The sequence below is a fragment of the Rhinoraja longicauda genome, chromosome 10, assembly GCF_053455715.1.
Source record: "Rhinoraja longicauda isolate Sanriku21f chromosome 10, sRhiLon1.1, whole genome shotgun sequence".
NCBI lineage: Eukaryota > Metazoa > Chordata > Chondrichthyes > Rajiformes > Arhynchobatidae > Rhinoraja > Rhinoraja longicauda.
Window position 1 is genome coordinate 43,335,210 of NC_135962.1, and position 144,179 is coordinate 43,479,388.

Below are 144,179 nucleotides of genomic sequence, written 5' to 3' on the forward strand. Positions count from 1 at the left end.
GAAACCTTTTTGACAGTAGGTTGGCATGAAATAGTGGGTCTTGATCAAGCAGGGGTAAAGAGAGATCTGTTAATGAGGTGGAGTAGTTGATAAGAACACAATTGTAATAGTAGGTTTGTCAGTAGCCTGAATGAAAACATTACATTGGACATGGGTCTTGAATGTTCATTCTTTCTGTCCACTTACACTGGTTGCAAAAATGCTTTTTGTTTAAACTTGTTTTTTATAAATGTGTGCTTTTGTTCAGTTCTGCTGTATGCTTCTTCATTTTTCAAAGTACATTTCTCAGCGTGTAGTCTTCTGAAAGTAACTAATGGGGGCCATTGTAGAGGTCTGGGTTTGATCTTTTCCATGCCTTCCAAGTGCATCTATTCTAACTGTAGGCTGTCAGCCCTACATCACAGTACAGAGAGACTGCACGGTTTTGCTGCATACTGACAGAGCCTAGGATAACAACAACATTTTACAATCACTTTACCAGAGTTTCAGGCGAAATTGGCATAATTAGTGCAGCATTTTTCTTTTCTTCCTTTAAAATATGTGCATGTGCAATTCTCTCCGGAAAGCAGTTTTTGAATCTGCTTTCAAATGAAAGTAAATATACCCTGACACAGCAAAACCAGATGCAATTTGGGGTTGGTGCTTTGTAGGAAATGAGTGTTACACGATGTGAGGTCTGAAGCTTCAAGTGGTGTCAGCAGGAGTGGAAATGAAAGCTCTGCTGCTTTTGCCAGGAAACCACTCTGTTTTAATGAAACAATTAATTATGGTCAGCCTTCACAAGTTGAAGGTTAGACTTCCTATTTCTTGCATCTGCCAATAAATGGCCAAAGAAATTCTCCTAAAGTTTCATATTTTGAAATGTTTTCATTCTTGAAGCATTCTTCTAGCTGAATATAGATCTAATTGGGCTGATAGACTGTCGTGGTGATCGTATAATAACAGAAGCCTTACACCTGGATAACGATCCAAATACTTTATTAACTACATAGCAAGCACGACCTCACGCATGCACGTTCCACTTACACTAACCCGAATCTCGCAAGCAGTGGTCACTCAAAAGCTAATGGGGCGTAACTACAAAAGCATAACGCATAACATGAGTGACACCATTACACTAATCTACATTCCCCCCTCTTAAAGAATCAACAATGATACAGACCCATAAACTAAGCACGTCATGTATGACAATCGATGACAAACTGGAGGAAAGTTAAACATAGTCCGGATACTTCACAACCGGCCTGCAAACACGATCAGCACGTGTACGATAGAGACCATCTCCATTCTTCTTATCCGGGGAGAGATCAGGTGATTCCACTGGCGAGGGAGACTGAACCAACGTCCCTGGAGACGAAGCAGCAAACTGTGGAACAGGCGATGAATATGGAGGCGAAGATGGAACAGGCAGAGGAGCTGTTGCAGACATGGATTGTTGTGCTGGCAAAAGCATACGAGTGCCACTAGGCGCAAACGGAAGTGAACTTGTACGATCTGGATAATATGGAAGAGGAACTGGCTCGTTCACAGGCAGGATGTGTTGCCTGTTACGTCGGTAGGTACCGCCATCGGCACTAACGATATATGAGCGTGGCTCCGAAGCAATTCCAGAAATTACTCCGATACGGTCATGGCCTCTGTCAGTCTGTAAGCGGACCACCTGCCCTTTGGTCAGCGGTGGCAGTGGCCTACTTGTCTTGTCAAACCATCGTTTCTGAATGCCACGCTTCTGGATTGAACCTCCTCCGGTGGAAATACGTGTGGGACCAAAGCCTGATTGGCTACAGGCACTGTGGCACGGCTTTGCCTTGACAATAAATGTTGAGCGGGTGAACCCAAGATGGGGTCACGGGAGTTGTTGCGTAAGTTAAGCAGATCCAGGAATATGTCCGATTTTGCTCTGTACGAACGTTCCATGAGCTGTTTAGCACTTTTAACAGCCCGTTCAGCCAGCCCGTTAGACTGGGGATATTCGGGGGCTGCTGGTGATGTGGTGAAAATTCCAGTGTCTAGCGAACTCCCTGAATTGTTGGCTGGTGAATTGACTGCCGTTGTCAGTTAGCAGTTTGCCTGGGGATCCGTGGTGCGGCTCGGCCTCGGGACCTAACATCGCCCGGCGCGGCTCGGCCGCGGGACTTAGCAGCGCACGGTACGGCCGCGGGGCCTTCCATCGCCCGGCTCGGCCACGGGACGTTTCAGCACCCGGTGCAGCTCGGCCGCGGGGCCTTCAATCGCCCGGCTCGGCCGCGGGACGTTTCAGCGCCCGGTGCTGCTCGGCCGCGGGGACTCCCATCCCCTTGCGGGGACTGTGCGGGCCGGTCGGGGACGAGCTGTCTGTCCGTGGACGTGGGGAAGAGAGTGGAAGTTTTGTTGCCTCCATCACAGTGAGGGGGTGTTTGGAGTCACTGTGATGGACGTTTGTGTTGGGGTCGTGTGGCTTGTGTTCTTTTTTTTTATGTGACTGCTATGTAATTTCGTTCGGTACCTTGGTACCAAATGACAAATAAAGCTCTGTATGTATGATTGCTAGACAGCACGGACTCGGTGGGCCGAAGGGCCTGTTTAAATGCTGTATCTCTAAAGTCTAAAGATGTGGTATCCACACAATTTGTCATCCTCATGAGAGACCTTGCAATGCAAAAATAAGAAAACTTGCAGTTTCAAATTGCATGGAGTTAAAACAATTCTACTCATTGCTTCGTCAAGGCAAATAGGCTGCAATATCACTAATTATATGTGATTAATTGTTGATGCTAGCACACTTAATCGGCACACAAAATTAAAAGGATAGACACATGTTTTAGTCAGATTATTATCAATTTTAGCCTATTATTGATTCCACAACTCCAGGGTGAAATATTGTCACCCTTATTTCCACAGGCAGCCGAGATTGGAGGAGACAATGTTTGCTTTCTGTCCTGTATCCTGAAGAGACTTTCCGGCATTACAAAGGACTATCTAGTTGCACAACAGTCCATCAGAGTATTGGGGAGGTTTTACCTCCATTGACCGGTGAAACAATTAAATTCACACTCAACATTTGCCAATCAGTGAGTGAATGCCAATCTACAATGTGTGAGTACCATACCAGTACCATAGGTGATACTGGCACTAACAAATGTAAACTTTGCAATCCCATGAGGAATTCTCCATTTGTGATTTAAAAAATAAGGTCTTGATGTAAACTAACGCAGGAAGGATTTGCAGACTCTACCCACCCCTTTCCACAGAGATCACTCTCTTCCAAACCATGATCAGCCAAGATCATGTTGAATGGCAGTGCTGGCTCGAAGGGCCGAATGGTCTACTCCTGCACCTATTGTCCATGTATCTATGGAACTCTTTGGTTCGCTCAACCTTACCAGCCAGCCCGTCTCTTCCCCAGGCACTTTCCCTTGCAACCGCTGGAGATGCCTATCCCTTAACCTCCTTTCTCACTTCCATCCAGGACTCCAGCAGCCATTCCAGATGAGACAGACAATCACCTGCACTTCTTCAAACCTCATCTACTGGATTCAGTGCTCATAATGTGGCCTCCTTTGCATCAACAAGACCAAGTGTAGAATCATGTCTATTATTCCAGCTAGACCAAATGCAGAATAAATCAAGCTATAATTATAATGTATTTCAGCAGATTTCAAAATACTTAAAAATACATGGGAGAACTACAACACACCAGATGTTTTGAGTTTGGCTCAACACCCAACTGCTAATTACAGTAATGCTATATATTTTAGAGACTGTTTTTAAACTAATTGCAAGTACAAAGCATTCACTACTATCATGATTAGCTAAAAGCAATTGTGGTATTTTCTAAGATTATATTCATTACCAAGTTACAAATGAACAGCTAAATGAAATGATTTCAATTGGATTAAAACTGTATAGCAATAATAGCTACTCACAAATTAAAATACTTTTTAGAATTCAGTTAATCACCAATTGTTTCAACTGCTAGAAGTAATGATTGATCTGTGTCTTGATGGACCATGTCCTTTGCACACACTTAAAACTTTAAACATTTAAGTTTGAAAGTCTCAGAGTTATGCTTTGTAGCTGTTGCTATGCAGGCAAACAAATTTATGCTTTAGTTGCCTGATGAAGATGACACATGTTTATGCAGGATTGTGAATTTACTCACTTCCAGATGGAATGGAATTTCTTCATTCAGTAGTGATGAATAATAAAAATGCATGGGACAGGAGATGTTCGCAGATCAACCCTGGTCATTGGCAACATTGACAGGAAGACACCAATACCAAGCTTGAATTGATAATTACCAATTTCTCTCTGATTTCATAAATATTGCCAACTTGACTTTAGGCATCGAGGGAAGTCAATGGAATAGATTTCAGAGACTGGGGACAATACACTTAAGTTACTGTGGCAAGCAGATCTACAAGGGAGCTATAAATGTCAGATGAATCTTTCTTCTGCAAGCTCCCCATTCTTCCTTAAACCCTATACTTCCACGCTCCTGCACTCTTCCCCCCACCCACCAACCCCCCCCCCCCCATCACCACTTCAATTAAAATATTGTGTACAGAATTAATTTGCAGAATAGGTTTGAAGTGCTTTAGCATTGTCAGACATTCTTAAATCAAGTATTTTGAGAACATTGATTTAAGTTATGCCAATTTTTAATCAGAGTGATGCATAATCTTTACTTGTAAACATAACCTTTACCAGTCAAGCTATAATATTTTAGGATTAAGTTTAGGTTTATTATTATCATCACATATAGGCAAGGCAAGTTTATTTATATAGCACATTTCATACAGCAATGACAATTCAAAGTGCTTTACACAGAGCATAAAAATACAGAACAAGGAGAAAAGGTAGGAAAATACAATTATCAAGAGTAATAAGATAAATAAATAATAGTTATAAGTAAGATTAGTAGATGGTGAAATATATGGTGAAATGCTTTGTTTTGAATGCTGTCCAAACAGATCAGATATTCAAGGTTGACACAAAATGCTGGAGTAATTCAGCGGGTCAGTTAGCATCTCTGGAGAAAAAGAAAAGGTAACGTTTTAGGTCGGAAGAAGGGTTCCGACTCAAAACATCACCTATTCTGTTTCCCCAGAGATGCTGCCTGACCTGCTGAGTCACTCCAGCATTTTGTGTCTATCTTTGGTACAAACTAAAATCTGCAGTTCCATCCTATACATGGTGCTGGTCCTCAACATTATGAGTTCATTGGAACAATGCTGGAGGGCAGAAATTGATAGGTCAGATTGAGAGTTGGAGAGAGAGTTAGAAACTGGAAACTTAGGGTTTGTTCTGCAGGCTAAATGGAGGTGCTCCACAAATAAATTCCCGTCTGGATCTGGCCTTGTAGGTGGAGAAACCTACAGTCTACCCATGTTATTATGGGACCTCTTTATAACATATCCCTTACTTGGTTATAGCAGACTATCAGCAATAATGGACCCCATTCGTTCCCTGTGGTCCGTTATAATGAGGGTTATCTGTATAGCAGAACAGGCCAGTTCTGATACAAACAGTGAAATCGTTATCTGAAACTATTGAATTCAATACTGTGTGGGAAGGAACTGCTGATGCTGGTTTACACTGAAGATAGACACAAAATGCTGGAGTAACTCAGTGGGTCAGGCACCGTCTCTGGAGAAAAGGAATACGTACCGTTTCGGGCCAAGACCCTTTTTCAGACTGAGAGTCTCAGTCTGAAGAAGGGTCTTGATCCAAAACTTCACCCATTCCTTTTCTCCAGCGATGCTGCCTGACCCGCTTGATTACTCCAGCATTTTGTGTCTATCTTCGAATTCAATACTGTTTCCTTTCCAGTTCTGATGAACACTAACTTTATTTCTGCTTCGACTGATGCTCCCTGACTTGCTGAGTATTTAAAAAAGGAAACAGTTTCTTCTTCAAATTTGATGAACACACACTTTCCCTGAAATAATATAAACAGGTTCTGAGCTAATCTTGCTCTGTGTTAAAATTTCATATTTGATTCCCAAAACGCCTCCTGCTTCAGGAACAGTTGTGCAAATGTGCAACCTGACGTGATTGAAAAAAATCAAAATGTATTTTATCAAAGGACGCATAACCTATTTTGAATTTAAAAGAGTGGTCAGTCTATATCACATCGTGGCTGTGTGATGCCCCAGTTTGTAATTAAATAGAAATCTGTTGTCAATGGGCATCAGCGGGTTAGTTCTGCATTGGACCTTCCATCAGGTGGTTTTTTTTATATAGCACGGGCCAGTTCAATTACATTTCACATTTGGATTATATTGGTTGGTAGGTCTCTCACCACAGCTGCTCCATTTGTATTTGTCAACACAATTTATGTTCAAACTCAGTTGGAAGCTTTGCACTTAAAGGAATTGATTTTCTACTTGTTCAAGTGTCAGCAACGGATCCCAGCATTTCTGGGCATCGTTTGTGTCTTCAGACTGCATTTTCATTTTGCATCATTTTCCCAGTTCATATGATATAAATAAGAAAGGCTAGTAATAGTAAAGGCTGCGGTGTTTTGTAATGGACTTCGAGTCATAGAGGCGTAGATTGATACAGTGTGGAAACAGGCCCGTCAGCCCAACTTGCCCACACTGGCCAACATTTCCCAGCTACACTAGTTCCACCTACCAGTGTTTGGTCCATATCCCTCCAAACCTGTCCTATCCATGTACCTGTCTAACTGTTTCTTAAATGTTGGGATAGTCCCTGCCTCAACTACCTCCTCTGGCAGCTTGTCCCATACACCCACCACCCTTTGTGTGAAAAAGTTACCCCTCAGATGCCTATTAAATCTTTTCCCCTTCACCTTGAACCTATATCCTCTGGTCCTCGATTCCCCTACTCTGGGCAAGAAATCATGTGCACCAACCTGATTTATTCCTCTCATGATTTTATACATGGGTCAAGATCAAGACTTGTTTCTAACTTGACTAACATTTTCTTCAGTTGGCTTCCTTTGGCAGAGAATTAGTGTGATGATTGTTCATTTAATTTATTCCTGAACAAGTAAGAATTTCATTATTCCATTTCAGAACGTATGATACTAAAACGCTTGACTTTCTTGATTCTTGAATTATTTTTTATTTATTCACAGTACATTCCCCTAAACTGAAGAAGAAACATAGAAACATAGAAAAATAGTTGCAGGAGTAGGCCATTTAGCCCTTCGAGCCAGCACCGCCTTTCAATATGATCATGGCTGATCATCCAAAATCAGTACCCTGTTCCCCATATCCCTTGATTCCTTTAGCCCTAAGAGCTAAATCTAACTTGAAAATATCCAGTGAATTGACCTCCACTGGATTCTGTGGCAGAGAATTCCACGGATTCACAACTCCCTGGGTGAAATTGTTTTTCCTCATCTCAGCCCTAACTGGCCAACACCTTATTCTTAAATTGTGACCCCTGGTTCTGGACTCCCCCAACATCGGGAACATTTTTCCTGCATCTCGCCTGTCCAATCTCTTAAGAATTTTATACATTTCTATAAGATCCCCTCTTATCCGAAATTCCAGTGAATACAAGCCCAGTCAACCCATCATATGTTAGTCCCGCCATCCCAGCAATTAACCTGGTGAACCTACTCTACACACCCTCAATAGCAATAATGTCCTTCCTCAAATTAGGAGACCAAAATTGCACACAATACCCTAGGTGCGGTCTCACCAGGGCCCTGTACAACTGCAGTAGGACCTCCTTGCTCCTACACACAAATCCTCTCGCAATGAAGGCCAACATGCCATTAGCTTTGTTCACTGCCTGCTGTACCTGCATGCTTACCTTCAGTGACTGATGTACAAGCACACCCCGGTCTGGTTGCACCTCCCCTATTCCTAATCTGACACCATTCAGATAATAATTTGTCTTCCTGTTCTTGCCACCAGAGTGGATAACCTCACATTTATCCACATTATACTGCATCTGCCATGCATCTGCCCACTCACCCAACCTATCCAAGTCACCCTGCAGCTTTGCATCCTCATCACAGCCCACACTGTCACCTAGCTTTTTATCATCCATAAACTTGAAACTTGGAGATGTTACATTTAATTCCCTCGTCTAAATCGTTAATATATGTTGTAAATAACTGGGGTTCCAGCACCAAGCCTTGCGGCACCCCACTAGTCACAGCCTGCCATTCGGAAAAGGACCCGTTATTTCCTACTCTTTCCTTCCTGTCTGCCAACCAGTTCTCTTTCCATGTCAATACCCTACCCCTAATACCATGTTTTCTAATTTTGCACACGAATCTCTTGCGTGGGACCTTGTCAAAGGCTTTTTGAAAGTCCAGATACACCACATCCACTGGCTCTCCCTTATCCATTCTACTTGTTACATCCTCAAAAAATTCCAGAAAATTAGTCAAGCATAATTTCCCCTTCATAAATCCATGCTGACTTTGACCGATCCTGTCACTGCTTTCCAAAGGTGCTGCTATAACATCTTTAACAATCGACAAAAGCATCTTCCCCACTACCGATGTGAGGCTAACTGGTCTATAATTCCCTATTTTTGCTCTCCCTCCTTTCTTAAAAAGTGGAGTTACATTGGCTACCCTCCAGTCCACTGATCCAGAGTGAAGGGAACATTGGAAAAATATCACCAATGCATCCACGATTTCTAGGGCCACTTCCTTGAATACTCTGGGATGCAGACCATCAGGCCATGGGGATTTATCTGGCTTCAGTCCCAACAGTTTACCTAACACCATTACCTGACTAATGTGGATTCCCTTCAGTTCCTCCCTCCCACAAGATCCTTGGTCCCCTAGTATTTCTGGGAGATTGTTTGTGTCTTCCTTAGTGAAGAAAGAACCAAAGTGCTCATTTAACTGATCTGCCATTTCCTTGTTTCCTATTATAAATTCACCTGTCTCTGATTGTAAGGGACCTACATTTTTTTTTCACTAATCTTTTCCTTTTTTGCAAGAAGCTTTTAGTCAGTTTTTCTATTCCCACAAACTTTCTTTCGTGCTCTTTTTTCCTTCTCTTAATTAGCCCCTTTGTCTTTCTCGGTTCTAAATTTCTCCAAGTTCTCCAGTTTGCTGCTTCCTCTGGCCAATTTACATGCCTTTTCCTTGGATTTAACACTATCCTTGATTTCCCTCGTTAGTCACTGTTGAGCCGCCTTCCCCGTTTAATTTTTTCGGCAGACAGGGATGAACAATTTTTGGAGTTCATCCATGCAGTCTTTAAATCTTTGCCATTGCATCTCCACGTCAACCTTTTAAGTATAATTTGCCAGTCTAACCTTAGCCAATTCCCATCTCATACCAAAGTCTTCTTTCTTTAAGTTCAGGACCCTCGTCTCTGAATTAATCGTGTCACTCTCCATCCTAATGCAGAATTCCACCATACTATAGTCATTGTTGCCCAAGGGGCTCTGCACAACAAGATTGCTAACCAATCCTTCCTCATTACACAATACCCAGTCAAGGATGGCCTGCCCTCTAGTCGGTTCTTTTACACATTGGTTTAAAAAACCATCCCGTATACATTCCAGGAAATCCTCCTCCTCAGCGCTGCTACCAATTTGCTTGGCCCAATCTATATGTAGATTAAATAAATCGTTAAAGTCACTAATGAGTACCACATTAGGCATTTTTAAAGAGTCCCTTATAGGCTAATCCAGCTAAGCACAGCACATCTCTTTCTCTGAAGGGACTTTGGGGAGCCAGATGACTTTCCTCTGACGTTCAAGTGCTTTCCTTGCTATACTTTTCAATTCTGAATTTTTTCGTTGACTGAATTTAAGTTCCCCAGCTGCCATGATGGGATTTGAACTCCTCTCCAGAGCAATAGTCCAGTCTCCTGGGTGCCAGTTCGGTAATGTAACGTAACCACTATGTTAATATGTGTGTGTAGGAAGGAAATGCAGATGCTGGTTTAAACTGAAGATAGACATCAAATGCTGGAGTAACTCAGTGGGTCAGACAGCATCTCTGGAGAAAAGGAAGAGGTGACGTTTCGGGTCGAGACCCACGTACAGTATCTGGAGATTATGCCAAATTTAAGAATCCCATCATGTTTTAAGTGTTGCAGGCTTTTTAAATTCAGCTAAACGCTATATTGGACCTTCTGCATGTGACTACAGTGGAGGAGAAGTATTGCCCCCATCTTCCCTCCACCCCTATTGCGATAGTTTTATGAATTTGTATTCTATACGATCACATTCTGCATCACAGATACAGTACATATTTATTTGATGCAACCACTTACCATTGCTTCTCCAATTTAGATAAGCTTTTTACTTGGGTGCTGGGCTACAAACTGGGGGGGGGGGGGGGGGGGGGATGGGGGGTTATTTTAGTGACATGGAACAAGTTTAATATTTATTTAAAGATATTTCATAGTTGAGTAGCAATTCCATCTCCAAAATAATTCTTGCACCGATGCACTTATCTTTTCTTCTTGGCTTGTTCTGCCTATTGTGGCTGTATTCAGGATTGATTTTTTTATTAGTGGAATGGTTTGGTATTGAATTTGATATGCATGCCACTGTGCATCCCAAGTAATGTACACAGAGCAAGAAAGACATATCTACCCCCTGGAGTTTACAAACCCTTAACTTGTTTTCCCTCATAGTATTCTCCAAGTGCACGGAGGATTGTTTTTCGGTTCCAATGGACCATTTCTTTCATTTTCTGCATAATTTTCTGCTTCATTCAAAACATTAAATGTAACAGAGGGAACCGGCCCAAGGAACACAATTTCACCCTGAGGAGCCCATGGTGACTTTATTTTATTGTTTCAGTGACTGTATCGATCTCCAGGGGAATGACATGAACACTTTTTGGCTCCGTTATTCTTCATTTGACTTACACCTCCAAAAGGTGATATATATATGACAGTAGGAAAAAAAACTGCAGATGCTGGTATAAATCAAAGGTAGACAAAAAATGCTGGAGTAACTCAGCGGGCCAGGCAGCATCTCTGGAGAGAAGGAATGGGTGATGTTTCGGGTCAAGACCCTTCTTCAGACTGTATATGTAGTCTGTATATGTAGTATATGTAGTACATGACAGTATGTGTAGTAGATACATTTGGATACCAGACAAAATCAGTAGATGGTTCAGAGGTGTACTAGATACATTTCCGTTGATCATTCAGAAAAAGACAAGGGCTTCTGAGAGTCAGGAGGGTGGTGAGAGATTGCAATCAGATGGCTGGGGGTTTTTAACTAGAATTGCAAAATATTTTGATTCACTCTAGATTCAGGAATGAATCTTTTTAGAAACTTACTAGACCAAGTTGGGCCCAAACTTCTCCTGCATTGGTGCTGTACCCTCTTCCCCACTCCCCCCTCCCCTCTCCCCCCTCTCTAAAATAGAAGTTTTTGTCTGTCTCGCAGAAGGGTCTCGACCCTAAACGGCACCCATTCCTTCTCTCCAGAGATGCTGCCCGTCCCGCTGAGTTACTCCGCCTTTTTGTGTCTATCTCCTGCATTGATCCACTTACTTCACGTTTGGAAACCTTTCTGATGTTTGTGCACTCAAGGAAATTGATGGTGTTTGCATCTCAAACAGGTGGTGTTGGCCATGTGGTCAGATATTAGGAGTGTTTCCATCTTCTTGTGCACCATGCAGGAAGAACAAAAATGGAAGCACTCAGAGGCTACTCAGCCACTTGTGTTTCCTCTGCCATTCACAACTGACCTTTAGCCTCAGTGTAACTTTCCTCGACTAACCACACATCCCTGATCCCTTTAACACCCTGAAATCTATTCATCTCCAATTTGAATATACTTAGCAAAGTCAAAGCCTTGCTGGTGAGTAATGAATTCAGAAGATACAGAATTCAGAAACTTCTCATCTCAGTGCTGAATGGCAAACATTTACTTTGAGACTGTGACTGGCTCTACCTAGATACCCCAGGCAACAGAAATGCAGTCTATACATTTATCCTATCAAGCCCTATCTGGATTTTGCATATATTCTATAGCCTGACTGCTTAATCTCTCCTGATGGAATTCCAAACCCATCCTCAGAACCAAGCTGCTGAATCTTCATTGCACCCATTCTTGGCTTTCCAATTATCTAAGCCGCTTTAGAATCAGGGGAATTGTGGTAGATTACAATCAATACAACCATTATTTCTGTAGACGCTTCCTTTAAGAGCCCAGGATACAGGCCATCAGATCCAGGGCACCTGTCAGCCTTTATTCTCATTAGCTCACCTGGCATATTTTTCCTGGTGAAAGAGATTGGTTTGAGTTTCCACTCCCTATAACTCGTTGATTACCTATTACTAGGATGTTTCTGCAAAGAAGACCAATCCAAAATAAGAATATTGAATGTCTCTCTTTACTGTTACTTTACTTTATTTTAGAGATACAGTGTGGAAACAGACCTTTGAGCCCCTCGAGTCCGCGCCGACCAACGATTACCGCCGACCTTGCTATTGAGGGCGTGCAGCGTAGGTTTACTAGGTTAATTCCCGGAATGGCGGGACTGTCATATGTTGAAAGACTGGAGCGACTAGGTTTATATACACTGGAATTTAGAAGGATGAGAGGGGATCTTATCGAAACGTATAAGATTATTAAGGGGTTGGACATGTTAGAGGCAGGAAACATGTTCCCAATCTTGGGGAGTCCAGAACCAGGGGCCACAGTTTAAGAATAAGGGGTAGGCCATTTAGAACAGAGATGAGGAAAAACTTTTTTAGTCAGAGAGTGAATATGTGGAATTCTCTGCCTCAGAGGGCAGTGGAGGCCAATTCTCTGAATACATTCAAGAGAGAGCTAGATAGAGCTCTTAAGGATAGCGGAGTCAGGGGGTATGGGGAGAAAGCGGGAACGGGGTACTGATTGCGAATGATCAGCCATGATCACATTGAATGGCGGTGCTGGCTCGAAGGGCCGAATGGCCTACTCCTGCACCTATTGTCTATTGTCTATTGTCTATTGTCTACCCCCCACACTAGCACTATCCTGCACACGAGGTGCATTTTACAATTTTACCGAAGCCAATTAACCTACAAACCTGGACATCTCTGGAGTGTGGGAGGAAACTGGAGCACCCAAAGGAAGCCCACATGGTCACACAGTGAATGTACAAACATCGTGCAGATAGCATTGTAGCCAGGATCAAACCCAGGTCTCTGGGGCTGTAAGGCATCAACTCAACCGCTGCGACACTGTGCCGCCCTTATTTTTCTATTTTGTGTTATTAGTTTCCTGTCTCATCCTATAAAGAACCAACATTTACTTCAACTTCTTTCTTGTGTTTTATATATCAGTGGAAACTCTTAGTCCTTGTTTTATATTGTTCGCTAATTTGCTCTTATATTCTGTCTTCTCCCTTTTTATAATTATTTTTCTTCATCCTTTGCTCATCTTAAAAATCTTTCCAATCCTCTGGCCTACTATTGACTCTCAGGACAGAATATATTTTCTTTCAATATGTTATTATCCTTAACTTCGTAAATTAGCTGTCCATGGAGCTTATTTATCATAGAATTTTCTTCCTTACTAAAATGTACCACTGCTGACCCAATAATATATTTTCCATGCCTCTGTCCATGAACCTTTGCAGTTGTCTTTACTCAAATTTATGGCACCGGTTTTAGACCAAAATATCTTATCAAATTAAATTTGAATTTCTAAAGTACTATGATCACTTTTTCCTGGGGGATCTTTTACTGGCAGATTGTTAATTAATCTCTCGTGTTACACAATACTAGACCTAAAATAGCCTGCTCTCTGCTTGGCTCATCAGTATATTGCATTAAAGACTATCCAGAATACACTCGATGAATTAATCCTCAAGGCTACCCTTGACAATTTGATTTGTCCAATCTATGTGATAATTCAAATTGCCCTTGATTAATGCATTAACTTCCTTATAAATCCCCCCCCCCCCCCCCCCCCCCCACTTCTCCTTCCACCACTATTTCTTGATGTACGTTCTACCTTACAATATAACTACTGTCAGGGAAGGTACATAAGGAACGGGGAGATATGGATCACATGCCGGCAGAGGAGATTAGTTTAACTTGGCAGTGTGTTCAGCACGGACTTTGTAACCTGAAGGGCCTGTTCCAGTGCTGTACAAAGTCCGTGCTGAACATAATGCCACGTTAAACTAATCACTTCTGCATGCATGTGATCCTTATCCCTCCATTCCGTGCCTATCCCTGTGCCTATTTAAAAGCCTCTTAAATATCACTATCATATCTGCCTCCATTATTACACAAGGCAGTGTGTTCCAGGCACCCACTACCCTGCATATGTGTATATAAAAAGAAATTGCCCTGCACATCTCGTTTAAACTTAGGCCCTCTCACCTGAAAGCCATGCTCTCTGGTCTTATAAAATTTTGACCCAGGAGAAAAGAAAAATGACTGTCTACCCTATTTATACGTCTCATAATTCTATACACCCATTAATGACTTCTTACCCTTACGATTTTTTCCCCCGCCTTAGTCTACTTGGAACATTTCTATAATTAATATTAATCACTCCCATTTATTTCTGGTTTATTTATAATTGTGCTGTCAACTCCTCTATCGTGTAGTAAATGTTGCATATATTCGGATGAAGAGTCTTTAATTTTATTATTCACTTTTCCCTACTATGACTTTTTTTTCCTGATGCACTCATATGGTCCACTTCTTCACTTCCTAAATGCTGCCACATTATCTTTAAACTCACGGTCTCCGTTCCCACAGTGTTTAAATTCACAAGGTTTTTGTTCCTACTGTGTATAAAAATGTGCCAACTAAGCCATGGCAGGCTGAAGGTAACCACAGAGGTTAAATAACATTTCTTTTTCTCCTAACAGAGAGAAAAATAATTGCTCTGTGTGTGACTACAAATAATCAAACACTCGTAATGTTCAAAATGTTTAATTTTTAGTTTAGTTTAGAGATACAATGTAGAAACAGGGCCTTCAGCCCACCGTGACTGAGCTTGTATTCACTAGAATTTAGAAGGATGAGAGGGGATCTTATAGAAACATATAAAATTCTTAAGGGATTGGACAGGCTAGATGCAGGAAAAATGTTCCCGATGTTGGGAGAGTCCAGAACCAGTTTAAGAATAAGTGGTAGGCCAGTTAGGATTGAGATGAGGAAAAACCCTTTCACCCAGAGAGTTGTGAATCCGTGGAATTCTCTGCCACAGAAGGCGGTGGAGGCCAATTCACTGGATATATTCAAGAGAGAGTTAGATATAGCTCTTAGGACTAACTGAATCAAGGGATATGGGGAGAAAGCTGGAATTGATGGGGAGAAACCTGGTACTGATTTTGGATGATCAGCCATGATCATATTGAATGGCGGTGTTGGTTCGAAGGGCCGAATGGCCTACTCCTGCATCTATTTTCTATGTTTCTATATTTCTATGACTCAACGCCGACCAACGATCACCTGATCACTAGTTCCATGTTAGTGCAGTTTCACATCCAACACACTAGTGGCAATTTACAGATGCCAATTAACCTACAAACTTGCACATCTTTGAAATCTGGTAGGAACCAGAGCAACCGGAAAAAAACTCTCGCAGTCACAGAGGAATGTGAAAACTCGGTACAGACAGCATCCATAGTCAGGATGGAACCTGGGTCTCTGGCACTGAGAGGCAGTAGCTTTCATTGTGTTGCTCCTGTTGGGTATGGCACCTGTGATTTAAAATTTGGTTTGGAAAAAAGAGATACATTTGGTGCATTATATGAAACAGCAGTTGCATGTTGGGTTGAAACAGTTAATAACTGTCACCTATAGGGGAGGAAAAGAGAGAGCTGGATAGAGCTCTTAAGGATAGCAGAGTCAGGGGGTATGGGGAGAAGGCAGGAACGGGGTACTGATTGAGAATGATCAGCCATGATCACATTGAATGGCGGTGCTGGCTCAAAGGGCCGAATGGCCTCCTCCTGCACCTATTGTCTATTGTCTATTGTCTAAAAGATGGAGAATCTTTTGGATGATCTCAAGCCCTGAAATTGTCCCAAGTATTATGCTGAAGTTGCAACCCACACTTGCATGTTACCAAGATAATTGATCACAATTGTTCCTACTCTTAATTATATTTAAAGTTCCTGTAGCTGGCAAATCTAATTGGCTGTACAGTGGTATCAGCCATATCGTTTTGCATTTAATCAAGAATTCAAGGAGAAGATTGATAATAATTCTCACAACATCTCCTTCTCTGCCGCTACCACAGTGCATACTTCTGCAATTGTTCAACGTGCTTATTTGAATTTAATGAAAGCAATAAAATGGAATATTGTTTGTATGATATATTACTTCACAGTTCTGAGTCAAATCAATATTCTTTGGAACATCTTGTATCATTGGATGTTCAATGATTCATAATCCGAGCACTTTTTCTTGCCGAACATTGATTACATTTTTTACACATATTTTCAAATATTGTCTCCTGGACTTGGCAATATCTTTCGCAGATGCCAATAGCAATGTATCTTCTTGATAGAGTGCTTGATATGAACATATGAGGATTCTTTCTGTGTTGGTTTGTTGTTGAATTAGATTTGTCAGTGATCTTGAAAAGCAAGGCCTTCCAATGTGGGAGGTGCTAGGGTCTATCGTACAATATGAATACAGCATCTGCTTTTACCTTTTAAGGTTGATAATTCCATGCACTGGTCCGGCACGCGGACTGAATAAATATCTTGTAAGCTTTGGCATGACAAATTACAAATGGAAGTATTCACTTACCTGCTACATGGATCTTATGAGCTAAGTAACATAATTATTTTGATATGCATGAACAAATGAAGGATTAAAGTTTAAAACAAAAGCTCACAGCAGAGCAAATTAAAAATGCTTCAAGCAATTCATCTACATTTCCCTTTGTTATTGTTAAATGGTGCTCTTTTGTCCATTAATTTCTCATTTGCCATCATTACAAGATTTGCTGAATTAACGAGCTTGTAATTACCGTTAGATACCTTGGTACCGCTACTTTGCAATATGGCTCACTTTGTACAAACTTTGTTCTGCGATAAGGAACAGAATATGATGTAATGTTTGGTAGTTTTTCTTTTTTCACTTTGATTCCCATATTATTGACTTTATCAAACAAAGTTTAATGCGTAATGGTGAACATACGTTTTTCTCTAAAACTTATTTCATTAGAATGCTCTTAATTATCTAACTGCTTTTGTAAGAATACCTCAATATATATTTGTTGGTCTTTGACAATGGATTATTAATCCTTGACATAAGTTCATTTTAATTCATTTGGCCTAGGCTTTGTGCTCATTTTCATAAATATTTTTGAATGTTATGATGATTATATAAGCAAATAAGTATTACTTAAATAAATGCCACACTGTTTCAGCAAATCTCATTTAATCAGGAAAATGTAATACAAAGATAGACATTCTGTCTATTGCGCTTGTGCTGAGTCTTTGAAACGCATGTCACTGCTTTTTTCGCAGAAGTGAGTGAGTTCACCGTCCCCGGGCACTTGTTCAAGCCCCCTGGAAGATGATTTAGAGAATCAGTTAACGCTTCCCTTTTGGAACGATGACTTTGGATCCTGATAATTTTCAGAGTTGTGAAAGTTTGGATGTTTATTTGAAAATTGTTCAGAATGAGACTGTTAACCAGAAGCTAACTACTCAATTAAACTAAAGCCACTTAATCCAAACTCAATTTCCCTTGGGGGGGGTTTGGAGCAAAAGTATTTTATGAACTCCTAGGGTATATAAGAGTAGCTAAATTGAGTAAGCTCCACCATTCAGTAAGATCATGGATAAAGCTGTAGTTCAAGTCCGTCCACCATCCCCTTTGTGACCAATTGGGCGGCACGGTAGCGCAGCGGTAGAGTTGCTGCTTTACAGCGAATGCAGCGCCGGAGACTCAGGTTCGATCCTGACTACGGGTGCTGCACTGTAAGGAGTTTGTACGTTCTCCCCGTGACCTGCGTGGGTTTTCTCCGAGATCTTCGGTTTCCTCCCACACTCCAAAGACGTACAGGTATGTAGGTTAATTGGCTGGGTAAATGTAAAAATTGTCCCTAGTGGGTGTAGGATAGTGTTAATGTACGGGGATCGCTGGGCGGCACGGACTTGGTGGGCCGAAAAGGCCTGTTTCCGGCTGTATATATATGATATGATATGATATGATAATCTAGCAGCCTTTTACATCTTAGTCTTGAATGTCCACAGTCCTCTGAAAAACAGAATTCCAAAGATTCTGTGAATATTTAGTTTTCTCTTCTTAGACCAAAATTGCCAGTTCTTTTCTCTGAGATGATACACCCTACATTTGGACTCTGCTGTAACAGAAACTAAAGCTCAACATCTACTCAGTCACTCCTCCAGTGACCTGTTTATGTTTTAGTGTTTATTGTTTAGGGATCTCTGCAGGTCGGGTAGCATCTGTGGAGGGAAATGGACGGATGACGTTTCGCATCTGGTCTGAAGAAGGGTCCAGTCCATAAAAGTCATCTGTCTATTTTACTCCACAGATGCTGATCTGGTGAAACTATTTTGCAGTTCCTTTATTAATATATGAGTAGCATTAACACAAATTGCAAATTGCTGCTGGGTCTGTAATTTTCCTTTCTTGTTAGCGTTGATATCACCAAATTATGAAATTGGTATCAGAATAAACTGGACAATTCTTGAACTGCTCCACCATTGTCTCTCAATCCTTAGCAGCAAAAAAAAAAATAGAGGCGATTACATCGTATTAATTGAAGATACTACGGCAATCAACTTGTGTACATCAAAATCTTATAACATGCTGTTAATCTGAATCAGGATTAAAGATGTGTAGGAAGGAACTGCAGATGCTGGTTTAAAATCAAAGATAGACACAAAATGCTGGAGTAACTCAGCGGGACAGGTAGCATCTCTGGAGAGAAGGAATGGGTGACGTTTCGGGTCGAGACCCTTCTTCAGACTGATGATTCAGGATTAAAGATGTTGAGCGAGGCATCATTTTTGATGGGATGGCGGACATAACCCTGTTTTCCTCTTTAAAATAGTGCCACAGAATTATTTTACATCCCACAGGATGGGTCTTGATTTCATATTTCATCTGAAATACAGTGCAATCTCCTTTGGTTTCGCACTGGAACATCAAAGTAGATTATTATGCTCAAATCTTCAGCATGACAATCTTGTGATTCATTGATGAAAGTTCAATGCAATGGAATTTTAGAAGTGGAATACGGCATTCAAGTGTAACAATAATGCAGGATCAGCTAAGTATCTTTGTCTAATATCCCCCTGCTGGGCTTTTAAATCTCTTAATTCCTTGAACGTAAGTGAATGAATCTGTTGCAAAGCAAAAGATTCATTGTCATGTTATAACTAGGCCTATGAAAAAGTTGATATATTATTATAAAGCTTTGGGATTTGGTGGCATTGAAGTATTTTGTGAAGTTTTGAAAGCCATGATGTTTGAAACAGGGACTTTTGAGGTGGATGTCAGAGCTAAGGCACTAACTTCAAAAGGGAACCTGGGTTTTGCTTTTGAGCAGTGAACTGAAGAGAAGATTTAATAGATGTTTGCCAAATCAGAAACCAGAAAGGCTGTTCTGTTCATTGAATGTCTTCTATTGAAAATATGTACAAAATGTATAATACAGATGTTCATTGGAATCTAATGGTGGTTCTGTGGAGTATCTTTTTTCATTATAAATTAATTTTAAAGGAAGGTGCAGCATTTATTTTATCTGAAGCTAGACTTCATGCCAGTAATAATTATAAGTCTTTCATCTTTTACAATATTGTGCTTGTTGGTACAGATATCACTCTTTCATGATTTATTACTAGAGGACACATGTCAACAGCCCAAAGCCTTTTAAACCAATTTTATAGTGAAATGTTTTTATTTCTGTTTCTTTCCTCATTCACTCTGTAGAGAGCTGATATATATTCAGGCACACGGATAGATTTGGGTCAGTTATTTGCAATGTGACACATTTTGAGCAGCCACCTTTCCATGACAACTGAATCAATGAGTGTTCATTTTTTGGTTGCAATAGCTGATTCTTGATAATGACCGATTGATCCTGTTGGTTTGTTCTCGCTGCTCCTCTACAGACGAAAGTTTATTCGAAATGCATCTTGTCATGTTTGGAGGAGTTTACTGTTGATCAATACACTGGACATGTCATCCCCTAATCTGCAGCCAACATGTCTGGGACCTGCTCTGATATGTTGAAACACTGACATCTGACTCCAACTCGCCCAAGTCATCCGCTCCGATACATTAGACCTTAGAGATACAGCGTGGAAACAGGCCCTTCGGCCCATTGAGTCTGCACTGACCAGCAATCACCTCGTCCACTAGAACCCATGCGGTCACAGAGAGAACGTAAAAACTCTGCGCAGACAGCATTCGTAGTCAGGATGGAACCTGGGACTCCTCTGTAAGGCAGCAACTCTATCGCTGCGCCACTGTGCCAACCCTAGATACATTGAAAGACAGACGTTAGGCGATGCAGATCAGATGCACGTGGCTGGAATTACCATTGTGTAGCAGAATGTGTGAGATATGCTGAAGAGAGAATCCAGCTGCAGCATACGACTTTACACTAGTGGGTACTGGTGAAGAAATACTAAACCCAAATGCTTGAAGATTTTATAGAGAAGACCAAGTAAGATCTTGATTTCATCGGGTCATGCAGCCTGGAAACAGTTTTTTCTCCTGGCGTGTCCATGCTGACCATCAAGAACCTATCGACCCTAATGTCATTTTTCAACATGAGCGGTGATCTTACAGAGATGTATCAAATCATGTGGAGAATATAGGGTGAATGAACAAAGTATTTTAGTCAGAGTAGGGAAATCAAGAATCAGAGGACACAGGTCTAAGGTGAGAGGGGGAAGATCTCATAGGAATCTGTGGGGAGAGTTCTTCACTCAGAGTGTGGAATATGTGGAGTACATGTTGTTGAAGCAGGTACTACAAAAACATTTAAAAGACATTTGGACAGGTACATGGATAGGAATGGGCCAAACACGGGTAGGTGGGGCTAGTGTAGATCGGCATCTTGGTCAGCATGGACAAGTTGGGCCGAAGGGCCTGTTGCCATGCTGTGTGACTCTAGATGCCAACAGTTATGTTCCAAACTGCCAGCGTTTACAAACATGCAAGTCCCAAAATTGGCTGGCTAAAGTCTGGTAGATTAGTTTAATTTGGCATCACGTTCAAAGGGCCTGTTTCTGTGCTGCAAAGTTCTATTTTCTGTGTTCTGTGATTTCCCTGTGGCTCCAAATGTAACTGTTGTGATTTATTTGTTTAACAGGCAGTAAGTCCAGGATTTCCGAGCATCTCAAAAATAATGGCCCTAAAGTTGCCGTACTAGTCCAGAAATAGACACACTTGCACGGAGGGATTGGCTCATGGGTCGTCAGTCAAGTTAGATCAATCTACGAGCCCAGTGACTTTAATGGATATTGCACACCTGCTGAGCAAGATGGAATGGAGGAGGTGGTTTCTTTAAAATCATTTTAGTTTAGTTTGATGTTATTAATGTTATGTGTTTCTCGCTTAATTTTTGAAGATTATTTATTTCAGCTCCAATAACCTTTGGAAGTTTTGGAAAGCATTTATAATCTCTCACAGATTTTCCAAATGGTTCTACTTGCTGTCAAAGGCTGCCAGGGAAATACTGGGGCAATGCTTCAATGCACCATTATAGGCCCTTTGACAGCCTGAGCCTTGTAATTGTACCTGGGAGCTTCCGGACTGATAGATCTGCCCCATCTGAACAAGTTAATTCAAGTTGGGGCGGCACAGTGGCACAGTGGTAGATTTGTTGCCTATCAGCGTCAGAGACCCGGGTTCGATCCTGACTACTGTCTGTATGGAGTCAGCATGTTTTCCCTGTGTCCGCGTGGATTTTCTCTGGGTTCCTCCCATGCTCCAAAGTCGTGCAGGTTTGTAGGTTAATTGGCTTCGGTAAAATTGTAAATGATCCTTAGTGTGTAGGATAGTGTTAGTGTGTGGCGCGGACTTGGTGGGCCAAACAACCTCACTCTTATCTGTAATGCAGAAAATCTCATATGTATGAACTTGTCTCAAAATCAAGGTCTTTTGGGAGAAGTGGCTAACTTCTGTACAATGGATTTGAGAACAGGAATCAAAATTAATTCACTATGCATTTCCTTTGCTACGACCATTTTAAAGACAATTATCTTATCCAATTCACTTGGAGGGAGGGTTTTGCGTATATATAACATGGAGTCCTCGTGTGTCATCAGACTTCAGTGTAATTACAAAGGTTAGGTGCTTATCTGCGGGGCCATGGTCTGAAGTAGGGTCTTGACTTGAAATGTCACCTATTCCTTTTCTCCAGAGAAGCTGCCCAACCCGCTGAGTTACTCCAGCGTTTTGTGCCTATCTTCAATTACAAAGGTTAATTGTGGGGAGTATCTGCCGCTCATGCTGTGATTGGTAAATGCTGAGACTCTCAGTGGGATCATTGCCGAGGAGGTTTAAAATATCTCTTTGTGGAAAGACATCCTCTTTTGGTCTTCACAAAGCTTTTAGCGTCATTACAGCATCATGAAACCCTGATGAATCACTGCCCTTATATTTCCAATTGAGTGAGCCGTCTCTGTAAACCTGTTTTAGGCAGATAATCAAAGGTAGACACAAAATGCTGGAGTAACTCAGCGGGTCAGGCAGCATCTCTGGAGAGAAGGAATGGGTGACGCTTCTGGGCCCGAAACATCACCCATTCCTTCTCTCCAGAGATGCTGCCTGACCCGCTAAGTTACTCCAGCATTTTGTGTCTACCTTCGATTTAAACCAGCATCTGCAGTTTTCTTTCCTACTTAGGCAGATAATCGGCAGTTAGAACAGTAACGCGGACCAAATTAAAAAAATTGACAGGAGCTTTCATGATAATTCCTGAGCAGATAACTGAAGGGCAGGCACATCAACTGGAGCTGCAATTGTGTTTGCCTTGACTTATTTAGCATTGAGCTTGGATTCTTGACACAACACAAAACGGCAGCACAAGACTGCACACCCATTTCAGGCAAACTGTTCAGACACTGAAAGAGGATTTTCAGAAGCTCTAATGGCCCATAAAATGAAACAATTTTCTGGGAGATTTATTAATGTGGATAGGGCAGCTGAAATAACTATGAAATTTCTAGCTTCACCACTACCGTTGTGGTGCTGAACAAAAGATAGATTGAGATGGCACACACAACTCTCATATTTTGCTTTGTGATGATACTAGCAGTGCATTAGATGCATGCATCTGCAAAAAAAATGCAATATAGCCACAGGGTGAGTGAAATGATGGGGTGATGTAAGATAATATCCAGGAGCAGCATAATCCAGCCCACTACCTGCAAAATATTGTGGGAACTAGGAACTGCAGATGCTGGTTTACACACAAGGACATAGTTACGCAGCAAGTCAGGCAGCATCTCTGGAGAATGTGGATAGGTGATGATTTGGGTTCCAAACTGAAACATCACCTATTCATGTTCTCCAGAGTTGCTGCCTGAATCGCTGAGTTACTCCAGCACTTTGTGCCCTTGTGTGTAAAGGTACCAAACCGAAACATCATCTATCCATGTTCTCCAGTGCTGCTGCCCGATTGGTAAGTTACTCCAACATTTTGTGTCCTTTTTATCTGCAAAATATTCCTTGGCATTACATCTTCCATTGTCCATATGTTCAATTCGTTTAATCTAGTTCTCAGTTCCGGTGTCTCTCTGTAAATTCCTGTGGTTGTTTACTAGTGTTGTGTGCAGGATGTGGTGGGAGTGGGAGCTATTGGCAGCTAGTTCATGAACACCCATGCTAGTGATCATTAGCAACATTTGTGCTATGAGGCAAATGTGAGAATGTTTACAGGGTCCTCCAAAAACAGTCAAATTTAAATTCCGTTTTATTCTGCATCATGTGTTCGAGAGATATATTTAAAGGTTTTATGCAATAAAACCTCATCCAGTCAGCTCTCTCAACTTGATATTGATCGGTTCTGGCTTCCAGCTAACTTTGTAGGCATACAATAAAAACTGAAATTGCTGAAAGTAGGTCAAGCAAAAACAATGAAGATGGAAACTGAATTCACATTCAAATTCTATTGGAAGATTATGGACATTTATAGGCTCATCAGGAGCAAGTAATATGTGTGCCACAGAATTGCTAGACATTGATCATCTCTACAAGAGAAAGTCTAACCACTTCCCCTTGACATTCAGTGGTAGTACCATCACTGAATGTTACCACCCAGAATATCTCGAGAGGTAGCCTTTGGCCAGAAACTCATTGAACAGCAACATCGCTACCATACATTCAAGAGCAGGTTGGAAGTTGTGTGCCTCACGCCTGACATCAATGCCTTCCCACTATCTACAAAGCACACTCCAGTAGTGTGATGGAGTCTGGCTTGGATGAGTGCTGCTCCAGAAGCTCTTGAGGAGCTTGACATGATCCAGAACAAAGCAGCCCACTTGATTAGCACCCCATCAACCGCTCTAAGCATTCATTCTCTCCAGCATGGAGCATATTAGCTATTATCAGTGCCTGTTATTAAATGCACTGCAGTTATTCAGCTAGGCTACTTCAACACCTCTCAAACCCCAAATCCCGATCACCGAGGAGGACAAGGATCGCACGTGTGTGGGAACACCATCACCTGTACGCTCCTCTCTACATTGTGCACCATTCTGGGGGATAGATTCATAGAGTCATAGAGTGTTATAGTGTGGAAACAGGCCCTTTGGCCCAACTTGCCCACACCGGTCCCCCCCCTGCCAGCATTTGGTCAATATCCCTTTAACCCTGTCCTATCCATGTACCTGCCTAACTGTTTCTTAAACATTGCAATAGTATCTACCTCAACTACCTCCTCTGGCACAAAAAGCTGGAGTGACTCAACGGGACAGGCAGCATTTCTGGGGAGAAGGAATGGTGACGTTTTGGGTCGAGACCCTTCTTCAGACTGGTCTCGTTCTTCAGAAGGGTCTCGACACGAAACATCACCCATTCCTTCTCTCCAGAGATGCTGCCTGTCCCGCTGAGTTACTCCAGCTTTTTGTGCCTATCTTCTGTTTAAACCAGCATCTGCAGATCGTTCTTATACATACCTCCTCTGGCAGCTTATTCCATACATCCACCACCCTTTGTGTGAAAAAGTTACCTCTCAGATTCCTATTAAATCTTTTCCCCTTCACTTTAAACCTATGTCCTCTGGTCCTCGATTCACCTACTCTGGGCAAGATACTCTGTGCATCTACGCAATCTATTCCTCTCATGATCTTATACAACTCTATAAGATAACCCCTCATCCTCCTGCACTCCAAGGAATAGAGTCCCAGCCTACTCAAACGCTGCCTATAGCTCAAACCCTCTAGTCCTGGCAACATCCTCGTAAATCTTCTCTGTACCCTTCTCAGCTCGACAACGTCTTTCCTATAACACAGTGCCCAGGACTGAACACAATACTCTAAATGTGGCCTCACCAATGTCTTATACAACTGCAACATGACCTCCCAACTTCTATATTCAATATTCTGGCTGATGAAGGCCAATGTGCTAAAAGCCTTTATACCTGCAACTCCACCTCCAGGGAACATGCACCTGCACTCCTAGATCCCTCTGCTCTACAACACCACCCAGAGCCCTACCATCATTATGTAGGTCCTGCCCATGTTTGACATCCAAAAATTCAAAATGGATGTGGGCCAAACGCAGGCAGGTGAGGCGACTGTAGATGGGACATCTAGGTTGGCATAGGCAAGTTGTGTCGAAGTGCCTGTTTCCGTGCTGTATGACTATGACTTGGAAATAGTCCTGCATCTAAATCCTGGAACTACCCATCCAACAGATCTTTGAAAGCACCATCATCTGAAGCACAGCACAGCCTCAGGAAAGTAACTTCTCAAGTGCAAATTTGATAAATGCTGATCCTGAAAGATTCGTTTAAAAAAAATTGTTGCCTTGAGACAGATATTAAGGAGGATATTAAAAACAGAGAAATGAATGATTTACATATATACAGTGCCCTCCATAATGTTTGGGACAAAGACCCATCATTTATTTATTTGCCTCTGTACTCCAGAATTTGACATTTGTAATAGAAAAAAAAATCACATGTGGTTAAAGTGCACATTGTCAGATTTTAATAAAGGCCATTTTTACACATTTTTGTTTCACCATGTAGAAATTAAAGCAGTGTTTATACATAGTCCCCCCATTTCAGTGCACCATAATGTTTGGGACACAGCAATGTCATGTAAATAAAAGTAGTCATGTTTAGTATTTTGTTGCATATCCTTTGCATGCAATGACTGCTTGAAGTCTGCGATTCATGGACATCACCAGTTGCTGGGTGTCTTCTCTGGTGATGCTCTGCCAGGCCTGTATTGCAGCCATCTGTAGCTAATGCTTGTTTTGAGGGCTAATCCCCTTCAGTTTTCTCCTCAGCATATAAAAGGCATGCTCAATTGGGTTCAGATCAGGTGATTGGCCACTCAAGAATTGACCATTTTTTAGCTTTGAAAAACTCCTTTGTTGCTTTTGCAGTATGTTTGGGATCATTGTTTTGCTGTAGAATGAACCGCCGGCCAATGAGTTTTGAGGCATTTGTTTGAACTTGAGCAGATAGGATGTGTCTATACACTTCAGAATTCATTATGCTACTACCATCAGCAGTTGTATCATCAATGAAGATAAGCGAGCCAGTACCTTCAGCAGCCATACATGCCCAGGCCATAACACCCCCACCACCGTGTTTCACAGATGAGGTGGTATGCTTTGGATCCGAGGCAGTTCCTTCTCTCCTCCATACTTTGCTCTTGCCATCACTCTGATCTTCGTCTCATCTATCCACAAGACCTTTTTCCAGAACTGTGGTTGCTCTTTTAATTGAATTGAATAAATTTTATTAGCCAAGTCTGTATACATACAAGGAATAGGCCTTGGTGCTTTGCCTGCAAGTAACAGCATGACATACAGTAAACAATTAAGAACAAAACATTATAATTTACACTTGTGAAGAATGAAATAAAATACCAGAGCAAAAGGAGGCTACAGACTTTTGATTGTTGAGCAGAGCCACTGCTTGTGGAAAAAAGCTGTTTTTATGTCTGGCTGTGGCGTCTTTGACAGTCCAGAGTCGCCTTCCAGAGGGAAGTGCCTCAAAGAGTTTGTGGCCAGGGTGAGAAGGGCCAGAGGTGATCTTACCCGCTCACTTCCAGGCCCTTACAGTGTACAGAGCTTCCATGGGCGGGAGGTTGCAGCCAAAACCTTCTTGGCTGATCGAATGATGCGCTGCAGCCTCCGGATGTCATGCTTGGTGGCTGAGCCAAACCAGACCGTGATGGAGAAGATGAGGATAGACTCTATGATGGCAGTATAAAACTGGACCATCATTGCCTGTGACAGATTGTGTTTTCTCAGCCGCAGGAAGTACATCTTCTGTTGGGCCTTTTTGACTGTGGAGTCGATGGTGGCCTCCCATTTAAGGTCCCTGGAGATGATGGTTCCAAGGAACTCAAATGACCAAAGATGTGACTGTGGTGTTGTTGATGGTGAGTGGGGGGAGGGGACAATCAATTCCACTGTCTTAAGAGCATTGAGCTCCAGGTTGTTGCGGAGGCACCAGGACGCCAGCTGTGTCACTTCCTGTCTGTAAGCAGTTTCCTCCCCATCCTGGATCAGTCCAATCAGGGTTGTGTCATCCACAAACTTGAGAAGCTTGACAAGGTTGGTGTAGAGAGTAAAGGAGAGTACGCAGCCTTGCGGTGCTCCTGTGCTGAGGGTCTGCGGGTCCGACATGTGCTTTCCCAGCCTCACATGCTGCTTCCTGTCTGTCAGGAATTTGGTGATCCACTGACAGAGGGGTTCAGGCACAGTCAACTGGGAGAGTTCGGAGTGTAGTAGCTCTGGCACAATGGTGTTGAATGCAGAGCTAAAATCCACAAACACAATCCTTGCATAGGTACTTCTTGGCAAACTGTAACCCAGCCATCCTGTTTTTGCAGCTAACCAGTGGTTTGCATCTTGCAGTGTAGCCTCTGTATTTCTATTCATGAAGTCTTCTGCAGACTTATTGACAAATCTACACCTGACTCCTGAAGAGTGTTTCTGATCTGTCGGTCAGGTGTTTGGGGTTTTTTCTTTATTATAGAGAGAATTCTTCTGTCGTCAGCTGTGGAGGTCTTCCTTGGCCTGCCAGTCCCTTTGCGATTAGTAAGCTCACCAGTGCTCTCTTTCTTCTTAATGTTGTTCCAAACAGTTAATTTTGGTAAGCCTAATGTTTGGCTGATGTCTCAAACAGTTTTATTCTCGTTTCTCAGTCTCATAATGGCTTCTTTACTTTCATTGGCACAACTTTGGTCCTCATGTTGATAAACAGCAATAAAAGTTTCCAAAGATGATGGAAAGACTGGAGGAAAGAGTGGGTGCTGAGAGCTCTCTTATACCTGCATTAAGGAGGCAATTAAACATGCCTGAGCAATTACAAACACCTTTGAAGCCATGTGTCCCAAACATTATGGTGCCCTGGAATGGGGGAACAATGTATAAACACAGCTGTAATTTTTACATGGTGAAACCAAAATGTATAAAAAAAACTTTTAATAAAATCTGACAATGTGCACTTTAACCACATGTGATTTCTTTTATTACAAATCTCAAATTGTGGAGTACAGAGGCAAATAAATAAATGATGGGTCTTTGTCCCAAACATTATGGAGGGCACTGTAATTCCAGCATACAGGGCTCGGATGCCTGAGGCACAGAAATGGTCAGATCACATAGAGCTGAGTGCGAGGATCAATTATGGCACTAGAGCTGACTAAAAGTATCATCAGTCTTGAAGTGTAGTCACATTAATTTCATCCTTTGCAAGTGGCTATTAAAGAAAAATTCAGTTGCAACGAAATTGGTTATTGTCACAATGACCAAAGGCTTAAGATAAACAGAACAGCCACTGAAATCATGAACGCGACACAGATTTATCAGACTGTCGGGGCCGGCAGTGGAAGGCAATGGAACTGCCAGCCAGCATAATTAAAGGAGAGTTTAACCACACCAAGAACTCAGTCAGAGGGAGGAAGGTGGGAAAGAGAGAATGCAATTTTAACACTGGCAGCAATGGTGGTACGAGAAGCAAAATGTTCCCATGCATACATGAATTAGGAACAGGAATAGGACTCCGACCCTCAAATCTGCTCCACCATTCAATAAGATCGTGCGATGGACTAATTTCCATGAGACGTGAGTGACAATTAACTTATTCATTATTTGCAATAACTTGTCAGACAAGGAGAACGGTCAAGCAAAAGACTGTGACCAGACATATTTAGCCAAGCGCAGAAGGACAACTTCACTGGAGTAAAGTTCGATTCACACAGAATGACGTGCTGCCCATGTTCATGACAAAATGGAAGAATAGCTCAGTTCTTCCCACAATTCCCACACGTGCAGCAATGATTGCATCCTCTGCTCTGCATTCTTGCCTAACTTGGAATCATTCGAAGACTCTCTTCCCTCTGAGAGAGAGAATATCAAAGACTTACGATCCTTTAAAAAAGAGAAAAAATCACCTGCAGCTCCTACAATCTGCTTCGTACCACTTTCCTGGTTATTGTAATTTTCCTGAGTTCCTTCCTCCCTGCCGATTGCTGATTTAGATCTGTTTCTGGGATATTACTTGTATCCTCTGAGTAATTCATAAATTCTGAAATATTTAATCTGTAATCTGATTGAGGTGTCGAAGGAACTGTACTTTTCAAAGCTTGAGTAAAATTACAAAGCAAAGGAGATAGAAAAGATTAAGCAAGTGATTAATGACTTGATATTGCTAACTTCCCTTGTGCCATTGGAGATTTGGAAAATGTATTCCACATTTTTAAAGTACTGATTGAAATAAAGAATTTGCATTTATAGAGTGGCTTTCACACAAGGTTTGTATTATATTTGTGTCAATTTTTAAATGGACTGTGAGGAAAGTCAAATTTGTACCTGTATCAGGCAGTTCAGATTGAAGATTTCAGATGAGTTTATTGTCATGTATATCAGGGTGCAATAAAATTCCTTGTTTGCATGAAGCGTTTGATTAATTGAAAGTTAAAGCATAAAAACAGGCCCTTTGAACCACTGAATCCACATTGTCCATCGACCACTCATTGACTTTCGCATCCACTTTGTACACATTCGGGACAATTTACGGAGGCCAATTAACCTACAAAACTGCATGTCTTTGGAGTGTGGCAGAAAACCGGAGCAGCCGGATTAAACCCACAAGGTCACAGGGAGAACATGTAAACTCCACACAGAAAACACCTGAGGTTAGGATCAAACCCAGGTCTCTGGCGCTGTGAGGCAGCAGCTCTGCCAGCTGCACGCCATGTATATGGAGTAAACAAGGTAATGATAAATGCAAGTGATGATGTAATTAATGACAATAAAGCTTAAGTAGTGCGAAAAAGTATTAAAGTCTAAAAATTGAATAACCGAATGAGGTAGAATTAAGGATGAGTGCATATGACAGCACCTCCTGGAAGTGTGTGTGAAAGAGGTTCAGGAGTCTGATAGCAGTGGGAAAGAAGCTGTTCTTAAGTCTGGACATCTATTTTTCAAACTCCTGTATTTTCTCCCAGAAGGTAAAAGAGAGAAAAGGGAACAGCAAGGGTGGCAGGCATCCTTCATGACACTCCCGACCCTTGCTGATGCAACACACAGTGAAGATCATCTGGATGAATGGAAGTGACAAGCTTGTGATGGACTGGCTTGTGTTCACCACCCTCTCTGCAAGTTCAGGCAGTCAAGGGCAGAGCAGCTGCCTGCGATGCATCCTGTCAGAATATCTTCCACAAAATTTTTGTAGAAGTTTAAGTGAATGCTCATGAACATGCAAAATCTTCTCAGAAAGTAACTATCACAATGTGCTTCCTTGATCGGTGCATCAGTGTGAAGAGACCAGCTGATGTTGCTGGTGATGTGGATGCCTAGGAACTTGATACTGTTGACCATCTTGAAACCAGCTTGATACTGTTGACCATCTTGAAACTTTCCAATCCGGATTCCGCTCAAACCACTGTACTGAAACTGCGCTCCTCAAAATCACAAACGACATTCTCCTCTCCTCCGACGCTGGCAACCTCAACATCCTCATCCTACTTGACCTCAGCGCCGCCTTTGACACCATAAATCACTCCATTTTCCTCACCCGACTTGAAACCTCCCTTAACATCACCGGCACAGCCCTATCCTGGTTCAAATCTTACCTCTCTGACAGACACCAGTTCATCTCCATTAACAACTGTAAATCCCCCACCGCTCCCCTCCCCCAAGGTGTCCCCCAAGGCTCAGTCCTTGGCCCCTCCTCTTCATCCTCTACCTGTTCCCCCTTGGTCAATTAATCCGCCGTCATGGTCTCAACTTCCACTGCTTCGCCGATGATATCCAGCTCCTCATCTCCACCAAGTCAATCTCCCCCACCACACACTCTACACTGACAAACTGCATTACTGAAATAAAATCTTGGCTTCAATCAAACTTCCTCAAACTCAATTGCAACAAATCTGAAATCATCATCATTGGTCCAAAAACGCTCACCAAATCCACCCAAAACTTCATCCTCAACATTGATGGTCTCCCAGTATCCACCTCCCCTCACATCCAGAATCTTGGAATCATCCTTGATCAAACCCTCTCCTTCGACAAACACATCAGACACATCACAAAGACAGCCTTCTTCCACCTCAAAAACATTGCCCGTCTCCGTCCATCCCTCTCCTCCACAGCTGCAGAAACCCTCATCCACGCCTTCATCACCTCCCGTCTGGACTACTGCAACAGCCTCCTCTATGGCGCACCCTCAAAAATCATCAATAAACTTCAATACATTCAAAACTCCGCTGCCCGTCTACTCACACACACCTCGATCCGTGACCATATCACCCCCGTCCTTTATAAACTCCACTGGCTCCCCATCCCCTAGAGAATCCAGTACAAAATCCTCCTCATAACCTACAAAGCCCTCCATAACCTGGCCCCATCCTACCTGACCGACCTCCTCCACAGGCACACTCCCACCTGCACCCTCCGCTCTGCCGCTGCCAATCTCCTATCCCCCCATATCCGGACTAAATTCAGATCCTGGGGGGACAGGGCTTTCTCCATCGCTGCTCCCACCCTATGGAACTCACTACCCCAAACCGTTAGAGACTCCCCCACACTCACCACATTCAAAACATCACTGAAGTCTCACCTGTTCAGTACTGCCTTCAACCACTGAAGGTCACCTCACCTTCTGTCTCCTTTCTCTGTTCATTTATTTATTTACTTATTTATCTATTTATTCATTTCCCTATGTTCTCAAAATCTCTGTAAAGCGTCTTTGAGTATATGAAAAGCGCTATATAAATAAAATGTATTATTATTATTATTATCTCTTCAACAGCTCCTTAGATGAGTACAAAATTGTGTTCATCACCGACCCCCAACCATTCCCAGCCCACCGCTTCCTTAGGTCAACAATCAATTATTTCATATTGATGACATTAAGGGATAGGTCGCTGTTTTGACATCATGGCACAGTTCCTGATTTTATTTCTCTATTCAGTCTCTTATTCTTGTTGATCTGGCCAACAACTCTGGTATCATTAGCAAAGTTAGAGATGGAGTTGGTGCTGTCCTTGGCCACGCAGTCATGAATCTACAGGGAGTAGAGCAGAGGACTCATTCCATAGGGAACAGTGGAGTATCAGAGTTGAGGTTCAGCGTGGAGGAAATGTTACGACCAGTTCTAACCGACTGAGGTCTGAAGTCAAGAAGTGTAGAAACCACTTGAAGATCCAGACGAGCCCGGGCTGCTTACCTGCCTCTGTCGCCCGTAGATTCCATAGACTGGCTCACCTCACAAACCAACATCATTCTCCTCATGATACGATACGATAGGATACGATTAGAATTTAATTTATCCCAGGAGGGAAATTGATTTGTCCCAGTCATAGAAACACAAAATACATGAAACATGAAATTAAAGTGACGAGTGGAAAGGATTGGGAATGTGCAAAGATTGGGGGAGGGGGGGGGGGGGGAGAAGGGAGTCAGTCTCAGTCTACCCTACGACAGAAAGGGGAGGAGTTGTACAATTTGATAGCCACAGGAAAGAAGGATGTCCTGTGGCGTTCTGTCCTGCATCTTGATGGAACCAGTCTGTTGCTGATGGTACTCCTCAAGTTGACCAGAGTGTCATGGAGGGGGTGAGCTCACCCGACCACCTTTGTGTCCCAGGGGCCTGCTGCAGTCGACCTTAAGGCAATAACCTCTCCAAAAGCACTACTGAAACATTGGGACAGAGGTCCCTATGCCAAGGTCCAGGAATTTAGAGATGGGCTTATTTAGTATTATGGTTTTCAATGCTGAGCTGCAGTCAATGACAGCATCCTGACAAGGTGTCCTTATTGTTAAGGCAAGTTAGTGCTGAATGTTGTGCAAAAAAGATGTTGTCCTCCCAAGACCTTTTTCTTCTGTATGCTTCTTGCAAGATACCAAGATCATAGAAAATCAAAATAAGTTTAATTAAGTCAGAAAAATATAGCAAATTCATCAGTTTTGTATTTTCACTGTTATCCTATTGACAATGTTATAGAAAGATCACATTAAGAGCAAATTAAATAAATGAGCAGGTAATTTGCTGTGGTGGTGTTTCTTTTGGATGAGGAAGGGCAGGAATGTTGTGGGAGAGTAGAATGTCCATGTGGTAAATTCTCTATTCCATTTCAGAAGGGCAATGGATCTCTTTTCATTCACCAGAACAGCAGACAGGACTTCAATTTGACTCTGTATCAGTGGAAATAAAAATCAGGGAAAAGTAAAATGGGTTCCCATCTTGCTGTAATCAATTTTATCACACAGTGTCGTGACCTGCCCTTGAGTAGGAGGTATTTTCGAGTACAGTCCAAGCCTCGCAATAATCCTTTAATGGAAGGTTCTTTCTCCAACACTGTATAATCTGATCGGTTGATTAAACTTCTCTGTGCGTTGCCCCTTATTTAACGTGTGCCTTTACTCTGTCGTCAGCCTGAATGGTATTTTGCAACAGGCCTTCCACCTTGGAGTTTTGCTTTTAAAAATTGTGCCTCCACATGATTCGGGTAGCTCCTCTTTGACCTGAAAACTCCATGGGCTGTCGTCTTCATTCCAACTGAGTTATGAGCTGTTTGATCTGTGGCTGGACCCTAGTCTTCTCGTGCTAAACACATTTCTTATTTGGTCGGCCTGCAATGCTTCACTCAGAAGTGGCCCAGATAAAAGTTACTTCCCGAAAAAAGTTGACACAAAGTAAGATCGTAAGGCTATAAAACATAGAATCAGAATTAGGCCATTTGGCCCCATTGAGTCTGCTCTGCTATTTGATCATGGCTGCCCTATTATTCCTTCTCCACCCCATGCTCCTGTCTCCTCCCCTTAACCTTTGGTGCCCATACTAATCAACAATCTATCAATCTGTGTTTTTAAATACCCATTTGGGTATGGACGGGCTCCACAGCCATCTATGGCAATGAATTCTACAGATTCACCACCCTCTGGCTCCTCATTGTCATTCTGAAGGTGAGACCTTTTATTCTGAGGGTCTGCCCTCTGGTCCTAGACTCTCCCACTGCAGGAAGCCTCTCCACATCCACTCTATCCAGGCCTTTCATTATTTGGAAGGTTTCAGTGAGATTCCCCCCTCATCCTTCTAAACTCTTGTGAACCAATCTCAAATTTACAAATATGATGAGGTACTGCTTTCAGAAGTAAAGAAGGCTATAAATTTCTTCATATTGTGCCTTTCATTTTTAACTGAGCACAGGTTTTTTTTCTTACGTGTTCAGCATCAAAGTAGAATCAAAATTGCACATTGTTATTCCCCTTCCCATTCCCACACTGACAAATCTGGCATCAGCTTCCTCCACTGCCAGAGTAGCAGAACAGCACCTTGTATTCCACTTGAGTAGCCCACAATCTAACGGCATGAACACTGAATTCTCCAATTTCAGGTATCCCCACCACCGTCTCTTCCACATCCACCCATCTAACTCCCCCTTCACCCATACATACATTTCCTTCCACTCCTAGAGTCATAGAGTTTTACAGCGTGGAAATAGGCCCTTCGGCCCAAATTGCCCACTCATGTCTTATTGTTTACTCAGTATATACATGAATTTAGTGTAATCTCTACATTTGGAAATGTGGATGTCAAATCTGCAGAAGTAGTTCAAAACTCCACGATGAGAGCATTGAAATCGTTACAAAAACAGTGGCTATCTTTCTTTGAAAGATTGGTCAAAGTAAAACTATTGATGCATTCATCTTTGACTATTACTAATGCAAATGGAAAAGTCCTGCTGTATTAGTACATTAATTGAAAGTGTTTGAGCTTTGAATCGAAGAGCTTTATCCACAATCATTGAATGTGACAGCACAGAAGGAGACCGTTTGTCCCATTGTGTTTATTACAGGGCTTCGGAGAAATAATTCAATTTGTTCACCACCCTCTTTTTTTCCCCTTATAGAACTGCAGATTTTCCTGGTGAAGTTTATGCAAATTCCTCTTCTGAAAAAAAAAAGTGTAAACAAGGGAAAATAAAAAGATGAGCAAGCCTCAGATTTACAAATAAAGCTGAGTGTTTCTCTTGGAAAATGATTTAGGAGGTAAAGGAACCATGAATTTGTGCCCACAGCTTTCATTTGAACTGCAACCTGCGTTCTATATTTTTTTAAACATTTTTGGCATCAGAATATTTCGTTTAATGTTTAGGTTTAGGTTCATTATTGTCACATACACTGAGGTACAGTGAAAAGCTTTGTTTTGCACACTATCCAATCCAATTACATAATACTATATCTACTGTAAATGCAATCTAGTCAAAGTCAATCATAGTAGGTAGAACAAAGGGGAAGACACAGACTACAGACTATAGTTCTCGAAAGTAGTGCAACAGCTCGATGAACAAAGTCCAATGTTCGCAATGGGGTTGAGGGGAATCAGAACAGTGACCCAGCTTATGGAAGGACTGTTCAGATGCCTGATAACAGGGGGAAAAGCTAAGGAGAAATTACAGGTGATTGAGAGGTAAGCGGCCAGGTAGGAATAGGTGAATGTGAGTGGGTATTTTCAGATCAAAGCAATTTGATCCACTGCCCTCCTTTTTTTCCCTTACGGGACTGCAGATTTTTCCTTCTGAAGTCTGAGCAATTCCTCTTCTGATAAAAAGAGCTGCATTTATTGAGCCACATTTAAGACAGAAGGCCAAAGTTTGGAGAAAGACAGAGGATCAGGCATGTTTAGACAAGTACCTTCAGCAGCTGAGAAAAATTCATGATACAAAATTATAATGTTCATTTTATTGATAAGTTGAAGAGAAAATCAAAATAGATTTATGTTCTGTCTTTTTACGCAATGCTTTGATCTGAAAATACCCACTCACATTCACCTATTCCTACCTGGCCGCTTACCTCTCAATCACCTGTAATTTCTTGCAGATTTACAACCCTCAGATATTTGTGCACCTTCAAACCTGAAATCTTAATCCTCCAGTATTAGTTGGTTGTGTTGTTTAGCTGCTGAGGGTGCAAGATCTACACTTGCCTAAACATGCTTGTCCCTCTGCCTCAACCCATGTCTTTCTCCAAATATTTGGTCTTCTGCCTTAAATGTGGCACAATACCAATTTTCTTTAACAATACACTGTCAAGGCTTTTAGGTCATTTTGGCTGTATTCCAGAACCCCTTAACTCATGATATGACTCCCCCCCCCTCCCTCCCTCCCCCCCTTCCCTCCCTCCCCCCCCTTCCCTCCCTCCCCCCCTTCCCTCCCTCCCCCCCTTCCCTCCCTCCCTCCCCCCCCTTCCCTCCCTCCCTCCCCCCTTCCCTCCCACAATGGAAACCCTACGAGGACGGGCCCAACGGGCACATTTGGCCTAGTACATTACTAAAACTCTCTTCTTGTTTGTTCCCTATGTTTGTGCCCGTTGTGCATCTGTGCCCATTGTGCGGTTGTTACTTTATGTGGTTTTCATCCAAAAAAGGGTATATGACAGCGCAACAATTTTAGGACCACTTTACTCACCATTGCCCTGGGGAGTGTTTAACACAAGTTTCATTCAAATTGGTCTTATATTTTTAAAGTTAGAGATATTTTAAATTGCCCTATTAAACCGATGCTTGCCATGTTCAGCGTATGACATCATAATGGGACCCACCCGAGTGATGGCCAATGAGGGAGGGGAGCCCCACGATGACCGCCAGGGGCGGGACCCGCCAGAGTGATGGGAGTGGCGGCCAATGAGGGGGGGGGGGGGCGCTGCAGGAAGACGAGCTGCTGCTAACTCATCCACTCCATCCCCCCCTGAACCCCCTTCCTCCCCTCCACCCCCATTCACCCACTCCTTCCCCCATCAACCCCCCCCCCTGCTTTGGTGTCGCGCCTAGTTGACACTAGATGGGACTAAAAGTTCTGAAGAAGAGTTTCGACTTGAAACATAACCCTTTCCTTCTCTCCAGAGACGCTGCCTGTCCTGCTGAGTACTCCAGCATCTTTGACACTAAGTGGGGATAGGTGCCAATAGGTGTTGTGGTGAAGCTCTCCTAGACAGAAATTGCCAGTGAGATTAATGCTGGCAGTTAACTTTATTGTTCAATAGTGTTCTCTTTCTGTTGGGAATCTGCAGAGTTTGTTTTTAAATCAAATAACTGCATCACAGTTTGCTATTACATTCATGAAGAATTGGCAATGCGTAATATCCTTTTCAAATTACTAAATGGATCCTCCAACAGATAAAAGAGCAGGAGTGGTTAGATCACAAATTTGACCAGTTGCCGTGTTGTTTTTATTTTGCTGCAAAATATTTTCAAAAGACTATGGAAACCGGTCTTTCTGCTTGTATGTGTGTGTATGTGCGCAATATATAACAGGTTTAGGCTAATGTATGAAGAAATATGTTTTAAAATGTCCTTCCAGTGAAACCTGTTTCCATATTTTAGAAAATGAATTATTTTTAAGATGTTTCTGTGTAAATTGTATGTTTCTGAATTGAATTTCGAAAAAAAGAACTGCAAAAAGAAATGTAGGTAGGTTCACAGTGTTATATTAGAATTTTCCCCAACAGTCTGTGACCCATAGCGCTATGTTTAAAGCCCATAACGATGTGTGGCTGGTAGCGCTATATTTAAACCCCATAAATTCCCACGCGTTAAGCCGACAGCTTCGGTTAAACCTTCGTGCGCTAAACATGGCAGCGCTGTGTGTATTACCATAATGCGCCAATTGTGCAGCGCTGTGTGTTATTGATTTGCGCGCTAAGTCTGTAGTGCTGTGTATTGCTTTACGCGCCAGTCTGCGGCTGATAGCACTTTGTTCCCAAAGGGGGAGTCCCCTGCAGTCCCCCTGCCATTGGTTATAGTCTGAATTTGGGAGCAGCGCTATGGGCCAGGACTTACCAGCGGTTATTTCAACCTGATTTCTGACCTGCATGAAGGCAGGCGCCAGTAAGCCAGAAGTTAGTTCATGTACGAGAGGATAAGCGCCGCGGATGGGGGAGGGGGAGGGGGAGGGGGAGGGGTGCTGCTGTAAAACTGGACACTGCGCTTACCGAGACAAGTATTGTTTTTGTCCTCTCTTGCCAATAAAACGAATTTGCAACTAAACAGACAAGTGGGCCTTTTTCTGTTTTACTAGTCAGACCCTTGAATCTGTTTCCTTGGAACACTTAGTAATTGTTCCTCCAAGCGATATTTACAGCTCTTTCTACGGGATTTAGTCACTTTTAAAACATGAAGATGGTAAAAGGTTGTTCACCCTTTTCTGCTCAGCAAGCACAATGATTTGTTTTGGCAATGTATTTAATTCCCTTTCCTCTAGTCTCCCTTGAGCACCCATCTTCTCATACAAGTTGACAGCATGGAGGCCTCCTCTCAAGGCTTATTTATTTAATCTTTCACAGGTCATGATGCTTCTGGCTAGGCTTACAATTGTGCTCATTCCGAATTGCTGCTTTACCGTACGACTTGCTAGAACATTTCAGAGGGCAGTTTAGAGTCAACCATGTTAGATGTCTGAAGAAAATATTCATTGGATAGTCAAATCCACCTCAATGGTTGTTAATTCACAAAATGCTGGAGTAACTCAGCGGGTCAGGCAGCATCTCAGGAGAGAAGGAATGGGCGACGTTTCGGGTCGAGACCCTTCTTCAGACTTCAGACCATTCTCTCAATGGTTGTTAATGATTGTTAAGGGCAGCACAATGGTGCAGCGGTAATGCTGCTGCCTCACAGCACCAGAGACCTGGGTTTGATCCTGAATATAGGTGCACTCTGTGCGGAGTTTGTACCTTCTTCCTGTGCTGTGTACGTTCTCTAGGTCCTCCGGTTTCCTCCCACGTTTTAAAGACGTGCAGGCTTGTAGGTTAATTGGCTTCTGTAAATTGCCCCTTGTGTAGAATGATAAAGTGGGATAACATCGAACTAGTGTATAGATGATCAATGGTCAGTGTGGATCAGTGGGCTGAAGGGCCTGTTTCACCACCCCTTCTCATTTTTACACCTTGGTACACCTTCCCGTTCTCAGCAACTTTGAACTCTATTTTTTTAAATCTCAAACCTTTCCCAGTATCTTGATGAAAGATTGTTGGCCTGAAATCTTAAGTTTTTTCCCCATCTCCACAGATGCTGCCTGAGCTGATGAGTGTTTCCAGCATTTACTACTTGTGTTTCAGATTTCCCAGCTTCTGTTGGAGGATGAAGTGAGTTGGAAAGGATTTGTACTCTTCATGTTGATTCATTTATTACTTCTCAATATAGTTTCCAAAATCATGAAAGGTTTGAAATGGCACTAAAAATTCTTACCCAACTAAATCGAGTTGAAATGTAAAGGTTAATTCAACTGCAGTAATGTTCTGAGATGTATCACTGCCATGAATCATATTTGTTTCTGTTCCCTGTGCACTAGAATACAAGGGACTGATTTTGAAATGTTTGATCTATAAATGGTTTGCACGTCAGATACATTCACAATGATTCAGTGGCATCTCTGTCAGCTCAAGCCATCACTGCACTCAGAAAATGGAGATAACTTGACATTCAAAATGGGAGACCAAGACAATTCTACCAAAAGCCAAGAAATGTTGTGCCCATTTCATAGAAACATAGAAACATAGAAAATAGGTGCAGGAGTAGGCCATTCGGCCCTTCGAGCCTGCACCGCCATTCAATATGATCATGGCTGATCATCCAGCTCAGTAGCCTGTACCTGCCTTCTCTCCATACCCCCTGATCCCTTTAGCAAAAAGGGCCACATCTAACTCCCTCTTAAATATAGCCAATGAACTGGCCTCAACTACCTTCTGTGGCAGAGAATTCCACAGACTCACCACTCTGTGTGAAGAAATGTTTTCTCATCTCGGTCCTAAAAGACTTCCCCCTTATCCTTAAGCTGTGACCCCTGGTTCTGGACTCCCCCAACATCGGGAACAATCTTCCCGCATCTAGCCTCTCCAACCCCTTAAGAATTTTATATGTTTCTATAAGATCCCCCCTCAGTCTTCTAAATTCCAGCGAGTACAAGCCCAGTCTATCTAGTCTTTCCTCATATGTAAGTCCCGCCATCCCAGGGATCAATCTGGTGAACCTTCTCTGTACTCCCTCTAAGGCAAGAACGTCTTTCCTCAGGTTAGGAGACCAAAACTGCACACAATACTCCAGGTGCGGTCTCACCAAGGCCCTGTACAACTGCAGCAGAACCTCCCTGCTCCTAAACTCAAATCCTCTTGCTATGAATGCCAACATACCATTCGCTTTCTTCACTGCCTGCTGCACCTGCATGTTTGCTTTCAATGACTGGTGCACCATGACACCCAGGTCACGTTGCATCTCCCCTTCTCCCAATCGGTCACCATTCAGGTAATACTCTGCTTTCCTGTTCTTGCCGCCAAAGTGGATAACCTCACATTTATCCACATTATATTGCATCTGCCATGCATTTGCCCACTCGCCTAATCTATTCAAGTCACTCTGCAGCATCCTAGCATCCTCCTCGCAGCTAACACTGCCACCCAGCTTCATGTCATCCGCAAACTTAGAGATGTTGCATTCAATTCCCTCGTCCAAATCATTAATATACACTGTACCCCACTAGTCACTGCCTGCCATTCCGAAAAGGACCCGTTTATTCCTACTCTTTGCTTCCTGTCCGCCAACCAATTTTCTATCCACCTCAACACTGAACCCTCAATACCGTGTGCTTTAAGTTTGTACACCAATCTCCTATGTGGGACCTTGTCGAAGGCCTTCTGAAAGTCCAGATATAACACATCGACTGGTTCTCCCTTATCCACTCTACTAGTTACATCCTTTTTAAAAAGTGGGGTTACATTAGCTACCCTCCAGTCCTCAGGAACTACTCCAGAATCTAAAGAGTTTTGAAAAATTATCACTAATGCATCCACTATTTCTGAGGCTACTTCCTTAAGCACTCTGGGATGCAGCCTATCTGGCCCTGGGGATTTATCTGCCTTTAATCCATTTAATTTACCTAACACCACTTCCCGACTAACCTGGATTTCCCTCAGTTCCTCCATCTCTTTAGACCCCCGGTCCCCCGCTATTTCCGGCAGACGGTTTATGTCTTCCTTAGTGAAGACAGAACCAAAGTATTTGTTCAATTGGTCTGCCATCTCCTTGTTCCCTATGATCAATTCACCTGTTTCCGACTGCAAGGGACCTACATTTGCCTTAACTAATCTTTTTCTCTTGACATATCTATAAAAGCTTTTGCAGTCTGTTTTTATGTTCCTTGCCAGTTTTCCCTCATAATCTATTTTCCCTTTCCTAATTAAGCCCTTTGTCCTCCTCTGCTGGACTCTGAATTTCTCCCAGTCCTCTGGTATGCTACTTTTTCTGGCTAATCTGTATGCTTCATCTTTTGTTTTAATACTATCCTTGATTTCCCTTGTTAGCCACGGATGCACTACCTTTCCTGGTTTGTTCTTTTGCCAAACTGGGATGAACACTTGTTGTAGTTCATCCATGCGACCTTTAAATGCCTTCCATTGCATGTCCACCGTCAACCCTTTCAGCATCAATCGCCAGTCTATCTTGGACAATTCACGCCTCATACCCTCAAAGTTACCTTTCTTTAAGTTCAGAACACTTGTTTCTGTATCGACTTTGTCACTCTCCATCCTAATGAAGAACTCTACCATATTATGATCACTCTTGCCCAAGGGGCCTCGCACAACAAGACTGCTAACTAACCCTTCCTCATTACTCAATACCCAGTCTAGAATGGCCTGTTCTCTCGTTGGTTCCTCGACATGTTGGTTTAGAAAACCATCTCTCAAACATTCCAAGAAATCCTCTTCCTCAGCACCCCTGCCAGTTTGGTTCACCCAATCTATATGTAGATTGAAGTCACCCATTATAACTGCTGCGCCTTTAGTGCATGCATTTCTAATTTCCTGCTTGATGCCATCCCCAACCTCCCTACTGCTGTTAGGTGGCCTGTACACAACTCCCACTAGCGTTTTCTGCCCCTTAGTGTTTCGTAGCTCTACCCATATCGATTCCACTTCCTCCAAGCTAATGTCCTTCCTTTCCACTGCTTTAATCTCCTCTCTAACCAGTAACGCTACCCCACCTCCTTTTCCTTTCTGTCTATCCCGCCTGAATATAGAATATCCCTGGATGTTGAGCTCCCAGCCTTGGTCACCCTGGAGCCATGTCTCCGTAATCCCAACTATATCATAACCATTAATAACTATCTCCACATTTAATTCATCCACCTTATTACGTATACTCCTTGCATTGAGACACAAAGCCTTCAAGCTTGTTTTTACAACTCTCTTACCCCTTGTACGATTATGTTGAAAAGTGGCCCTTTTTGATTTTTGCCCTGGATTTGTCTGCCTGCCACTTTTACTTTTCACCTTGCTACCTGTTGCTTCTACCCTCATTTTACACCCCTCTGTCTCTCTGCTCCAGCTCCCATCCCCCTGCCACATTAGTTTAAATCCTCCCCGACAGCACTAGCAAACACTCCCCCTAGGACATTGGTTCCATTCCAGCTCAGGTGCAGACCGTCCTGTTTGTACTGGTCCCATTTCTCCCAGAATTCAGCTATCCACGTACAGCAAGGATAAGGAGTGCTCTATCCACCCTTTTGCTAAAGAGAAACATTACAGTCTGCAGCAGCTGTGCCTCATTTGTAAAAGCAAACCAATGATAAGACAGTGGCATTAAGAGTCTTTTTAAAAAGGCACATGGAAGTGCAGGGAATGGAGGGATATGGATCATGTACAAGCAGATGAGATCAATTTGCTGTCCTTCTTTATATTTTCAAAGGACAACAGAAGGTAACAAAACAGGCAATACACGCTGAGAGATGAAGTACCAGGGGAAGCTGGCCAAGAATATAAAGGACAGTAAAAGCTTCTTTAGGTATGTTAAGAAGGTATGGTATGTTACAAGGGGGTTGTATGTTAGGTATGTTACAAGGGGGTTTGACCTCTTGAAAACAGGTTCATCCTCTTGGAAGCTGTCGGGACAGAAGACACTGCCTGTCTGAGCGGCGGACAAGTCTGCGAGGCAAAATGTGGCGCTGAGGCAAAACCGAAGACACCGACGTCAGGCGGAGCCATGGTAGTAGGGGGCATCCATCGTGAGAGGTACATCTTGTACTCCAAGCTTCCTTCCCTTCCTCACCGTCACCCACCTTCTCTCTTCCAGTACCTTCGGTGTAACAATCTTGCCGAAGGTCTTGTCCAGGAACGTCTCGTTTTCTCGGATGATCCTGAGGTCATCGAGTTGGCTCTCCAGTTCCTCAACATGGTTCTTCAGGAGTGACCCTGGACACACTTATTACATTTGTAGCAGCCAGAGGCACCAACCGTGTCCCTGACCTCCCACATCCTGCAAACATCACACTGAATCAGCTTCCCTGTCATTTCCTTATAGCGTCTTACCCTCTCCAACTTTTGGTGTGAGCCTGTTCCCAGCCTCCTCGCCAAAGACTCGCACTTTTCTCGACAAGGCCGCTTCCTGACAGGCCCTTCCCCTAGAGCAAGCCTTGCTTATATCAGCTGTTAACTTGACTAATTGATTAATTAGCTAACTTACCAATTTGCTGATTTAATTGCTCAACCAATCTCCACACACCTTCAGCTGCCGCACCTCTGACGACCTTGAAGGTATGTGATTGTAGGCTGGTCTCCCCCCGCCCCGGTAAAACAACTCTGAAAACTCCGAGATTACCAGCTCACAGAGAATACCTGCTCAACCATAGCTTGACCTTTAGCACCATAATCCCAAGCAACACATCTCCAAACCCCTTCTGCAACTGGATCCTTGACTTCCTGTTCCACAGACCATCACCACATCTACAAAACAATCACCACAATAATTCTCAGTACCTGTGCCCCATGAAGATATGTTCTGAGCCCTTTATTATACACCCTATTCACGCACGACTGTTCTGACGGATTTACCAGTTTGCTGATAGCATCAGTGTAGTGGGCCATATCTCGAACAATGATGAGATGGACTATAGGGACGAGATAGAGAGCACAGGGTCAACACAACAACATCTCCCTCAATGTCAGCAAATTGAAGGAATTAGTTATCAACTGCAGGAACTGAAGGAGAATACATATCTCAGCCTGTATCAACGGTGCTGAAGTGGAGATAGTCGAGAGCTTCACATTCTTAGACATAAATATCACCAACGATTTTCCTGGTCCAACCATACCGACATCACAGCCAATGAATCTTACAATGACACCTCTACTTCCTCAGAAGACTAACGATGTTTAGCCTGGCGCCAATGAATCTTACTAATTTCTATTGAATTATCGAAGAAAACTTATTTTCAGGATGCATCACAACTTTTTCCTCTACCCAAGACCGCAAGAAATTGCTGAGATTTGTTGAGAAACCCCAAAGTTTGTGCAAACCATCCTCCCCAATGCAACACTCCTCCTACCCTGACTATGGACTCCAACTACACTTCACTTTGCCCTGGGAAAGCAGTCAACATAATTAAGGACCATTGACAGCCTTGCCATTCCCTCTTCCATTGGGAAGAAGATGCAAAAGCTTGAAAGCACATACCACAAGATCTAGGAGCAGCTTTTTACCCGCTGTTATCTGACTACTGAATGGACCTCTCATACCCTAAGGATGTAGTCCAAAACTCCCAATCTACTTCGCAATGGCCCTTGCATGTTGCGTTTATCTGCACTTTCTCTATAGCTGTAACACTATATTCTGCAGTGGTAAAGTTGCTGACTTACAGCGCCAGAGACCTGGGTTCGATCCTAAATGCCGCATTGTCTGTACGGAGTATGTACGTTCTCCCCGTGACCAAGTGGGTTTTCCCTGGGTGCTCTGGTTTCCTCCCACATGCCAAGACGTACAGGTTAATTGGCTTCTGTAAAAATTGTTAATTGTCCCTAATGTGTAGGATAGTGTATGGGGATCGTTGGTCAGTGTAGACTCAGTGGGCTGAAGGGCCTGTTTCTGCCTTATATCCCTAAATTCTAAACAAAACTAAACTTTCACTTTTTGCACTACTTGTTATACTTAAGTATAGTTTGATTGTATTCATTCATGTATGGTATGGTTGGCCTGGTTAGCACCGAGAACAAAGTTTATCAATGTAATAATGTCAATAATAACAATAATAATATGGCAATAATAATCAATCAAATCAAACCGAACCAATTTAATATTCCATAGATTAAGGACTTTTGTCTCGAGAAAATATAATTGACAGCAAATGAGACAATTTCAACTCCAGCCGAGCTGGAGCTTTGAGTTGCCTGGTTTGTTTATTAATGCAAGTAATTCTGTGTTTGAAAATACGGAAATATGAAACATCTGAAGTTGCTTCTTAAGCGAATGCTGCTTCAGTCAAGTGCAGATGGGCCATTATCCTGCTGTGATTTTTTGAGTTTTTGATGATTGCTAAATCTTTATTTTCTAGATGGAGTGCAACGTGAACATTGGATGAAGTTTGCTGATTCTGGTCTAACAATGTGATCAAATGACAACTAAGGTTTCCAATGTGAGAAATACTGAAGTTATGTCAATGACGTGAAAGGGCATCAGTGGGAAATTTGGCGTTGAATTGCAATGTTTCTACTGTTGCAGCAGGAGGGTGGGGACTGAAGATATGTAAATTAGTTGAAATGAGAATATATTAAAACTGCTGGGCATCAACTTGATGCATGAACCCCAGCAGTTGTTCCAAGTGAAACAGATGTTCACATGCACCTCAGCTAACCTCACCTATTGCATCCAGTACTCCCAATGTGGCCTCTTTTACATCGGCAAGACCATGCACTGTTCACCAAGGCCTGCTGGATCTCACTTTCCCATCCCCTTATTGACCTTGCTCTTCTTCGTCTCCTCCCTTGTCAAAGTGAAGCCATACGCAAACTGAAGGAACAACACCACATATTCTGCTTGGGTAGCTTATAATCCAACAATCCAACGGTGTGAACATTGAATTCCCCACTTTCAAATAGTACCTCCCGCCACCCTCTCTCTTCCCCATGCCCCTCCACCCCAGTGCTCACACATATCTCTCGCATCTCCCACCACACTACCAGTCACCCTCTTCCATTCATCTCCTTCCCAATCTCATCTCCCATCCCCGAGTCCCTCCTTTTTCTTTTTATTCTCCTCCTTTTCCCCTCCCCCATCCCTTTCCACCTATATTCTTCCCTCTGACTTTACACCATTCCACTTCTCTCCTTATCTGACACCCTTTTGGCTCCTTTTCACTTTTGGCCTTTGTCAACTAGTCCACCCACCCCCTCTCCCCTCTTCCTTTCATTTCCTCCCGCCTAGACTACTGCAACTCCATATACACTGGGATCAGCCAATCTTCCCTGTCCCGCCTGCAACTGGTCCAAAACGCCGCAGCGAGACTCCTGACGGGTACCCGTAAAAGGGACCACATCACCCCGATTCTGGCCTCCCTCCACTGGCTCCCTGTACGGTACAGAATCAACTTCAAGCTCCTCCTATTCACGTATAAAGCCCTAAATGGACATTCCCCCCCCTACATCAAAAATCTTCTAACCTACCTCTCTAACTCCAGGTCCCTCAGGTCGGCCGACTTGGGGCTACTCACTATCCCGCGGTCTAGGCTTAAGCTCAGGGGTGACCGCGCTTTTGCGGTTGCAGCTCCTAGACTGTGGAACAGCATCCCTCTCCCCATCAGAACTGCCCCCTCCATCGACTCCTTTAAGTCCAGGCTCAAAACCTATTTCTACTCCCTAGCATTTGAGGCTCATTGAGGAGGCGCTGTGAACTGTTCTGTATGTGCTGTTAGGTTTGCGTGCTACTGTATGTTTCATTTCTTCCTTAGTACCTAATCAGATGTACAGCACTTTGGTCAACGTGGGTTGTTTTTAAATGTGCTATACAAATAAAATTGACTTGACTTGACTGACTTGACTCTCTTCCAGCTTTCTTCCCCCTACTCCATCGGTCTGAAGGGCTCTGAGCCAAAACATTGTCCGTCCATTCCCTCCGCAAATGCTATTTGACCTGTTAATTTCTTCCAGCACCTTGTGTTTTACTCAACATTCCAACATTTGCAGTTTATAGTGTTTCGTTATTTTCTCTGAATAATCCACTTGAATATGGATATCCTTGTTAGCGACTTGGGTACTGGAAATGAATTCAGTTGCTAGTAGATTACTTGCAATCTTAATGTGCTAATGTGTGAAATGCCTGTCACTGCAGATTTCTCCTCTGTAAAAGGTGACAGCACACGTAATTGCCCCCGACTGCAAAGAAATATGAATTATGATTTTGTATTCTATCAATTGTCATTTTGATAAAAATTATATTTCTTTAAACCAAAAGGTTTGATCTCATGGTTACCCAGTAATTCCACAACGGTTCAATGGTTCTTTATTATTACATGTACCAAGGAACAGTGAAATTGTTATTTTGTATACAGTTCAATAAATTATCACCATACATAAGAACACTCCCAGATTAAGTACAAAGTGTATAGAAATAATCCACTGAGACTATATACAAGAGTCGCCAGGTTTTGGTGCCATTTTCAAAGTCCAAGTTGCTTTCGTGCAGCTAGCCATAAAGGGCTGTTGACCTGGAGACGTTGCAAGGTTTGACTGGCCAAACAAAGCTTTCTGCGTCCTCCACCACTGCTCCACCACTCCGTGCTGCTGTAGGCCTCGTCTGGTTCACGTGTTCGGTCTCCTGAAGCGTTGCCCAATGCGGTTGAGCCCCAGTCGGCTGCAGGGCTTCCAGCGGCCGCCTCAATCTGGATCAGCCAGCAAACCGTCGCCCCTCTCCTCGCCTGCCTAGCATTCAGCCTTAGTGGCCTGTTGGTGCCTCCCACAGCCAACTTTGAGGGCGCAGAAGGTAAGACCCTATTTCCTCTTTGTTGTATCTGCCACCGCCGACTCCCTCTACCTTCCTCGCCAGTTCTCCGGTCTTCTGGAATGAGCAGGGATCAGACCCAGCGGCTTCCCTTTTCAGGGAGGGTTTCCCGGTTCAGGGGCGGGTGATAGCCATGCATCACCATGATGAAAAAGATGAAAAAAGTTTGAAAAAAGTTCAAATAAAAAGATGATTGACACGAGAGTGTTGGCACTGGGGGTGGAGTGATGGAGTTTATTTAGAATGGATGGTGGGGCTTGACCTTAAGAGTTTTGCTTCCTTATGTGTATAGCTGGACTTGATCAATCGAACCACTAAATGGGATTAGCATTCGTGGCCTATCTTTGTTCCCGGTTGGAAGGTAGCTGATTGATGGAGACACAAGAGACTGTAGTTGGTGGGATCTTGAGCAAAATCAAAATGTTGGTGGAACTCAATGGGTCAGGCAGCATCTGTGGGAAATGGACTGACAACGTTTTGGGTCGGGACCCCTTCTGCAGACTGATAGTGGAGTGACTTGTTGATGACACAACTAGCCAGCTTCCAACTATCTGCTTGTTGGGTAAGGCCACCTCCCCCCTTGCTGCTGGAACTAGAATCTCCTGGTATTTTGCAATAACAGTCGCCGTACCGTGATTTAGCTCTACCTCATTGAGATCTATTGACATAAATGAAGGGCTGAAGGGTGGGAGGCCTCAGGAAAAATGAGGCCCTGGCACCTGCCAAAGTTTGTAGGCTCACTGCAGGACTCGAGGGCGAGTGTGGGTCGGGAGGATTTGAGGATGGATTGGGGGGCAAGTGAATTCTCCAATATAATTGCTTGCCCAAAATCCCAGCACACAAGCAAGGGTAGTTTGGGAAATCAATTAAAAGTAGATAAAAATATATCCAATATTTTAAATTAATTAAAAAAATCTTTTCAGATTCCTGTTTTCTCTCAAGTGCTTGATGTAGATACCTTGATGAGGTTTCCCAGCTCTGTTTCTTATTTGCGTGTAAATGGTGAGCATACAACCCCTCCACATCCTAAAAAAGGTGCAGGTGTGTTATATGTAAGAAGAAATTGCGAATGCTGGTTTAAACCAAAGGTAAGCTGCCCAAGCGAAACAGCCCAGTAGTATGAATATTGATTTCTCTCACTTTAAGTTGCCCCGGCATTCCCACTCTATCCCTCTCCCACCCAAGTCACATTAGCTTCTCATTTTCACCCTACAGCTAATAATGGCTTGTTTCCTTTGTCATTGTTACTTTTTTTTGCATATCTTTCATTTATTGTTCTTTATCTCTCCACATCACCGTCTTTATCTCTCGTTTCCCTTATTCTTAACCAGTCTGAAGAAGGGTCTCGACCCAAAACGTCACCCATTCCTTCTCTCCAGAGATGCTGCCTGTCCCACTGAGTTACTTCAGCTTTTTGTGTTTATCTTCAGGTGTTTTATATCATGGGTTTTCATGTGAAACAAATGAATTGGCATCATTGGTGAGTGCAATAGAGAAATGGGGTCTCAATGACATCAATAACGGGTCAACTAGACATGGGCTAAAGCCTGTTGATGCTTATTATCAATGGTTCCTGTTAGCCTGCTGACCATCTTTCTCTCTCTGCTCCTGAACAAAATATATAAAATTATGGTTGAAAAAATCTAATTTGTTTTCATCAATCAGTGCAGTTTGGAAATCTATTATCTTTAAATGGAATTTGAAGGTAGATGGCGCAGGATCAGATTGCACAATGTTGATGAATCGCTTGAATTGGTTCATTGCACACTTCATTACTTATAGAATGGTGATCTTGCTTCGTCTTGCAGAGCATGTAAAAAGCCAGCTTTATATTTTGTACAAATTAAATCACTTCATTCGCATTTGCTCATGGGATTGTCAGATCTATAAGAGGTCCATGAAACCATATAATGAAACAACTGTTGGTGTTGCAGTTTTACCGGCCGTATATAAATGTGAAATATTCAGTTGACGATTTAGATGCAGTTGTTATTAGCATTTACTGACTCTGGCAGTGAGGGTTTCCAACCATCTCTGTCTTGTTCTGCAGCATACAGTGAGACTAACCCATAGAGTTCCTCCAGCATTTTGGGTTTTGTTCAAAGATAATGTATTGAATTGTGCAGGAGGCTAAGGGGTGACCTTACAAAGGTACATAAACTCATGTGGGGCATAGATAAGGTGAATAGTCGCAGGCTTTGGCCCAGGGTTGGGGAATTTAAATTTAGAAAGCAGAGGTTTAAGATGAGAGGGGCAACAATGCGATACGATACGCTACAATATGATACGATAGACTTTTATTTAACCCAGGAGGGGAATTGATTTGCCAACAGTCATAAAAACACAAAATACATGAAACATGAAATTAAAGTGATAAGTGGAAAGGATTGGGAACGTGCAAAAATTGGGGAGGGGGAGGGGCGTGGGGTGGGAGTCTGTCTCAGTCTACCCCACGACGGAAGGGGGAGGAGTTGTACAGTTTGATAGCCACAGGGAAGAAGGATCTCCTGTGGCGTTCTGTCCTGCATCTTGGTGGAACCAGTCCGTTGCTGAAGGTCCTCCTCGGGTTGACCAGTGTGTCATGAAGTGGCGTCGCTGAGCAGTAGCTGCGGCTCGCCTGCAGTCTGTTTGTCTTTGTGGTTTTTTTTGTTTTTTGTCTTAATTATAGTGTTTGGATTTGATGTAGTGTTTTCTATGGTTGTACGCTATGTGTGTGGGGGGGGGGGGGGGAACTATTAAAAATTCCATACCCCCACCCCCGGAAATTCTCTTCCGAATGGAGACACGACCTTTTTTCTGTGTCGTGTCTCCGTTCATGCTGCGGCCTACCATCGGACAAATACCTGGATCTGGCGTCCTCCAGCTAGGACCACCTGGGGCTCTGGTTCACAGAGCCCACGGACTGGACTGAGCCCGCGGAGTGGACTGAGCCCGCGGACTGGACTGTACTCACCATCTGCGGAGCTGGCTGTCTTTGGAGGCTGCGACTCACCTTCGGAGGCTTCGGCGCGAGCTGCGGGCCACGCGGATGTCGGAAGCTCGCGGGTCCCTGGGTGGGGGCCGGCCTCGGGAGCTCCGGCAGCGGCAGCGTCTTTGCCCGCCCCGAATCGCGGGGCTTGGGTCGGCCCGCTGTGGACCTTTCACCGTCCGGCACAGCCTGGAATAGGCTGTGGGATTTCCACCGCCCGGCGGGGGCTTCAATGTTGGGAGTCCCGACCGCCCCGACGCGGTAATTTCAACAGCCTGACCACGGGAGAAGACGGCAGGGAAGAGAAAGCCATTCTGGCCTTCCATCACAATGTGGAGGTGACTGGAGGAGGCTCACTGTGATGGATCTTTTTTTAAATGGTGGTTTTGTGATTGTGTGTGCTATTGCTTTATTTTTATTGCTTCTTATTGTTGGACTGTGGGTAATGGAATTTCGTCCAAAAGACACGTTTCTGGATGACAATAAAGGCGATTCTGATTCTGATGGAGGGGGTTGTCCGAGATGTTCTGCAGTTTAAGGAGCATCCTCCCATCCAAGACCATCTCCAATGAATCAATTTATTCACAAAATCCTGGAGTAACTCAGCAGGTCAGGCAGCATCTCGGGAGAGAAGGAATGGGTGACGTTTCGGGTCGAGACCCTTCTTCCTTTAATTATTGTAGGAGGTAGAATCGGGCCGTGCGGGGCTGGGGAACTATGAGATTGGAGGCACTGAGGGGTAGATCGCCGGAGGTGATGAGGTCGGTGATGGTGCTGCTGATAAATTTAATTATTGTAGGAGGTAATCCAATGAATCCAACTCCGCCCCCAGGATGGAACCTGCCTTCCTGATGAGTTTTTTGATCCTTCACACAGGATTCACACAGAGATTGATGGGTACATGGAATGAGCTGCCAGAGGAAATGGTGAGGCGGGTGCAATTACAATGTTTAAAAACATTTGGACAGATTCATGGATACAAAGGATTTCGAGGGATATGGCCAAATGCAAGCACATGGGATTAGCTCTGGTAGGCACCTTCATCCTTATAGTAGAATTGGGACAAAGGGGCTGTTTCTTTGCTCTATAACTCTGTGATTATGAATTAGCTCCAGACTGTCAAACCAGCCACAGCCCGACATAAAAACAGGTTTTTTCCCCACGAATTGTAGTTCTACTCAATAACCAAAGTCTGTTGTCTCTTTTTTGCTCTGGTTTATTTTCACCCACATGTTTAGACTGTAATGTTGTATCCTTATTGTTTTGATGTGTTTATGCTTTATTCTTAATTGTTAACTGTATGTTTGTGTTGTCATTTGTGAGCGGAACACCAAGGCACATTCCTTGTATATGCACATACTTGGCCAATAAACTTATTCATTCATTCATTCATTCATTCAGTTTGATATACTTTTATCATGCAGGAATCTAGATTTTTCAATAGTTTACATGATTAGTTGCTACTTAGATGCATTTACTTATCTTGCTTCTTTCTCTTGTTTTGGGTGTGTAACTTCTCTTTTTGATCGTTCATTTCTCTCTGTCTTCACACTCCCCCTCTCCCCCTCTCCCCCTCTCCCCCTCTCCCCCTCTCCCCCTCTCCCTCTCTCCCCCTCTCTCTCCCCCCTCTCTCTCTTCCCCCCTCTCTCTTCCCCTCTCTCTCTTCCCCTCTCTCCTCCCCTCTCTCTCTTCCCCCTCTCTCTCTTCCCCTCTCTCTCTTCCCCCCTCTCTCTCTTCCCCCCTCTCTCTCTTCCCCCTCTCTCTCTTCCCCCTCTCTCTCTTCCCCCTCTCTCTCTTCCCCCCTCTCTCCCCCCTCTCTCTCTTCCCCCCTCTCTCTCTTCCCCCTCTCTCTCTCTCTTCCCCCTCTCTCTCTCTCTTCCCCCTCTCTCTCCCCCTTCCCCCTCCCCCCCCTCTCTCTCTCCCCCCTCTCTCTCTCCCCCTCTCTCTCCCCCTCTCTCTCTCCCCCTCTCTCTCTCCCCCTCTCTCTCCCCCTCTCTCTCTCCCCCTCTCTCTCTCCCCCTCCCTCCCTCCCTCCCTCTCTCCCTCTCTGCTATTTTTCACACAACAGCATCCTCTGCTACCAGCTCCTCCATTACTATTCTCCCATGCATCATTTGTCTCAATATGCAACATGAGCCCAACACACATTATTTGAAAGCAGACGTCAGATTGACAAACTGCTTCTTTCCGAAAAAGAACTGGTGGAAAAATATATAAATCAATTGGTTGACTAACGATCACTATTGCAGAATCACCCAGTCTACTGATTGAACATTACAAAATCAACTAGTCTCTAAGTCTACTGTTAATTAGTTATCGTCAACAATTAACAAAGACTTTTAATTTATATTTGAGCAACCGATAATGACACCTGAAATAATTTTACAACTCAATGTAAATGCAGGTAGCTGCAGTGAGGTCATCTTTAGGCATTGGTTGGAATTCTTGAGAAGGTAAGTTGAAGAGCATTTGAAAATCTACGTTGAAAATCATTATTTCAGTTGAAGGTCTGCCATGCACTTGAGACAAAGTGAAACGTTTGCTCATTCCTGACGTTCATTCCTGTGCTCAAAACTGAGGACCTTATTGGAAATATTTACCGACGAACCTTATAAAAGACTTGCTGGTGCTTTCCATTTTTTTTTCTAAGGAACTATTTAGAGCGGATTTCACCACCAGCTGTTGATGCTTAGATTTATGACCCAGAGTGATCCACCCTTGTATTGCATGTTGGAAAGAAATTGGTTGAGTATATACTTGTGCCCTTTTTCATCCAAGACACTGGGGTAAGTTTTAATTGCTAAATATTTCCAATAATTGTTTCCATTCAGTTTTTTAATTGATTGTAAATATTTTTGTTTCAATTTAAATACTTTAGTTAAGTAGCTTTTGAACATTTTAATTTTTCTGCATATCAGAGACAGTTTTGACAGCTATGAAAGAGGGGGGGGGGGGGGGTGGGGGAATGGGGAAGGAGCTGTTTCTGAGTCTGGTAGTGCGCACCTTCAAGCTTCTGCATTTTCTGCCAGACGGGAGTGGAGAGAAGAAGGGTGGTACAAGGCTTTGATTATGTTGGCTTTTTTCCTGAGGCAGTGTGAAGTGTAGATGGAGTCTGGTCTGCGTGATGGACTGGGCTACATCCACAGCTCTCTGCGATTTCTTGTGGTTTTGGGCAGAGCTTTATCCAAACCAAGATATGATACAACCCGACATTATGTTTTCGATGGTGCATCTGTAGACATCTGTAAAAGTCATTGGGGACATGCCGGATATTATCAGTCTCCTAAGGAATTGGTTTGCTTTCTTGGCTGTCACTTCGGTGTGGCTGGTCCATGACAGATTGTTAGTACTATTTACATAAGGATGAACGTTTGCTATGACAGCCAGATACTGCTACTCTATTTTGAGTTTGTAATCTTTACATCTTAAATCCCAGAGATGGTCTTGAACGCTGCCTGTCAAACTGCTATCATTGGTAACGAGGCAAACTGCTATCACTGCTATCATTGGTATCTTTCCCAATTCTAACAAAGGATCTTCAACAAAATTCGTTTCTCATTTCCACAGGTGCTGCCTGACCTGCTGAGTGTTTCCAGCATCTTCAGTTTTTGTTTGTTATCACTGAGCAAAGCTAAGACGCAGCTTATTTTCAATGAAAATTGATTGGCTTCCAATAATGTGACAACTATTTTTGACTTAAGTTCAAAGGTTTAACAAACTAATTAAAACAGTTATTTTCCCTTTAACTTCCAATGGTTAATGTGTAATGCAGGAGGATTTTGTTTCATGAGGACTAACTTTGTTCTTGTCCTCAGTTATGATAGCAGCTTAAGTACCAAGAAACATTTCTTATTTCATCATCAGCGCAAATCCACTGAGATCATACTACAATTACACATCAGCTGCTTAATCTTCTTCGCACATTAGCAAAGTTTATTTACACTCACACCTCTGCGTCTGGAATATCCGCATTTACCAGGTCATTAAAAGGCAAAAACACCTGATAAAGCTCAAACAGCTTTTTCTTTGCTCTGAAATATTAAAGTACCTGCACACATTCCTGAAAAATATAAATAAATTAAGAAAATGTATTTTCACAAAAATAGTGCTGCTTTGTCTAATAATTCCCATCAGCGTGGACAGTGGTGTAATGAGTTATTTTATTTTGTAGGTTATTATAAATTTTATGATTATAATATTTTGGCTTTGAATGCCAATAAACAACATTTCAGTCATTCTGCAGTAAAGAGCTTGTATCACTTTTTTGTGAATCCATCACCACTCCCAGCCAGTATCTATAAATTGTTCTTCCCAGTATTTTATATTTTGAACACTGGAACATTCAATTGACTTGATACCATCTGTGCTTTTATTGGTCTGCAAGATCAATAAATCAGTCTCAATTGGTGGTATCTATTTTTAGCCTTGTATATGGCAATACTTTGAATTTGTCAGGTAGTCCTGCCACTCAGTTGGAAAGACAGATACACCAGATAATAATGTATTTAAAGCAAGCTGTTCTTTTGATAAAGGTAGACACAAAATGCTGGAGTAACTCAGCGGGTCACGCAGCCTCTCAGGAGAGAAAGAATGGCCATTCCTTCTCTCCTGCGATGCTGCCTGACTCGCTGAGTTACTCCAGCATTTTGTGTCTACCTTCGATTTAAACCAGCATCTGCAGCTTTTTTCCCTACGGTTCTTTTGACAACAGTGCAAAGGAGTTCCAGCTGTGGACAAGCTCACTGCTGGACAATGTAGAACCATGGGTGCTTTCTCTACAATTCCATCAATTGTCAACATGCTATGCACAGTTTTAAAGAGGAAATCGATGGAGCAAATTGTATTAACATAACAATAATATTTTGGGTGGCACAGTTGTGCAGCTAATAGTGCTGCTGCCTCACTGCACCAGAGACCCAGGTTCAATCCTCACATAGGATGCTTCCCTTGATGTACGTTCTCCCTGTGATACCATGCATTTCCTCGGGGGGCTCCAGTTTCCTCCCACATCCTAAAGAGATGTGGTTTTGTGGGTTAATTGGACAATTTAAATTGCTCCTAGTGTATAGATGAATGGAGGAACCTGCAGAGCTGATGAGAATATAGGGAGAAGCACAAACAAGATTAATATCGGATTCATGTAAATGGGTGGCTGATGGTTGGTATGGACTTGGAGGGTCCACACTGTGGGCGTTTGTGACTCTATGGCTCTGACTCCAATAATATTACATCCCTTCCATGTTAAACCCCACTCTAATTGTTTTAAGCTTCATGTCACATTTTTGCAAGACCCAACAGCGGAGCTTTCCACTCATGTGATGGAAAGCAGTTGTGTAGTGTTTAATTAGGCTGCTCAGATTCTTCTTCACACTTGAGCTTTTCCAGTTCAAATTCATGATTATGAAATAAGGATTCTTTTGAAGATCTACTTTTTTGTGTGTAATACGTTGTGAACCATGTGATGCTCTGACTATGGAACCTTCCATGGCAGTATCTTTAAGTCTCAATCTGTCAATTGAAATTGCTTGCCTGCAGATAAGATGATCTCATTTCACAAGAACTCTATCCCCAGGCTGTGATAATGTAGATCTGTATGTTAGTGCACAGGGTGCACAGTGGTGTGTGTTGCTGAATCAGCATTGCGCTGTTGTGCTGTAAAAGTTCTTTCCTCCTGGGGAGTTCTTGCTTCCATGACCTTCCTCCCGAATAATGTTCTTCAGCATTTATGTAAATCTCTCTCCAGATTTATCTGAACATTGTGTGGCAAGGTATAATCTTGCGACGTGATAAACTTCAGTAATCTGCCAACCTCTTGAAATAATCGCTGTTGAACAGAGGTCCATTATCCACTTTCACTACTTGCAATTCATCAAACAGCAGAAAAATTCTAACATTGTAATGGCATCCGATCAAGCCACTTACTGCCGTCCTCAGTTACACCAGTGCTCCGTCATGATGAACAACTCATGGAAACGCTGAAAGTAGCAAAGCCATAATATGTACTCTGGGTAGGGGATTTCAATGTCCGTCATCAGACGTGGCTTGGTAGGACTCTTACTGACCAAGCTGGCATGGTCCTGGAGGATTTAGCTGCCAGATTGTGTATCTGGCAGGAATAGAGCAAGCTTAGGTAAAGGATAAACCTACATGACCACATCCTGATTAATCTATATGTGGCAGATCCATCTGCTCATCATTGTTAGACGTGATCACTGCAAAGTCCCGATGCAGACAAAGTCCTGTCTTTCATAGAGAGGACATTCATCGTTATGTTGTCTCAGGACAGACCATTGAGGAAGAAACTGGGTCTTAGTGGAGAACGTAGTTAAAGAGACCGGCAATAATCATGTCCAATATGAATGGGTTGTTTATCTTAAATGTCCCGGGAGTTACCAATGACCAGAAGCTCAATTAGATGAGCCACATGAATATTGTGGCTATCAATGCAGGACGGAGGCTGGGCATCCTGCAGCAAGTAGCTGCAAGAAATTGCAAAGAGACATTGATGCATCTCAGTCCATCACACTCCTACTTATCTCACTCCTGTTGGATGAAAACTACACAATCTTGAAAGCACATTCCCCAAATTCAACAGTCCTCTCATAAGCTATAGTTGTAGTCTTGATCTACCAACCTACCTTTTTTAACCTTGCACTTTTTAAAATCAGAATTTTCCCTGTAGCTGTAATCCTGTAAGATTTTATTCTGCATTTTGATTATTTTTCTCTTTGCACTAGCTGTTGTACTTGTGTAAAGCTTGATTGTATTCATATATGGTATGATTTGACTGGATAACACAAAAAGAAAGATTCTCACTGTATCCCAGTACACGTGACAATAACAGTTTCCCGAAGAAGGGTCTCAACCCAAAACGTCACCCATTCCTTCTCTCCTGTGATGCTGCCTGACCCGCTGAGTTACTTCAGCATTTTGTGTCTACCTTCAATTTGAACCAGCATCTGCAGTTGTTTTGCTACACATAATAGTTTTCATGGTTCCTTTTTGGGCTTTGTCAGTAATGTTCTGATCAAGGGTCTTTGACCTGAAACACTAACAATGTTTCTCTTTCCACAGATACTGCCTAAGTATTTCCTGCATTTTCTGTTTGTATTATTTAATTTTTCAGGCCTTCACTGTGTGATGACAACATGAATAGCTCATAGCAGCAGGTCAGTGGTAGATGTGATCACACGTTGACAGCAAATTTGTAGAGTTATTGCACAGTACATGTAAGATCACAACGATGCATTTTCTAAAGAATAGTCTGAAGAAGGGTCTCGAACCGAAATGTCACCTATCCATGCTCTCCAGAGATGCTGCTGACCTGCTGAGTTACTCCTGCACTCTGTGTCCTTTTGTGTATTAACCAGCATCTGCAGTTCCTTGTATCTGCATTTTCTATGCCTTGTTTTGTCCTCACTTCTGAATTCTGACACATGAGGTCAGAACAACATTCTGGTTAGTCACAACTTTGTTTTTAGTTAAGTGTCATTATTTGGTAAACTTTGTTCACACTCACATAACTGATATATCTTCTGTGACTTTCTTTATATGACCAGTGGGGTTGGTTGCTGGCACTGCCCATGTGAAAGGCTTCTGCTGCATCAGGAGTATCCCAGCCATCTGTAGTTACATGGAATGTTATGCTAACACACTTGGATTTGAAAGTATCATTTGTGGTGAAAATGTTCCACAAATTGTCAGTGGTGTAGTATTCCCCTCCCCCTTCCCAGATCTCCCATTGTCTTCCTGTCTCCACCTATATCCTTCCTTTGTCCCGCCCCCCTGACATCAGTCTGAAGAAGGGTCTCGACCCGAAACGTCACCCATTCCTTCTCTTCTGAGATGCTGCCTGACCTGCTGAGTTACTCCAGCATTTTGTGAATAAATACCTTCGATTTGTACCAGCATCTGCAGTTATTTTCTTACATTAATCAAGGAAATATCCCTGCAATCTTTTACTGAGTTAGAGTCAGGTGATAGATAAGACTGTTGAAACCTTATTCACTTATCATGTTCACACTTGTACCTGTATAACCACATCTTTACATTATTTACATTGCTATGTAAGTTTTGCATAAGTTTGTTTCTACCAATTACTGAGAGCTCCAAGGAATGTGGAGAATAGCAGGTATGTCCCCGGGATCATCAGAATTGTTGCTGACCTCCATGTTGCCTTCAACCGTCATTACTTCCTCTGATAAATTCTGTTGTGCTGGGTTAGTTTAATAACAAACTCTCACAAAACATCTGGGTTTTTCTACATTACTTACAGGGCATTCTCTTGAGCAGAACGTTTTGCTAAGCTGCCAGCATAATAAACAAATTCTTCTGAGTTCTATCCATTTGGATGATGCTGACAACATCAGTAACACTAGCAAGTTTGCGGATGACACAAAGCTGGGTGGCAGTGTGAACTGCGAAGAGGATGTTAGGAGGTTGCAGGGTGACCTGGACATGTTGAGTGAGTGGGCAGCTGCATGGTAGGTGCAGTATAATATAGATAAATGTGAGGTTATCCACTTTGGTGGCAGAAACAAGGAGGCAGATTATTATCTCAATGGTGTCAGGTTAGGTAAGTGGGAACTGCAGCGAGACCTGGGTGTCCTTGTGCAGCAGTCACTGAAAGTTGGCGTGCAGGTACAGCAGGCAGTGAAGAAAGCTAATGGCATATTGGCCTTCATAACGAGAGGATTTCAGTATAGGAGTAAAGAGGTTCTTCTGCAGTTGTAGAGGGCCCTAGTAAGACCACATCTGGAGTATTGTGTACAGTTTTGGTTTCCTAATTTGAAGAAGGACATCCTTGTAATTGAGGCAGTGCAGCGTAGGTTCACGAGATTGATCCCTGGGATGGCAGGACTGTCATATGAGGAAAGATTGAAAAGACTAGGCTTGTATTCACTGGAGTTTAGGATGAGAGGGGATCTTATAGAAACATAAAATTATAAAAGGATTGGACAAGCTAGATGCAGGAAAAATGTTCCCAATGTTGGGAGAGTTCAGAACCAGGAGCCACAGTCTCAGAATAAAGGGGAGGCCATTTAAAACTGAGGTGAGAAGGAACTTTTTCACCCAGAGAGTTGTGAATTTGTGGAATTCTCTGCCACAGAGGGCAGTGGAGGCCAAATCACTGGATAGATTTAAGAGAGAGTTAGATAGAGCTCTAGGGACCAGTGGAATCAAGGGATATGGGAAGAAGGCAGGCACGGTTATTGATTGTGGATGATCAGCCATGATCACAATGATTGGCGGTGCTGGCTCGAAGGGCCGAATGGCCTCCTCCTTCACCTATTTTTTTCTATGTAACTGTTCTCCATTGATGGTTTCAAGCAAATATTCTGTCCGGGTGCTGATTTTCTCTTCCGGTCCTATTCAGCAACACCTTGTGGTCTTTCTTTCTCAACTGCTCTTTTCTCGGCAAATGACAATGAGCTTGCCAACTCAAGTGGTTTTGAGATTTTTTCAAAGGCTTTCCACTGAAGTTGCGTTGATGTGCATCGTTATAATATTCGCACTTCAGCTCTCACACCAGATCAGAACATTTACATTTTGAAGCACATTGTTTCAGGCACATCCAAAATTGATCTTCTGTTTAGCTTCCTCCTTCCTTGTGTGATGGAACACGTTTGATTCAGATGCCACATTCCGCTGGGAGTGAAATATGCAGTCAGTGTGGATTTAGCATCCATGTCATTAGTGGTCGTAGGTGATAATATGTTATAAGTGTTGTAATAAATTGTGGCTTTTTAGCATCATTGCGAAACTGGAGTGTTTTTTCCACGCATCACCTGATTCTAAAACCTGTCGTTTCTGTTATTTCCCAGTGGGATAGAGCCGCAGATGACTTAGAATGCAGAAGTTGTTAGGCACGACTGTCATTAGCAGTATCTGGATGCCGTGCCTGTACACCGAGTTGTACCATGGAAAGTGGACTCTGATTAGATCGATGAAGGGTGAGAATTCATTTTCACCATGGTAGCTGCAGTGTTTACAGGCAGGTAGATTCTGAAAAAGACACAGAATGCAAACTATTCTGCAGATGGATTAGAAATCAAAAGAAAAATTATTCTGGTTGTACTTGCACACATAAGATCAACCAAAGGGCAACAACCATAAATTCAATTTTGTTCATTCATGTTGCCAAGTCAGCAATGACCTGAAGACCTATGACATATGAGAATAATTAGACAAACTCACTGCTTGATAATGCAGAGCAATGGTTGTTTTCTTTACTAGCGCACCCAAGATATCGGGCATGCTCAAAGCTGTACCATCTTATAGAGGAAAAACTATTTTTGAATGCAATTTTGAGTACATTTGGACCAGTATACAGATAGGAATTCAAAGGTTCAAAGGGTATTTTATTGTCACATGTACCAATTAAGGTACAGTGAAACTCGATTTACCATACAGCCATACTAAAAAAAGCAACAACTACGTAAAAGTTAACATAAACATCTACCTCAGCGGATTCCCCACATTGCTTACTGTGATGGAAGACAGTAAAGTCTAATCTTGTTTCCTCTTTATTTAGAGGGATAAGGGCCAGACGTGGGCAGGTGGGACTAGTATTGATGGAGCATCTTGGTCAGCATGGGCAGGTTGGGCCGAAGGGCCTGTTTCCATGCTGTATGACTCCAGTAGGAATTGGACTAACTTGCCAAAAAAGGTAAGAATTGAAGCTAATCTTTACTGGTTGTTTTTGCATTTGTTATATTGTGTATTATCTTTTGCATTTGAAAACATCCATTTATAGAGTCGCAGAGCTGTACAGCATAAAAACGGGCCCAATTTGTCAATGCCAACTGTCATGCCTATTGATACTAATTCCACTCGTCCACATTGATACCACATCCCTCCATGCCTTGCTTATACAAGGACCTATGCAGATGACTCTTAAATGCAGTTACTGTTCTTGCTTCCAGCACCTACTCTGGCAGCTCATTTCAGACACCAATTACTCTTTGTTTGAAAATGTACTTCTCGGAAACCCTTTCTCTACCATGGGAAACAAACACTGACTTTCTACCCTTTCTATGCCTCTCATAATTTTGTGCAAACATTCTTCTCTTTCAAATCAAAAGAATGTAATACAATGTGATAGAACGTGGTATCTTGTAGCTAATGGAATAGCCAGCTTAGAATTTTGCTGCCAGCTGTGAATTGTGCTATCAGCTCAATTGTAATTGAATAATGCTCCATTTATTTTAGGAACTGTATTTACTGAGTAAATCCAAAATTATTAAACTCGAGAATGCAACTTCAAATCCTGGATGGCTGCCTGTTCTAATTATAAGCAACCATTTTGAATCCTTTGGAGTTTACTTCTATAACATTCTAATTTTTTGAACTGTTGTCATTGATATGAATAGAAGATATTCTAACTCTCGACTTTGGATTGTCTTAGAGTCATGGAGTCATGCAACATGAAAACAGGGCCTTCGGTTCAAATTGTCCACATTGACCAACATATCCCATCTACACTAGTCCCACCTGTCTGCATTTGGCCCATATCCCTCTAAACCTGTCCTATCCATGGCTTGTAGGCTAAAAAAGGCAAAAATGTGAAATAGGAACCCAATCTCTGTGGACGCACCAGAGAAAGCAACTTATTAGGATGCATCACAACTTGGTTTGGCAACTCCAATTTCCAAGAGCACAGGAAATTGCAGAGAATTGTGGATGCACAACAGTCTCTGTAAAAACTAACCTCCCCACCATCGACTCCATCCCCACTTCAAACTGCCTCGGAAAAGCAGCCGACATAATCAAAGACTGCTCATACTCCAGTCATTCTCTCTTCTCCCTTCTCCTGTCAGTCAGAAAATATGAATACTTGGAAGTACACCAGCTTTGAGAACAGCTTCTTCCTCGCTGTCATCAGTCATTTGAACGGACATCTCATAAGCTAATGATGTATTCCCTATATCTCAATTTACCTCGATACGGCGCTTGCTTTTATTTTGACTTCTTGACTTTCACTGCAGCTGTAATACTTCATTCTACACTCTGTTTCCTTTCTCTTTGTGCTGTTGTACTGTGTGCATTTGTCTGTTGTACTCACATATCGTTTGATCATACTCGTGTATGGTATCTCAGTGCGCATGACAATAATAAACAAATGCTGATACCAATTCCAATAACTGTCCTCCACACAGACCATGATTTTTCATTATTAATTCTGTCTCGTGGGATTTCTGGGGAATAACTTTGGGCATTGTCTAATTTTATATTACTGAAATGCAAATTTGCACATTTTTCTTAGAAGTTCCCGTAGTTCATTACCGTATTAAATACGCTCAATATAGTTAAAACAATCATCAGTCAAGATTTTGAAAACATTTGGTATATATGTGTACTTTGTGATTACTGAAACTAATACAAATTAACAGTTTAAAAAACTGCATACATGAATAAATATTATTGCATAAATGCATTTCTTAATATTTATATAAAATTTTTGTAACAAAATGTGTATGTAACAATAAAAATGTATGTGTAAATTTTGTTCATGTCTTGCGGCTCTCAAACATCTGAACGTTATCGTATGTGGCTCTTACATTAAGCAAGTTTGGCCACCCCTGAACTAGACCAAGTGGACCTGTTGGGCCCAAACCGTTCCTGCTTGGTGCCCTCCCCTCTCCCTCCTCCCTCCCCTATCCCTCCCTCCCCTGCCCCTCCCCTGCCCCTCCCCTGCCCCTGCCCTGCCCCTGCCCCTGCCCCTGCCCTGCTCCTCCCCTTCCCCTCCCATGCCCATGCCCCTCCCCCTGTCCCTCCCCTGCCCCTGCCCCTCCCCTTCCCCTCCTGCCCCTCCCCTGCCCCTCCCCTGCCCATGCCCCTCCCCTTCCCCTCCTCCTGCCCCTCCCCTGCCCCTCCCCTGTCCCTCCCCTTCCCCATCCTCTGTCCCTCCCCTTCCCCTCCCCATCTCCTGTCCCTCCCCTTCCCCTCCCCTGCCCCTCTCCTGCCCCTGCCCCTCCCCCTTCCCTTCTCCCCCCCCCTCTCTCCACCCCCTCCCTCCATCCTCCCTTCCTAGGAGATAGATTTAAACTTTAAAATGTGATAACTTTAAAAATATAACATCGATTTCAATTAAACTTCTTCCACTAGCAGCAAAAGGACGATGGTGAGTAAGGTGGGCCTAAAACTGTCACTCTATCGTGTACCGTTTTGGCTGTAGTTCAGGGACAAACAAACAAGAGTTTTAGTATATAGATGTCATGAACTGACTTTACATTGCTTAAAATACTAAGTTCCAAAACACTCTCACATATTGCTGAATTTTGCTAATCCGGGTGCTCCAGTTTCCTCCCACACTCCAGACATGCAGGTTTGTAGGTTAATTGGCTTCTGTAAATTGTTCCTAGTGTGCAGGATAGAACTAATGTATGGTTGGTCGATGGTTGGCATGGACTTGGTGGGGTAAAGGGCCTGTTTCCACACCATATCTCTAAACTAAACTGAACTGAACTAAACTAAACTAAACTAAAGAAGAGAAATCAAATCACTCTTTCTCTTCACAGATGTTACTTGGCCTGTTGGCCAGCATTTTGGCCAGCATTTTGGCCAGCATTTTGGCCAGCTTGGCCAGCATTTGGCCAGCATTTTCTGTTTCACCATACATGAAATTAGAAGTCCGTTCTTCATTTTGGGCTATGCTGGTAGATTATGCTTTTGATGGCAATTTGCTGAAGGAGAGAAGAGAAACTAAGTTCCTGTCTTTAATTGTTATGGTAATTTGTTGTTTTTTGCCATCAGCTCTTTTGTTGTTGAATCATTATTAATGTGATGTTCTTTCTAATACTTGCAAGTGAAATAACGGAATGAACTATTTTCAATGTGGTTTGACCAGTCAGTGGTTCCGAGGAGATCAGGAGCTGGAATAAATCCGTAAGGTGTCAGGGACTTGGCAGGAAAGAGTCCTGAGTGGGAACAAGAAAATGTTGGCAAAACTTGTTCCTTCTAGAAAAGAACAGATTTAGCGATTAAGGCAGGGGCCAAACACAGCCTGAACTCAAAATAATTAAATGGAGCTAGTCCCCCATTGCCCTATTATTAATTATTTATTGAGTGGTAAAATTATGCACATTTTAATTTCATTTGCATCTTAACTGGCGCTTCAAGGCGGCATTTAAGCCTCAAAGACTGTTCCTCCTAGATGGTGCAGAATATACTTGGAGTCCTGTGACCTCCTTTCTACATTGGTAGAAATAATTAGAGGAAAATATGCATTTCCTTTGTGGGGATTGAAACAATAAAGGTTCCTCTGCTGCTTTGCCTCCAGCTGCTACTGCTGCTCTTTACTTTCATCAACTTTCATTTTTCGAATGCTCTGGGAATTATTGAGGCTGCTTCGAACACCTACTGTGCATGGTACTTGTACATTCTGTCACCACACTGGCCAAGAGGCTTTCCTGACAGATGCAATGAGTCAGAATGAAGTGATGTGAAATGGATGGGAGTGAAGAAACATTTGAACTGACCTATTTATATTGGGCTCCTGGGCAAAAGCAAATGAACTTTTGAGTGACGTTATATTTTATCTCCTGAGATGAAGGTATTACAGAATAAACTGTAAATAATTTGAATGCAAAGAAACACAAAGTGCTACCTGCTTACTGCTTAATATTCCTAATATTGTAAATTCACATGTCTTATAGCTTAGTGATTGTAGATGAACTGGGATTCACATCTTTGTCCTGTACTCTAAAGCAATGCACAAAAGGGATAATATCTGTCTGCTCAATTCTGACAAGCATTTTCGTGAAGCATTTATGAGCAAGAGATTAATAATCTTTATTCTATTGTACCATGTTACTTCCTCCCTTCCCCCCACCTCCCCCAATGCCCCTTCCCCAACTTGTTATTATAATGCAAATAAACTATATTGGTGAATTTATTCTTGCAAAGAAGAGATCAAAGAAGGCTACCAAGAAGGGTTTTGGAAAATTTGAAATCCCTTTTTTTCATGGCTGTACTAAGAATTAAATGCAGCCTGTGATTTAGTCTGAAAATAGACACAAAAAGCTGGAGGAACTCAGCGGGTCAGACAGCATCTCTGGAGAAAAAGAATAGGTGACATTTCGTGTTGAGACCCTTCTTCAGAGTTTTAGTCTGCCGTGCGCTATGCTCCGTTTCAGCAGAAATAACTTTTGTATGAAATTCCATATTGATTGCCCGTTTTTACCTTTTTAGATAAACTAGGTAAAAATTGGATCCACGTGCACACGTTTTCTATGTGGATAACAGCTATTTAAAGCATAATTTAATGTAGAAGTTGTAATGACACAAGCAGGTTTCAGGGATTTGGATCAATGATGAAGAACACTTCAAGGTTACCAAGAAGCTAAGTTTATTAAAGTATAGTGAAAGGCAGTAAAAAGATTAGCAAAAGATTAAATAAGTCACAAATCTCATGCCCTTCTGCTTGTCGGGTCTTCAGTGATACGCACGGCGGCTGGTAGCAACGAGTCTCAAACAGTCTTCTGTTTATCAGGACACTGCCTTGCACTGGCTGGTCGAGCACTCCAGAATCTGAGCACCATTCCATAACCCAGTCCGAGGTAAAGTCTGAGCTGAACTCGCTGACAACATGTGCTTACAGTATATACTCGACAGGCCCCCACTTCTACCCTAATCTACAAACAACAGTCAACTATGTTTTAAAAACAAGGTGTCCTCCTTGGTGTAGGAAGGAACTGCAGATGCTGGTTTAAACTGAAGATAGACACAAAATGCTGGAGTAACTCAGCGAGACAGGCAGATCTTTGGAGAGAAGGGATGGGTGACAATTCAGGGTCGAGACCATTCTTCAGACTCTTCATTTTGTGTCTGTCCTCCTTGGTGATGGGAACAATGGGTGTTTGTTACATCAGAAGCTGAACTAACTTCCAATGTGCCTGAGAAGAAAAGTTTGCCTTGTCCTTATGTTTTATACATCCTTGAGGCTGTATGATCTTAGGCACGGTGATTCACTCGGTCTTCTAAGTGAGCCCAATTATTTCTCTAATTGTGTTTTTTAAGCAAGGTTGCTCGACAAAGGGGCTGTTAGCATTTTAGCTGACAGGCCTGTTTTAACCCTTACCTGTACATTATAAATACTCAAGCTTTATTGGTTTGGGGACATTCATGCAATTTTCAACTTTTACAGAAAAAGATTTCCTACAATGGACCACACAGCTAATTATGTCAACAATGTTTGAGATATACACTATGAACGAGATGAATTGGGTTTATTAAGTGTAACTTAGCAATTCTGTCAATCGCTCAGAGACCACTCTGGCCTCACACAATATCAACATCACAACACTGAAACATAGAAACATAGAAAATAGGTGCAGAAGAAGGCCATTCGGCCCTTCGAGCCTGCACCGCCATTCAATATGATCATGGCTGATCATCCAACTCAGTATCCTGTACCTGCCTTCTCTCCATACCCCCTGATCCCTTTAGCCACAAGGGCCACATCTAACTCCCTCTTAAATATAGCCAATGAACTGGCCTCAACTACCTTCTGTGGCAGAGAATTCCACAGATTCACCACTCTCTGTGTGAAAAAAAACTTTCTCATCTCTGTCCTAAAAGACTTCCCCCTTATCCTTAAACTGTGACCCCTGGTTCTGGACTTCCCCAACATCAGGAACAGTCTTCCTGCATCTAGCCTGTCCAATCCCTTAAGAATTTTGTATGTTTCTATAAGATCCCCCCTCAATCTTCTAAATTCCAGCGAGTACAAGCCGAGTCTATCCAGTCTTTCTTCATATGAAAGTCCTGCTATCCCAGGAATCAATCTGGTGAACCTTCTCTGTACTCCCTCTATGGCAAGAACGCCTTTCCTCAGATTAGGAGACCAAAACTGTACGCAATACTCCAGGTGTGGTCTCACCAATGCCCTGTACAACTGCAGCAGAACCTCCCTGCTCCTATACTCAAATCCCCTCGCTATGAATGCCAACATACCATTCGCTTTCTTCACTGCCTGCTGCACCTGCATGCCTACTTTCAATGACTGGTGTACCACGACACCCAGGTCTGGGCTTAATGTAGACCATTCATATATCTGAAATATATAGACCGCTAAAACCTTCGGTAAATAATCTCTACCAAGTCAAATGTCATGAAGTGGAATCTCATTTGTCATCCCCAAACAAAACTATCTGTTACTGAAATAATTCTTACAGTTCCTATAAGACCAGAAGATCATAAACAGAGAAACATAAGATAATAGGTGCAGTAGACCATTCCGCCATTCGAGCCACCACTGCCATTCTATATGATTATGGCTGATCTTCCAGAATCAGCACCTTGTTCCTGCTTTCCCATATCCCTTGATTCCGTTAGCCCTAAGAGGTCTATCTAACTCTCTCTTGAATACATCCAGTGAATTGGCCTCCACTACCTTCAGTGGCAGAGAATTCCACAGATTCACAATTCTCTGGCTGAAAAAGTTTTTCCTCATCTCTGTCCTAAATAGCCTAACCCTGATTCGTAAGGACTCCCCAAAATGGGGAACGTGTTTCCTGCATGTAGCCTGTCCAATCCCTTAAGAATTTTATATGTTTCTATAAGGTGCCCTCCCATCCTTCTGAATTCCAGTGTATATAAGCACAGTCATCGGAGCAGAATTAGGTAATTCGGCCCATCGAGTCTACTCTACCATTCAATCGTGCCTGATCTATTTTTGCCTCTCAACTCCATTCTCCTGCTTTCTCCCTGGAATGACGGCCTTACTAATCAATGATTGGCCTCACTGCAGAATAGTAGACATGTTTATCAAAGAAGCTACTGTTCCTAGAGACCCTTCAGGAACACTATATCTTCTCTAGACCTGGACAGCACAGTGTCATGGCTAGTAGAGATGCTACCTCACAGCTCAGGTGACCGGGGTTCCCTCCTGACCTTTGATGCTCCGTGCAGAGTTTATACATTTTCCCTGTGACCATGTGGGTTTTGATTGGATACTCTGGTTTCCTCCCACATCCCCAAAATGTGTGTGTTTGTAGGTTGATTGAAAATTGCCCCTTGTGCATAGGGAATCCAGGATGGAGTTGATGGTAATGTGGGCAGAATAAGAGGGTTCAGAGTAGGATTGGTGTAAATAAGTGTTTGATGGTTGGTGCAGACTCAATGCAGCTGTTTCTATGCTCTATCCTCTATCCTCTATGACTATTAAACTTACTAAAGCTCAGGTTTCAAAGGCATTCATATAACCTAAGGCCATGTTCTCCTGCAACGATTTGCTCTCTCCATCACGGTTAATCTCGCTTTATCTGTCAACATTCTCACCTCAGGGTCACTTGAATCCGAGAAAGACACAAAGTGCTAGAGTAACTCTGCAGGTCAGCAACATCCCCAGAGAACACGGATAGGTGACGTGGTTTTGGGTCGAGGCCATTCTTCAGACTGATTGGGAGAGGGAGGGTGGGGAGGGGGAAGAAAGATGGAAGAGAGGAAGGGCAGGACAAAACATGGCAGGTAATAGGTGAACACAGGCGAAGGGAGGGGGGTGTTAATGGAGAAATGGCAAGACAAACTGCTTCTCATCCCAACAATAAAGGGATTACATGCGCTTTCTACTCAGACATGGAAAGTGCAAGTGCTAGACATGTTCTCCGGTGGTCACTGCCAGGGGTGGATTCTGGGGGACATTGGCTACTCTCTCTCCCAGACTCTCACACAGATTCCCTCACATAGCCGCAGGACACTGCTAAAACAGCTCAAGAGTCCAGAGTGTTTAATTGTCGTGTGCACTGGGAACAGAAAAATGGGATTCTCACTTCCAGAGTCATAGAATCAAATAGACAAACAGTGTGGAAACAGGCTCTTCGGCCCGACTCACCCACACCAACCAACTCACCCCATCTACACCAGGCTCACCTCTGTAAGGTGCTGGTAAGGCTGCATTTGGAATATCATGAGCAATTTTGGGCACCATATCAGAGGAAGGATGTGCTGGCTCTGGAGAGGGTTCAGAGGAGGTTTCCAAGAATGATCCCAGGAAAGAGTAGGTTAACCTGTGATGAGCATTTGTTGGTACTGGGCCTGTACTCGCTGGAGTTTAGAAGAATGAGGGGGGACCTCATTGAAACATACAGAATAGTGAAAGGCTTGGATAGAATGGATGTGGAGAGGATGTTTCCACTTGTGGGAGAGTCTGGGACTGGTGGTCATAGCCTCAGAATTAAATGACGTTCTTTTATGAAGGGGATGACGAGAAATTTATTTAATCAGAGGGTGGTGAATCTGTGGAATTCTTTGCCACTGAAGGCTGTAGAGGCCAAGTCAGTGGATATTTTTAAGGCAGAGATAGATAGATTTTTGATTAGTCCAGGTGTCAGAGGTTATGGGGAGAAGGCAGGAGAATGGGGTTAGGAGGGAGAGATAGATCAGCCATGATTGAATGGCGGAGTAGACCTGTTGGGCCAAATGGCCTAATTTTACTCCTATCACTTATGACCTGCCTGCATTTGGCCCATATCCCTCTAAACCTATCCTGTCTATACCTGTCTAAATGTTTCTTAAACACCGCTGCAGCTTTGCAGGCACAAGACAACAATTAAATATCCAAAAATTAATAACACAATTAATGATCAGTAATTAGGTAACCCGACTGTAATAGTGCAAGTGAAGTACATGGTGCAATCTATAAAAAATCAATCATAGTTCATTGCTGACGCAGAGACGAGTTAGGGTTGCACAGTGTGGTTAAAGGGTCGGATGGTTGATATGAAGAAATTATTCTTGAATGTTGCCTGAATAACTGAATCACTGTAGAGAACATCAAAGGCAATCTCAAAATGCAGTTCTGAAATCACCCCCCCCCCCCCCCAGTTCAGCAGCACAAATTTCACTTTTCTGCATTCCGAACAATCAAGGACATAATATGCAATTAAGTATTACTTCCTTCATCCTCCCCTTGCTCCTCTCCTCATTTCAATGTCCCCTCTCTATTGGAGAGAGCTACTACTCTACTACCTAGGGTGCAGTGTTGCACGGTAAAGTTGCTGTCTTACAGTCAGAGACCCAGGTACGATCCTGACTATGGGTGCTGTCTGTATGGAGTTTGCCAGTTCTCCCTGTGACCGCATGGGTTTTCTTCGGGTGTTCCAGATTCCTCCCACACTCCAAAGACGTGCAGGTTTATCGGTTAATTGGCTTCTGTAATTTATCCCTAGTGTGAAGGATAGAACCAGTGAATGGGTGATAGTTGGTTGGTGCAGACATGATGAGCTGAAGGGCCTGTTTCCACGCTGTCTCTCTAAACTAATCTAAACTAAACAACTGCTCCATCTCTTCTTCCTCTGCTGAGGAGCAAAGCATCTTTATCCTTTATTAGTGACCTTTGAGAACAAAACAGAGAGTAGGAGTGATAAGATGCTCACATAAACGCAACATGGCAGATAGATATGAGGTACTGCGTTGTTGATGAAATCAGAAATGTTGTTATCACGGTGAAGCGTCTGAGCACAAACCCAGCAGGTTCAACTTCCCTTCTGGCCACTAGCACCACACCCCACCATCAAGCATCCAGCAACATCTCATCTTGCATCCATTGCACCAGTGAGCACTTCTACACTATGGAATGTAGACGCCCTCCCTCTTCCCTGCAGCCTCTCCTCCCTTGACACCATTATGTGCTACGAGGAGTGGTTGGACAAACTTGGATTGTTTGCTCTGGAAAGCCAGACACTGAGGGGAAACCTGATCGAGGTATATACAATTTTGACAGGCCTAGGTAGGATAGACTATCAGAAGCTTTTCCCCAGGGTGGAGATCTGAAAGACTAGAGGGCATAGCTTTAAAGTGAGACAAAGCTTAAAGGGGATGAGCAGGGCACATTTTTACACTGAGAGAGGTGGGTGCCAGGAATGGTGGTGGAGGCAATTACAATAGTGGCATTTAAGAAGCTTTTAGATAAGCACAGGGGCATGCAGGGAATGGAGTGATGTGGATCATGTGCAGGCAAATGAGATTAGTTTACTTTGCCATCATGTTTGGCACAGAAATTGTGGGCCTCTTCTTTTGCTGTACTGTTGGATGTTCTATGTATACAACTGTTATCGGCATGCAATGGGGGCTTGTTTTTAAGGGCTAACATCCTTGTAGAATTGATGCTTGGCAGTGTATGCAGGTATGCACACGTAGTCTAACTACTGAGGACAACATACAGGTACTTTTTACAGCATTGCTACATTATACCAGATGCTAAATTCCATACCAGATTTTCAACACATTTATTGCCAATTTCATGATCTTTTGCGGGAGAGGCTTATGACCTTAATGTTATATGCAGCACCCATTTATCACTCCAAAAATATCTAAAGTCCAATATCTCGGCAAACAATTTTTACCATTGATGTGACTGCTAACACCAAGAGTTAACATTGGAAGAAGTGAACAGATGCACCACCTCTTAGGCTTGTTTCTCAATGGTATTAACAGTATTATTGGGCCCTATTGTTCCATCAATCCTTTGATGTAATTATCAGCTCAGAAGAACACAATGTGATTCCACTATATTAAACAACACCGAACAATGTACAGTAATTTAATTGCTTTTCTCCTCAGTACTCCTCGTACTTACGAAAATGGGGGCAATTAATCAGCTTGCAAGAAACTAAGCATCCTTTTTTGGTGATCACTTGTTTGATTCAATAATTATAATCAAGATGAGTTTAAATATTGCATGATTTGTGTTTAAAATATCTCCAGTTATTGAACATGGCCTCAACATTCTGCTTCAAGTACCTTGACTCAAAATATTATTTTAATAGCCTTGATGCAGGTGGGAGCTGTAGCAGAGCCAAGGCTAAAACTGTGGTATGGGATTACTTCCCCAGTTACAGCACAGCACTTAACCAACTGCTGCTATTGTTTAACACAGCCCTGGATTTATATTGAGTGTGAAGGGCGTGAGCGAGTGCAACATTAAATTAACGTGCTATTTCTGGCTACACTTAAGAAAATATTCATGCCATTTGCATGCGCTCCATCTTTACTATCGAATTCAACGCCGCACAGTCAGATGGTCTAGAACAGTTCCCCAGACAGCAGAATGCATTATTCAGTAGCTTGCATAAGTTTCTTCCCAAAAAAGAATAATTTTAGTGAACCTAATAACGTTTCCTCTTCATAATTTTAACTATGTTATTAATTCTGCACCAGCAGGAATATACTGTATATCTTGGTGAAATATTTTTTTTATAAATGTTTATACTGATATCATTTATCATTTGGTTTTTTTTATGATATTGGAAAAAATGCCAAATATATTAGAAATTGCTTTACCAAATAATAATTAAAGTAGCTTCACATTAATCTTTAAATTTTATCAGAACATCTGATGGCATCTCACTTGGAATTGTGTTTAATTTACTGAGGAGTTGGATGGCAGAGAGAACAACGATAAATCTGCCACGCTACTCCAAATCAAGGGCGGCGCAGTGGCTCAGCGGTAACACTGCTGCCTTACAGCGTTTTCAGTGTCAAAGACCTGGGTTCGATCCCGACTACAGGTGCTATCTGTGTGGAGTTAGCATGTTCTCCCCGTGACCCCGTGGGTTTTCTCTGAGATCTTCGGTTTCCTCCCACACTCCAAAGACATACAGGTTTGTAGGTTAATTGGCTTGGTTTAAGTGTAAATTGTCCCCAGTGTGTTGTTTGATAGTGTCAATATGCGGTGATCGCTGGTCGGCGTGGACTTGGTGGGCCGAAGGGCCTGTTTCCATGCTGTATCTCTGAACTAAACTAAACTAAACTAACTCAGTTTTCGTAAGGTACAGCAAGTAATTTGAAAGGCAAGCAGAATGTTAGACGCATTTGCAAGGGAGATTGACTACAAGAGAAGTAAAGTCTTGCTTCAACTGTGCAAGGTTTTATTCATAACCTGGAGTGCCATACACAATCTTAGTCTGTTCATTAATGGAGGGATATATTTGCATTGGAGCCAAAAGCTATATTCTTGGATTACTGCTGTAGGTACTCCAACATGCAGTTTTAGCGATAGTTCCAAGATTTAGATAGAAATGATGAAGGACTAGCAGTACATTTGGCACGGACATTGTGGCCTTAAGGCCTGTTCCGATACTGTACTGTTCTATATTGCCAAATCAAGACAGTTTATGATTTTGAAAGGAAAATACAAATTGAAGAAGGTCATGACTCGAAACAACATCTGCCCATTTCCCTCCATGGATGCTGCTTGACCTGCTGAGTTCTTTCAGCAGTTTTTTGTTCTTTTATTTCTGAAGGATGTATTAACTTGGGTTGAACAGTGATACTCCTCTGTAACTTTCACATAAAGTCATAATGTTCTTTTCCACTAGTGTCCTGGTTGTCAAGTCTAGGATACAACTGCAAGTTTTTAAACTGGTTTAATGAGGCAGGACATTCTTCTTCAGAATCAGAATCAGAATAACCTTTATTGTCATCCAAAAAAAACAACTTGTCTTTTGGACGAAATTCCGTTACCCACAGTCCAACAATAAGAGCAATAAAAATAAGCAATAACACACACAATCACAAACCAACACAAAACTTCTTCAGTCCTTCAGTCACCTCCTCACTGTGATGGAAGGCCAGAATGTCTTTTCTCTTCCCCTGCCGTCTTCTCCCGCGGTCAGGCTGTTGAAGTTGCCACGTCGGGGCGATCGGGGCTCCCGACATTGAAGCCCCCGCCGGGCAGAAAACATCCCTCGGCCTGTTCCAGGCCGCACCGGTTGGTGAAAGGTCCGTAGCGGGCCGATCCAAACCCTGCGATTCGAGGCGGGCGAAGACGCTGCCGTTGCCGGAGTTCCTGAGGTCGGGCCCCACCCAGGGGCCTGCGAGCTTCCGATATCCACGCGGCCCATGGCCTGCGGCCGAAGCCTCTGCAGGTGAGTCGCAGCCACACTCGCAGCGCCACCACAGCCTCAAAAGGCAGCCAGCTCCGCAGATGGTAAGTCCGGTCCACGGGCTCTGCGAACCAGAGCCCCAGGTGGTCCCAGCTGGAGGCCGCCAGCTCCAGGTGTTTGGCTGATGGTAGGCCGCAGCAGGAACAGAGACACCACCCAGAAAAAGGTCGCGTCTCCGTACGGAAGAGCCAATTTTTACAGTTCCCCCCCCCCCACACATAGCACACAACCACAAAAAGCACGACAATTAAGACAAAAAACATCAAAAAACACAAAAGGCAAACAGACTGCAGGTGAGTCGCAGCTGCTGCGCAGCACCACCACTTCAATATTGTTCTTCTTGGTTCCAAAGAGATTGGGTATCAATCAATGGAAGCCGTCTACTTTATGTATAAAAAGCTATTTGTCAAGAAGTAATGGAAAGCACCAAACACTAGAGCCAGTTTATGACAGATGAAAGTATAAATACAATCATCTAACTATAGATTTTGGGATGAATTGATTGCAAATCTATGTTGTAAATGTACAACTTCACATTTCTAACTCAACATCTAGACACTGCAGATTTTGTCATGGTGGAATTCTCTGCCACAGAGGGCAGTGGAAGCGAAATCACTGAATGGATTTAAGCGAGAGTTAGATAGAGCTCTAGGGGCTAGTGGAATCAAGGGATATGGGCAGAAGGCAGGCATGGGGTATTGATTGAGTACGATCAGCCATGATCACAATGAATGGCGGTGCTGGCTCGAAGGGCCGAATGGCCTCCTCCTGCACCTATTTTCTATGTTTCTATGTTTCTATGGTGCTCATTTTCATGGACCACAAATGTTTGAGTTTTAGTTTTAGCCTTAGAGATACAGCGCCGAAACAGCCCCTTCTGCCCACCGAGTCCTTGTCGACCAGCATTCACCCGTACACAAACACTAGGGAAAATTTACAGTTGTACCGAAGCCAATTAACCTAAAAAGCTGTACGTCTTTGGAGTGTGGGAAGAAAATGGAGAACCCTGAGAAAACCAATGCGGTCACAGGGATAACCAACAAACTCCATATAAACAGCACCCATAGTCAAGGTCGAACCTGGGTCGCAGGCGCTGCAAGGCAGCAGCTCTACCATTACGCCACTGTGCCACCCCGACGTTGGAAATGATTTTCCTGCAGTATTGCTGTTTATAATTTGTTTAGATCCCACCTAATCCTAATAACAACATATAAAATCCAGTACACACATTGCTCACTCCATACAAGGCAAACCTATAATCACGCCTTATACAGACTCCCCTTTGTTTGGAGATGGGCTATGTCTTGCAATTCATCCATCACATGGGCAGCAAATATGGTGGGCAAAAATGCCCTACAGCAGGGAGGGGGTGGAAACAGATCATATTTGCAGTTTTCCCAATATGACAGATTTACTGTAGCAAGGTGTTTACTCACTGTATGTAGTTGCAGTCGTTATTTTTTCCGGGCACTTTCATATTTCCATTGCATCACTCCCTTCCACCACTTGAGTTGAAATGAACTCATGCAGACTGTCATCCTGCCCATTAGTACAAATTGGTGGGGAAACTCTGAAGTGGAAATGTCGTGGATGGGTTTAAAATCCAAACTGGCAAACTGTACTTACTTCAAGGTCTCTTGTGCACTGCTAGGCTCCTGTGGTGTATTGGGAGATTCAATATTTTTATCTTGCCTGCCTGAACTGTTGAGTGCTTCTGACATTATCTGTTACATTTTCATGGTATTCACAGTGATTTTCTTTTTTGTTTTGTGTGTCTAAACAGAAGTAAAAACAGAAAATACTAGAAACATTCCGTTGGTCTGAGAAAAGAGAAACAGAGTTCATGTTTCAGGTTAGAGATTATTGAAATGGAAAAGTGAGAAAGCAAGACTGGAGATGAAAGCAATGTGTTGATAACTTAGTTATTTATCCTAGCATGGCTGTTCCCCAGCTTTGTCCACTTTCTTTGACTCTGTTTCTTTTCTCACCAATGCTGCCTGACCTGCTGAGTTCTCCCAGTATTTTTGTGGGGTTTTTTGCGTTGAAAGCGTGCTAGTTTTTCCTTTTTTGACAGTTCAGATGAAACGGCAGTAGCCGGAATATTTGACACTGTTTCTCCCCTCACGGATGCTGTCAGGCCTGCCAAGTTCTTCCAGCATTTTCTGTTTTTCTTTTGGATTTCTAGTATTTGCAATACGTTTTTTTCCCTCCTTTGATAAGCTACAGTTGCTGTCATTGGAGCATGCTCAGGGGAGAACTATTTGGGCTGTATGAAATCTAGAAAGAGCAAATAAGAAGGATCTTTTACCATGTGTCCCAGGAGGGGAGGGGGGTGAAAATCAGGAAATGTTGATTTAAAGTAGTCCCCTGAGGTTTTTATTTCAAACAGTTGGTTGCAAGGGGTCCTGCTTGACCAGACCTTCATCACATTTATACTACTAGGATGTGATCGCGTGGAGTCCTGTTGGGCAGTGATATGAAGGAATTAGGCTGGGTTGCTCTTGATTGATAGACATGGGCATTAGGGGAATTCTTCTGTATGATAACCTCTTTGAGAGTCCTTGATTATGAGTTCTTGGAAATACCGGCTGTTTTATTGTGAAATGCTTAAATAATGCCTTTACCAGCAGAGGATAATAATACAATCAGTCTGAAGAAGGGTCTTGACCCGAGACGTCACCCATTCCTTCTCTCCAGAGATGCTGCCTGTCCCGCTGAGTTACTCCAGCATTTGGTTTCTACCTTTAGCATCCAGAAATATATCAACACTATCTTAAATATACAGCCGTGAACACCCACAGCCCTTTGTCATATGTAGTTCTAAAAATACGTAAACCTGCCATGTAGAAGAATTCTCCTCATTTCAAATTGGCATCTCAAATAATTTTGGGATTATTGATCCCCCATTCTTTCATCAATGTTCTGGATTTCCAAAACAGGGAGGATTGTTTCATCTGTAATGAAGGATTTGATAACTGATCACCTTAAAGAGAAACAAACATTCTTATGGAGGAACTGAAAGGGCAAGCAGCATCTTTGATAGTGGGAAGGGCTTTCTTCTGTATCAAAACCTTTTTGAGAATCTGTGATTGTGAGGTATTCTTGGAAATGCAGGCTTAAGTGCTTAAGTGACACCTTTTACCAGGAGAGGATAACAATGCGATATAGTGCTCTATAAAGGATAATAGGACAGCACAGTGGTGCAGAGGTAGAGCTGTTGCCTCGCATTGCGAGTGACCTGGGTTTGATCCTGACAACGGGTGCTGATTGTACGGTGTTTGTACGCTCTCCCCGTGACCGCATGGGTTTTCTCCGGGGAAAGGGGTTGTTGATGTTTTGGATGTTCAGGATTAAGAGTGGAAAGGGAAGATAGCCAGTATAAAGAGGAGAAAGGAAGCGATGAAACGGGGGACAAAACCAGGAGTGAGAGGGGGACATAAAGGGGTGGTGGGGTGCTAAAGCGGGGTTGAGGGTGGGAGGTTGTGAAAAGGGATGAAATGGGGAGGATGAGAGGTGGATTGAAAGGAGAGAGAGAGAGAGGAGAGAGGGGAAGAAAACACAGCAATGAGAATTGCCTGAAACTGGAAAATTCAATGTTCATGTTAGAAGCCTTTAAGTGGACCTACTCATCACTCCCCAGCAGCTATTTCCCCCTTCACTCTTCCCACCTCAATGGCTCAATGGTACTTTACTTGTCACATATGCAACTGCACAGTGAAATTCTTTTTGCATGTAACACGCATATAGGTTCCGCCATTTTTGGCGGCATTATTCAAAGTCCAAATTCCGGTCGGCCAGCGCGCTCGATGTACTGGAGAAGTTCCCACAAAGCGACGTCCCTCTCCTCTGCTCTCCTCGGCTGACCATCATTGTGTCCCGAGGCATCACCTAAACTCTTCTCTTTCTTGCCTGCTCTCATCTTTTACCCACCTGCCTCAGTGTCCCAACATCAGACTCATCACCATCTCCATCTGGCTTCTCTGCCCAACAGTCTCTTCTCCTCCTTGGTCAACTTATCAATGACCAGCCCATGATTCTCCCTCCCCTTCTCCTCTTTGTACAGGCTATCTTCCCTCACCACTCTCTGTTTTGATGCAGGGTCTCAACGAGAAACATCGACAATTTCTCTCCCTCCACAGATGCCACTTTGCCCGTTGAGTTCCCCCAGCATTTTTCTCCAGATTCCAGCATCTGCTGTCTCTTGTGTCTCAGATTTTGTCAGCAATTGTATATTTTAAAGTCTGCTGATGACAGACTGATGATATAACATTAATTGGCCTATGAGTTGAGAGGGGGATATAAAGAGACCTCAAGGGGATATAGACAAGCTGAGGGACAGGCAAGGATGTGCCAGATGTGGTGTGATGTAGAAGTACATGAAGGTCATCCATTTTGGTGCACAAAATAGAAAAACACAGTAATCTTTAATGGTGAGATAATATGTAATGTTAATGTTCAAGGGGCTAACGTATGTTTTTTTGTGCACAGGTCACTGAAAGATGACATGAGGTTGCAGCAAAAAATAAGCAAGACAAATTAGGAAGGAAGAATGTAGAAACAAAGACCTGCAGATGTTGGTTTACACCAAGGATAGACACAAAGTGCTGGAGTAACTCAGAGGGTCAGGCAGCATCTGTGGGGAAAAAAAGGATGGGTGACATTTCGGGTCGGGACCCTTCTTCTTCAGTCTGAAGAAGGGTCTGGATCCGAAACATCATCTGTCGTTTTTCTCCAGAGATGCTGAGTTTAGTTACTTCAGCTGTTTGTGTCTAAGTTAGGAAGGCATTTTGCCCTTGGTCCTGATGCTGAGTTTTGACCCCAAACATCGACCGCTCCTTTCCACCTACAGTTACTATTCGAGCCACTGAGTTTCCCAGCAGATTATTTGTTGGTCCAAATTCATTTCTATACTTGCTATTTTATTGCATTGATGCTGATTTCACATCACACATATAAACGCTTAAACGCGGAATGTTGCCACAGCTTTGAATTTAAACCAAAAAGCCCATTAAAATAATTTCATCCTCTGAAGGGAAGTTAGTTATCAAAAATGTTAGAATTAGATCAAGTGATCGGCCAAATTTCAAGATGGTTATATGTTTTCACTGTAATTATTTCTATTTCCCAAGGCAATTCCTGCAATCTGCTGAGTAAAGTTGTCAATTGTTGTCAACAAATAGAAAATGAATTTGCATGGATCATTTAATAATTTGTTCAGATGTACTCATTATATTCTATGAAATTTCTTCCAATCTTTTGAAGGCAGTTAATAACATTAATAACTCTGATTGAATCCACTCAGATTTCTTGGTGGACCAGACCTTTGACAAATTTGGAGAAAAACAACGGCAGAAAAATTCAGAACTTAAAGAATGTTAGAAGCACTCAAAAGGTCAGGCAGAACTTGAAAAGTGAGGAGACAAGTGTGGGGAATGTGGAGAGAATAGAGGGAATGATAGGTTAAAGTCAAGGTTTCCAAGGCAACCATTACCTTAAAAACAAGCAGTCATAGAGTCATTGTTATACAGTGTGGAAACGGGCCCTTCGGCCCTACTTGCCCACACTGGCCAACATGTCCCAGCTATACTAGTCCCACCTGCCAGCATTTGGTCCATATCCCTTCAAATAAAATCATAAAGAAACTAATTGAAATAAAGATGTAACGTACATTTTTATCGGGAAAAATGGGGATTATCCAAAAATATTCAATCCACAAGGATTTCTGCAACTATTAAATTAGGCTTGCAATTGAAAGATGTAAGCCATTTTCTTATATGAAAACACAAAAAAACTGCTGCAAATGTATTCAAGAGAGAGTTAGATATAGCTCTTACAGCTAACGGAATCAAGGGATATGGGGAGAAAGCAGGAACAGGGTACTGATTCTGGATGATCAGCCATGATCATATTGAATGGCGGTGCTGGCTCGAAAGGCCAAGGCCTACTCCTGCACCTATTTTCTATGTTTCTATGTTTCTAAATACATCATAGGCCAGGGGGGGATCTGTGAAGGGAGTCAGCATTTGAGGGTAACACAAAGTGCTGAAGGAAAGTGCTGTCATTAACCAAGTCCCAGTTCAGCTGTTGAATTCACATTCCTGGTAATACGCAGTGGAAAAAAAAAGCTGAATGGTCTACAGAAATACTTGATCAGCAGGGCACGTTGTAATAGTTGTTAAATTCTGAGTCCTACATCATAAATCTAAATTAAAGACTGTAAAGTTTCCATTGCAAGGAATTATGCCCTTTAACAACACAAATACCGTTAAGCATCAAACAGCAAACTGAGAATTTTTTTGCTTAGTGGCAGCTGTCAATTTTTGAATGCATTTTCATTGCAAGGGAACTTTATAGTCACCTGTCTTCCCTGTGTTGCTCATCCACTGTGATGGATTCTGTTGTGTCTACTGAGGTTTTGCTGAATCTCAACTATATGATGAAAGAATGGGTTGTCTGGGCTCCTATTCACTGGAATTTCGAAGGATCTTATAGAAACATGTAAAATTCTTAAAGGATTGGACAGGCTAGATGCAGGAAAAATGTTGCCCATGTTGGGGGAGCCCAGAACCAGGGGTCACAGTTTGAGTACGGGGTAGGGCATTTAGGACTGAGATGAGGAAAAACCTTTTTCCCCCAGAGAGTTGTGAATCTGTGGAATTCTCTGCCGCAGAAGGCAGTGGAGGCCAATTAACTGCATGTTTTCAAGAGAGAGTTAGATTTAGCTCTTAAGGCTAAAGGAATCAAGGGATATGGGGAAAAAGCAGGAACAGGGTACTGATTTTGGATGATCAGCCATGATCATATTGAATGGCAGTGCTGGCTCGAAGGGCTGAATGGCCTACTCCTGCACTTATTTTCTATTGTTCTATGTTTCTATTTGTAGATATTGGAGTGTGGCTGCATTCAGTTAATCCAGATCCCATGGTGCCCAGTAATATCTAGCAAGCAAAATTATTCTCGACTGCTTTTACCCAGATAAACAACTTTAATCAGTGCAACTAACATACTGTGTGCGGAGTAAGATGTTAAAGAATTCAAGCATCTTCACAATTTCCAGTACATTAACCACAAGGTCCTCTGAGAAGATTGACTCTCTGGGGAAATTTGCATAGAAAACATTACTATTGGACTATTCACAAAGTGCTGGAGTAACTCAGCAGGTCAGGCAGCATCTCGGGAGAGAAGGAATGGGTGACGTTTCGGGTCGAGACCCTTCTTACTATTGGACGTCTGAAGAAGGATCCCGATCCAAAAGGCACCCATCCTTTTTCTCCAGAGATGCTGCCTGACCCATTGAGTTACTCCAGCACCTTGTGTCTATCTTTGGTATAAACCAGCATCTGCATTTCCATGTTTCTACATTACTTTTGGTTTCCATGCCTGCCATATTTATGATAGGAAGTATGAATTAGTAAGAAGTGTCTCGTAATTTTGACAGCAGTTGCAAACAGATGTAAATATAGATAGCAAAATGTAGGCGCTCCTCGGTCTATGGCAACCTGGTAGCAATGCTTGTTGGGATTTTATTTTAAATACCTTAACACTTCCCTTACTGGTATCTGGGGATAGAAATTTGTCCTCATTCATAGGTACCGAACACGTGTAGCCATACACATTGAAAACAAAAAATGCCTGACGTAATCAGCAGGTAAGGCATGATGACACAAATTGGTGTTTTTTGACAAGGCTATAGTGCCGAGGTAATGTTAATGGAAGCTAAACCTTTATGGAGGAGGTGTAAACAGAAAGATAGGAGAGGAGGGCGGAAAGAAAACTGTGCTGGGATTGCCAAATATCATCCACTATGACCTGTCATTAACCCACGATGTCAACTCTGCCCACTTCCCTAAAGATACTTTGAACAGTACAGCACAATAACGGGCTCTTCGGTTCACAATGTTTGTGCCGAACATAACGCCGAGTTAAACTGATCTCATCAGCCTGTACATGATCGATATCCCACTATTCCCCGCGCATCCACGTGCCAATCTAAAAGACTGTTAAATGCCACTATCGTATCTGCCTCCACCACCACCCCAGGCAATGCATTCTAGGCCCCTACCCCTCTCTGTGTAAGAAACCTACGCTGCATATTTCCATTAAACCTTCCCCTTCTCACATTATGGCTATGCCCTCATTTGTTGGACATTTCTACTATCTACGTCTCTCGTCTCCCATGAATCTCTCGCGTTCCAAGGAACACAATCCAAGTCTATCCAACCTCGCCAGGTAGTTGAAACCCTCCAATGCAGGCTGCATTCTGGTACAAAGATGCGGCCTTTTAAATCTGTTTCTCTTTCCATGGATGTTACCTAACTTGCTGAGTCTTTCCAGGTTTTATATTTATATTTTTATGTCAGAATTTACAGCACCTGTAGCTTTCTTTTGTTTTTGATGTAGCACATATCCTGAGATAGACACTAAGTGCTGGAGTAACTCAACAGGTCAGGCAGCATCTCTGGAGAAAAAGGATGGGTGATGTTTTGGGTCAGAACCCTTCTTCATACCATACTTCATGCTTCATCCTTTACATCCTTTACTCCCTCTACACTCACGACTGCGCCCCCACCCATCCCACCAACACCATCATCAAGTTCGCGGATGACACGACTGTGGTTGGACTCATCTCAGGAGGAGATGAGACAGCCTACAGGGATGAAATCCAAAGGCTGGCAGCATGGTGTTCAGTGAACAATCTTGTCCTGAACTCCTCCAAAACAAAGGAACTTATAATTGACTTCAGGAAAACCAGTGCAGAATACGACCCACTCTACATCAATGGGGTCTGTGTGGAAAGGGTACCCGCTTTCAGGTTCCTGGGTATGCACATCGCAGAGGATCTTACCTGGTCTACCAACACCATCACCACAGTGAAGAAGGCACAGCAGAGACTCCACTTCCTGAGGATCCTCAGGAAAACCAACCTGCAGGAGAAGCTCATGATGTCCTTCTATCGCTGCTCCATCGAGAGTGTGCTGGCATACTGTATAACCACATGGTTTGCCAGCTGCTCAGAAAAGGACAGGAAGGCCCTTCAGAGGGTCATCACGACGGCCCAGAAGATCATCGGCTGCTCACTGCCCTCCCTGGAGCACCTGTTCAGCCTACGCTGCCTCAGTAGAGCAGGCAAAATAATAAAAGATCCATCCCACCCCGGCCACCGTCTGTTTGTTCATCTGCCCTCTGGTCGACGTTTCAGGTCGATCAAATCCCGAACAAACAGACTTAAGAACAGTTTTTACCCCAGGGCCATACGAGAACTGAACACTACCTTCTGCACTAGGCAACACTGTTAAAACTTTTGTACTTAATATAATTGTATTTATTTGTTTTTGCATTTATTGCATATATGTTTTTACGCACCGTCAGGATTGGCTATTTTTAAAATTTCGTTGTACTCGTTGCAATGACAATAAATGAATATTATTATTATTATTATTATAGTATCTTGTTTCAGAATCTTAATGCCATTGATTTCAATAGAAACAAATTTTGAAAGTGCACTTCAATAAGTCTGTGCAGTAATGCCTCCCATTTAGCACATGGTGCCTTGGAATACCTTTGTCCTTTGTACACTGCTCGATGAAGAGTTGTTGGTTTCAGTTCTCAACAAATATTTCAGATCTGCCCTGCCGCCCAGAACAACCAACCCAGTTATGCCAATTGCCTTTGTTCGGGAGGGGGAACAAAAGCAAAGGAAAATTCCACCAATGACAAGGTTTGGACAGCTGGACGCAGCCCGGGACTGGCAGATGCGGGTGGATGTGGACCAACGGCTTACAGTTCCATCAGAGATAGCCATCACCAAATTGAGGCCTGATCTTGTCCTCTGGTCCAACTCTCAGCGCATGGTGTATTTTGTGGAGCTCACAGTCCCTTGGGAGGATGCTGTGCAGGAAGCCTTTGAAAGAAAGAAACTGCGCTACACAGACTTTGCAGCAGAGACAGAACAGCGGGGCTGGAGAGCAAAGATCTGCCCAGTAGAAGTTGGATGTCGAGGATTTGTGGCAACATCTACCGTAAGACTGATGAAGGACCTGGGGATCAGCGGACGAGCCCTACGCCAGGCTATCAAGGAAACATCACAGGTGGCAGAGCGGAGTAGCCGGTGGCTCTGGCTGAAGAGGAAAGACCCCATCTGGTCTCCCAAATAAGCCGGCTAGGCAGATGCAGAGGGGGGTGGTTCTGGGACGCCAGAATGCACTGCTGAGCCTACTGGAGGAGTTGTGGGTCCAATCAGCGAAACGTCGATGAAAGTAGGTGCCCACTTGATAACCCCAATGACGTGTCTGCCAAGCCTTTCTCAACATCGGAGGAGCATAGGTGAGTGCATAAGCCTCCCATCACCACCGGGAGCAAGTTGGCATTTGGCACTTTGGATTTCTAACATCTTGTCCTGTGTATTTGGAAACATCAGATCTGAAAGCCAAGCCTCTGGGTTGGCCTTCAAAATGGGCATGTTCTCCTCGATAGTGGAGAAGGAGATGGAAGGTATGGTGTGCGTCCCCAGTATTCAAATGAATTTTTCTGGTCCATAAAACTGATTGATGAGAAGTGGGAGCTGAAATTGGGACAGAATTCATAGTTTGGTGATGGGCAGGCTAGCTGTGATCCAACTCTCTCGATTGGTTCAGTTCAGATTTCTGCATCATCTTTGAATTAGTTTAGTTTATTGTCACATGTACCAAGGTATAGTAAAAAGCTTTTGTTTCCGTGCTAACCAGTTGGCAGAAAAGCAATATATGATTACAATCGAGCCATCCACAGTGTACAGGTAAAAGATAAAGGGAATAGTGTTTAGTGCAAGATGAGGTCCAACAAAGTCTGACCAAAGAGGGTCTCTAATGAGGCTGATTGCAGCTCAGGACAGCTCTCTGGTTGTTGGTAGGATGGTTCAGTTGCCTGACAACAGCTGGGAAGAAACTGTCCCTGAATCTGGAGGTGTGTGTTTTCACATTTCTATACCTCTTGCCTGATGGGAGAGGGGAGAAGAGGGAGTGAGCGGGATGAGACTCTTCTTTGATTATGCTACTGGTTTTGCCGAGACAGCGTCAGGTGTAAATGAAGTCAACAGAAGGGAGGTTGGTTTGTGTGATGGTCTGGATTACTTCCATAATTCTCTGCATTGTGAATGACTATGTTGTGTCTCGGCACAAGGGATAATTGACTGTTGTGGAAATTAGATGTTTGGCTACCGATTAATTGCCGGGGTGGCACATGTCCTGCATGACAAATTTAGTTCTTAATAAATGGTGAAATCCAGTTTATACCCTAATATACTTACGCGTATGCATCCTTAAATTTGTATTACAGTGAATGTTCTTTAAACCTTTGTCTCTCATCGAAACAAACTTGAAACATTGGAGTATCTTTCTGCAGACACCAACCACCTGAAGTCTGTTTGAAATCTTGATCACTTTGTGAAGAAATAAATATTTGCTCAAAGAATGAGGGAATATAAATTAGATTGCTTGGGGACCTCAAAGAAAAGGCAAGATGGATGATCTTGATAGGGTAACCATTTATATTCCCCTTCTGCTTGGAGATTCCTTCAATGTGAAACAATTGAAAATCGAAGAAAGATAGCATGACATTCTTCCTTGATCAGTAAATCGTTCTTATGTCTTTAGGGTTTTTTTTTAACTCAATTTGAAGTGGTTCTCTGTTATTTTATTGTGTCCTGTTCTCTCAGTGTAATCTGATTCTGAGATGCAGTCTGTCCAAGAAAACTAATTTACCAGGTCTTATTTATAGAACATTAAAATAGATCATATTAATATAGACTACGTGCATTGAGAAAATCAAATGTTATTTTGCATGCATTCCATATATATAAATTATTGCAATTCTATTATTAGCAATGGTTTTGGAAGAATAAATCAATATTGACTATTTTTAGTTCAATGGCATAAGATAAGCATTTGGATATCAGTGCAGAATAAAACATGGTTCCATCCAACATGATTATCCCCACAAATAAATCTCTTTCCATCTTGTTCGAAACAAATGTGTTGCTATGATGACGGTTAAAATGTGAGTAAAATCTACCCACCGACAGATGCTGAAAAAGCTTCCAAATTCATGGCAGTCGAAGATATGTTCAAATACTCTGACCATTAATAGGGCAAGAAAGACAAATATATTTACATTTTCTATTGACATGTTAATGGTTTAAACTTTGGTCTCAAAGGTCTGAGCACTTACAATGGAATTGTTCTGGAATTGCAAATTAAAGTGAACTTGAAATGTTTCCTGCACTTGGTATTTTCTTGGGTTTAACACAACTTGTTACTCCAGTAAATAGGCCTTGCTATCTCTACCAGCTAGTGAATCTGACACAACAATGAGGACCAAAATAATGATCTGGATAAAGAGAGCTTATGGAATCCATCACGCAATTTCCCAACTGTTAAATTGGTTATATTTGATCTTTTTTAAATGTTTATTTTTATAATAAATCTTTTCATTTTCATTCCCACTTCTACCATTGCTTGATGGATAGACCAGGTAAACATTTGCTTTTGATTACTGGTCAGGGAACGTAGAAGATCAAAGAGATTTGGACTGTTACATTGCTGGTAAATCCAATCTCATCATCTTCTCTCCTGTGGAAGCTCATTTCCACTCAGTACCATTCCAAACACTAAGAGGCTTAGACCTGGCTAATGCTCCACTCCTCTGTGCTATGACAAAATAGTATTTAAATGGCAAGCATTTGATGCCACTGGGCCTGTACACACTGGAGTTTAGAAGGATGAGAGGGAACCAGAGGCCATAGCCTCAGAATAAAAGGACGTACCTTTAGAATGGAGATGAGGAGGAATTTCTTCAGTCAGAGCATGGTGCGTTTGTGGAATTCATTGGCACAGAAGGCTGTGGAGGCCAAATCAATGGATACTTTTAAGGTGGAGATTGATAGATTCTTGATTAGTGTGGGTGTCAGGAGTACAAGGAGAAGGCAGGAGAATGGTGTTGAGAGGGAATGATAGATCAGCCGTGATTGAATAACATTGTAGACTTGATGAGTTGAATGGCCTAATTCTGCTCCAACAATTAATGAACCTTTGAACTTATGAAAAATGTTGTTTCACATCTGACATTCATAATTAACAGCTGAAGTTATAAACACTTACAAATATTTTAAAAAGCTCTGGGAATGAATGTTGGAAAGTGATACAATCTCCTTGACTATGCAATTAAGGAGAAGATTTTAGAGAAGCAACAATTTACCAAGGATAGCTTTAATAGATGAGCAATAGAGCTTTTTGCTTTATCTATCAGTCTCATGATTCTATTTTTACAGCTTTCTCTGAGATACTGGTAGAACAGAGCCTTAATCTAGAAAAAAGGCCCCCAATTAACCATCAATCAACCAGCTGTTAATGTCTATTTTTCTTTTTTACTCGGCTAATTGCGAACCATGATTAATCTTCCAATACATTTATTTCAATGGCATTTGATTGCATCAATGACTCAAAAGAGCTCCAACCAGTAATTTATGTTAGAATGGATATGGATTGCCTGATAATAAGCAACCTGTCAACTGAGCTTGGATGTGCACTTATATGTAAGCTGAGAAAAGCTTTATTGTCCGAGGTGAAATCATTAGAGAGTAGTATAAAAGTATAAAACTATGGTACAATGTAACTAATGGTGTTACCATCAGGCATTGTTTCCTGGAGCTTCCTCAAGTATAAAGTTATGTTTAGAGATACAACATGGAAACAGGCTCTTTGGCCCATCGAGTCTGTGTCGACCAGCAATCACGCATACACTAGTTCCATCCTACACACTAGAGACAATTTACAGAAGCTAATTAGCCTACAAACCTGCACGTCTTTAGAATGTGGGAGGAAATTGAAGGGCATGGAGAAAACCCTCGTAGTCATAGGAAGAACATACAGACTCCATACAGACAGCACCCGTAGTCATGATCGAACCTGGGTCTCTGGCACTGTAAGGCAGCAACTTGTAACTCTACTGCTGCACTGCTGTGCCGCCCTCAAAACTGAATAGAACAATACAGGTAAACATCAGTCTCTCAGAATATGAGGGAAGTGAACCATAAATGCAGAATTATTCATCTATTCTTTTTCTGAGAATTTGGTGCTGGTGGCAAGACAAGCGTGAATTCCTCTTTCCTAATTGCCCTTGAGAAAGTGAAGGTGAGCCACTTTCCTGAATCACTGCAGTGCTTCTGTGAAGGTAGTTGCACAGTGCTGTTGATTAGGAGGTAAAGTGATTTAGACCCTGTGTCAATGTAAAACTTGGAATGGAAAATGCAGGTATGTACATGCATCTGCTGCCTTTCTCTTCTTGGGAGTAGAGGTTGCAAGTTCGGGAGGTGATTTGTGTCTGGCCTAAACAAGTAACTGCCATGAACTTTGTAGACTGCTTGTGCATTGGTATGCAACAAGTGACTAGTTAGGGCTGTGTATGGGGTGCCAAAATAAATGGGCTGTACTTCCCTGAGTGGTGTCAAGTTACTTGAGTGTTGGAACTGAGAGCAGGGCAAGTTCACGGTATTGCATTGTGATTCCTGACTTGTGAAAAACTTTGAAATGTCAGGAAATGAGTCACGTTGCAGGATATCCAGTCTTTGACATCTTTTTGCTGACACAGTATTTATCTAACTGTCCATTTGAAGTTGTGGTAAATGGTACCCCAGAATAGTGAAGACGGGCTAATCGTAAAAATATAGAAAGATAGAAAACATAATTGTCAGCAATGATAATGCCATTGAATGTCAAGATTTAGTGGCTGGACTTTGCCACGATGGAGATGGTTATTGTCTGATCCTACTTTTAGTTTAGTTTAGAGATACAGCATGGAAACAGGTTCTTCGGCCCACCATGTCCATGCCGACTATCGATCACGCATTGATACTAGACCTTTGCATCCACTCCCTACACGCGCAGAGCAATTTTTTTACCGAGGTCTAATAACGTACAAACCGAGACGGCTTTGGGATTTGGGAGAACACAAAGCACCCACACGGTCACAGGGAGAACGTGCAAATTCTATGCAGACAGCTCCCAAGATCAGGATCGAACGTGTAGGACTCCGGTGCTGTGAGGCAACAGCTCTACCGCTGTGTCACCCTACTGTGGCAAGAATAGTATCTGACACCCCATCAGCCTTTGGCTGATTAGCAATACAGAACGAGTGGATGGTCAGAGGTAAAAGCAGAGTGAGCCAATTAAAATAATTAGTATCACTGCAGAAAAACTAACGGCATATTCATGGTTAAGGGCTAACAAATCCCCTGAATTGGACATATTCGGATACTTTCCCCCAATGCTCCAAAAGGGATGACTGTCAACTTAGTGGATATATCAGCTGTGATCGTGTGGAAAGTCCCAGTGGATTATAAAACACAAACTAAATGCTGCTATTCAAGAAAAGAGGTAATGGGGAAATGGATAACTTACAGGCCAGCTAGCTCTTCATCAGTTGTCAGAAAGGTAGTGGAGATCATCATTTAGAGCAGAGAACTAAGGACTAGCAGAAGTGTAGCACGGTGAGGCATATAGTCATTGTGGTTTTACGAAGGGGGAAATGGTGTTTAATAAATTTGTTGATGTGCTTTGAAAAATGCCACCAGCTGAGAAATGCTGTGGAGTCAGCGAATGTAGTACATTTAGATTTCCAATAGGCATTCATTAAGGTGCCACGTAAAAGGTAACGGATCACGATGATGGCACATCGCAACGATAAAAAAATATTAGCAGGAATGGTTCGAAGACAACAAAAAAAAACGCTGATGGATTACCACTCATTTTCAGGTTGTCAAATCATTTCCAGTGCCCCAGCTACTTAAAATCTGTATAAAAGAGTAATATATAAAGGGTAATCATTTCTAGCTTTCTGACAATATAACAAAAGATGGGGAAATAATTTGCAGGGAAGATACAGAGCACATCACAGGACAGTGATAGGAACATGTGTATGAAGGGTCTCAACCAAAAACATCACCCATTCCTTCTCTCCAGAGATGCTGCCTGTCCCGCTGAGTTACTCCAGCTTTTTGTGTCTATTGTTAGTGATACGAACATGGTCAACAGTGGTTAATGTGGTGGTAGGAACAGTGTAGTGTGGGGAAATGTGAGGTTAACCAGTAGGAGAGGAAATTAAAATAATTAATCCATTACAAAGGATGTGGAGGCTTTCAACGGGTGCAGAGATTTACCAGATTGATGTCTGGATTAGGGGTATTAACAACAGGGAGAGAGAATGGATTGTTTTCTCTGGAACACTGGAGGTTGCAGGGAGACCTTATAGAAGAATATAAAAGTATGAGAAGCACAGTATGTAAAAATCAAATACCAGAGGGCATAGCTTTAGGTGAGAGGGGCAAAGTTTAAGGTAGATATGCAAGCAATTTATTTTACAGTCTGCATTGACAAACATGCATGGTTTATGAATAACTTAGTATTGAGCGAAGGGCAAGTCACATCAATGAATTATATGCTAAATTGGATCCCTCTAATGCTCTTGAAATTATACCAAGTGCTTTACTCATGTTACTTATTCTAACTGGATTGTGGTAACTAAAATTTAGATGAGGTATTTGAGTTGTATTTGCATTGTTCAGTTTGAGGCAACTCTGTTTCACTGTCAAAATGTAGCTAATTAATTGTATCCAAGTTAAAAGTAATGAACAACCAAGTCATTTCCTGACCTAAATGCTCTTTGTGCAGCATCTTCAATTCTGCAAACCGGACTATCGAGTTTCCAGATCCATTTTGCTCTTGAATTCAAATGAGAGATTTCAGATAACACAATATAAGGCTACCTTAAGATATTATAAATATTTATCATTGGCCTTATGAATGAAATGCCTTCGGCTTCCCTAATATTTTCCTGACTTTTTAACCTTCCCGTTTGAAAGGTGTAAGCTTCGGCACTGAGTGAAATATGAGTAATTTTGCCATCTCCAACAGGATCCCACTACTGGCTACATCTTCCCATCTCCACCCCTTTCTGCTTTATGCAGAGACCATTCCCTCTGCAACTCCCTTGTCAACTTTTCCCTTCCCACCCATACCACCCCCTCCCCAAGTACTTTCCCCTGCAACCGCAGGAGATGCAACTTTACCTTCCCCCTTGACTCCATCCAAGGACCCTGACAGTCTTTTCAGGCAAAGCAGAGGTTCACTTGCACCTCCTCCAATCTACTGTAGAGCAGAGGTGTTCCAGGTGCCAACTTCTGTATATCGGCGAGACCAAGCGCAGGCTTGGCGATCATTTCGCTGAATACCTCCGCTCAGTTCGCCTTAACCTACCTGATCTCCCAGTGGCTCAGCACTTTAACTCCCCCTCCCATTCCCAATCTGACCTTCCTGTCCTGGGCCTCCTCCATTGTTAGAGTGATGCCCAGCGAAAATTGGAGGAACGCACCTCATATTTCGCTTGGATAACTTACACTCCAGCGGTATGAACATTGACTTCTCGAACTTCAAATAGCCCTTGCTTTCCCTCTCTCTCCATCCCCTCCCCATTCCCAGTTCTCCCACCAGTCTTACCGTCTCCAACAACATTCTATCTCTGTTCCGTCCCACTCCCCTGACATCAGTCTGAAGAAGGGTCTCGACCCAAAACATCACCCATTCCTTCTCTCTGTTCCGCTGAGTTACTCCAGCAATTTGTGTCTACCTATGAATAATAGGAGTTATATTGTAAATGTGTTGTCGTGCTCTTCAGCAGTGATGGAAATGGGTTTTAGGAACTAGGGGTACTCTAAGGTCCATGAGGCTGAGGTTGGGAAGGAAGGGGGGGGGGATTTTTTCATGTGCGGTCATACCCATGTAAGAGTACAAGAATGCATAACTTGTTTATTGTGTATTTATAATATAGTTTATTGTTTATTATATGTCATAGCTGCTTTCTGGCATCTCTCTCTCTCTGTTTACATTACAAAATGCTCTATAATGGTATATAATCTCCATTTTTTTCTGTCATCTCCTCTTTCTTTCTGCATGCCGTTTCTTCAGCACGCCTTCTGCCACTAAGAAGCCATGTCCTCACATATTCCTCGGGGTTGAATTTTGCAGAGGAGGTCCCACCAACTTAATAAATAGAAGAGTTGAGAGATGATCAGTTTGAAGTCTTGCACATTGTGGTGACATGCAGAAATTCATGCCACTGAAGCTTCTTTCACATTCTGCTGTTGATACCGGAATTGTATTTACAGCCGTTACCAGCTGCTGAAAATCTGCAGAAACTATCTTCCCTTTAGATTCCTTGAATTCTCTGAAGGCTCTGACACAAAGCCAACCATTTAAGCCAAATTGTTCTGCCATTTCTTCTACATCATTATCCCCAAAGGTAAAAAGTGAATCTTCTGGAATATTGTTAATATCTAAATATTTCGACTTGTTAATTAACTTTTTACATTTATCATTGGAAGCTGAACCTGGATTTCATATTATTGACCAAACTCCTCAAAAACTGTTGTCTACTTTACCAGCTCTCAAATTTATTCCATTAAATATCATCTGGCTTGTTGCTTTCTCCACTTGAGTATAAAATTTTCCTGGCTTCTCTATTTGACATTCAAGAACCTTGATAGTTCGTTTAATTTCCTCATGTGCTTTACTAAGTGTACAATTTCAGTTCTGCAGTTCAAGTGACAGTTCAGACAACTCTAGCAAACTGTCCATCAACAAGCCCAAATTATTTACGAAAGCTGATGACTCTAATACTTTTTTCAGCCCCTCGTACTTTGCTCTCTCTGCACTAGATCTTGAAGCATCACAGTGTGCTTTTCCAAAATGAGCCCAAATAGCTTTATAAGACTGCCACAATGCCTTTACAGTTCGGTAAGATGAAGCAACCCATCTCACACTGAAAACATGACCAATTTTCAAAAGTTGACAGTGAAGAGCCTCAGCACATGCAGTTAACTCATCCTGATTCTTAGGAGACCTATGATATAAGGAATACAATTTATCACAAAATATCTGAAAATGATTCAAACCTGCAACTTCATTTATAGCATCACCTACACTGAGTTCAAGCCTGTGACTGGCACAGTGCCAAACAGTTGCAATAGGGAAATCATCAAGAAATAGTTTTGCAACACATGTATCACATTTTCTTTTAGGTACTGTATTGAAAAACCACCTCTTTGTAAGCAACTTAGAAGCCCATCATATATAGATTTTGCATTTGCACCAAGTTTCATATGTTCTAAGTCAATATAGAATGATATAGGTTGGGAAGATTCACCGACTGCTGCTCTCAAGCAGACTACTAGAACAGTTTTCCCATTAATAGTAGTAGATTCATCAATCATAATAGACATTTTAGATTGTTTTGAAATTATATTTCCCACCACTGTCTTTCGCATCTGGTTCCCTATGTGGTGAGAAACATCTGCACATGACTTACGAGAGTGTAGACTTAGGGTACCTAAGTTGATGCCGTTTCTTTCTTGCAGTTCAATATCAGAAGGCATATCTGTGTAGGGCCTACCTTTGTGTACAATATTATATATACAGTTCTAAAAACTCGACCTGTTTTTGCTTCATCCTTTTTCAGTGACATATACACTACATTTCCGATTGCTTTTTTTTCAGCTGTTTCATTGATTTTTTGGCATCTGATATGAGCTGCACTATTTTTGTGCTTAAAAATCTTTTTTCTTAAACTCATTAACTGTTTTGCTTTGTCATCACTCACTCCTACTACATTAACACTGCACCACTCATGAGACAAATTAATTCCTTGTGTTCGTTCAAGTCCAAGATGACACTTGCTGCATACACTACATCCTAGTTTTCTGTTTTTAACAATTAGTCAGGGATATTCTTTCTTTTTGTTTAAGTACATTTCTTGTGTCCAACAGTCTGGAAGATCACATTTTTCAATATCTTTTGAAATGTCTTCACATGGAGCAGCATCAGGCGAAACAGCTGCATCAGTTACATGCAGCATCTTCACAAGCAGCATCAGGCGAAACAGCTGCATCAGTTACATTATCATTTTCAAGTAATTTTGCCTTCTTTTCTGGCTGAGTGTTTTCATTATCATTTATTTCTTCATCAATCTGAAGACGCTGTCTTTCTAAGTATCTCAGTATGCTCATTTTCACAGGGGTACACAAATCTGAAATTTATAGATATTTGATAGTGATTTGATAGTGATATATAATAAAATTTGATAGTGATATATAATAAAATATTTCCGCTTGCACTACTGTTTTGCTAAATAAAACCACCCACACTAAAATATTCACCACTCACGATTTAGGCTGGAAAAAACTATTGGTACTACTTATTTAATTTTCTTCCCATCCATTCTAATTTAACTGAAACAACTGAGGCACAGCAGAAGAGAGGCACAGAGGCACAGCGGCAGAGCGGGAAATAAAATAACGTGGAATAATAAAATAACGTGACTTTACCTGAGGTAAAGTCCGGTAGCCCTGACAGTGAGTTTAAGAAATTCTCCCTTGAATTTTATTCAAAAGAACGCGGTGTCATTAATACATTGTGAAAACACAATTACATTTATTGAGGAATGTGGATCGATGTATTGATGACACATTGTATAACTACTACCTGTTAACTACTGGCTGTTAACAAGTACTAACAGTGGCAGTTAACAAATCATTTTCGTCTGAGTTTAATAAAGTGATAAACGACTCGAATCTTTCTGCAGTACTCATTAAACCCGAGCTGGACATTGAAAACTAGGGGAAGGCCGTCCCCCTGCGTACCCCCCCCCCCCCCCCCCCCCATTTCCATCACTGTTCTTCAACCAGGTTGGTGAAAAATGACCACAATCCTTCATTGTCCCAAAGACAGTATAGGTTGATATGTCAAGTGGATGCATTAATTCTTCTCCATCACAAGTGAAACATTTTCCTGGCTCAGTGCCACTGATATCCACCCTAGGATTTGTATTTTTATTCTTGGTTACACCATATCAGATCAAGAACAAACTGCTTTGAATCGATAAATGTTAAAATGTTAGTGAATTTCTAACCAGCATTGATAGTCACAAAATGATGGAGTAACTCAAGCAGGTCAGGCAGCACCTCTGGAGAAAATGCATAGGTGACATTTCAGGTGGGAATCTTTCTTCAGCCTCACTGTAGTAGGGAGAATGGGGAGATAAAACTGTAAATGAAGAGGAAGCACAAATAAGGGCCGGCAACAGATGACTTCAGGCGAGGGGGGGGGTTCCTTGATAGGCAAATGATTGCATAGCAATTGGTGTGAGCCAAGGATGGATGCATAGGTGCAAACTGTGAAACTAGTTAATGGACTTTTAGTGGAGGAGGGGGGTGGGGTGGAGAAACTGGTTTCTTAATTTTAACTAACATTTATGGTCTACTACTTTTACCTTGCAGCTATGATATCTTGAGCGAATGGTGGGTGACACAGACTGTGATTTTGTTTGCCCTGCATATGATCCCTTCAGCCACATCAGCTTCTCTGTATCCACAGGATCCAATGCATTGTGACCTCTTGTCACCAGTCCTCCAGCGGACAACCAGATCATGAGTTGCAGAACCAGTAGCCCCACCTTTCAAACTGCTCTGATAGCCCTTGCCAGCTCCAGGAATTCACTGCCACAGAAGGACGCCAATTCACTGGATGTTTTCAAGAGAGAGTTAGATTTAGCTCTTAGGGCTAAAGGAATCAAGGGATATGGGGAAAAAGCAGGAACGGATTACTGATTTTAGATGATCAGCCATGATCATATTGAACAGCGGTGCTGGCTCGAAGGGCCGAATGGCCTACTCCTGCACCTATTTTTCTGTTTTCTATGTTTCTATTAACAAGGTACGCACATTGTCATCATTTTTAAATATCTCTGATATTCAGCAACATTTTAAACAATTTTAAAATGGATTTCAATAATTAAAAATATAAATATTATACCATAAAAACATATATTGAGTCGTGCACAGTAATTAGAAAGAAAAATTGTAAAATGAAATAATTAAGGAACTTGGCCTGAACTTACTTTGTTAAAGACCAATGGCCTATTCAGATTGGTATTGTCATATGACTTCAAACTGTTAATGGCACCACTTGTGCAAAATTGCATAATTGTTGGTCTAAAGAACTAAAGCAAATCTTAATTAAAGCTTTGAGGCCTGTGTTGGTGAAATGTCAAAGTGCTGACCTGATCTAGGATTCCACCAGGGAGTCCAAGGTGTACATCTCCTTCCAGGTAAGTTTTCATTATTGATCATCCTGTTATTAATGTGCACCACTTACTGCCGTTGTCAAATGGAGCTAGGACTCGTCTGCCAGGTCCACAGCCCCTTTTACCTTCAGAGTTGGACAGCACATCCCATCACTACTCACTCCCCTCCTCCTCCCCTTCCCTCCCACTGCCACACCATCCCTTTCCCTACTATCCCTCCACCTCCAGATCCCTATTCAGGCCCCCAAATTGCTTCCTCTATGATTTGCATCCCCTTGGTAATGGCAGGAAATTGTGGCGAAAAGATGTGTATGTGCGTGTGCACGTGCGTGTGCACATTTGTGTGTGCATGTGTGTGCGTGTGCATGTGTTTGTGTGTGTTTGTGACCTCCCTTACATTATTTCAAAATCAATTCTACCTCAGGCTTTGTGCAGGATTGAATACCTAAGTTTGGAGATTACACAAATCTGTGGTGCTATTTGGGCAAACTTCTTCTGTCGTCAAATCACTGTGTTTGATTTTGCTCTCCTGGAAATTTAAGTATTTAAGAGTGTAATTAAATCTTTTGAAATCGGCTATGTTTATTGCTTGTGATTTGCAGTCACTCTATTCTAATGGACATCATAATGTTGTCAGACTCCTGAACAGTGGCGCGGCAGTAAAGTTGCTGTCTTACAGCGCCAGAGACCCAGGTTCAATCCTGACTACGGGTGTTTGTCTGTACTGAGTTTCTCCATGTGACCTGCGTGGATTTTCTCTGGGATCTTTAGTTTCCTCTCATGCTCCAACGAAGTACAGGTTTGTATATTTATTGGCTTGGTATAAATGTAAATTGTCCCTAGTGTGTGTGGGATGGTGTTAATGTGTGGGGATCGCTGGTCGGTGCGGACTCGGTGTGCCGAAGGGCCTGTTTCCTGCTGTATCTCTAGACTAAACTAAACTAATCAAGTCTTTCACACACCCTTCCTGGAGGTGCTGCCTCATACTCTCACTCATAGCTCTACTCCATCCGTTTATTCTATTATGGTACAATCACTTTTTTTTGCTCTACTTTAGATTGCACCATTCTGCTGTTTGTTGCACTCATCACTGTTTTTATGATTGTATTGATCATTTCTGTATGTATACTGTTTACCCTGTGCACTTCATGTGAACAGAAAATGTCACTGCACCCTGGGGTAAAAACTAATCTGAATCTGAACATTTTCGGGCAATGTGAATTTAAATATTTTAGTACAATGGAGATTGTTTGACAATTATTAAGAGAACACTTCACTTGAACATTGAATCTACTTTAGTGGATATCTATAGAACAAGCATATCTATTCATAGCTCTCACATGTTGAATATCTCATTCAGCTATAGATGTACTGAAACTTGATGACTTCGGATATTCTCCCCTTCATTGCTAATTCAAAGATTGGCATTGTTTTATTGCCCCCATAATATATGTGTTCACAATATTAAACGTAAGTGTGAAAGCATGGAAAAATACTATTGTTCTGTTTCTCAAATGTGGGACCTGTACAAAAATTCTGATGCACCAGTTGTTTACTTGAAGCATTTTATCTTCATTTTCCTTTCTGTTTGCGGAGACAGGTTGTTCTATGAAGCCACCTAACAACCCAATTATTTCTGATTCAATTTTCTTCCAGGTGACATGTTGCCTGCAGGATATTTCTATAAATAGAATAGAATAATTAACTTTTAAAAAGCCAGGCTCCAAATCCAAGAGATGCTGAACATTTATGTAAAGAGTCAAGAGTGTTTAATTGTCATAATGGAACAATGAAAATCTTACTGGCTGCAGCTTTACAGGCATATTCACTCAACAATGCAACAAATATATATATACAATAAACAATAACACAATGAATTGTCAGCTTTACTAGGTACCCAGACCATAATAGTGCAAGCAAAGATGCATAGAGCAGATTATTTAAATGTTCTCATGATCGATAATGGTTGCTCCATACGCACGTTGTTAAGATCACCACTGAAGCTCCTATGCTCCGAGAAATAAAATCCCAACTTGCCCATCCTCTGGTCTTTGAGTCCTGGCAACACCCTTGCAGATCTTTTCTGCACTCCTTCGAGCTTAATGGATTTTTTCCTATAACAAGGTGACCAAAATTGAACACAATATTCCAAGTCTTACTCCACCAATGTCTTGCATAATTGTAATATAAGAGCCAAACTTCCACACTCATTTTCTTAATTGTTGAAAGCCAGCATGCCAAAAGCCTTCCTCACCACCCTGTCCTCCTGTGGTGCCACCTTCAGTGAATAATTTACTTGTATCACTAGATTCCTCTATTCTACAACACTCTCGGCTCCTATTGTTCATTGTGAAAGTCCTGTCTTGGTTTGATGTCCCAGTATGCAACACCTCATATTTATTTTGAATTGAGGTTCATATTTGTCATTACTCGGTTCCCCATCTAATCACAATTCTGCTGCAATTCTTGATTAACGTCTTCACTGTATTTTTTAGTAGCATCTGCAAATTTACTCACCATGCCTTGCACAATCTTATCTAAATCAATGATATAGATGACACACCACAATGGGCTTCAGTCCTAATCCCTGAGACACACCAGTGGTCACTAGCCTCCAATCTGAAAAATGTCCTTCCACCATCATCAAGCCAATTATCTATCCATTAGCCAGTTATCCCTGGATCCCATATAATCTATTTTTTTAGAATAACCTAAGGAAGCAAAGAACTGCAGATGATGGGTTATTCCAAAGATAGACAGAAAGTGCTGGAGTAACTCAGCGGGTCAGGCAGCATCTATGGAGAAAAAGGATGAGTGATATTTTGAGTCCGAAGAAGGATCCCGACCCGAAATGGGTGCTGCAGTCCCCCCCCACACTCCAGAGACGTACAGGTTTGCAGGTTAATTGGCTTCAGTAAAATTGTCCCTAGGATGTGTAGGATTGTGTTAGTGTACAGTGCAGGGTGATGGCTGATCAGCGTGAACTCGGTGGGCTGAAGAGCTTGTTTCTGCGCTGTTTCTCTAAAGTAAAATAAAAGTAAACCTGTGGAAAGCATTCCACAAAGTACAAGAAATTCCACACGGCCAATCGCTGTTGAGCAAAGATAGTTTTCCAGAATCAAGGGATATGGGGAGAAGGCAGGCATGGGTTATTGATTGGGAATGATCAGCCATGATCACCATGAATGGCGGTGCTGGCTCGAAGGGCTGAATAGCCTCCTCCTGCACCTATTTTTTATGTTTCTATGTTTCTAGAATCACTGGCAGGTACAAGACATGTTCAGAAAGGCAACATCTAGAATAATTGATTTAATTTCCCTTAAATTAATTAAATTATATAATCTAGCAATGGATATATGTATTATATTCAATGCCTTTACAATATAAGGAGGAAGCCTACAGAGAGTGTACATTTTATTACAGGTTTGCTAATGACTTGCTAAGGTTCTAATCTCATTATTATGTTCACAGCAATGCTTGTAACATTGCAATTTAATGAAACCAGTACCAAGTATGCAGTTTACAGATTGAATTCTCTCTGTCAATGAGTTTTAATAATGGAGACATTTAGATAGATTTTCAACGTCTCTATCAGGGAGGGAGTTTTCAACCACACCACCCTTCCATCAATACCTGATTTGTTTTAATGTATTAATTTAAGATTCCTTACTTAGTTTGTAGAAAAAAATAATCCATCCAATTTTTATTTAAACTGCGGTCTTGAATAAGATGGTATTTTATCTTGGAATGTGAATAGTCTGAGTGAGGCACCTAAGATGTGAGTCTGTGGATTTTTTTTACAAGCTTCCTCAAGCGGAAGATAAGAAAATCATTAGCAGTTTGTTTGCTCAACCTTTGATAATCCAGAGTGCTGACTTTCAATCACTTTCATCTGCTCTGTGATCAAAGCTTTATCAGCATCAGCAAAATTAATTACTTTTCTAACCACTGCTTCCTCACCACTCCCCAACCCAATACAAACATCATGTGTTCGAGACTTGATTTTCCGTCTTAATTCATATTCACGTTTTCTATCAATCAACAGTGAAATGTTCAAATACTGATCCGAATCATGACCTGGCAAGAATGCCTTGGTCTCTGAATGGACTCCGATGCATCCTTTAATTAACACTGGTGGGACAATCCACTCAGAGCAGACGGGGTCCACTTGAACATGATCTCAACATACTAAACTGCAGCACTCCCCTTATGGCAGGCTGCATCTAAGTGATCAACTATTCAAGATCAAGATTCAAGATAGCTTTATTTGTCATCCAATATTGGACGAAATTCAGTCACCCACAGTCCAACAATAAAAGCATTAAATAGGCATTAAAATTACACAACCCCAAAAACACACAAAAAAAGAAACATCCATCAACGAAACATCCATCACAGTGAGTCTCCTCCAGTCCTCTCCTCACTGTGATGGAAGGCCACAATGTCTTTCCCTTCTCCTGCTGTCCTCTCCCGCGGTCAGGTTGTTGTGGTTGCAGGCCGCGCCGGACGGTCCGCAGCGGCCCGAGCCTAAGGCAAGTCGCAGCCGCTCCCGCAGCCTCCGAAGACGGCCGGCTCCGCCGATGATAAGTCCGATCCGGGCGGGCGAACACACTGCCGCTGTTGCTGCACGTCGGGGCGGTCGTGGCTCCCGACATTGAAGCCCCCGTCCAGCAGAGAAAAATCCCGCGGCATATTTTAGGTCGTGCCGGATGGTGAAATGTCCGCGGCGGGCCGACCCAAGCCCCGTGATCCGGGGCGGGCGAACACGCTGCCGCTGCCGGAGCTCCCGATGTCGGCATCCACGCGGCCCGAGCCTAAGGTGAGTCGCAGCTGCTCCCGCAGCCTCCGAAGACGGCCGGCTCCGGTGATGGTAAGTCCGATCCGCGGGCTCTGCGAACCAGAGCCCTGGAGGCCGCCAGCTCCAGGAGTTGGGCCGATGGTAGGCCGCAGCCGGAACGGAGACAACACCCAGAAAACAAAGGTCGGGTCTCCGTTCGGAAGGGACACCTATTTACAATTTTACAGTTCCCCCCCTCCCTCCCTCCCCCCTCCCCCCCTCCCCCCCACATACACACATAGTACACAAACACAAAACACCACATCACAACTACAATTAAGACAAAAAAACAACAAAAACACAAAGACAAATGGACCGCAGGTAAGCCGCAGCTGCTAGGGCAGCGCCGCCATTTTGCATGATCATGAGGAAAACTTAACTTGAAATTAACTGCATAATGGGAAATGTAATTTATAAAAAAGATGACCTTATAAACCTGCACTTGAACATTGCGAGGAAAAAGATTAATAACATGGTTGTGCACAAGGCTATTTGCGAGGAAACTATAAATAATGTAACGTTTCACGCGTGCCTCTTCCAACTTTATCAAATGCATTCCCTGCTTCCGATGTGGCCTTGTCTATATCGGCGAGACAGAGCGCAGGCCAGTTGAGCAATTTGCAGAGCACTTTTGTTCTGTCTGCAATGGCCATCCCGAGCTCCCAATGGCATGACATTTCAATTCCCAACCCCCTCACACGGACCTGTCCATCCTCAGCCTTCGCCACAGCTAGGGTAAGGCCCAATGCAAACTAGAGGAACAACATTTTATAATCCATCTGGGTAGTGTACAACCCAATGCTATGAACATTTGTAAAGACTTGTGGTGACATTGCAAATTCGTTTGGTACATGTGATAATTAAACACTCTTGATCTCTTTGAAAGGGATAGAGTCATAAAGTGATATAGTGTGGAAACAGGCCCTTCAGCACAACTTGTCCACTCCGGCCAACATGTCCCAGCTGCCTGCATTTGGTCCATATCCCTCCAAACCACTCCTATCCATGTACCTGTCTAACTGTTTCTTAAATGTTCAGATTGTCCCAGCCTCAACTACCTCCTCGGGCAGCTTGTTCCATACATCCACCACCCTTTGTGTGAAAAAGTTACCGCTCAGATTCCCATTAAATCTTTTCCCCTTCACCTTAAACTATGTCCTCTGGTCCTCAATTCACCTACTCTGGGCAAGAGACTTTGTGCATCTACCCGATCTATTCTTCTCATGATTTGATACTTCAAAACTGCATCAAAACTGATTATTCAAGAGTCAAGTGTGTTTGAATGTCATATGATTGAGACCAGAACAATTACATTTTTATTTGCTGCAGCTTTACAGGTACATTAATTGTTACAGCACACCAAATAAATACAATAAATTATCAGTTTTAGGTCGAGACCCTTCTTCAGACTAATATCAGGGGAATGGGCGGTAGAGAGATAAAATGTAGAATTAATGCATCCACTTGACATATCAACCTTTTCTGTCTTTGGGATAATGAAGGATTGTGGTCATTTTTCACCAACCTGGTTGAAGAGCAAGACAACACATTTACAATGTGTCTCCTATTACTCATTGATAGACAAAAAATACTGGAATAACTCAGCGGAACAGGCAGCTTCTCTGGAGAGAAAGAATGGGTGACGTTTGAATGGGTCGAAACCCTTCTTCAGACTGATGTCAGGGGAGGGGGCGGGAAAGAGATAGAATGTAGTCAGAGACAGTAAGACTGGTGGGAGAACTGGGAAGAGGGAGGGCATGGAGAGAGAGGGAAAGCAAGGGCTATTTGAAGTTAGAGAAGTCAATGTTTATACCGCTGGTGTGTAAGCTACCCAAGTGAAATATGAGGTGCTGTTCCTCCCATTTTCGCTGGGCCTCACTCTGACAGTGGAGGAGGCCCAGGACAGAAAGTTCAGATTGGGAATGGGGGGTTAAAGTGCTGAGCAACCGGGAGATCAGGTAGGTTTAGGTGGACTGAGCAGAGGTGTTCAGCAAAACAATCGGCGAGTTTGCGCTTGGTCTCGCTGATATACGGGAGTTGCATCTCCTGTGGTTGTAGGGGAATGTATCTGGGTGCTTTGGGTGGGAAGGGACGAGTTGACCAGGGAGTTGCGGAGCGAACGGTCTCTGCAGAAAGCTGAAAGGGGTGGAGATGGAAAGATGTGACTATTAGTGGGATCCCATTGGAAGTGGAAAAAATGTCGGGGGATTATATGCTGTATGCGACGGCTGATGGGGTGGAAGGTGAGGACAAGGGGGACTCTGTCCTTGTTACGAATTGGGGGAGGGAGAGCAAGAGCACAGCTGCGGGATATCGAGGAGACCCTAGTGACAACCTCATTAATAATGGAAGAGGGGAACCCCCGTTCCCTAAAAAATAAGGACATCCCCGATGACCTGGTATGGAAAACCTCATCCTGGACGCAGATGTGACGTAGGGGATAGAGGTTTTACAGGAAGCAGGGTGGGAAGAAGTGTATTCTAGATAGCTATGGGAGTCAGTGGGTTTGTAATAGATGTCAGTTGATAGTCTGTCTCCTGTGATAGAGACGGTGAGATCTAGAAACGGTTAGGAGATGTCGGAGAAAGTCCAAGTGAATTTGAGTGCAGGATGGAAATTAGTCGACCGTCTAATTCCTCCGTCTATGCACATCTGTGCCCCTTTCTGCTTTTCGCATCGACCGTTCCCTCTGCAACTCTCTGGTCAACTCGTCCCTTCCCACCCAAACCATCCACCTCCCCTGACATCAGTCTGAAGAAGGGTCTCGACCCAAAATATCACCCATTCCTTCTCTCCAGAAATGCTGCCTGTCCCGCTGAGTTACTCCAGCATTTTGTGTCTTCCTTCGATTTAAACCAGCATCTGCAGTTCTTTCCTACACACTTGGAATTTCCCAACCACCTTCAATGTTATTGGGTTCCTGCCCTTCACTCCTGATAGCTTACTAATAAATAACAGTCACTTTCTCATGAATTCAATAGCTGCTAAGCCTCAGATTTTATCTCTGCAGTTTTGGAAACCTGAGTGTTGCCATTTTGTAGCCTATCTTCTGCCATTTCACCAGTTCTGATGTTCTGAGCCTTAGTAAACATGATTCCCACCTGATTGTTGTTGAAGCCCTCGATGTGCCCTTTATTACTAACCGGTGGACATGTCAGTCGTGGTGGGGTACGTGAAAGATAGCAATAGACTCATCCAATAGCTCTACACATGAAGCACATAGAAATGTTACTGAAAGTAAATGGATTGTTTAAAAAAATAATATATATATTGTCACGTGCACCGAGGTAAAGTTTAGTTTTTTAGTTAGAGATACAGCGCAGAAAAAAGGCCCTTCGGCCCACCGAGTCTGCACCGACCAGTGATCCACACACTTTAACACAAGCCTACACACACCAGGGACAATTTACACTTATACCTAGTACACAAACCCAAGCCAATTAACCTACAAACCTGTACGACTTTGGAGTGTGGGGGGAAGCCGAGGATCTCGTAGAAAACTCACGCGGTCATGGGGGGAATGTACAAACTCTGTGCAGACAGCACCCGTAGTCGACATTGAACCTGGATCTCTGGCACTGCAAGCGCTGTAAGGCAGCAACTCTACCACTGCGTCATGATGCCGCCCATAAATCAGTGAAAATCAGCACTGTGGAAATCAGTACATCTGTACAGTGAAAATCTTTTTTGTTGTATGCTGTTCAGTCACCGAAAAGACTATACATGATTACAATTAAGTCCCCAGCAGTGCACAGATACAGGATAAAGGGAATAACATTTAGTGCAAGATAAAGTCCAGTAAAGTCTGATTAAAGATAATCCAAGGGTCTCCAATGAGGTAGATGATAGGTCAGGACTGCTCTCTAATTGGTGATAGGATGGCTGTTGCCTGATAACAGCTGGGAAGAGACTGTCTGGAGGTGTGCGTCTTCACACTTGTGTATCCCATGCCTATGGAAGAGGGGAGAAGAGTGACCAGGGTGAGACAGTCCCTTGATTATGCTGGTGGCCTTGCCAAGGCAGCATGAAATTTGGATGGAATCAATGGAAGGGAGGTGGAGGTTGGTTTGCATGATGGCCTGGGCTATGTCCACAACTCTGCAATTTCTTGCGATGCTGGATGTTCTAGCCATAGCCAACAAAGATTAGTCTCAGATGACAATGAGAACAATAGGTCCACCCCCAGTCACGCTGTTGTAGGTTCGTGCAGGGAACCTAATCCTGACCACAAGAGCTCGTGCTGGAAGTTGTGGGAAGACACATTGCAAGATGAGTCTGAAGATTCCTGGTGCATGGATTTTTGGGACCTTTGTAAATGTCAGGTCAATCGAAGAGATGTCCTGACCTCCTGTACTCAATTATAATCTCTGTGTTTGGTTTGGTTGGAGAGCTACCAGAATTGTATGGTCAGTGGGCGGACCAGTGGCACAGTGGTAGAGTTGCTGCCTTACAGCGCCAGAGACCTGGGTGCGATCCTGACTACGGGTGCTTGTCTGTACGGAGTTTGTACGTTCTCCCCGTGACCTGCGTTGGTTTTCTCCGAGATCTTCGGCTTCCTCCCACACTCCAAAGACGTGCAGGTATGTAGATTAATTGATTTGGTATAAATATAAATTGTCCCTAGTGTGTGTAGGATCATGTTAATATCATATCATATCATATCATATATATACAGCCGGAAACAGGCCTTTTCGGCCCTCCAAGTCCGTGCCGCCCAGTGATCCCCATACATTAACACTATCCTACACCCACTAGGGACAATTTTTACATTTACCCAGTCAATTAACCTACATACCTGTACGTCTTTGGAGTGTGGGAGGAAACCGAAGATCTCGGAGAAAACCCACGCAGGTCACGGGGAGAACGTACAAACTCCTTACAGTGCAGCACCCGTAGTCAGGATCGAACCTGAGTCTCCGGCGCTGCATTCGCTGTAAAGCAGCAACTCTACCGCTGCGCTACCGTGCCGGTCTGTGTGGAGTCAGTGGGCTGAACAGCCTGTTTCCGCACTGTATCTCTAAACTAAACTGAAATAAACTAAACTAAATTTGATACAAAGGCAGAATGTGTCTTCAGTTAGATTAGTTAAAAACAACGGAGTGTGGCACCGATGAGACAATGAAAACAGCCTGGAGGTCATGAATTCAAATCCCACCGAGGGAAGTGAATTCAATAAAATCAGCGAACTCGTGGGTTGGCGGTGGAACAATTCACCCCAAGAGCTGCCAGGTTTTCGTAATCTGACAGACTCCCTGTGGGGAAGGGAACAAGCTGGTTCTGGCCTACACGTGTCTTGAGTCCGACTCTAAATTCTTAGTGCCTTCTGGACTTGCCAATATTTCCAAGATCCCGACAGCTTATCCAGTCGCGAACTCAATGCACAAAGCTTATTAATAGGTTGTTGAATCATTCTAAGGAAACCCAGGGGCATTAGTCATGCATTAATAAAGAGGAAAAAAAGTTTTCACTGCAGTTGTTTCTGTCAGACTTTTGGGTATTTAACAACTTTATGTTTCGATTAAGAATGTCAGTCACTGCTATGTAGATATCAGAGGAAAATTCCAGATGTAAAGAATTTCAATATAAGGCATTTATCTAATGACCATTTAGCAAATTTGTATGAGACTAAAGACCTCAGGAAAAGTGAAACTTTGGGTATTTTTTTATAATCTGGAGTTTTCAGACTTCTGTTACAAAATGGAGTGTAGGGTCTCCATTTTTTGTGCTGCTTGCTAGCACTCTCGGCCAATCACACTGCCAATTATGACACTAACTTATGCTACCTTGCTCAGCTTTCAATTAAATGTTTCCATGATCAAACTTCATGCAGGGGTGACTTTCCTCGTGGACTGATTCCGTCTTGCAATTTCCTTCTTGACAATCACAGCATCTTGGAATTGTTGGATGACAAAATTGGCCACAGGTCCAGCAGACCAGTACCAACATCCAATATCCAACTCCAGCATGACCTCATTTTGTGAATCCAACACATCATTTGCTGACATTTCCGCCACCTTCAATGTGAATTGACCACCCATTACATCTTCCCATCTCTTCCTGCTCTCTGTGGAGGAGTAATATTGATGTAATGGATGTAACAGGGAGGTAATGCTGAGGCTCTGTAAGGCACTGGTAAGGCCGCATTTGGAATATTGTGAGCGATTTTGGGCATCATATCTTAGGAAGGAAGTGCTGGCTCTGGAGAGGGTCCAGAGGAGGTTTACAAGAATGGTCCCAGGAATGAGTAGGTTAACCTATGATAAGCGTTTGTCGACACCGGGCCTGTACTCGCTGGAGTTTAGAAGAATGAGGGGGGGACCTCATTGAGACATACAGAATAGTGAAAGACTTGGATAGAGTGAATGTGCAGAGGATGTTTCCATTAGTGGGAGAGTCTATAACTAGATGTCATGGCCTCAGAATTAAAGGACATACTTCTAGGAAGATGAGGAGACATTTCTTTAGCCAGAGGGTGGTGAATCTGCATAATTCTTTGCCAGAGAAGGTTGTGGATATTTTTAAGGCAGAGATAGATAGAGGTTATGGGGAGAAAGCAGGAGAATGCGGTGAGGAGGGAGAAATAGATCAGCCATGATTGAATGGCGTCGACTTGATGGGCCGAATGGCCTAATTCTACTCCTATTCCGTATGACCTTATGAGACCATCCCTTCCACAATTCCTTAATTCACTCAGTCCTTCCCACCCCACCTTTGGCCTCCAGAGGAATTTTCCCCTGTAAGAGCAGGAAATGTAGCACCTGTCCCTACACCTCCTCTCTCACTTCCAAGGACCCCAGCAGCCCTTCCAGGTAAGACAGAGGTTCATGTGCAGCTCTATCAACCTCATCTACTGCATTTGGTGTTCCCAATGTGGCTTCCTTTTACTTGGGAGGACCAAGTGTAGACTTGGCAACCATTTTACCAAGTACACGCTCTGTCCGCCAAAGCCTGTTGGATCTCGCGCTTCCCATTCCCATACCAAACTTTCTGTCCTTGCCAGAGTAAGGTCACAGGCCAACTGGAGGAACATGCCTCATTTAGTTTTAGTTTTTAGTTTTAGAGATACAGTGTGGAAGCATGCCCTTTAGTCCACCAAGTCCCCACTGACCAGCAATCACTGCCCAATAACACTATCGTACACAAACTAAGGACATTTTTACATTTATACCGAGGCAATTAACCCACAATTTTGTACATCTTTGTAGTGTAGAAAGAAACCGAAGATCTCAGACAAAACCCACGCATGTCATGGGGAGAACGTACAAACACTGCACAGACGGCAGCTGTAATCAGGATCCAACCCGGGTCTCTGGCACTGTAAGGCAGTAGCTCTACCACTACACTACCATGCCGCCCATCTTCTGCCTGAGTAGCTTGCCACACATTGGTATGATCATTGAATTTCCAACTTCAAGTAATACCCTCCTACTCTCTCTTTCCTTCTTGCGTTCCCCACTCGTCATTACCCCAGTCACTCCCATTTCTCTCATCATATCCCAGCCCACATCACCCTGCTCCTCCCCAATCCCCAAGTCCCCCATTTCCCTTTCATCCTTTCTCTTTCCCCCACTTTCCATTCCACTTCCAGCCACATCCCTCTCCCACCATTTCCCAACACTTCCCAGTTACCACCTGCTTCCCTCTCCTTCACGCACTCATCTCCTATCCCCAAGTCTCCCTTTCCTCGCCCGATTGACCCCTTCCCCCCCATATTCCTCCCCGCAGCTTTACATTTCACTACTCCTCTTCTTTCCTTATTTGACACCCTTTTGCCTCCTTTTCACCTCCACCTCCCTCAAGTATTTTCCAGCTTTATTCCTCCTACACCTATCAGTCTGAAGAAGGGTCCTGACCCAAACGTCACCTGTTTATTCACTCCCCAGATGCGGCCTGACCCAACGAGTTCCTCCAGTACTTAATGTTTTCTTTGGAATTGAAGTTGCAGTATTGTGAATTATTTTAGTAAGCACGCAAAGTATAAGGTTACCTACACTTATGGTGGGAAATCTTATAATCTCCTTCCCTGCTCTCAGTTATGCTCTCTCGAGTCTGCCATTCTGCTTGCGTCCATTTTTGTCTCATTGTCAGTCTCGAGCTGATGTTCTTTACTACTTTCTACCTGATTCTGCTTGTCTTCATTCATGTCTTTCTCTCTCTCTGAAGAAGGGTCTCAACCCTTAACGTCACCCATTCCTTCTCTCCAGAGATGCTGCCTCTGCCGCTGTTACTCCAGCTTTTAGTGTCAATCTTTGGTTCAAACCAGCATCTGCAGTTCCTTCCTACACATTTCGTCTCTTCCTCTCACCTCTGACTCCAGCTTCCTTTCTCTTTGCCTCTGTCTTTCTTTCTCCTCGACTACCTTCCCGCCTGTTCACCTCTCAGTCTCTGTTTCAGCGTCTGTTTGTCGACATGTCTGTCTGTCTCTCTTTCTCTTCTTCTATTTTTTCTTGTCTCCGTTTCTCTGTCTAGTCTTTCTACTGTAGTGTGTAAATCAGGTCGGAGAGAGAGTATCCTGCTGACTCACTTCCTGACTGTCCAAGGCCTTTCTACCATTTACGTTACATTTATTTTATATTGAAAATGGCATAACTGCAAATATGTGTATATAATATCTATTCACCTCATGATCATATACACATCCATATGATCACCCCTCAGCCTCCTGCATTGCATGGAATTAAAGTCCTAGCGTGTTCAAATCTCCCAATAGCTAAGGCCCTCAGTTGAGACTATTATCGCCTGCAGAGAAGAAATGGCAGCGGAAACACAGGCTGTGATAAAGGAAAACTACAGTGCCAAAAAACATTGATATGGAAACATGGAAAAGCAACCCAAATTAGTGTCATTATGCCAACCTCTTCAGCTAATTGTACAAGATATTACCCCAGACAATGTGGGAAAAACATCAATGGAAAACCTCTTACTGATACTTAGAAATATTAAAAATCACTTAAAGGTATTATATTTTGAAACTCTGTAGACAAGACTTTGGCAGTTGTCACAGTGTTTGGGCATGGGTTTACTTATTAAACATCAGAGGTCCTGCTGCTGCTGCTGCTGCAGAAACGGTGAATTTGATGAATCTTCGGGCAAGAGGGATAGTTTGGACCAGTTAATATGGTTGCTAGGGAATTTATTAGTTGATTTATACCACTCTACTGTTTAGTTTAGAGTCATGGAGTCATATAACATGGAAACAGGCCTTTCGGCCCAACTGGACCATGCCAACCAAAACTGCCCCATCTACATTGGTGCCACATCCCCACATTTAGCTCATATCCTTCTAAACCTTTCCTGTCCATGTACCTTGCCTTCTGTGGCAATGAATTCCACAGATTTATTGCCCTTTGACTAAAGAAATTTTCAAACAGATATTCCTGCTCATCTCCTTCCTAAAAGTACGTCCTTTAATTCTGAGGCTATGACCTCCTGTCCTAGACTTTCCCACTAGCGGAAACGTCTTCTCCACACCCACTCTCTCCAAGGGATCATTCTCGTTCATGTCATCCTAGTTCATCGTCATTCCATTTCTTTCTGATAGCCTATTCCTGTTGGCCTTCAACTTGAGGTTTCAGCTGCCCCCCTAACCCTCTCTACGCCGTTTAGTAGCTGTCACTTTCGGTGTGTCCCAGTACAAGACCGCAGGAAAAATGTTCAACCAACTGAGCTCACTGTGGGATACCCTGCCCCGACAAGATCTGGTGTCCTCTACAATCTCTTATACCATCCTCTACAAATGTTCCAACCACACTTACACAATTAGTCCATGAGCATTGAGTGCAAGGTTATCAAAGCAATTATAAACTGAATTTTTATTGCAACCTTTTTGAGCTTGCCAACTAATTTCTCATTCATAGCTTTGAGCATTTTGCATAATTGAATTAGGCATAAAGCATTTAATATGACAGGTTTTTTTCAATATTATTTTATGAAAATGTTTACACTGCACAACAACAGCAAGAGAATTTTCAAAGATTTGAATTCTAAAAACAATTATTTATGAAAAATCAGATCATTCCATATTTGTGAATCAAACAAAGGAAATATATTCAGCAAGAGGTTTCATCGAAAAGCAGGAGGTTGTGGACAAGAAATCATAGGGAACTACAATAAAGCCAGATATTGCTGGAATGAATCAGTGGGCAGTTCTGGAGGAAGAGAGGAAGTTCGTGTTTCAGGTCAAAGACCTTTCATTAGAAATGTGAAAAGGTTAGAAATGAAATATCAGGGTGGGAAAGAGGTGGTGGAGAGAACAAAGGAAATGCCATGCTAGGGTTGAGGCCAGGTGAGGCTGAACAAAAGTAGCACTGGTTGAGAGAAGGTGAATCAAATCTATAGTCTCAACACAGTACTCGTATAACCACAGTTAACATGAAATCAACATTGAAGCATCCAAAACTGCTGTTATAAAAGTGGGGTAAAGCAGTGCAACTAATCTTGTAGCAGATGGATGAAATGATGCAGAGGTTTACCATGAGTTCAATCATCTACCATTGCTGTCAATGCAATGTTTGTATTTGTCTCTCTGACCTCAACTTGTCCATGAGTCCTATCCCTCACTCCAACTCCCTAACTCTTGACCAACCAACTTCCCTAACTAGCGTTCACCAGTTGATATTGTTCTCTTTCAGCCCCAGCCTCCTAGGGCCAGCTCAGGTTCTCTTCGAAAATCCCATCTTGATCCCTCCATCTGTGCAAACAGCCAACCCATCTTCAACATCCTTTCTTCCTTTAGTTATTGAGTTGCTTCCACACTTCCATAGTTATTGTAATGAGAAGGCAGATTTAAATACCTTTAATTAGATTTCTACCCTACCATGGCACAGAAACGGTTCTCATCAAAATTTGGAATCAACTTCTTCTCAGGGTGGTCTGCAGCTCACTGTCTTGTTTGGCCACAAAATCTCGCCCATGATATCTTGGCCCAGTAGTTCTTGTCTATGGTTTAGCCCATCTGGCTTCATCTGGTTCCATTCCTTTCTGCCCTGCTGACTCTCCATACTTAGTCCCCTCCACTTTGATCTGGAGACTCCAGCCATCCTTACTTAGGACACCTTACTTCCACATTCATTAAACCTGTCCACATCTGCCCAGGCCTCATCACATCCAATGCAAACAAAAACCTTAATCTGAGTCTCTGTTTACCTCAGAAAACTTCAAAACTTCTCCTTGTCACCTCCCATTTTGCATCCTCTTTAAAGGAGAATTCATCGAAGAGCTTACTCTCTGTATCCATGCTCACACGAACGACAATTTATCACAACCTCCGTGCTTACTGGCTTGCAGTGTTTTCTAATTATTTCCTGCACTTTAGATCAATTAATAATGGGTCTTCCTGCAGTTTGGGTTGTGTTCCTTCAAACTCTGTGTACGTAATTGCTCTCGCATGACATGGGTTCAAATGTGCTTTTAAGTTTCACTGATTATGAAATTATTTGTCAGTTTATATTGCTTTCTCGGTTGGCGTGCAAGTAGACCTTAGGATAATGTACAAAGTTTTGCCCTTCTGAGATCTAATTAGTAGAAAGGAAATGTTTTAAATTCACATTTGGAACAAATTGTTGCGGCTGAAAGGATAGGTCCACAGTTGATATTCTCAATTAATAACTACACTCAGCGAAGGGGTTTGGTGGATTAAATCATGTTTTGTCATCCCAGTTTTGAGACATAATGAGCAATGAGGATGCTAATCACGTTATTCTAATTATTTTAATGGCACTGTTACAAATGGCCAGTGCCATTAAAAAGGCTGTCAGCATTATAAAAGGAACAAAAGTGACCTATAAAAGCTAAATATTACATTTTAAATTAATCATGATTTTCAATATCATCTCTCTATACTCTCTCCTTTCTTTTTTCTCTCTCTCTTTTTCTCTCTCTCTCCTCAACCCTTCCCCTTGCCTTTCTCTTGTGCATAAACACATATATATATATATATATATATAGTGTAAGAAAATAATTGCAGATGCTGGTACAAATCGAAGGTATTTATTCACAAAATGCTGGAGTAACTCAGCAGGTCAGGCAGCATCTCAGGAGAGAAGGAATGGGTGACGTTTCGGGTCGAGACCCTTCTTCAGACTGATGTCAGGGGGGCGGGACAAAGGAAGGATATAGGTGGAGACAGGAAGACAGTGGGAGATCTGGGAAGGGGGAAGGGGAAGAGAGGGACAGAGGAACTATCTAAAGTTGGAGAAGTCAATGTTCATACCACTGGGCTGCAAGCTGCCCAAGCGAAATATAAGGGGCTATGTAGTGAGGCCCACCGGAAATTGGAGGAACAGCACTTCATATTTCGCTTGGGCAGCTTGCAGCCCAGTGGTATGAACATTGACTTGGGCAGCTTGCAGCCCAGCGGTCTAACCCATATATATATGTGTTATCCTTGCAAAATAACATATGCAAGAATAAAATTGAAAAACATATTAGCATTTAACCAAAGACATGAGAAGCTGCAGATGCCACAATCATAAGCAAAACACAAAGTGCTTGAGGAACTCAGCGTGTCAGGCAGCATCTGGAGAGGGAACAGGCAGAAGACGTTTCGGATTGGGTCCCTTCTGCAGACAGATAGTATCATTCTGAAGAAGGATCCCAACTCGAAACATCATCTATCCACTCCTTCCCCAGATGCTGCCTGACCCACTGAGTTTCTCCAACACTTCGATTTTTCTTAGCATTTAACAAGTTTTTAGCACATAGAACACAGAACAGTATAGCACAAGAACAGGCACTTTGCAAAACAATGTCTGTGCTGAACATGATGCCAAAACCCTCACCTATCTACCTGCACATAACCCATACCCACATGCCAACCAAAAGTCTTTTAAATGCCACTTAATGTATCTTCTTCAACCATTGCCCTGGCAGTGCGTTCTAGGCACTCATCACCGCATGTGTAAAAAACTTGCCCTGTACATTTCTTTTGCTCTGCTTGCCTTAAAGCTAGTATTTGATTTTTACATCCTGGATGGATTAAAAAAAAAAGTGATTTAAACCCTTATTTTTAAAATGCATAATGCCAGCTGAATGTGCTTTAGGAAACGAGTATAACTGTGCCTGAATCAGCAGCAGTCTGCCACATCTTCTCCAGATTCTAACATTTCCACTCTTGTAAGGTTGCACGATTCTTTCTGTGCCAGCCTGACAGTGTGCTGTGGCTGTCATCCAAGAAGAACATCATTACGTATTGCCTGATTTGATCGGCTTTTTGAGTGACATTGACAAATTGGTACTAATTGTGCCAAATTGGAGATCTAATTTGGGGAGTCAGATGGAAATGTCATTATCATTACTATTGTCCAAAATTTGCTTCACTGACAATTATTGCAAGAGCAACTGCCCTCTAATTGATTTTGGATTCCACATAGGAAAGCGTAAAAGCACAACCCAGATTGTATAGGATGTAGAGTTTAACAAACACAAGCAATTTAATTAGGGTGTATGGTATCATTCAACTTTTATTTGTGGGCAATGTCAATGCTATGCAAACCAGCTGGCTCAAGCAAAAAGACCCTTCAGTGTTGTAGGAAGATAGTGCTAATGAGGGCAGCACAGTGGTGCAGCAGTTACAGCGCCATGTTTGATTCTGATTACGGGTGCTATCTGTATGGAGTTTGTACGTTCTCCCTGTGATCGCATGGGTTTTCTCCAGGTGTTCTATTTTCCTCCCACACTTCAAAGACATGTAGGTTAATTGGCTTCGATAAAATTGTAAATTGTCCCGAGAGTGTAGGAAAGTGCGAGTGTATGGGGATCACTGGTCGGCGCCGACTCAATGGGCCGAAGGGCCTGTTCCCATGCTGTATCTCTAAAGTAAAGTCCATAGATTGGGGAAGGTTAGCTAGGGTAGGCCAAAACAAGTGACGCCATGAAATTGCTTTAAAAACCTTTGACAACTGGGTAAACTATTGTTGTATCCACCTATCTCCCAGCCTATGATGCCAACTCCACCCCTTCCTTCCTCCAGCTTCCTTCCTTCCTCTGCCAATCAACCCCATCGCACCGAGATCTGCTTATTGCCTGCAATTCCTGCCCCACACTCCCCTTTATTTCTTTATATTGGCCAACTCCCTATTTTTTCAATCCAGATGAAAGGTCTCAACCCAAAACATCGACTGTCCATTTCCCCCTGCTGTTGCCTGACTCACTTAGTTCCTCCAGCTGTTTGCTTTTGCTTCAGATTTCAGCATCTGCAGTCTTTTGTATCTTGACTGAACCATACCCATAGGTTTAGTTGGCTGTTGTAGAGTTATAATCATAGAGTCAGATACGTGGAAACAGATCCATTGGTCCAGGTCCAATAGCTCTAAGCTATTCCAATTTCCCTACATTTTAAAGCTTTCCTATCCACGTACCTGCTTTTGAAATATTCTTAATATTGCCTGCCTCAAACACTTCCACTTGCAGCATGTTCTATATATCCACCACCCTCTGTGTGAAGAAGTTAACCATCAGGTCCCTTTTAAAGCTTTGCCCTCTCATTTTAAATGTATGCCCTCTAGTTTTTAATTCCCCTTCCTGCGAAAAAATGTGTATTCACTTTACCTATGCCCCTCGTGGCCTTAAGAGACTCCATAATGTCACTTACGTTCCAAGGAATAAAGTTCCACCCCACCCAACATCTCTTTATAACTCAGGCCCTCAGCCGGGCAACATACTCGTAAATCTACTCTGCACTACTTCCTAGAGCAGGGTGAAAAAAACTATATTCAATACTCCAAATGCATCTTGTACAACATCTCAACTGCTGTACTCAGTGCCCTGAGTGATGCATGCCAGCATGTCAAAAATCTCTTCACCTCTCTATTTATAATACCATTTTCAAGGAATTATGCATATGTACTCCTAGGCCCCTCTGTTCTACAACATTTTCCAGGGCCCTCCCATTTACTGTGGATGTTCTACCTGTTTTGACTTCCAAAAATATAACACTTCGCAGTTATCTGAATTGAATGCCATTTACCATTCCTCGGGTCAGTTACCTAGCTGGTCAAATCTTGTTGTAATGTTCAACAACCTTCTTCACTCTCTATGATATCTCCTTCTTAAAGCAATTTGCAAATTTACTAACCATGCATTCTCCAATTCATTTAAATAAATAACAAACAACAATGTGTTTGTGACACACCATTATCCATAGGCTTCCAACATTCCACCTTTTCCCTCTGCTTCAACCATCAAGCCAATTTTGTATCCAATTAACTAGCTCTCCATGGATCCCATGCAATCTAAACCTTCCAGACTAGCCTACCATGGGGGATCTTGTCAAAGGCCTTGCTGGAGTCCACTTTGACAATGTTCATCACACTGCCCGCATCAATCTTCTTGGTCACCTCTTCAAAAAACTCTTCACAGATTAGTGGGATGTGATTTCCATGCACTGTTCCCTGTGGACCATCCCTAATCAATCATTATCTATCCAAATGCGGGTAGATCCTGTTTCTTGGAACCCCCTCCAGTATCATACCCATCACTGATGTCAGGCTCACTGGTTATCAAACCTGTTATGAAATTTCAATGTTTTTGATTATACCAGGCATTCAGAATCATTCAAGAGCTATTAAAAATTAGATCAATTAAGAGGATACTGCTGTGGATTGACATTTGGTTAACAAGGGAGTGACAATAAATGGATCATTATTAGATCTGGAGGCTATGAGCTGTATGAATTGATGCTGGGGCCTCAAATGTTGACAATTCACGTCAATGATCTGGATGAGGATCAAGTGCAATAAATCCAGATTTAGTTACAATATTTACCATACAAAGCTAGGTGGCGCTGTAGGCAAGAGGAGTGGCAATATATAGTGCCATAAGAGGGTTATTGGCAGGTTAGATGCATGGCAGACATGAAAGGTGGAAAATTATATAAAATATGTGAGGTCATCCAGTTTAATACAAAAAATGAAAAGTTGAATATCTTTGAAATGGCGAGAGGTTGAAAGATATTGGTGTTTAGTGAGACCTGGGTGGGCTTGTATCTGAATCACTCAAACTTGATTTTGCAAGTCCAGCAAGCAGTTAGAAGATTAACTGTTTTGTTGGCCTTTATTGCACGAGGACATCATGCTCAAATGGTATAATTCATCGAACTGCAATTGCATTGGGACTTGGTGAGTACACACCAGTGTGGTGATTTTAGGTTTAGGTTTAGTGTCGTCATATGTGCCAAGGTGCAGTAAAAAGCTTTGTTTTGTATGCTATTTAATTTGATCAGACAATACTATCCATAAATACTATTGTCAAATTCAAATATAAATAGATAGACAATAGACAACAGACAATAGGTGCAGGAGGAGGCCATTCGGCCCTTCGACCAGCACCGCCATTCAATGTGATCATGGCTGATCATTCTCAATCAGTACCCCGTTCCTGCCTTCTCCCCATACCCCCTGACTCCGCTATCCTTAAGAGCTCTATCCAGCTCTCTCTTGAATGCATCCAGAGAATTGACCTCCACTGCCTTCTGAGGCAGAGAATTCCACAGATTCACAACTCTCTGACTGAAAACGTTTTTCCTCATCTCAGTTCTAAATGGCCTACCCCTTATTCTTAAACTGTGGCCTCTGGTTCTGGACTCCCCCAACATTGGGAACATGTTTCCTGCCTCTAACGTGTCCAACCCCTTAATAATCTTATACGTTTCGATAAGATCTCCTCTCATCCTTCTAAATTCCAGTGTATACAAGCCTAGTCGCTCCAGTCTTTCAACATATGATAGTCCCGCCATTCCGGGAATTAACCTAGTAAACCTACGCTGCACGCCCTCAATAGCAAGAATATCCTTCCTCAAATTTGCAGACCAAAACTGCACACAGTACTCCAGGTGCGGTCTCACTAGGGCCCTGTACAACTGGCGCAAGAGAGAAGATACAGAGTGGAGAATGTAGTTCTCAGCATCAGTTCCATAGGCAATGTCTGCAGTGGGACAGAGATGAATTGGACAGTACCCTGGTTTATGAAAGGACCATTCAGAAGCCCAATAACAGAGGGGAAGAAGCTGTTCCTGAGTCTGGTGGTGTGCGCTTTCAAGTTTCCTACCTATTGCCTGATGGGAGCAGGAAGAAGAGGAATGACTGGGGTAGGACAAGTCTTTGATTATGTTGGTTGTTTTTCCGATGCAATGTAATGTGTAGATGGAGCCGATGGTGGGGAGTCGGGTCTGTGTGATGGACTAGGCTACATCTACAACTCTTTGCATTTTCTTTTGGGGGCAGAGTTGTTCAGAAATTCAGGGAACACCAGGAGAGATTTCTTCACTTAGGGGTAATGTACCCTTGGGATTTTCCACTGGAGACAGTCATTGTGTTCATACAAAGCAGAGATCAATAGATTTTGGGGTATTAAGGGAATAGACGGATATGTGGATAGTACTGGAAAATTGTGCTGAGGCAGTAGATTAGCCAAGATCTCAATGAATGGCAGAGCAGGCCTGAATGGTCAGATGGCCTACTACTGCTCCTGTTGTTTACTTTCTTATATCGATTACATGGCTGTATCCAAATCAACAAAACTTGAATGGAGCAGACCTTTTTGTTTAGTTTAGAGATATAGCATGGAAACAGGCCCTTCAGCCCACCATGTCCGCGCCGGCCAGCGATCCCCTTACACTAGCACTATCCTACACACTAGGGACAATTTACAATTTTTACCAAAGCCAATTAACCTACAAACTTCTACTTCTTTGGAGTGTGGGAGGCAACCGGAGCACCCGGGGAAAACCAACGGGGTCATTAGGAGAATGTACAATCTCTGTACAGACAGCACCAGTAGTCAGAATCGGACCTGGGTTTCTGGCGCCGTGAGACAGCAACTCTACCGCTGCTCCACCGTGCTACCTGTTGCTCGGTACAGGAGCACAGGTCTTTCCTGCGATGGCCTAAAGTAGTTATTAGGTGCTTCATTTGCACAGCTGTGGTTGCATATCTCTTTTTAATGGTTTCCTTGGATGCCTGAAACTAATTTGAGCATAATGCAGCATTGAATGTCTCTCTGGTGTATTTGGGGCCACAGGATGTTGTCCGGATGTTAGTTATTTTGGCAGCAATGATCACTGGCTAACAATCTGTCGGTGACTAGATGAGATGATTCCGTTTCCTGCCGCTACTCATTAATGTGCACTGTCTGTGTCATCTAGATGCTCTCCTTCAATAACCCCTTCGCTCAACCCCCTTTCAAGTATTCAAGTATTAATACAGTTAATATTATAAAAGTAGTTGCTTATGACGACTATTAACAAAATCCAGATTATCGCAATGCCTCAGCAGAGACTGAATGACTGAAGGTTTCACAGTGAACAGTCCTTTCTACATAATACATCAAAGTGAAACATTACGGGATACAGTGAACCAATCTGAACTCTCGATTGGCATGTAGCTATTGTATTCACAGTCCAAGGGGCTTCACATTTTATTTTTAAAGGATATCCCATCCCCACCCCCCGTCTCCCAGATATTTTACTGCATCTGATTGCTTCTGATGAAAGAATGACGTCCTCTTTCTGTGGCTCATTGCTGAGACTTTACTTGTCCCATGAGACAAGAAAATAAAAAACAATTTTGATTGCATGAAAAATCTTCCCAGATTATCTTAATTAATCAAAAAATAGCAAATTAATATTTGCCTTTAATTACCCGCGTAAATTTTAATTTGCCGCCAGATAATGTAAATTGTTTTGCTTATTTATTCTCAAAATTAGCAGGCCATTAGAATCACTTCTATATTATCATTCACCAAATGTTAGTAATTCTATGATTTGATAAGAGGCTATTCAGAGTACAATTATTTTGCTGGTTTTGCCAGTGAGGTCCAGATCCCATAAATATCTTCCATCCCATTTTTTCCAACTCTTGGTTTCTTTATCTGTTCCCTGACCTCTGCCTGTTGTCTTGTTCCTTCTTCCCTTTGGACCTTCTGTTTTCCTTTGTGTGGTAGCTGTTTCCTTTTACTTTACATTACCTTCTTCTGCCTCTCCCCACATCCCCTCCCTTTGAACAATAACACTTCACAACCTGTCTAACTTGTACTGAAGAGTCTTTGAGTAGATACATCAACTGTGCCCCAATCTATATGGATGGTACTTGACCTGCTGAGTTTTCTCAGCAGTTTGTGAGAATTCTGTAGAAACACATTTTAGTTTAGTTTTGAGATACAGCACGGAAACAGGCCCTTCGGCCCACCGAGTCCGCGCCGACCAGTGGTCCCCGCACATTAACACTATCAACACACACTAGGGACAATGTTTACACATACGCCAAGCCAATTAACCTACAAACCTGTACAGGTGGGAGGAAACTGAAGATCTCAGAGAAAACCCACGTGGTCACTGGGAGAACGTACAAACTCCATACAAACAGCACCCGTAGTCGGGATCGAATCCGGGTCTCTGGCACTGCAAGCGCTGTAAGGCAGCAACTCTACCGCTGTGCCACCATGCCGCCCTATGAATTATGAGCTAGACTAGGCCTCTCCCACATCAAGATGGGAAAAATTGAAAAGTGGATCAAGACAGATCTGCTTGCTAATTCGACCTCTGTAGTGAAGACCAGATCCCAGGGATATCAGCTGTTCCTTTTTTCTCCACTCTGTCTTTACCTGTTCCATGACCTCCTCCTGTTGTCTTGCTCCAACTTCCCTTTGGACCTCCTGTTTTCCTCAGTGTGATAGATGTGTCCTTTTTTTTGTTCTTTCCCTTCTTTTCAGTATAGTTTAGAGATACAGTGTGGAAACATGCCCTTCAGCTCACCGGGTCCACACCGACCAGCGATAGCCGCACATTAACACTATCCTACACGCACTAAGGACAATTTACACTTACACCAAGCCAATTAACCCACATATCTGTATGTCTTTAGAGCGTGGGAGGAAACCGAATATCTTGGAGAAATCCCACGCGGTCACGGGGGGGAAGTACAAACTCCATACAGACAGCACCCGTAGTCGGAATCGAACCCAGGCTCTGCTGTAAAGCAGCAACTCTGCCGCTGCACCATCGTGGCCACCCCCAATGTGAGTGAAAGGCCTAGAAAGAGTGGATGCAAAGAGGATGTTTCCACTACTGGGAGAGTCTAGCACCAGAGGCCTCAGAATAAAAGGATGTACTATAAGAAAGGAGTTGAGGAGGAATTTCTTTAGCCAGATGGTGGCGAATCTGTGGAATTACTCCAGCATTTGTATCTAACTAGGCCTTATCCCTAACTAGTCTGAAGAAGGTTCCCGACACGAAACGTCACCCATTCCTTCTCTCCAGAGATGCTGCCTGTCCTGCTGAGTTACTCCAGCATTTTGTGTCTATCTTCGATTTAAACCAGCATCTGCAGTTCATTCCTACACAAACCTATTGACTTGGGTGTACGCCTTTGTCAGAAAATCTAAAATTGATTGTTTTTCTAATGTACAAGCCGGGGTCATTCGGGTGCACACTGTTACCTGTTCTTATCCTCCCATCTGCAACTGAGGAATTTCTTTAGTCAGAGGGTAGTGAATCTGAGGAATTCATTGCCACAGATGGCTGTGGAAGCCAAGTCAATGGATATTTTTAAGGTGGAGATTGACAGATTCGTGATTAGTAAGGCCGTCAGGGGTTATGGGGCGAAGGCAGGAGATTGGGGTTGAGAGGGAAAGATAGATCAGCCATTATTGAATGGCGGAGTAGACTTGATTGGCCAAATGGCCCAATTCTGTTCCAATCACTTATGGACTTATGAACGTTGAAATTTGATTTAATTCCTTTTTCCAATGTTCAGCAAGCTAATCAGCTCTCCTCTGAAAGACAAATCATGATTTATTCATGAATACAAGTGACTAACAGGCAAGTAATGTTTTCCTTTTAGTTCTCTTATCGGATGTCAGCATAGCTGACAACACCAGCATTTTGTACCATTCTTTTCAATTCCTTGTGTTCTTGCTGTTCTGGGGGTGGATGGGCATCCATTTGATGAATGTGTTACTGAGACATTTAAGAGGACGAGTCAGAGTCAAAGTCAAACAATTTGCTGTGGACCTAACACTACATATCGATCAGGTCGGATGATAACAGCAGAGTCGCTAATCAGTTAAGTTACTGGGCTGGCATCAAGTAAATAAAAAAGTCTCAGGGGCAGTGCAGTGGCACAACTAGTTCAACAGCTGCCTCACAGTGCTGGAGACCCGGGTTTAGTCCAGACGTTAGGTGCAGTCTGTGTGGAGTTTGCGTGTTCTCCCTGTGACAGTTTCCGTGTTCTCCCTGTGACAGTTTCCATTTCCTCTGGATGCTCCAGCTATCTCCCATATTCCAAAACCGTATGGGTTGGTTGGTAGGTTGATTGTCTGCTGTAAATTGCTTCATGGGTGCAATTGAGTGATAAAATCTGGGAGAGGTGATAAGAATGTGGAAAGAACAACATATGGGATTAATATAGAATGAGTGTGAATGGGTGGTTAGTTTATGGTTGGCACAAACATGGTGTTTCTTAGACGATGGGATAGTCCCAGCCTCAACTACCTCCTCTGGCAGCTTGTTCCATACACCCACCACCCTTTGTGTGAAGAAGTTACCCCTCAGATTCCTACTAAATCGATTAATATACCTGCTGCATTTTTTTAAACAGCCAATCTGGTTAACTAATCCCCTACATGGCTAATAAATCTGGTTTGACCTATATGTGTCTCCAGCCTAACCTATTTGGTTGACTTTTAAATGCCTCTATTCATAGGTAATTAGTGATGGAGAATAAATGTGGCCACTTCCGTGTTTTCAACAGTCCGTGAAGGAATAAGAGAAAAATTCTTCCCTGCAGGGCAATAATGAACCATTTGGACTTTCTTGACGAGTCGGGAGATTCATGGTCTCCATTAGCAGCAAGAGTTATACGTTTTTTGAAGAAACTCCTGATTGTTAAATTATCCACATTTAAGTGCCCCATGTGTTCTGGTGGATCCCAGGATCTTTAGTCCAGGTCTCTGGACCACAAGCCCAGTAATGCTGCCGTGCTCTATCATTCCCAAAGGCCCGACATCTGCCAAATAGCTACCTAGACTAATTGATATTATGTTACCAATATATTTCAGGCAGAATATCAAATTAGCCTTCTTGTTCCATCCTCGGATATCACTAGCATTTATAAAAGTTAACACATCAGTTCGTTCAAATCACAGGACTTTTGCATTTTTAACATATTTTCATGCCGCTGCTATTTGTATGTCTGAATGTCCAGTATATTTCTGCAACATAAATTCTGCTTGAATTGACTATTTTGTGTAATTTTCGTAACACTGAATCTTTGTCTCAATTTTGGATTTTTTATAGCGAACAATAGTGTAAAAATGAATTCACAATGAATTGCGTCAAATGCACTTTCGAAGTGGCTGCATGTTACATTTGTTTTCCAAAATCAATGACTTCAATTTCCAGTGTAGGAAGGAACTGCAGATGCTGATTTACACTGAAGATAGACACTGAAGTAAATGCTGGAGTAACTCAGCGGGCAGACAGCATCACTGGAGAAAAGGAATAAGTAAGGTTTCGGGTCGAAAGGGTCTGAGGAAGGGTTTCGACCCAAAAAGTCACCTATTCTATTTGCCCAGAGATGCTGCCTCACCCGCTGAGTTACTCCAGCATTTTGTGTCTTACTTCAATCTCTAAGTTACTTACTAAATTGATAAACAACTCTCACAATGAACTTCATACTTAAGGACTTTATATTTATATGTTTTTTTAAATTATTTTGCCAGCTTTCTTTAATTCAATCTGAGTGGTGGCACTGCACAGCAGCTGCGACTCGCCTGCAGTCCGTTTGTCTTTTGTGTTTTTTGTTGTTTTTTGTCTTAATTGTAGTGTTTACATGTGATGCAGTGTTTTTTGTGGTTGTGTGCTATGTGTGGGGGGGGGGAGGGGAACTGTAAAAATTGTTTCTTCCGTACAAAGACGCAACCTTTTTCTGGGTCATGTCTCCGTTCATGCTGCGGCCTACCATCGGCCAAACACCTGGAGCTGGCGGCCTCCAACTGGGACCACCTGGGGCTCTGATTCGCAGAGCCCGCGGACCAGACTGTACTCACCACTTGCAGAGCTGGCCGCCTTCGGAGGCTGTGGTGGCGCTGCGAGTGCGGCTGCGACTCACCTTCGGAGGCTCCGGAGGCTTCGGCCGCAGGCACATCGGAAGCTCGCAGGTCCCTGGGTGTGGGCCGACATCGGGAGTTCTGGCAGCGGGAGCGTCTTTGCCCGCCCCGAATTGCGGGGCTTGAGTCGGCCCGCTGCGGACCTTTCACCGTCCGGCACGGCCTGGAACAGGCCGCGGGATTTTCCCCCGCCGGCGGGGGCTTCGATGTTGGGAGTTCTGACCGCCCCAACGTGGCAAGTTCAACAGCCTGACCGCGGGAGAAGACGGCAGGGAAGAGAAAAGACATTCTGGCCTTCCATCACAGTGAGGAGGTGACTGGTGGAGACTCACTGTGATGGATGTTTTTTTTTGTTTTGTGTTGGTTTTGTGATTGTGTGTGTTATTGCTTATTTTTTTATTGCTTTTTATTGTTGGACTGTGGGTAACGGAATTTCGTCCAAAATGATATGTTTTTTGGATGACAATAAAGGTTATTCTGATTCTGATTCTGAATAAATGTGATTACAAATGGTATTTTAATCTTGTATAATTGTTTATGTTAAGAATTGTGATTGGCATTCAGTATGCAATCCTTAAATCACAGTCATTGAGTCAGTTTTAAAGAAATAGAGCTGTGCAGCACATAAATAGGTGCTTCAGCCCACCTGGTCCATGACCATTCCAGATACACTCTACCCTAAGTGAAAAACGTGCCCCGAGGTCCTTAATTCTCTCCCCTCTCACCTTAAGCATATGCCCTAGAAGTTTTTAAATCCTCTACCCTACGAGTGTTCACTTTATCCATGTCACTCATGATCTTGTACACCTCAATAAGGCCAACCCACAACCTCATAAACTGTTAAAAAAAAAAGAACAATCACAGCTTATCCAACCTCTCTCTATAACTCAAGCCCACAAGTACAGGTACAATCCTGGTGAATCCCTACAGCTTCCTTTCAAACTTACTGGCATCCTTCCCATAGCTGGGCGACCAGAACTGCACCCAGTCAAAGCGTAGTCACACCAATGACCTATGCAGTTGCATCATGATGTGCTAGCCTTATTAATAGCTGTGGTGAGGGAAGAATGCACATACCTTCAGAGATCTCTCTGTTCTTCAACACTCTCCAGGGCTCTATCATTTACTTTGTAAGTCCTGTTCTGGTTTGACATACCAAAATGCAGCACCTCACTTTGTCAGAGGTAAATTTAATTTGCCATTCCTTCCCAACTGATCTATATTTTCTTGTTTATAACAAATGGCAGTGTGCCCAGCACCATCCTTGTGGCAGTCCACTGGCCAATGGCTTCACCTCTGCAGAACATTCCTCCAAGCCAACTTTGAATTCAAACGTTTGATTAAGGTGAGAGGGGAGAGATTTAAGAAGGATCTCAGGGGCCACTTTTTCACATGGATTCCATGCGATCTAACCTTCCAGACCAACCTACCATGCAGGACATTGTCAAAGGCCTTGTTGAAGTTCATATAAACAACGTTCACTGCCCTGCCCTCATCAATCTCTCAGGTTAAGTTGGCCATGACCCTTTTGGAGCCAAGCCTCGACAAAACTGAGGAGAAACCAATCCATTAGACGTACAGAATCTCAGATCGTTTTGAACACATTTGTCTTTGCCTACATTGCCTGCCATAACATTTCAAACTAATCCACTGTGTGCAAAGTACTTTGGACATTTGTGAAAGATGAGAGTTAAGCTCTTTAATAAATGCTAATCTTTCCTTTCTTTTATGTCCTTTATACCCAAATCACAGGATCTGCATCAATTGAAGGTGTCCAAAACGACGCTTCAGATGGTGCTCCCACAGCTTACAGAGGTTTTCCTCTGGAGAATGCATTTATTTCAGGATTTTCTCTTATAAGTAGACATTAAAAAACAAAGCCAACAATTATTAATTGTGCCAGACCGTTGGACCATGCATTAGCTGTGAAATGTGTCATGTTTATTTACCATATCCCAGTAGTATTTTTTACAAGATTACAATTACTTACAGCAACCATCATGTTCAAATCTGTGGAACTTCTTTTGTCTCAATCACATTCTCATGCTCATTAACAGAGAAAACAGCAGTGCAAAACTACCTTGCTGACCAGCTCTGTGGATACAAGATTACTGAAAATATTGACATGGACATGAAGTAGTGGGATTGATTTTAACCCAGCCTGTCCAGTTGTGGACAATTGAAGTGAACAGGTTGCTTAACACATGGGAATGCACACCTTTGCTCCCAATTGATTTGAACCACAACAGTTAAGAAAAATCCTTAAAACAAGTCTGGCTTGTGGTAGACATACAATCGGGTGGTAAACATACAATTTTGTCCAGAGCCTTTAGGAATTAAAGATTAATTTCCTGTCTGCTGCTATAAACAATCATGGGTATAATCATAGAGCATAAAAAATAGGGTTTAATTCATTTTCAGTACATGAAAGCATGTCTATAAAATAAGTGTTCGTTGAACATCAATTAATTTGACGAGCAGCAAGTAGTGTAGATAACAATGGCCTGCTCATATCTGATTAATAATGTTTAATGAGTAAGATGCCATTTGTCTTATTCTGTTGTAATGATAATGCTTTGCATAGAAAGGAGGTGAACCAGTACAAAAGGTCTCGTACTTACAAGGATGCTGCTTTGAGAACCAGTCCAATGTGACAAATCAGTACCATTTGTGCCATGGCACTTGTGGTCGAGGTAATCTTATTTGCAATGCAGCAATCTGAGGAGCTGGAAAGTGATATAATGAATTAGTTGATGTCCTTAATAAAGAAAATATATATTTTTAATAATGTTGATTATGTGAGTTATTAGTTCAACTTGCACTGTTAGTATGTCAGAGGCAGCTCAAGTTTGGCATCCTGATAACACGTAATGCCCTTGACAGGAGTGAGAACCTGATTACGATATTAAAATATATTTTAATTCATTTTAATTAAGCTGAAAAATAAAATATATTTTCACCACCCATTGCAGTTTATCGTTTGGCATTTTCCAAAACAACTGATCTCTTTCTTTAGCACATAGTAAAGAATTTGTGTGGAGAGCAATCATGTGGAACCAACAAAAGATTCTAGTCAACTTTCTGTAGCATGAAACAGAGCACTGGAGGAACTCAGCAGGTCAAGCTTCCCTGCCTGTCTCCTGATCCTTCGTCGGACTTCCAAGTCTCTAGACTCAAAATGTCATCTGTCCATCTCCCTCCACAGATGCTGCAGGGCTCCCTGAGTTCTTCCAACACTATATTTGTTATCAAGATTCTAGTGTTCTTGTGTCCTTGGAAGTGGCTTAATAATTCAGACAGTTTCACACTTATTAAAGAACTTGTATAAGACCAGAGAGTGCGTAAATTAGTTCACTTATTTTGCAGTTTAGCACCACGTTTTTTCCTGTTGTTGGTGACGTTTAAACCAGGAAGTTGAGTTTAGAGATACAGCGAGGGAACAGGCCCTTCGGCCCACCGAGTCCGCACCGACCAGTGATCCCCGCACATTAACACTATCCTGCACACACCAGGGACAATTTTACACGTACACCAAGCCAATTAACCTACATACTTGTACGTCTTTGGAGTGTGGGAGGAAACCAATGATCTCGGAGAAAACCCACGCGGTCAGAGAGAATGTACAAACTCCATACAGACAGCACCCATAGTCGGGATCGAACCCGGGTCTCTGACTCTGCAAGTGCTGTAAGGAAGCAAATCTTACCGTGACCGCCCTGAATTTATATTTATTCATTCAAGTCATCATTGATGTCATCTTCCTCATGTTTCCTTTCACATGCGTATGTTGCTCCCATTGATAGTTTATTTTCTTATCATCTTGACAACTTGTCTCAGAACATGTCTGCAAAGGACATTGGTGCCGTATTAAGGAACTCATTCCTGAGCACAAATAGTGTATGACTGCAGGCAATGTGGCCATTAGTTCAATGCACATAAGCCTGGCCCAATACATAATCTTCCCTGTATGTAGCAATAGCAGTTCGATTCTTTCCCTGCCCGAAGGAACCTGCAACACGTTAAAATAATTGTCCACCAACTGTACTTCTTGGTAATAGACTATGAAGAGAAACCATGTGTCAATGTTGTTAAATGGAAACGACTGCAAAAACACTGCAGCACAGTTAGACAAGGAATAGTTTTAAAATTGTTTTTTGGGGACCTGGAGTCACTGGTAAGATCCATTTCTTGCTTATCCCTCAGTGCCTCAGAGGAGCCTAGCTTCTGGATCTGTGGCTGTCCTTCTGGAGAAGATACTCGCTCAACTCTCACGGGCAGCAGCTTTAGGATTCAAATCCAGCAATGATGAGGAAGTGACATACTTGTTGATGATTGATTTCCTCACCACCCGCTGCCCTTGAATTTCTTGGCGGTAGCGACTGGCGAATTGGAAAGCGTTCTCACAGTAAATAAGATGACATCCTGCCGTGCATTTTGTAGATGGTATACACCGCAAGGTGGAAGGATGAATATGTAGACTGGCGAATGGGGTTACAATCAAGCTGGCTGCTTTGTTCTGGATAATGACTCTGGATAACGCCTCTTGAGCGTTGTTGGAGTTGAATCACCCAGGACAGTACCTGTCACTATCCTCTAGGGTGGAAAGGCTTTGGAGTGTCAGGAGTGAGTTACTCACGGAAGAATATTAGTCCTGTTATGTGTAGCCAACGAAAGTAGGCGATGTTATTGGACAGACTTTCAGCTTTTCTAATCCTTGTTCAAATCATGATTGGATCGGCCACAGTCTTTAGGATTGGTGCAGAAGGCTTGAGGTACTTCTTTGTGTAGGAGGAAATGCAAATGTGGGTCTAAACTGAAGATAAACACAAATTGCTGGAGTAACTTAGGGTGCTGAACAGGCAGCATCTCTGGAGAGAAGGAATGGGTGACGTTTCGGGGGGAGACGATTCCTTAGACTCAAAATTCTCCAAAAAAATCAGACTCAGATTCTTCAGACCCAGCCTGAAGAAGTTGTCTCGGCCTAAAACGTCACCCATTCCTTCTCTCCAGTAATTCTGCCTGTCCCGCTGAGTTACTCCAGCACTTTGTGCCTATCTTTGGACAACTTTGTTGGTTTGTATGTTTGGAGAGTGATTCAAGATTTGCAAAAGTATTTGAAAACCTATTAAATAGAAAAAACAATTGTATTTTTGTAGACAACTGCAAACAATAGCAATCATATTTTTACAACGTTAAAGAAAAATAATTCGCCCTTCAATTCAATGCTGGCTCTCGGAACATATGCAACACCAATTGTTTATTCCCCAGTAATCCACCCTCCCTTATTAACTCCTACCACCCAACAATACTAGCAGCCACATAGAAGAAACTTTTAACCCGTCGACCTGCTCATCTTCGGAATGTAGAAAGAAATATGAGTGATCATTGTAAGTGCAAGCAAACTCCACACAGAGGTTCGAAGTAAAGCTGAGTCGTTGGAGACATGCGTTATTTGCTGTGCCAGTGTATGATCAGCACCCTACTGTATTGTACATTTCTGTCATGGTGTGATTTGATATCAGAAAAGTCATAGATTTTGGAAAATAAATACGTTCGACAATAGGAACAATCTACCTTCTGGAGGAAACATTAGGCTGAACAATATCTATGGGGGAAAGGTAGCAAAAACTACCAAGCATTCCTACCCTTAACAGCGCCAGCAAATTGATAGAATATGCTTATGTAGGCGGCACGGTGGCGCAGCTGCAGAGTTGCTGCCTCACACCGCCAGAGACCTGGGTTCGATCCTGACCTCAGGTGCTGTCTGTCTGGAGTTTGTGCGCTCTCCCTCGTGACCGCATGGGTTTTCTCCAGGATCTCCAGTTTCCTCCCACACTCCAAAGATGTTCAGGTTTGTTGGCTAATTGGCTTGCTGTCAATGTAAATTGCCCCCAGTGTGTGTGTGTAGGTGTGTGAGGATCGCTGGTCGGCATGGACTCAATGGGCCTGTTTCTGCATTGTATCTCTAAATTACACTAAAAAAGCTAAACTTTTGCAGTTGCTGAGTATTTTCTAATCTTGAATTCAGCTTCCTCTATGTAAGTAAAAGGAATGCATAGAAAAATCAAAAAAATCTGCACACCTGGTGTTTTGCTTCCTTTAGGCACAGTCACGCTGTGATAATATGTTAATATCGTATTACTTCCTAAGGTTAGGAAGACTTGTTTCCAATGCAGTGCCGGGGATTCTAGCTGTGCTGGTGCTCTGGGAACTGAGGGGGAAGTATCGTCGTGTGGGGGTGGTTGGAAAGCCATCGCGCATGAGGTTTCATTAATTGCTCTGCAGTGGGAGACAATGTAGAGATTGTTCACAGTTTTGTACGCCTGGAAAATAAAAGTCTCCACCCTGGGACATTTCTTTCAATGCATTCGTTTGCAGTTGTGTCGCCATGCCAGAACCCTGTGGAAGAAAATTACAGTCCAGTAAATGGTGTTTTGGTAGCATTGAGGCATTAGCTTTGCTTGTGACGAAGCAAAGCACTGTGTGGGAGGCAGAAGTTGATTAATGATGCTACTAATGAACAGAATTTCAAATGTCGGTAGATTTTTTAAAAGCAGTGTTTCTGTAGATTACTGCGGAGTCAGGGGGTATGGGGAGAGGGCAGGAACGGGTGCTGATTGTGAACTAGCAGCCATGATCACATTAAATGGCGGTGCTGGCTCGAAGGGCCGAATGGCCTACTCCTGCACCTATTGTCTATTGTCTATTGCCCTTCATAGTGCTAAAGATGGGCATACTTAAATGAGCTGTTCCTTGATGCCTCATTCACTAAACAAAGTCACAAGTCTCCGGTCAGCCACCCAACAATAATAACACCATCCAGGCAGCGATTCATTATATTTTCAGTTACTGAGTAAATCGTCAGGGGGGGGAGGGGGGGGTGATGTGACTGCTTTTAGTAATGGAACAGGAATCCAGAATGGAACTGAAACCTTTTTGTTTCACAGGTTCACAGTTCCCAGCTTGCCAGTTTTAGTGAGCTTTTCAGTCAGCTCAAACGTGCCAATTTCTCAAGGTTAACATTTGCAAATACAAACAATGCCAAAACCAGGTGTTTCCTGCACTACAACAGTAATAATGCTTCAGAAGTACGTTATGAGATGAAATATGCTTGGGAGCATTCGGAAAGGGACATTAAAGGCACGGTGATAGTGCACATCAATCTCTCAAATTTTATAACATTAAAGTCAACACTCTGGGAAGGCATCAAGGTCAGATTTCCTGCATCCATTGATTTAGCATCATAGTCTCACAGTGTGGAAACAGGCCCTTTGGCCCTACTAACCCACACCTACCAACATGTCCCACCTGCCTGCGTTTGGCCCATATCCCTATAAGCCTGTCCTATCCATGTACCTGTCTAAATGTTTCTTAAACGTTGCTACAGTCCCTGCATCAACTACCTCCCGCGGCAGCTCGTTCCATACACCCACTGTCCTTTGTGTGAAAAAGTTACCCCTCAGGTTGCTATTAAATCTTTTCCCCTCACCATAAACCCATGTTCTCTGGTTCTCGATTCCCTTACTCTGGGCAAGAGGCTCTGTGTGCCTACCTGATCCATTCCTTTCTTGATTTTGTACACCTCCATAAGTTTAACCTTCATCCTCCTGCGCTCCAAGGAATAGATTCCTAGCCTGCTCACCTTCTCCTGATAGCTGAGTTAATAACTACAAGGTTTTTACACCTGAGGTGAGATCAGTTGACAATGCTACTGAGTAATTCCCAGAGGCAGCTAGGCTTGGAGGGCACAGATTTAAAGGGGATCCGAGGGGCAACTTTCTCACACAACAGATAGTGGGTATGTGGAACGAGCTGCTGGGGGCAGTGGTTGAGTTGGGTATAATCACAACATCTAAAAGACATTTGGCCAGGTACATGGATAGGAATCATTCAGAGGGACATCAACCAAACTCAAGCATAAGAAACTAGCTCAGGTAGGCAACTTAGTTGGCATTAAGAAGTTGGGCCCAAGGACCAGTTTCCATGCAGTATGACACACACTGTATATACTTCCAGAAAATTACCACAGCTCAGAACTTGAATTCTACCTCCAGGTTTATGGTGTTGGCATGATTTTATCAGAAACATGTGAAGAGAGAAATGTCAAGCATTCAGATGCCAACATTGAAAACAATTGCAAACTTACCTTTTGCAGAGTTGGTGCTCATTTTAAAATTTGAAATTAGGTGGTTTCCTCCTATTATTTGTGGTTAAGAGGTAATGTTTCTAGAAATAAGGTGTTATTTTTTATTGTATTTCTGAGCAGGGGATAATTGTATAGGAATTACTTGAAAATTTGGTCGTGCAGCTGTAGAGTTGCTGCCTTACAGCGCCAGAGACCCGGGTTCGATCCTGACTACGGGTGCTGTCTGTATGGAGTTTGTCCGTTCTCTCTGTGACCTGCGTGGGTTTTCCCCGTGTGCTCCCGTTTCCTCCCACTTTCCAAAGACTTGCAGGTTTGTAGGTTAATTGGCTTCGAGTAAAGATTGTAAATTGTCCCTGGTATGTAGGATAGTGCTAGTGTAAGGGGCGATCGCCAGTCAGTACGGGCTCGGTGGGCCGAAGGGCCTGTTTCCACTCTGTATCTCTAAACTAATCTTAACTAAATTCCATATGGTTGGTTTTCGACAGCGGCAATGCTGTTGTTTCATGAAGCTTTCAAATGGCAAACCAGTGGGGAAGCTTTAGAACCTATTATGATGTGAATAGTAGATATAGGCTACATTTATCTTCGCCCGACTTATTAAAGACATTGGGCCCGAGGAGGGAGCCTAACCTTTTATTCCAATTCTTTATTTTAATCGGCCAGAATATTAATGGAAACTGCTTGTACTCACCCCCTACCAGTTTGTGAGCCGACCTTTGCCTTGGATAGATTTTTCCTCAAAGAAGCCGGCTCTGACTTCATTGGCAAGCCACATGGTCATAATCTTGACAGAAATACTGCAATAGGGAATAACAGTAGAGACATTTCCATTGCCATAAGATGATGTCAGTGATTGGTGACATGAAGGCAACTTGGGCTGTATCATCCTTAACAAGATTACGCACAGAAGTTCCCGACAGAAGGCCACGTGATACAATTATCCATGGCAGATGAGCCCTTGTCTTCCACAAAAATAACGGTATGGGCTCAGCAGTAGAGTTGTGGCTTGCAGCGCCAGAAACCCGGGTTCGACCCTGACTACGGGTGCTGTCCGTATGGCGTTTGTACATTCTCCCTGTGACCGCGTGTGTTTTCCCCGGGTGCTGCGGTTTCCTCCCACATGGCAAAGATGACCAGGTTTGTAATTTAATTTGGCTTTAGTAATTGTAAATTGTCCCTAGTCTGCAGGATAGTGCTAGTGTATGGGGATCGCTGGTGGGTACAGACTCGGTGGCCTGTATCTGCGCTGTATCTCTAAACTAAACTAAACTAAACTAAACTAAACTAAACTAAAGTATGAATGTGTTGAAGTGCGATCTGGTTGCCACCTACCTGGCCACATTCCTTGATACACAGGAAGTAGACAACTCCGGATGTCACTGAATAAATTGCCATGGTCAACGGTGAGCTATCAAATTTTGTCTTTATCACTTTAAATGTTATATAAACTATAAAGTATAGTTTAGAGATACAGCACGGAAATAGGCCCTTCAGCCCACTGTGTCCTCGCCAACCAACAATCTATAAAGTATAGTTTAGAGATACAGCATGGAAACAGGCCCTTCAGCCCACTGAGTCCTTGCCAACCAACAATCACCTGTACACTAATTCTATCTTATCCCAGTTTCGCATCCTACACACTTGGGACAATTCACAGAAGCCAATTAACCTATAAACCTGCATGCCTTTGAAATGTGGGAGGAAACCTGAGCACCCAGAGAAAACCCATGCGATCACAAAGAGAACATGCAAACTCTGTACAGACAGCAGCCATAGTCAGAAATGAACCCGGGTTTCAGTTGCTGTAAGGCAGCAATTCTACCGCTGTACCACAGTGCTGTGCTAGATATTGTTAACTTGAACCATTTTGATTGAAAATCTATTCTTAATATCAATTCAGTAGCTAAAAAGTCTCACTGAAGGTCATGATCTAGATACGGAGAAAAGCAATTACAGGTATCATCAATTGGTTAATGCACCAAATCTGATAGACGTTTTGAATAAAACTAGAATTATCCATAATAGACAATATATTCTTCCAAATCAAAATAAATTGACTTGATGTACTTTAGTAGAGTGAACCTTGCTTAATGTTATTACCTTTATTCTTCTATGTTCATATTCATTTGGAGAATGTGAACATTGCAGGCATTTACTGTACAGAGCCAAGGTACTGTATCCTCAAATATATGTTGTTGCACTGCCTTCTTGAACCACAGCCATCTATCATCATATCATATCATATATATACAGCCGGAAACAGGCCTTTTCGGCCCACCAAGTCCGTGCCGCCCAGTGATCCCCGTACATTAACACTATCCTACACCCACTAGGGACAATTTTTACATTTACCCAGCCAATTAACCTACATACCTGTACGTCTTTGGAGTGTGGGAGGAAACCGAAGATCTCGGAGAAAACCCACGCAGGTCACGGGGAGAACGTACAAACTCCTTACAGTGCAGTACCCGTAGTCAGGATCGAACCTGAGTCTCCGGCGCTGCATTCGCTGTAAAGCAGCAACTCTACCGCTGCGCTACCGTGCCGCCTGTGTGGTGAATGTACACAGATTGGGAAATGTATCCCTAGAATGTAAGAGATCTGTTCCAGAGTCTGATAACAGCAGGGAAGAACCTGTTCTTGAATCTGCTGGAACGTGATTTCAAACTGTTATCATCATATCATATCATCATATATATACAGCCGGAAACAGGCCTTTTCGGCCCTCCAAGTCCGTGCCGCCCAGTGATCCCCGTACATTAACACTATCTTACACCCACTAGGGACAATTTTTACATTTACCCAGCCAATTAACCTACATACCTGTACGTCTTTGGAGTGTGGGAGGAAACCGAAGATCTCGGAGAAAACCCACGCAGGTCACGGGGAGAACGTACAAACTCCTTACAGTGCAGCACCCGTTGTCAGGATCGAACCTGAGTCTCCGGCGCTGCATTCGCTGTAAAGCAGCAATTCTACCGCTGTGCTACCGTGCTGTGGCCCTTGTAATATTTTCTGAACTTACTCTCTAGCTGTAACACTATGTGTTACACTCGGTTTATTTTCTCTTGAGCACTACCTGGAGTGCTTGTGTATGGTTGTGAATTGTTTGGATAACATGTAAAACAATGTTTTTAACTGTATCACGGTATTCGCTTTAAAATAAACCAATACCAATGATATTGTTGATACTGAAAATATCATGGGAGGCAGTTAAACTCAAATACAAAATTTAGAAACATAGAAACATAGAAAATAGGTGCAGGGGTAGGCCATTCGGCCCTTCAAGCCAGTACCGCGGATGATCACGGCTGATCATCCAATATCAGTACTCCATTCCGACTTTTTCCCCATGTCCCTTGATTCCCTCAGCCCTAAGCGCTAAATCTAACTCTCTCTTGAAAATAACCAGTGAATAGGACTCCACTGCCTTCTGTGGCAGAGAATTCCACAGATTCACAACTCTCTGGGTGAAAAAGTTTTTCCTCATCTCAATCCTAATTAACCTACTCCTTATTCTTAAACTGTGACCCCTGGTTCTGGACTCCCCCATCATGGGGAACATTTTTTCCTGCATCTACCCTGTCTAAACCTCTAAGAATTTTATATGTTTCTATAAGATCCTCTCTCATCCTTCTAAATTCCAGCAAATACAAGTCCAGTCGACCCATTCTTTCAATATATGTCAGTCCCACCATCCTGGGAATTAATCTGATGAACCTAAGCTGCACTCCCTCAATAGCAATAATGTCCTTCCTCAAATTAGGAGACCAAAATTGCACACAATACTCCAGATGCAGTCTCATCAGGGCCCTGTACAACTGCAGTAGGACCTCCTTGCTCCTAAACTCAAATCCTCTCTCAATGAAGGCCAACATGCCATTAGCTTTCTTCACTGCCTGCTCTACCTGCATGTTTACTTTCAGTGACTGTCACTTTAATTGCTATTACTTTGAACAAAACAGTTAAATTAAACTGATAATGATGCAAATTAAAACAGCAAAACCACATCATAAAATAAATAAATCATAATTTCAACTTCACATAAAGTAATTGTAATGCATTGAAGCAAAACTGTGGATAATCTGCTAATAATTTAGAGTGCTAGTGGACTAAAATTAATGTTTAATACTTTGCTGTTGCTTTTTTGAAGATACCCAAATTAATTTGATTCTGACATGTTTATTGTGTGCCTAAGCACCTGCTGAATAAGAACTCACATCATTTTCAATCTTGTCTGTCTGAAACTCGATGTGGTAAATAAAAACAGGATTATGGACTCATCAGTGTAAATAGCAGCTTCAATGAAGCAAATCAGAAGCAACATCTATCGATTGGCAAAGAGGCCACAAGAGAACTATTAACACTGACAGCAAACACATCGCTGCAGTTAGGTAATGCACTCAGTTGAATTCATTCTTCTCTTAAATACACCCATATAAAGCCTAAGCACTTAACCAGACTAAAGTAGCCTTCATAAATGCATTAATTTAATTCATTTAATTCAACTAGCTGCCAGCTTCTTTCAAAATTACATATTGGATAATTTGCCCAAAACATACAAATATTCACTTTCAAGATTGATCTGCATTGCCATTGAAACTAAAGGGGATTTTGGCAAAGTTTCAAGAATGGCATGAATCAAGAAACATTTTCTTCTCCATCTATTGATATGATTAAGCTTAAATAAATATTTCTTAAATACAGTACTTTGTTTATAACATATAACTTTGGGTTCTTTGAAAGTCAGAAAGAAAAACAAGTTTAAGTGAACACATTAGGGTTTATGGCTTCATGGTGAAATTACTATTCTGGCATAAAAACTACTCGACTATTGGTCTGGAGATGAGTTCAAATCCCGCAACGGCAGCAGGTAAATTTAAATTAAAGTAATTCAATAAATCTTGAATGGAAAGCAAGTATTAGTGATGGGAACCACAAAACGAGTGAATTACTAGTGTCAGGGGTTATGCGGAGAAGGCAGGAGAATAGGGTTAGGAGAGATAGATAGATCAGCCATGATTGAATGGTAGAGCAGACATGATGGGCCGAATGGCCTAATTCTGCACCTATCACTTATGACCTTGTGACCTTATGAATTGTTCAAATGCCCTTCAGAGGAAGGAAGCCTGCCATCCTACCATTGTTTGGTCTATTTGTGATTCCAGACCTATCAAAGGGGTAGATTTGTAGCTGAACCCTGAAGAGACCCAGCAACATTCTAAGTCCATGGGTGGCCCATAGGGATGGATATTGACACCCACATTATGAGAAGGAATTGGAAATGAAATTAAGGTGCTAAAATTGAATGTCGTCGTAAATGAGTAATTGTGACATTGTAAAACCTTTTGGAATAACTTCAGATTGAGCTGATAAACAAGTTGTGTCTTGGTAGCTGTTCATTGCAGATACTGCATGATTTTCTTTCCCAATAACTTGGATAGGATGGATAATGAACTGTTGATCCAATCCTACCAGTTTTCTATCAAAGTTGCAAACTGCTGCTCAAACCCACAAAGATTCATATGAAACATCCCTTTCAAGTAAGACAGACATTCACATTCAGAACAAGGGTTGATCCTTACCTTTCACCACACCAGCCTTTGCACCTATTCTTCAACATTTCCATCAGCTACAACCTGAACTCTCCATTAGTCACACCTTCCCCTCCCCACCCTTGTCTGCAGGAACCACTCTTTCTGTTACATCCAGGTTCAAGCCTCCTTCTGCACCCATTCCTCCTCTTCCACAGCCACTTCCAAGGGTAGGAGGTGTAATGCTTGTCCCCACACGTCCTAACTCAACTCCTTCCAGGAATCTCAACAGCCCTTCCAAATGAGATGGAGATTCACATGCAACCCCTCTACTTCATCAATTACATTGAGTGCTCTCGACTGTGGCCTCCTCCACCTCAGTGAGACCCACGCACAGCTCAGGTGGCCTCTTTGCTGAGCACATGCAGCCTGTCGGCAATGACCTTCTAGAGTTCCCATTTGAAAGCCATTTTAATTCCTCTTCCCATTCCCAAACCAACCTGTCTATCCTCTGGCTTCTCCACTGCCACGATGAAGCCAAACGCAAACTAGGACTTCATACTTTATCTTAACTAAATGTTACTCCCTTTATCATGTATCTGTACACTGCAAATGGCTCGATTGTAATCATGTATAGTTTTTCCGCTGGCTGGTTAGCACGCAGCAAAAGCTTTTCAATTTATCTTGGTACACGTGACAATTAACTAAACTAAACTAAACAACTTCATATTCTGCCTTTGCAGTCTACAACCAAGCCATGAAATTTGAATACTCCGATTTCAAGTAACCCATCCCCCTCTGTAACTTCCTCCCCTCTTTTGATTACCTCTCACACGTCCCCTTTGTTCCAAACTCGCCACCCCTCCCTCCATCCTCCTTAGATACAATTTCTTCCTCCTCACCAACTCAATCCGCCCATCCTCCATATACTCGTCCCACGTACCCCTACCCCTATCCCTCCCTACTGTTCATATCTGCCACCATCCCTCTCTTATCTGCTTTGCTCCTCCTTTCTATCAGATTCCATAATCTGCAATGCTTTGTTGGCTCTGCTTATCACATCCCAGCCTCTGTTACTATCTCCATCATCCTTCTCCCCTCAGCCTCCATGTCCCAATCAAGCCTTCCTCACTTGGATCTAGCTGGCAATAGTCTGCCAGGTCTTGTCCCACCTCTTTATGCAGGCTATCTCTCATCTACTCTTTCTGTCCAGATGAGGGGTCTTGACTCAAAATGGTGTTCATTTCCCTCCCAACCAACAAGTCCCCAAATGTTATTCAAATCAGTACATTCTGTCAGAAACCTCTTGCAGAAGAATCTTCAAGGTTTTCAGTTATGACTGGTGAATCTACTGATATTTGTTTTGTAACATTTTTAATGTAATGGGGCAAATTCTGCCGAAATTGTATTCGAATGCCGACAGACCAACCAGTATAATACGTGAATGTGGGAAATGCCGACAGGTCTATATATAACAGCTGGCAATCTCTTGTGTCAGTGTGAGCAAGTTAGAAGTGTTGTCCAAGATTTGTCAGTCTGAAGAATGGTCCCAACCCGAAACGTCACTTACACATGTTCTCCAGAGATTCTGCCTGACCCGCTGAGTTACTCCGGGACTTTGTGCCTTTGTTTGATGGTGTTTCTTCATTCTGCTCAAACAATTGACTCATTGGCACCGAGCATTAGGTTAAGATTGTATACACTGGAATTTAGAAGGATGAGGGGGGATCTTATTGAAACATATAAGATAATTAGGGGATTGGACACATTAGAGGCAGGAAACATGTTCCCAATGTTGGGGGAGTCCAGAACAAGGGGCCACAGTTTAAGAATAAGGGGTAGACCATTTAGAACGGAGATGAGGAAGAACTTTTTCTGTCAGAGAGTGGTGAAGGTGTGGAATTCTCTGCCTCAGAAGGCAGTGGAGGCCAGTTCGTTGGATGCTTTCAAGAGAGAGCTGGATAGAGCTCTTAAGGATAGCGGAGTGAGGGGGTATGGGGAGAAGACAGGAACGGGGTACTGATTGAGAGTGATCAGCCATGATCGCATTGAATGGCGGTGCTGGCTCGAAGGGCTGAAAGGCCTACTCCTGCACCTATTGTCTATTGTCTATTGTCTATTGTCTAAGATGGGGCATTTGTTCAAATATTGCAAATTAAGTCTGGACAGGAAAGTCTTCATTGATCTGAAGTAAAAAGGTTGTGAGGTGCCCCAGACAGTGTAAATATCTTTACACTGTTACTTGAACAACTACGAATTGTAGATTTGTTTCTGTGTTTATTACATTTTTATTAATGTAATTACTATTAATGCTTGGTAATAGCTTTTTAATATTCTTTACTGCCAGAAAGATCCACTGTTTGTTACAGCTTCGACAGCTGGTTGAGCAAGAAGATGAAGTACTTTCTCCTGCTGAAGCTAAAGAAGGGTCTCGACCTGAAACGTCACCCATTCCTTCTCTCCAGAGATACTGCCTGTCCCACTGAGTTACTCCAGCATTTTGTGTGTACCTAAGATGAAGTACTTGTTCTGCTTTCCTCTTTTAGGTCATGTTGCACAAAGTCAATTGCAGGTACTGGACTCAATTTACTTCATCAAGTTTCAACCTTACAGAACACACAAGGTAAACATAATGTTTTAGGTCAGGTGCTGGTGGATCAAAGTTGACTACAAATTATGGGCCATCGTTTCCAAATTGGGATTATTTTTAAAATCTTAAATCTATTCTCAGTTGTCCCATTCACAACCTCCATTTCATCAACTTCCTTTCTAACATCTCACTCTGCTCTACTTTCACCCTTCATGACCTTTAAATCTTCTCTGCCTTCCCCTTTGTTGACGTGATATAAATATCTTCTACTTTGTGGCATCCAACTATCTCTGCATTTTTTCCAGTGTACAAATCCTTCAGCACAGGGCCAAAAATTTATTTGAAGTCCAATGGAGCTAAAACAAGAAATACTTGTGTCCAAAGCTACACGCAGTTCTATGGCAGAGAATAGAAATATTGAAATCCCCTCTCCGGTGAACTAGATAGTAGAAGACTACAAGTCGATTTCTGCCAGCAATATATTTATAAATGTGGCATGCAAAGAAAGATGAACAATTCAAATAATAAGTCCTTTAATCAAGGGCAAATGGATGTCCACTAGCTCAGTTGAGTTGATGTATTTAAAAATCCAGTTTCCGAAATTTATGACTGAAATTTAAATCAGAACCTTGAAAAGGAAAGGTGCAGACTAATTGATCCAAAGGGGAAAAGGATCTTCATACCCAAAGCTCAAGGTTCAATTATCGGGGCAGTAAGTTTCTTCACTTTTACTTCTCGGGAATTTAATGGAACATTTAACATGTAATTACCTTAAGAAAGACTCGGAGTTTGAACTGAGAGCATTTTAATTTAAATCCATATTTTCAAATTCCTGAAATGATCTAATCTACATTGGTACTCATGGAGTCTCACACCTTGAACTCTAGAATTGATTTGGCAAACAGCAAATTACTGGACTTATCCCTCTCATGAGGGAAAGTGGAAACCATTGATGTCAGGTGAGATGAAAAGTAGCTGAGAGAAACCAATTAAAACCCAGAAATTGATGGCATAATTTCTACAGCTGTTTGGAGAAAACCTGTTTGGGGTAGCACAGTGGGTAAAGCTGCTGCCTCACAGTGGGTTCAATCCTGATCTTGGTTGCTGTCTGTATGTTTGCCGTTCTCCCTCCTCTGGGTGCTCTGGTATCCCCCCACAGCACAAAGACGTGCGGGTTTGTAGTAATGTGCCGCACAAAGACGTGCCGCAGTAATGTGTAGGGAATGGATGAGAAAATGGGATAACATAGAACCAGTGTCAATGGTTGGCGTGGACTTTGTGGGTCAAAGTACCTGCTTGATGCTGTACCTCTAAACTCTAAATTCTAAAACTATGAACCTGTTGAGTTTAAAGCCTTCGATTCCAGCACTGATCTGTATCTGGGCAGTGAAAAAGAAAGATGTTTTCGTTATTAGGGAATCAAAAAATTGGCTGGGCCAGGGAGTCAAAGGGAAATTAGTATTTTCAGCACCTATTTTCTTTTTCATTTGACCGTAAGAGCTCCAAAATGGGAATTGTGGGAAGAAATACACTGGATATTGTTAGCCTTAGGCATTAGTTTATGAGCAGCATTCATCGGTGATGTACAGAGCCAGCACTTCACAGTGTTATTTATGAAGTTGGCATTGCAGTTTTGAAGATCATCTCTCCAGCAAACACACTTTCAATCTTGCACATGCTGGACATAATTCAAGCTCAGAGACACCTGGACCCGTTCCCTTTGCATCTGAAGTAATTGGTAACATCGTGATGGAGATGGCTAAAGCTGTTGTTAGAACATTAAATTTGATAATGCAAGACTGTTGAATTTGTCTGGGAGCTTTGCATCCAGGCATTCAGGCATGATAGATATCTGATGTGATCTGTTTTCATTGCTCCATATCAGGAGGCCCTCTTGTGACCCTGTGGTTTGAGATCCAGTCTCTGGTACTTCCACCATGAAACTGTCCAGGCCAGGTCTGAAAACTTTGGAACCTGCTCCCTCCCATATTATGTTAACTTTTAGTGCTTTCAATTTTAATTCACCTACGGAATGACCATCAGATCCCACCAAAGCGACACGACAATTCCCCTTTAGCAAGCCAGCTTGAATTCATGGTTGCCCATTGACCTCCTGCCAATGTATTCAGCCAAGGAACTGCGCAATTAATGACGCCAAGATGGTGAAACTATTATAACCAGCAGGCAGCAGCATGTTCTTGAGCTGCGATCAATCAGCACATGTTAATAAACATACATTGTAATACTTACCCCTGTTTTCAGGGGCCAGCAGAGTTACATTTTATGGTTGTAAAGCACCGAACGCGTTAAATCCAGCTCCAGTCTCGACCCAAAACGCCATCCATTCCTTCTCTCCAGAGATGCTGCCTGTCCCGCGAGTTACTCCAGCATTTTGTGTCCATCTCCAGTTTGTGACAAATGTCTTTCTGCAAACCAGTCACCTTCCACCTTAACGGGACTACAAAGACATGAGTAATGAATTTACTGTGTATCGTAACTTCAGACTCATTCCACAGGTATTCTGCTAGCACTTGAAAATAAATGATCAATTCTGGTGAAAAGTAAAAAATAATGTTGCTGTAGAAGAATTTC